Raw genomic sequence first — 142,247 nt, 5'->3', positions numbered from 1 at the left:
GAAGTCGTATCATTGTCCACCTTGGCTTCCTCCATCCCACCTTCTATTCTACCACACAAGCCATTATGGAAAATGCTGAATAAAACCGGGCCAAGAGCTGGTTCCTGCTGAGCTCCACCTGTCTCACCTCCTCAGTTTGACAAGTATCACCCCCTTTCGAGCCTTTGCTGTCAACTTCACAGTTATTACACCCAGAGAAAATGTCTTTTCTTGCTCGTGAGCCAGTCTGGGGTAGTGCCCAGTGACAAGGTGTGTTGCATCTTCATCCTCCACTTGACCCTCAGACAAGTGGTTAATTTGATATGGCCTTTTCTTAACAAAGCAACGCCTGTTTTTCATTTCCTTACCTTCTAACTACCTACAAGACAGTCATCCTATTATAAGCCTCTGACTGCGTCACCAGTTCTTCCTCTACCCTTGGAAAAAAGATGCTGTTTTCACCCTGTTTCCTGGGACATCTTCTCTCCTTCATGTGTTCCCAAGTGCTCCATGGACTCCTTCAGCTTCTTCCTTAAGTTCCCTAAGGTGAATCTTGATTTCAAGGCCGTACGATCAACATAATATTTAGCTGGCTGTCATCTTTCCTTAGTCTGGTGCCCTCTCATGATGTAAAATTTCATCTGGCTAAGCAGCTGATCACATTTTCTTCGTGCGAGGACGAAGCAAAGAAGGAGCTGAATGCTTCAGACTTCTCTGCACTGTTATTTGGTATTTCCTGTTAGCTAATAGGCTTGCATATTTTCTCATCTTTTTCTTATTATACATTTGTTAACATCCATCCTCCTTATTAGTTGAAAATCATTTCACATCTCAGCCTTTTTGGTGTTATCACCGCAAGCTTGCAGCTATTCCTTTATAACTATTCCCTGTGCTTCCACTCTTTCTGTGGCTCCTCTTGAATTTCAAGTCATAAAAGCGTTCCTAACTTAATCAATATGCTTCTGAATACGCTCCCTATTTTTCCTTTGCATGTAGGTTGTCAGGAGTGCTGCATATTCTCTTCTGAGAAATGACCCTATAAATCTCTCGTGCATAAAATATTTAATGAGTTGCAAAACTGAAGCTGCTGAATGGTAACAGCTCCCCAGCCTATGCCATATTTCAGTCTTGCTCAAGCAGGAATTTACAATTTCTAGACAGGTGAGGGTTAAAATTCATCAGTGACATGAAATTTGTAACAGCTGCAGAGCTGTTTGCTCCTCTTTTTTGAGAGGAAGCAATCAGAAACGCTATACTGAATAAGGTCATCTCTAGGGACAAAGCCAGAGTCATCGCCTGCTAAGCATTTAGTTTTAAAGCTGCTGCAAAACCATCTCCATCCAGCTGAATAATGTCTACTGTTCGCTAATTAAAACCCAAGCATAAAAAGGCTAAACTCCACTCACCGATTTGCGTTTGAGCTGATTTAAGAAGTGATGGTTTCGGAAATCCACCATTTTTTAAAACTAACACTCAAATTCGCATCGATTGATTTTTCACTCCAAAGCACAGAGTTTTGCACATCACAAAAGCACAGGCATTACTCACATCTTGTCATTTCATCATTTTCTTTGCAAATGGTCTGTTTCAGCTGCTCAATCCTCATCTTGCAAGACATTATTTTCCATCTCTGAAAACCAAAAAAAGAACATTCAGCAGCTCTAGGGCACAAACGACTTCAAGCACCCTGACTAATGATTAACAACAAAGCCAGCAGCTTTAGCACAAAAGTAGCGGGATGCTTTTAATTGCATCAGACGAACAAATAAATATTTCATTTGCCGTTTTGTGCGCAGAATGCCACCAAAAAATTGAATGCTTAGTATAAATTCAATTAGTTTATTATACTGAGCAAATATCTAGGAAGAAATGAAAAATATTGATGGTGTGGAACACTCTGCTCGCAGAGCCTATTTCAGTTTTGGTTACAATGGGTTTTTGGGGAAAGCAACACAACGCCCTCAAGGTAGATGTTAATTTTAAACTGTATGATCTAGGAATTCAGAGAGTTTAAAAACCCATGGGGCACATGAACAACTCACCAGCTGATCAGTTATCTCCTTCCCTTCCATGGCCTTCAAAACACTAGAAGAAAAAACATGATGGAAAATTTAATGTCTACATCTGCCTCCAACAATAGCGCATTAGAGAGACTTGTATGTTTCTGAGAGTTCTTATAGTTTATTTTCATTTAATAACTACAACTTACTGTTTTTGGAATTCCCTCTGTTTGTTTTTAAGATGCATCAGCCTTTCTTTCTTGTCCGAAAACCTGGAAGAGATTAAATGGGCTTTATTGATATTTCGCACAACATGGCATTGTAAGTTGTTTGAAAACAATAAAGGGATCGGAGCTTGTGGGAGTCTCTAAACCTCAACTATCTGTCTTCATCTTGGGAAGCAATGGCTAAACATATAAAACTCTTGCAGAATTCTAGAGCATCTGTCTCACAGGAATTGCAACAGAACCTCTAAGCTGAGGAAACATCAGCTTGTCAGAACTTGTAAGCAAATAACTTGCTATTTTGAGAAGACTTATAGCTTAGCAATATCAATATTTTGTGTACAAAGAAAAATAGTACTCTAAAAACCTTTAGTGGCTGGAGAAATTAAAGAACTACCTCAGATACCACAGTGAGTCTGAACTGTGTGATTTCACAAGCTGTGATGGTTTGAGCTGGGTCCGCTCTGGCGGTGGGAAACACAGACTTTCACACACCACACACTGTATTTTCTCCCATCGTGTGTCTCACACTTTATTCATTAATGGGTCCAAACAGGATAACGCTCTCTCAAGCCTTTTACATGACAGCCAAAGCTTTCTTGTATTTGCAACAGCAATAAGTTGCATTGTCTTCTCTTTATTTCTGAGGCACTTGCGGCTTCCATGAGTCCATGACTCAAGTGTCTGCTTGAGTTCAGCTTCAACCAATGTCTCAGGTAAGAGGACTGCAAAGAGCTGACCACTGTTTCAACCCTTTGAACACGCAGCAACCACATTCTCCTCCCCTCCACGCTCCACAATGCACTGAGAAATACATCTAAAGTAAGTATGAACAACACATATTGAGAAATTACAATGAAGCATGAAGTGACAAAGCTGACAGAAAGAGCAAACAGCAGAGACAGCCAAGAGATTTAGACTTAAAAAAAATAGCAAATGTGCTTTGTGTTCTGCCAGCATATGGCTTCCCAGCTTTCTCTGCGCTTGCCATGTTGCAGCACTGTCCTGCTCTCCGTCTCAACAGTGCGTCTTGGGTTAAGTCCATGTATGGAGAAACAATGCACTAATTTCCCTCCAAATCACGTAGAATTGACAATTTCATCCTAACAAAAAATCTAATGATTCGCATAAAACCCACTAAGTCCCTTATTCCAGGGATATCTAAGCGTTATTTAGAAAAAATTATAAAGTAAGGCTTGACAGGATGACACCTTGGGCCTCTTTCTATCTGCTCAACTCCGTGGGTTTGATTTCAGGTAAACCTTTAAAACTCATTTTTTTCCCCTTGAATTGCTGCAATCTGAAAGGTTGGGCACTAACCTTGGGTTCAGAAAATGTGTAATCACCCTTCCAGATGACAGTAGCATTAAAACAACAACAAAACAACCGGCTGCTGCCTTTGTAGCTGACCAAAAACTACCTGTTTTCCTTCCAAAACAAACCAAACGCAGGTGCTTGGTGTACAAGCCGGAGGCCACACGTGAGCTGGAGGAATGTGGCGCAACCAGAGCCCGTTCGTTCCTCCTGTGTGTCCTCACCCCACCAGTCATCGTGGAAATTGCAAAGAGCACCTTGTACCAGGCTCCTGTTTACCACGATCACACACACCTACTGTAGCCCTGACCTTTGGCTGCAACCAAAAATAACCTGGTGCAGAAACGCACCGCCAGGCACTGACACAGGGAGCGGGAGCTGCGGCGCTTTGGCAATCCTTGTTTTCAAAGCCGGGTTGATGGGCACGGAGTCCGACTCAACGCAGCTGCCCAAATCACGTCCGTTGCATCGGCGAAAAGTTGAATGATCTGTCAAGAATCTGAGACTTAATTTAAGTTCTTGCTGGGGAGGGAAGGCAGAAATATTTGGGAAAGCCCTGTAAAAATGACCGCTAACCACGCGCTTCGGCAACTGCCTCAAAGTAGCTCCTACAAACTTCTTTAGCAGGTTTCTCCTAAGCAAGCATTTCCATTTCTTTATATAGCCCTAATTTTAATTGCATTGCATAGTATAACTGATTTTTCTCTATGTATCTACAGCCTCCTAATTTGGAAAAGAAACAACATGTTGGATGAACTATTATAGGAACTCCCATAAAATGTAAACTGAGAGAAGCAGAGAACTCAACATCTCAAATTATCCATTAAATGCTTCTCTTTCCTCAAGTCTTATCGTGTTAAGCTGAGATTTTCTATGGCTACCTGGCTTATTTCCACATGTTCATAATTATAGAGAAGCAACAAGAAAGGAGGAATTCTTAATCTATAGGAATACATCAATACTGAAGGAGTTGAGGACAGCAACAGATGCAGTCATTACTGTACTTATTCACTATAATAAAACATAATTGCTGCAAAAAGTCACCATTCCTAATCATAACCCCCAGCTTAGAGAAGCCAGACAGGCTTAGACATCACAATTATATTGTCTTTGGCTTTTGCCATCTGCAGATGTATAAAGCAAAGCAATTTGGGTCGCTTATAAATTCACAGCATGTATTTTACGTGTATGACAGGCTGGAGTGAAGTCCTGAGAGGAAGAAGAGACCCTGAGTTAGAGCCAACGCCAAGATGCTGGCTTAGCTTTCGGATATACAACACATTACTAATGAAAAGAACGTCAGTGATTATTTTACGGGAGGACTTCCGGATTACTCATCCTTAATTGTAGCTGCGCTTCAATAATTAATCTTAACAGCTCCTCAGTCTCTCCCCCTCACAGATGCAGGGTGTGATTTTTGCCAGACGTATGAACGACTTCGATCTTACTGTAGCTATTATAAAAGATTGCACACAAAGTAGTCCAATGAAAAGGAATCTGAAATAAATCTCGCTGTTCGAACGTGAAATTATTTCTCTTCTTATTAGGAAAAATCACAAAGAATTTCTAAAAATAAACCACCATTGGATACAAGGAGTAACACTCGTTCTCTTTACTTTCATAAGAGAGAGAACAATCCTTTTCCCCAACCTGCCACACTTCAAAAAGACAAACAGGAGGCTTCCACATTCTCGATTACTCGCACCGTGCTTATAACAGAGTCGCACAGAAAAGCCCTTGTCACGATCCTGTCGGCCTCCTTGCCGCTCTAAAATTAACCCAGCTATTACTAGAAGGCGTAAACCAAACAAATAAATAACGATGACAGCAAAGGCAGCCTGAAATCCCGCCAGTTCACTGCACCTGTCCCCGCATGACTTCGCTACGTTGTGCGGTCACCGTTGCAAAAGTCGCTCCCTCTCTCTGCTCACATCGCAAGAAATTCATAGACACCCGCTCGCTGCTTACGGAGAAACAAAGAAAACCGACCTCTGAAATCACAGGCTCGCTCTCGCTTTTGTATCCATCATTTTACGTATTACAGAATGCAGACAAAATATTTTAAGTACAGTTTAAAATAAAATAAATAAGTGCTTCCATTATCCTCAAAAGAACAAGAAACCCGAGCTTTACAGGGTTCTGCCCCTGCTGCAACCAAGCACGCTTATGTTATTGTGTTATTCGTATATGTTACGCTGTTCCTTTAATTTATTAACGCAAAGCTGCTGTTTTCAAGGAAAGGTTCTGAATGGGGGCTGTAGATGTGGATGGGAACATGATGTCCAGGCAGAGGGGCACAACAGAAAAAAAAAAGGACAAAAAAGGCAAAAATATGTCCCGCATTCAAAAAACACAGCATAAATATACTGAATGTCTTCTAGCCATAGATAAATGGGACAGTTAAATCTTAGGAGGGTGCAGTGAAAACTAGCAGACTGAAAAGCTGATCTTGTCTTACATGAGAATATACGAGGAAGATATAAAGGGTGGGGGTTTTTTTGTGTGTTTGGGGTTCTTTGTGTTTGTGGGTTTGTGTGTTTGCTTTGTTTTGTGTTTTGTTTTTCCAACAAGCTGTTGCTCCTGGTACTTTGGCTAAAGCTGCTTCTTTATGGTTTCATTTTTCTGGTGGGTAAAGAAATTCCTTAAGCCTTGGTTAGCAGAGAATGACAGTGGTTCCACTGTAACAAAGACAACAGTTGAACTTCTATAATTAAGCTAGATGTTTACCCAAAATCTTAAGGCTACAAAAGGGGCAGGACAAAAAATAGTTGGTTTTTGTTCCGAACTCCAAACCAAATTTTTTCACGGAAGTTGCGGATAACCCTGAGCAGTCTCACACAAACACAAGTTTTCCGTCTATTTTAGAAAGACTAAATACAGTTTGTGGTTCCATGGCACAATCTTTCATGTAAAAAACAAAGAAAACCCATCCAGCGGCAGACTAAGGTCTTAATTTTGCAGGTTGATGCACACTGGCTTGACGTTCTCTGCCCACTCCCACTAATGTTAATGGAATAAAGACACCTCCATCCCCTCGGCTGTTCTCGTGTTCAGCAGAAGGACACAAAGAGCCTTTAGTGCGAGGACCACACGCTGCTCACCGCCTTCCCAAAATAGTTCAAGAAATCACTCCCAACAGCTGCTAACGAAGCTACAAACGAAGAACCACAAAAATGGCATTGGCCAGAAATCAGAGTTATTCCGGAGACGGTGCTGGGTGTAGTGTTTTTAGGATCTGAGATGGACACGTTGTGAACCACAGCTATGGGGGGACGATCTGCATCTGAGTCATATAATGAGAATATTTGCTTATTGGCGTATTGCTCATTCAGCCGCCCTCCCGCAGAGCCAGCGCTTCGCAAAAAGGAGCGTGATTAACTCAAGTGGCGTATTTTTTGTAATTCCAAAATGGGGCTTACAATTAGGACTATTTATATAGATAAGATTTTAAAAGGTGCTGTTTTCTTGCACACCTTCCTGATTTTATTTAACGATTTAAAACACAACGTGTGCTGCCGAAAAACAGACAAAGCGTTTCAAGTATCCCACCGCACAGCTCTTTTTGCACTGAACTGTCTGGAGCTTCTACCAAATACATCGAACACGGGTTGACGGCTGCACCTCAGTGAGGGCGTTATATTATTATTAGTATGGTTATTGTTAGCATTGTTACTATGAGAAAGGTGCTGTGGGTCCTGCTCAGCCTGTATAGGGTGAACCCCCTCAGGCGGTCCCAGGACCGTTCCCCAGAACTCCGGTTACCACCCCCCGGCCCGGGGCAGCGGTTGAATGGCGGGGAAGGGGGTACAAGGGGCAGGGAAGAGGGGACAAGGGGGGACAAGGGGGACAAGGGGGACAAACCGTCCCCCCCCATCCTGAGGGGAGCGGGGGGAGGGGCAGCCGACAGCCGCGGTGCGAGGTGAGGCGGGGCGGCCCCCCGGCGGCGGGGCAGGCCCGGGGGAGGGTGTCCCGCTCCCTCGCCTCCCGCCCCATCCCCTCAGGGCCGCTCGGTACCTCTCGGAGTCGCGGCCGTCGAAGAAGACGAAGTCGCCGCTCTGGACGCACTTGGCGCAGGTGAGGCGGCGGCGGGTGGTGTTACAAAGCGGGCACCGCTCCACCGCCACGTACAGCCCTTCGGCGTCCTCCTCGTTGCCCCGCAGAGCCGCCGGCCCGGGCCCGGCCCCGCCGCCCTGCCCGCCGGGCTGGGGCCGGCAGCCGCTGGGAGACGCCATGATGGGCTCCGCGCGCCGCCGGTCACGTGGGACTTTGTGTTGGCGCCGGGCATTGTGGGAAGCGGTGGGAGGGCGGGAAGGAGGCGGCGGGCGGGGAAGCGGCGTCCTCACAGAACCGGAGACCTCTGGAGATCGGCCAGACCGGCCCACCTGCTCACGCAGGGTCACAGAGCGCATCACACAGGTGGGTCCAGGGGGTTTGAATGTCTCAGAGCAGGAGACTCCACACCCGCTCTGGGCAGCCTGGGCCAGGCTCTGGCGCCTCCCAGCAAACAAGTTTCTGCTCATGTTCAGATGGACCCTCCTGTGTTTCAGTCTGTGCCCATTGCCCCTCACCCTGGCGCTGGGCACCACTGAACAGAGTCTGGTCCATCCTCTGACACCCACCCTGAGATATTGATCCCATTGATCAGATCCCTCTCAGTTTCTCTTCTCCAGCTGAACAGCCCCAGCTCTCTCAGTGTCTCCTCATCACAAAGATGCTCCAGACCCCTCAGCATCTTCGTGTCCCTCCCTCCCATGGAGTCCCTCCAGTAATTCCTTGTTCTTAAACCAGGGAGCCCAGAACTAGACTCAGTCATGGCCTTAAAAATAACCATTTTGGTTTTTCTTCTCCCAGTCTGTCTGCAGCACCTGCTGAAGGAATCTTGGAATCATTTTGATTCAAAAAGACCTTTAAGATCCTGTCCAAACATCAACAATCTCAATACGCAGTTGCTAGTGGTATGATGCCTGATCAACAGAAAATGGTGGCTTTTGTCTAGAAAGCTTTTGATAACATTCCACACAAAATTAAAGTCAAATGCTAGCATGTCCACTTGTATGAAATTTTAGAACCCCTATTACACAGAATATTTAAATGCCTTTTAGCTTTGTACTGCCAAGAACATTTGGAAGTATATTAATGAATATGAACTTCAGCATAGGTAAGACTACATTTATCCACATTCAAGTTGAAATTAATTAGTACAAAAAAAAAGAGACCAATAAGGACTTTGTGCTAACAATACGATACAAATTCAGGGATTAAGCTGGGGGTTTTATTTTTTTGTTCTGTTATTATGAATACAGTGTAGCAAAAAAGAACCTATGGATTCTGTAGAGGAGGGAGGGATGACTGGTAAGGAAATTGTGCTGTTTTCTTGCATTTGCAAAAGATCAAAATATGAATTAAGTAAAAGTAGACAGCATCCACTGTTCTGTATTTGGGTTTGTTTGTTTTTTTCTCCCTATACTGCTTCATCCTAGGAAAGGGATGCTCCACCCCACCAAGTCAGAAACAAAAGGTCAGCAATAAGCCTCAAGCATCAGCTCCTTTAAAACATTTGCAAGCTGACAGGCTTAATTTGGACAAGGTTGTATAAACTAGAGAGGCTCAGCAAAAGCAAAGGTCTTGCACAGAAATTCATATGCCACTTTCCATAAAGGATTATTGATCTCAGACTTATTCAAGACTGTTCCTCCTGGACAACTGCACACGTCTCTTCAGACTATGTGTTGCCTCCTGGCCTTGATTTATCTCTTCACTTATGAAGGTACCTGGTGCACTCCTTAGGGAGAGAAGAGGCACTTTTAGAGCCCAAAGGAAGGATTTCAAAAGGATCCTCCTTTGTGTCTAAGCAAATTGAAAGCATTTGATTTTTCTTTTAAGCTTTTCTGAATTAAGCATTTTTCAATATAACTATCCAAGAGGTAAAAATGCTTCATTTCTACAAAAGGACACCTAAAATCAGGGTACCAGTGCCCTTCTCTGAGCACTCATTATATCAGCCTACTCAGTAGGACACACACAGAATAGAACATACCTGGCTGAGCTGTTAACAGAAAGGTCCACATAGAAGCAGTATCTCTGCAAGAACAGGCAGAAAAGGTACTAAAACCCACAATAAGCAGTGTGGTTGGGTTCTGCTGCCATTCACATGAACATCATGCAGGTCTGTAACCCAGGAGAGGCAGCACTGCAGGGGGTTAGACTAGATGACCTTAAAAAACAGACTAATTTTGGCTGGAAGGGACAATTCCATGACACCCTGACCAGTGATGGGGCCCAAGCTGCAATTGTCCTCACTGCTGTCCCAGAATGGACATCTGCACCATAGCCCAGCGATAGCACTGCCACGTGGATTACATATACCTGCCAATCATATTTTTCAATAACACCAAGAACAATTTGTACAAGGGGCAAATATTGATACATCCTCAAGAGTGACAGGCCGGTTGGTTTCCTCACCCCAGCCTCAAGGTTGGAGCCTGAGTCAAGGGTTAAATGGATATGAGATCAGCTTTTACAATATCTTGAAAGCCAGTCCTGTGTGCAAGGGTAGAGTGGCAAACACCAGGCAATTAGAAGAGAAACAGAGTTTGCATAAAACAGAATAACTTAAAACAATACCCCTTAAGAAAACACAAAACACAACAAAAAAACTCCACAAGAGCAAAACACCCCAAAATGTTCCAGTTAAAAATAATAATCCCAACCTATATTATTTCCCCTTCCTAGTATATCTAAGTGCTACAAAACACTACTGTGACCAGCACTACTAAGGTAGAACCAAGACTGTCTCTCTTAAGTCAAGAGTTACCATAGTGAACATTATCAGTATCTCAGTGAAAAGGCACAGAGCCCATTTCTTATCTCTAAGACTTTATCCATGCTTTTAAAAAGCATTAACTTTACTTGTGAAATTATGTGACAAGTTCTCAAGTAAAATGGAATTTCTTGGAGAAGGCTCATCTCAAACTTCTCCCAGCATCCCAGTAAGCACAGGTTGGTTTTCACTTGCTGAAGATTATTGTAACTCAAGCTTATCAGCAATTACACCTACAGCGCAAATAAAGTCCCACCCGTAGCCACGGAAAGTCTACAGCATTAGAGAACAAACAGAAAAGTAAGCCTGTGTTTAAAATAGATTTGAGTGTGGAAATCCACAGTTTGACTGTGACAAAGAAACTGATAACATAGTTAGGACCAGTTTATCATAAGGAAGCGCATGAAGTTTCTCAAACTTTTTTCCAGAGGAGCAGACAGACGGTTATAAAAGTGCTTGTGAGACATATTCCAGACACAGAGATTGAAATCACATCCTCACAGAATCAGAAATGAAGTTGCAACAGCAAAACTAAGCCCAGCAAGACCGTGACACCCCGTTCTGGATGAAGCCATTGCCCAATATTGTGCATTTCCATCCAGGAGAGAAGTGGCTTTTGCCCTGGGTTGAGCTCAAGTCATCTAACAGCAGCCTCTAGTGGCTCAGGGACATTCCTGACACATCTGTCCCCTCTTCAGCAGGGGACAAGGGGAGGACAGTGGACAAATGCCAGCAGCACCATAACCGTGTTCTGGGAGGAAAACAAAACGAAACCCAAACCAACAAACCAAACAAAACAATAACAAAAAACCCAACTAACACACAAAAACCCCACACAACCAAAACCAACAACACTCAAACACACCACCATAAACAAAAATAGACACACAAAACACTAAACATCTCCCCCCCCCAAAAAAAAAAAAAACCACAACCCAAAATACAACCACCCACAAACAACAACAATAGCAGAAAACAAACCCCACAAACAGCAAAGAAACAAAACCCCACCCAACAAAACCAGAAAGTTGCTTCCACAGAATCACAGAAGGTACCAGAAGAGTTGAGGGATACTCTTCACACTGTTCCCAGCCACATCACCAGTCTGAGTGTGACACCTTTCACAAAGGAAGCCTTGAGGTCACTCAGATTAAAATAAGCACAAGAACCCCATTGTTTTAGCTCCAAAATTACTAAGTCGGGCAGAATTCTGATTAAATAACCTGGATAATCAAGTCCTGAACATCCAAGACTCCTTGTATTTTCCTCAAGTGTATTTTAAAGGCAGTTCCTAAGCAGCGTATTTTTGTCTGGGCCAAACAAACCCCCATCATCTGAGGGGACTTCAGTAACACAAACGGTATAATTTTGTTAAAATCTAATTTGTGTCATGCCAAATTAGGTAACTTGATTAGTTACCCCCTCTACCCACACACATTCTAGGTATGTTCAGAGGCCTTGAATGTCTCCACCATTATATATAAGAGTTTATCTAACTAGTAGGATCAGAGGGATTCAGTTTGTCCTCTACAATGAGTCTTCAGTCTTCAAAACACCAAAATCAGCTCATGCTGGATTTTGTAAGCTATATTGTAGACAAAAATATATTTTGAGTTTCAACATGAAAATACAACACAGCAGGAGCAAGGTTTGGTACACTTAAAATTGGGGTTTTGATAAAGCTGGTTTGAAGTGCAGCTTTTCAGGGGAAAACACAAAAGTATTTTGTAATAGAAACCATGTAAGTGCTACCTTAATACACATTATATTAGAAGTGCGTTCATTTGGCAACTTTTTTCCAGTTGGACAGAAGTTGTCAGAACTCAAGTGGACTACAGATAATTAATCTGAAAGTAAAAAGAGAACAACAAACCCACACAACAGAACAATCAAACCATAACACACACCACACACACAAAAACAACAAAAAAAACACAACCAAAACAACTCCTAACAACTAAAGCATCAGCATTTATAACATTCAGTAGAGCATCATTTACTTAATAATCCACAATGGTACAAACTGGGTCCAGGAACACCCGTCTCTGTTCCACATGTAATGACACAAACTCACGTGTTACTCCAAGTTGCTTTATTGGCCACATTATGATGCTTTCTTGAAACCTTTTAGAATGGGGTAGATGTTCTCAAATGCCTCATAGATTTCAGAACGCTCTTTTGCTCCTAGAAAGACATTTGGGGAAAAAAAAAAACAAACCAAAGCAAACAAATAAAGCAGCCCCCCATCCCCAAACAGGTTAATTCTTAACAGTGTTGATAACTGATTGCAACTCAAACTTAATGATAAGATCACAAACCATGAAGAAATACAAGAGCTCAAAAGCAACTTTAAAAGTGAGTTAATATTTTAAGGCAGAATTTCCCTGCCTCACAGGGAACAATTTCCAGCTTGCTTTGCTTTAGGACTAGACCAGCTTTATTCAATCTGTGGAAGCAAAACAGCAGTTGGCTCCTCTTAACCAGTGCAAAACATTGAATCTGAGGAAAAAGCCACTGAGATAAACCACAGGGTTATCTGCTTGACAGTAAGAGCTCTGCCTGTTGATAAACTGGAAAGACAGAAACAAGCAATGAGAGGCATTTATTCCAACAGTGGAAGTTGATCTGCAGTTTGATATTTCCCCTCTTCCAGTTCTAACCAGTTTTTTAAAAAAAAATATATATATATATATTTTTCAACTGTCAAAGCACATGTGATTTCAAAGCAGCTGAGATCAGGTTTAGTGGGTGATGGGAAGAAGGGCAAGAACTTACCTTAGTCCTGCTGCACTCAAGGGTGTTACAATTAGTGCACCCAAAAATGCAAGTGCAGCCCAGTATGATTTTACTGGGCCTAATGAGGTGTGGGGGGGACATATTTAAGCTTTGTACTGCAGGCCCCATTCTTCAGTAGTTATTGTAATTCCCTGGCTAAAGGCAGGTGCTTCTCTTTCATCTTTTGCATCTCAGAGCTGTGTTGTGAATATACATCTAGCATTCAAGTCCTCTGGGAATAAATACCATTTACCTTTCAATATGTCTGAATACAAGTATTTTAAGGAGCATTACAAAAAGTATTAGGTGCGTACACTCAGGAATTAACATTTTTGATATGGGATTGGAGGTACAGGTATCTGGGCACACTTAGCAAGGCTTTTGTCTCACGAGCATTTTGCCAAACAGTCTAGAACAAGTTCTTAGATCTCCACCCTTTCCTCTAATAACCCTTGCTAAATGTTTTCAGTGAAGTGTTTTAAGAAGTTTGCTTCCTGTCCAAGCAATTTTAAATTGCTTATTGTGATATTCACATTTAAGTGACTGAGGAGTTACTGGCATGTCAGCATCCTGTTGGGATTCTGTACATTGAAAACGCAATGCCATGTGTCAACAAAACAAAAATACTCAAGTTTAACAACATGGAAATCTGTGACACTATATCAAGCAATATGAAAGTCTAGTGCAACTATACTAATATTTTTATCTGCAGAAAACAGATTAGCAGCAGTAAGCATAAAAAAAAGAGTGGCTTTACTGTGGCAAGATATCAGTTTAGCTAATGTTCAATTTAAATCCTTTCTTAGAAGATGTGGTAGCACGTAATTACAGATACCCAGAGGGACACCACTTACCAGTCAGTACAACTTTTCCAGACACAAAGATAAGCAGCACTATTCTTGGTTTGACCATCCTATAAATAAGGCCAGGAAACAGTTCAGGTTCGTAGCTGTTTCAAAGCAAGCAGGTAAGATTAGTAAAGTGCAATTACTGTTTCAGTGTTGTATGCATAAAGTGCTTTTTAATCATACCAACAATAGAGTAATTAAATAGATTTTTAGCTACCTAACCAGAGAAAGACAGGTCAGATTTCAGACATCAAGGGAAACCCGGTAATCCCAGCTGGAGCTGGTGTGAGTTCTTCATGCTTATTTGTAAATATTTCTGAGCCACATCTGAATCTCATTTTCCAAAGCATCAAAACCATTCTTGTAGCCTTCAAACAACCCTTCTTAGTCTGCAAAGAGCCCTTACCAGGAAGCATCTTGTGCAACTAAGTCAAGATGACAGCCAAATGAATCTTTAATATATATTCAGTCCCCAAATTAAATGCAAAATATTAAATGCAGTGCTAATAAAAGATAATAATAGAGTGTACTATCAGCAAGTTTGCTGATGACACTAAGCTGGGAGGAGTGGCTGACACGCCAGAAGGCTGTGCTGCCATCCAGCGAGACCTGGACAAACTGGAGAGCTGGGCGGGGAATAACCTGATGAAATTTAACAAGGGAAAGTGTAGAGTCCTGCATCTGGGCAGGAACAACCCCAGGTTCCAGTATAGGTTGGGAAATTACCTATTAGAGAGCAGTGTAGGGGAAAGGGACCTGGGGGTCCTGGTGGACAACAGGATGACCATGAGCCAGCACTGGGCCCTTGTGGCCAGGAAGGCCAATGGCATCCTGGGGTGTATTAGAAGGGGGATGGTTAGTAGATCAAGAGAGGTCCTCCTTCCCCTCTACTCTGCCCCGGTGAGACCACATCTGGAATATTGTGTCCAGTTCTGGGCCCCTCGGTTTAAGAATGACGGGAACTGCTGGAGAGGGTCCAGCGTAGGGCAACAAAGATGATTAAGGGAGTGGAGCACCTCCCTTATGAGGAAAGGCTGAGGGAGCTGGGTCTCTTTAGTTTGGAGAAGAGGAGACTGAGGGGTGACCTTATTAATGTTTATAAATATATAAAGGGTGAGTGCCACGAGGATGGAGCCAGGCTCTTCTCGGTGGCAAACAATGATAGGACAAGGGGTAATGGGATCAAGCTGGAACACAAAAGGTTCCACTTAAATTTGAGAAAAAACTTCTTCTCAGTAAGGGTGACAGACACTGGCCCAGGCTGCCCAGGGGGGTTGTGGAGTCTCCTTCTCTGCAGACATTCAAAACCCACCTGGACATGTTCCTGTGCGACCTCACCTGGGCGTTCCTGCTCCAGCAGGGGGATTGGACTAGATGATCTTTTGAGGTCCCTTCCAATCCCAAACATACTGTGATACAACTGAATTTAGATTTTCATCAGTGCTAAAATCTTCCTCCTTTCCTCAGTGCTGGCAGTAACTAGTTCTGAACAAGCTCATCATGCAGGCACAGCTTGCCCACCACTCAGCTGCAGGTTTATTGAACTCAATGGCTAATGAGTCATCCAGACAGACAAAACTGAGGTGATATGCCAGGAACAAACCATATTTTCAGTTCTCTATTTTGCAGCTGGAGTCTGGCTTCATGCCCACAGCTTAGAAACCTTTTCCTTGCAGATAGGCAGCTGGTTTGATAGGAGTTAAGAAGCCCACTTAGTATTAAAGGTTCAAAATGAAGCACAGGCATAGACCAGGCTCAAGTAGCTTAGGATCTGCTCCAATTAAACCTGAAGTGTTTAATCAAGGGTGGTTATTTTCCTATTGACACAGTCTGCAGTGAAGAAAAATACCCACTAAGATTTGATATCGCATTTGGAAGTAACAGGAGAGCGGTAAAATTGTGATCACCAGCCCTGCTCAGGTTAATGCAAATCTCCAGTGTGCATTGCTGACATGCAGCAACAGCAAAGACTGCGTGAACAATAAAGAACGGTAAAATATTTGAGCTTCTCTACAAGATAATATCTTCATTAACCTATTGAGCAAATAAACCAGGTGATCCTTGCAGTCTTTCAACCCTTCATCTTCATCAGATCTAACGTGCATCCAATTTGTCCTAGAAGTGACCGAACACTTGCGCAGTATGCTATCGGTTGCAAGAGTTCTATAATTGATATTTATCGTAGAATCATACAAAAGTTTGCTTGGAAGGGACCTTCAAAGCTCATCTAGTCCAGCCCCCAATGGTTTCGGGATAAATGTAGGAATAGTTACATTTATCCAGTCCTAAAATTACATTTGGCTCTCTGAAGGCAACCAGGAGGCCGATGCAACCCCCACTGAAAAGAGTTTGACACCCCTGGTTTATGGTGGCCCTGTGAGGAGAAGACAGTAAATATGACAGTGGAGGGCAGTTTATTCACAATTCACCGTTTAATTGTGTCAGTTGCAGTTTTTAGTACTGGGAGCTTTGCTGTTTGTTGCTGTACATCATCCTTGCAATTAAGAAAAGGGTCATTTTGGCCTGTGCCCCACTCTGAATAGGAGTTATTGCAGAAGATGAACCTTTATTGTCTTTACTCTAACACATGGCATCTGCAGCCACTCTGTGCTTGCTGAACCAGTGAGCACATCTTTTGCTTGATATTCGATATCTAATTATTGTTTTATTTTCTTTTCCCAGACTTGCACAGCCTCAGGATTTGAGTCTTGTTTGTATCTTACAAAGACACCGCTCCAAGTTGCAGGGGGTTGTAACTCTGCCTTCCACCTACCTGCTGAACTGCTGGTGAGTGAGAACCAAACCTTCCAGCCAGATGGGGAACCTCACGTCACAGCTCCCAACCATGTTCTGGATCTTGAAGTCCAGGAACTTGGCAGGAAACCCAAGCTTCTGCACCACACGTGCATATTTTCTGGCTGCAAGCCGCGATTGCTCCTCACTGAAGGAAGAGCAGAAGGGGAAAAGCAGCTTCAATTAGTGCTTTCCTCTGCTGTCAAGCTGGAAGTCAGTTTAGAGCCACCACCATGCTAATCTATCCTCCAGAAGAAGATCTGCTACTGCTCAAAATAGCAAACGTGTCTCGCCAGAACCACTTCACTGAGCGAAAAGGAAAAGGACACTTCGTCATTCGCTTTCCTGTGGTCTGTTTGGACACACTGGAACATGTTGCATCACTCAGGAGTTCCCCTCTTCAGAGGTTTCTTTCTCAGTTCCTTACAACAGCTTCTCAAAGCTGATCTAAGAGATGGACCACAAACACCAGTACAATCATCTGGCTAGTTGGGGATGATGGTAGGGGTTGGAGAAGAAGTTTCCTAAGATGTAAGTTAATGCATTCTCTCATTGACACTTTAGAAACACAAAAACCAAGGCAGCTGCTTGGAGAAGAGGAGACTGAGGGGTGAGCTCATTAATGTTTACAGATACATAAAGGGTGAGTGTCAGGAGGATGGAGCCAGGCTCTTCTCGGTGACAACCAGTGATAGGACAAGGGGTAATGGATACAAACTGTGTTTCACTTAAATTTGAGAAGAAACTTCTTCATGGTCAGGGTGGCAGAGCCTGGCCCAGGCTGCTCAGGGGTGTTGTGGAGTCTCCTTCTCTGCAGACATTCCAACCCGCCTGGACACCTTCCTGTGTAACCTCATCTGTGTGTTCCTGCTCCATGGAGGGATTGCACTGGATGAGCTTTCCAGGTCCCTTCCAACCCCTCACATTCTGGGATTCTGCTGAACTTGGGGGAAAGACCTTCCAAGTACAGAAATAATCTCTACTTTTCCACAATTCCCCTTTTCTCTAGAGGCGGATGTACTGACTAGTGAACACAGGCACTGAAGAGAGACTTGATATACACAAGTTACATCCCAACTTGCTTTAAAGTCAGTGAGAAATGCAAGTAACCTCTTAACAATTCCTGGGCACTTTAGCAGCTTTTCCACTAGTTGCTGCTCAGCTCAATCTGTGTTCAGGTACAGAAGCAGACAGTTCGGTAATTACTAAGCTGCCATCATTAAGCTAGACTTTTTCAATACCAGTGCTGCTTTTTTTTCTTGCAATTATGACAGCCCTTTGCTAGATAATTTAAACAAGGTTTTCTAACTTATTTCATTAGAATATAGGCATAGTTGCAAGATCCAGACTTTTAGAGAGAAGGAAAAAACCAACCAACCTTTTAGCTCCTGTGCAGACCATTTTTCCTGAACTGAAGATGAGGGCTGTTGTTCGTGGTTCCCTGATTCTCATGATGACAGCAGCAAACCTCTACAAATTCAAAGGAAGACGTCGCAGTCCAGCTGAGGGATTTAGCCGGTACCGTATCACTGTTCATTCTTTCAAGCATTGTCACTTTTAAAGCTCAACACAGCATGCACTTACTTTGTCTAAGTGGGTTTTTTCGCCACCCCAAATTATTTTCCACCCCTCCTAGGACAAGGGGGCTTAAGCCTACAGTCACGGGACCCTTGCTTTGTCCCTTGTATTTTGCTGAGCAGTCTGAAATCACTTACAGAAACCCAATCTGTTCCCAGTAAGTTTCTACAGTCTAGGTCACTTGCTAGAATTATCATGTGAAAGTCTGAATCCAGTAATGTTCTTCAATTCAGGCATGAGTTTTAACCCCCTCAGTGAGGGCTGCTCGAGCCCTTTCAGTTGTAGGTAGCTGGCCACAAGTGGGAGAATTCATCTCCTTCCTTAAATAGCTTAGTAACGTCCCATTGCTAGGGTTTTATTCCAAGGAAAATAAATAACATCCTTGTGGTCCCCTATATTTCTTTTAATGTAAAAGGCCCCAGCTGCAGAATTTTGTGGTTTTCCCCTATGGACCAAGACAGTGCGATTAGAAAAGGGACAAAGCTCATGGTGAGTCTATATGTTAGAACCCAGCAGCACTGAGAAAAGGGGGACACAGGTAAAGCTTTGAGTCTTTAAGACTTACCTTTGGGTTATACTCTGCATTTCTGGCATGCAGAGCTATGTTCTTCAGATCTAGTTTACAAGCCAAGTTTACAGTCGACACTATATTCCTGAGGAATAAGAGAGGAATTCTCTTATTGCAAAAGCAAGCCACTGCAGAGCCCACCCCCAATGTTAATAGCTTAACGTGAAGTCACACTCCAATTAATAATTGCCATCAAATGATTTCCTGCCTACCTCTTTCCCACTCTAGTATTAAGCTACTTTTGGCAAAACTTAAGTAATTCAATACCAAAATTACAGTTTCTCACGGGAGGAGATATAACAAGGTATGAAATTATTAGTCCCCAAATACTAAAGTTTGTGTGTCTTCCAAGAACTACATCACTGAGGTCTTTTACAGCTTTGAATCAAACCATTACCAAGTGTTGACAGAGTTACTACAGCACTTCGAGGTAGGAAAAGGTATTTTATTCTCTACAGGTATCAACTACTCCATAAATGCTCTAGCCTAGACAGGACAGGACCTACCAAGGCCAGGATTACTATCACTTCTTTCCATGCCCCTTTCTCTTGCTCAGTTCAGACTGACATCTGTAAAGCCCTGGAGTCTGCTGTCATCCTTAACATCCTCCTTGCTGGATTAAATCCTCCTTTTCAAGTATTTTTGTCTTTTTGTCCTGCAGACTGAGGTAAGCAGCAGCACATACTGTACATAAATAGTTTCTGTCAAACACTTCTCCCATGGGGAGACTTCACCTCCTGTCTCCCGTAAGAGACTTTTCCCCCTTAAGCAGCCAGAGGCATTTCAGATACTCCCCTAGCATATTTATCAAGCTCACTCTCCCCCGTTTTGCTAAGCTGGGTATTGTTCTGTGCCACTTTCTGTTTATATATTGCACTGATGAGCACAATATCTAGTTGCCTTCTGATGTTATCAGTTCATTTGCTCCACCTATTCTCAAAGAGGAATAGCTGCACCTCTACTCTTTTTTGAGTGGACTTATTTAAGACCAAACCATGATTGCTACAATCTCCAAATGAGAAGTCAGAACAGTGCTTAAGTGAAACTATGACTATTTCATATATATATAGCATATACAATACGTAAACTTACTGTAACTGAGGAACTATGCCAGAGCTTTCTGATGCAGATGTCACTGGGGTCATCGGAGTCATTGGTGTCAAAGGACACGAGTCAGATGCTTCAGGAGATGGTTGAGTTGCATCTGGGTTCGACAAGCTGCTTTCATCCATGCCACTGCTGTCCTCCTTTCTTGGTATTGACTCATCAAGTTCTTCTTGCATTTCACTACCATCTTCAGAGAGATTTTGTTCTTTGTTGTCTTGGGTGATATCTGCAAGAAAGCTGAGATCCACAGTGGAGAAGTCTGTAGGAAGCTCTTTGGGCTGATTAAATTGAGAACCGTACAACACATCTTCAGTTGCTTGAATTGGAAGGTCTACATCGTAAGGGCTCATGGGAGTAAACAGCTGAAGACTGGTGGAGAGGTCATCCTTGAATTAAAAAAAAAGTGTCATTAAGGATCTTGTATTAAAACATTAATAGGGAGACTAAATTAAGGTCAATCTTCTATTCACTTAGGAGTTTCAGTCATCTTTCCCCATACATATTATAGCAAAGGATAGTCTTAAGATTTGAGAGTGTGCCATTTGCTTGTCTATCAGCATATAAAAATCCAGATAGCTTTGAGAGCAGAGATATGCATTTCCCCACCACACTTCAAAGGCGGTCTAGAGTACTCCTGTAATACCACAACCTGGGAAATACTATATATTGTACCTCCAGCAGTGACTGGAGGAACAGTGTTGGCACCTTGCCCTTCACAGCTGTTGCTGTGCCTCAGTTCTGCACATAACCAACACCATCGCTCATGACTTTTTCCAAGGAATTTTCTGGCTGGCTTCAACTCCCATTCAGTATATTACTATTTCCTCTACTTGCTACCAGGGGACAGTGTCAGTGTTGTGCTGGGTTTATGCAACAGAGGGCAGCAGCTCACAGAATCGTGAAGAATTTCTTCTTTTCAGCTGCTGGAGGTCACCAGTTTAGTTTGAGACACAGTCAGCAAAGCCAGCATCCTTTCCCAGATCAAGCATGCAACATATCCGCAAGTTCTTGCATACTAATGTCCTTCTTTATCAGGTATTTATTATTAAAAACTATAACATTGAGGAGGCAAGAGTCTAGGAAAGGATTTATTCCCTTATGCATTAGGGCTTAAGCCTCTAGTTAGTGGAAATCTTCTTCCAAGAAGTTGATTTCTGCCAATATCCACCGCAAGTGACAGCCTGGACCAGGTGATCCATACAAGAGGTTTTGTGCTCATTTAAGCATTTTTGGGATTGAGACACAGAAGGACTTGAACAATCCAAGCGCAAAACAGAACAGGGGAAAGCGCACAAGACCGAGACCCTCCAATTGGCAGCAACTTCCCGAGCTTGAGTGGGGTTTCCAGATTGATGCTTTCCAGCCCTGAGCTAGTGCTGCTCTATCTTCTGTGCTAGTTAACTCAATGAACACAACCACGCACACAGAGATCTCTGCTCCCACTTACTCGGCAGTATATTTGTCTGTAGGCACTTGGAAAACCCTCACCAAGAGACAAATCCTCCCAGAGAACCTTTGCTAGCTTGAATACCAACATGATCAGGTCTAGCTTTGAAAGCATCATGAACACCCAGGCTCAAAACTTGCTTCTAAAACTGACTTCTAGGTGCAGAGCCCCATACAAGATCATTTAGGGCAGAAGGCTACTGAATAAAACTAAGTACACCTTAACACTTCAGCTCTCCAGGAAACAGGACCCATGAGCACTAAGCATTGAGAGGTCAGATACAAATGTATTAACAGTTACAAATAACAATAAGCTATGGAATAGCTAAAATATATCTGTTTAAAACAGATATTCTTCCAGTTAGCAATAGGGAAAGGAAGGCACAACCTCTGCAAGGCCTCCAGTGGAGTAAAACTTAGTAGTACAGGAGCTAATTAGGAAGTTTTGTATGAACTGTGATGCAGAGAAGGTGGCACAAAAACAGCCTCATCACTGTGAGCCTGTAGGACTTGTTGCACATCATAGCAGAGGCATCAGAGAATATAAGAAATACAGAAGAGATGTAAAGCAGACAGTTTGCGGCATAGCTTAAAGAAAGAAACTGATGGAGAAATGGTAGCCTGGAAGCATTAAACAGCTGAAAAACAAATCAAGAAAAGCATCAGAGGAGTAAAATGCATAAAGGAGACAGGAAGATTTGCTTTCTGTTTCTTTCTCATCAAGTTTTCACAAAACTAAAGCCTTTATAGGGTTAAGCGCTGGGGAAGATTGCCTTCTTGTTAGCCAGATGCTCAGAGGCTGTGAAAGGGGGCACAAGACCATGTTTATATCAGGCTGGCTGCCAAGGGCTATTGCTATAGACTCTGGGTTAATTAACTCCGCTGAAGGCCCCGTCAACTGCATAGCGCTTTGGACATCTCCCAGCAGCCCCAGGAAGGAGATTTCACACATAGATCCTGTCTGAGATCACTCCAGTTTGGGGCAGCTCAAGGGGAAACAGCCATTTTCACTCTCACTGCAGGAATCCCTGCAACCCAGGTACACAGAAATCAAAAATCAAATCCAGCTGCTTTAAGCAACAGACTCATTTTTTTCTCCTTTCTGCAGTGGTATCCCACACATTGTTGCTATTATCAAGTGTTCCAGCAAGCCTGAAATACAAAAAGCTCAGCAGCATTTGTAAACCCCTGGTTATACCTCACCACATGATATACTTTATAGGGCCATATGCAGAGGGCTGTACTGACTGCCACTGGGAAGTCTCTGGATTTAAACAGCCTGTGCAAAAATGATTTTCTGAGCTGAAAAGCAGTTTACAAGAGGAGGCACATAAAACAAGCTGTGTTCCTGTGTAACCTCATCTGGGTGTTCCTGCTCCGGCAGGGGGATTGCACCGGATGAGCTTTTGAGGTCCCTTCCGATCCCTGACATTCTGTGATTCTGTGTGATTCCCTGGGTGAAGATGATGCCCAGTTGTGGAGCCCAGTCCTCTTCTAGTCCCTCACCCTGTTGCCTCTACAACCACCTCAGCCCAGGATGGTTGTTTCATATAAAAAACCCCAAAGTTTTTGCAAACATTTACCAACCAGCATGAAAAGATCTGAGCCTCCTGCCCCCCTCAGCACCAAGGCACTGTGGTGCACAGCCTGGCCCTCACAAACACCACTCCATAGCAAGACTTTAGGCACAGCAGCAGATGAGAAAAACCTCCTCCAGCAGAGAGCCCCTCCACGGCTTCTCCATCCTCCCAGCAGCGCTGGACCACTATATCCCAGTATCACTCTACTCAAGGCCGGACTGGAGGAGGCGGCTAGGCTGTCCGGGGGCAGAGAGGAGCTCCGCAAGGCGGCAAAATTCACTAGACAGCCCGGCTTAACCAAGCTCAGCTCAGTCAGGACCGTGCTAGACTTAAGGTGCGGGGGGGCTATTCGTTCGCCGCAGCGTTGGTGGTATAGTGGTGAGCATAGCTGCCTTCCAAGCAGTTGACCCGGGTTCGATTCCCGGCCAACGCAGCTTCAAAGAGTTTTATTTTAATCCTACTTTTTAATAATCTCCCCTGGCCTACCTGCCCGCCGCAGCGCTCCAGGTACCGCTCCAGCGGCGACACATCGTCCATGTGCGCAACCGCCCGCCCGGGACCCCAAACACCGCCCCCCGGCCTCACTTTAACCCTGAGGGCCCGCAGCGGTGCAGGTGCAGCTCATCGGAGAGCAGAGCCTCGCACAGCTGGCTTTTATATACAACGATTTTTACCCTTTTGAGCCTTTTCCCTGCCACGCCGGGGTTTGCTCCATCCTCTGGAAGTGGTAAAGAAATCGGGGTGCTCTCATGCGCTTTACATGAGCCTCCAAAAATAGCCTGCTCCCCTCTACAGGGCTGGAGATAAATGGGGAGTCAGAGCTGCGACTTTGGCCTTGCAAAGGTAATGCTCCACCTCTAGCCGTTGCTTTTTAGCAAGCAGGTGTAATGTGCCCTTAATTTCTCCCACCTGCTTCATCAAGTGCAATGAGGAGCATCTGGTCCTTTGAGAGGAGCCTCAGTCCAAAGTGATAAACCTCAAATTGCAACGAAATGGCTTATTCTCAGCTGGGGCAGGGTTGCTAGTGCTCCCTAGGGGGAGGAAACCATCGTTACTTTCGTTTGCTGCTGTCCTTCCCTTGCAGATATTTTTTCCAGTGGTATCTCTGTTTTTGCAGCCCCCTGTGAGCAATGATTTAATTTAAGGCTATTCTGTTTTCAAAAAAGTCATGTCTTTTGAGACCCCACCTGGAGTTCTGCATCCAGCTCTGGGTCCTCAGCACAGGACACACATGGACCTGCTGGAGAGCGGCCAGAGGAGCCACAGGAATGATCCAAGGCTGGAACAGCTCTGCTGGGAGGACAGGCTGAGAGAGTTGGGGTGTTCAGCTGCAGAAGAGAAGCTCCAGGGAGACCTTAGTGTGGCCTTTCTGGACTTAAAAGAGGCTGATAAGAAAGATGGGGACAGACTTTTGAGCAGGGCTTGTTGTGATAGGACAAGGGGTGATGGTTTTAAACTAAAGGAGGGAGATTCAGGCTGGACATGAGGAAGAAATTGTTGTCCCTGAGGGTGGTGAGAGCCTGGCCCAGGTTGGCCAGAGAGGTGGTGGCTGAACCATCCCTGGAGACATCCCAGGCCAGGCTGGACGGGGCTCTGAGCAATCTGAGCTGGTGAAGATGTCCCTGCTCATGGCAGGGGGGGCACTGGGGGAATTTGGAAGGTCCCTTTGACACGAACTATTCTGTGATTCTATGTGTGGAGAGTCCAGGTGCGAGGCAGCGCGTTCCCAGGAGGGATTTTGTGTTATGCTGCTTATTGATGCTGTGGGAGCATTGTGCTGCCATCACAGCTCAACTTGGGCGCTGCTTGACTGGATGCCAGCGGTTGCTGTCTGACTTGTTCCTTCCCTCCTGCCCTGTCGCTGCACGGTGACGGATGGATGGCTTTCTGTGAAAGTGCAGCTGAGGACACATCCTTGTCCCTGTGTGGGCTGGTGGATGTGCTGTCTGCCATGATGAATATGATTAATGTGAGATTTGCTTGCAAACAGCTAGGTGAGCTGAAGAAGCCCTTTGGAAGAAGTTGTTGAAGCCCAAGCACACAGCAGGTCTTTGGGAAGTGCTGCCAGGCGCTTCTTGCTGCCTCAGAGGTGTGAAGGATTAGATTTGTATCCTTTATCCGTGGGGCAGAGCATGGCTGACGAGCATCCTTCCCTCCTCACCACAGCCTGCTGGGCCGGTTTCGTGGTATTTCTGAGACTCACCTTGCTCTGGCGCTTTGGAGGTGCCAATTTCCCCCAGCTCCAGAAAAATCCAGCCTGCAGCAGGAGATTTACATCACACAGCCCATCCTGAGCACCCAGGAGGCGAGTCGAGCAGCAAAGCAAGGAAAGGACTCCCAGAGGGGTTGCACCTTGAATTACGGAGGCCAGTGAAGCTACCTCAGACCAGTTCAAGACGGTTAAAACTGAAATGTCCTGTTCAGGGCTGGCAGGTGATCGGGGTGGTTGCAGACAGCCCCGTGGCCTCGGCTGCCTTTGCCAGCACACTGGGATGGGTGCTGAGGGCTGTGAGCCCTCACAGGCTCCTTCGTTACATGAATTTTGGTTTGTCCTCGCAGTGCCATCCCACTGGGACAGGAGGTTCCACTCCCCCAGTGTGTGAACACTATTGCTGTGCTTGCGGTGGGAAGCTGGAGTGTTGTGGTGTCTCCCTGGTGTGGCCCTGCCTGTAGCATCACAGCCGCACTACCTTGGGTTTCATCATCTGCTTAGTCCCTCGCTGCGCTGCAGAACCTCTTGGAGATGTTCATCCTGCAGCTCCCAGGGACTGACTTGTCTGCTTTTTGTGAACCTGAGACGGAGAGGTCAAACCATGGTGTTTAAGGGAGAAAGGCTACGTCAGAGATGAACACAAAATATTAATCTCTTAATATTGGTGTTGCTTCTTTCCTTGGATAGGGGTATTCTGGAAATGGCATAGGCACCGACGGGTATGGTTTTGGGTAAGTCATAAGGTTTGGTGCCTCTGTTAAACGGGCGCAAGATTGTTTACCCATCTTGAGGCAGAGGAGGAGGGAAGACATTTAGTAAGCGGAGAGATCACCAGAGGAGTCAAGAGCCACATTGTGTGGGCGATCCAAGCTCTCAGGGTTGCTTTGATGTAGGGAAAAGCTTTTCTAGGTGCTGCCCAAGGCAGGGGAGGCATTGCTGTGCCTCGGGAGGGCTCCTCCTCAAGGCCGGGCATTCCCCTTTTTTTTATTTAACCTTTTTAAAACTTTATTTTTAAAATTCATTTGGTAAAGCAGCAGCCGCCCGGAGCCAGGCCAAGGTGAGTCATGAGCAGGGAAGGAGCTGCATCCCCGAGCGCAGGAGCCAGTTACGGGGTGATGAATCATCTTGAGTACGTAGTTACCGTGATGATGAATTGTCATGAGTCTTAATTAGCAAATTGGTTCATTTTACTTCGAAAGTTGATGATTTGTACAACAATAAAGTGCTTTGTGCGTTCTTTGTAAGAGTCATTCAATATCAGTCTTCCTTGGATAACTAATTGGAGAAGATAATTCAAGAGCTTCTACTTGCATTCCTGTTGCTTAAACATTCCTGTAGCAGACATTCCTGCATTACCTGGATGCTATAATGTGGTTATGGGGTGGGACTAATCACAGGAGACTTCCACAAACCTGGAAGGGACAAGGAGCAAGTCCGTAAGGAAGCTCTACCTGTTTTATTCCTTAGTGCTCTCACCAGCTGCTTCTCTCCCAGTGTGCTGTAAATGCCTTGCTGCTTGCTTTGAAGTTGGTGAATCTGGTTTGGCTTTATCTTATCTTTTTCGGGAGCTACTTTGAGAATTAAAAGCTCGTGACTGACAATGTTCTGCTTTCTGCTCTCCTGAGCTTTATGCTAAACTTTTATAGCTGTAATTGTCTCAGAAGAGTGGAGCTTGGCTCAGGTGTAACTTGCATCTCCTGGTGCCCTCGCTGCCTTTGGAGGAGATAGAAGAGAAACTAATAATGGCATTGTGTTCCATGAAATGAGCAATATATTATGCACAAGATTTGTCCAAATGCAGCACTTTCCAGTTATCCCAGGGCTCTATGCTGCTCTGTCAACAGCAGAATCCAAGCCTTCTTGTGAAGGTGATTCCTTCTGCCTGATTTAGCCCTGTTTTGGTCCCTGTGCCTTGATTCCTGTCTTTTCAGGGATGTAAATAGAGAGAGGTGCTGAAGGGGACCCCAAAGCGGGGTCAGAGAGAGGACGGTGGGCTCTGCAGAGTGAAGGATGCATGGAGCTGGTGAAGATCACAAGAGGCAACTCAGAGGTAGATGCATCGAGTGTCACCATCTCTCTCACATACTTATTTGTCCCATAATACTCCATTTGAGACCTGATCAACACTTGTCAGTGTCAGTAGATACTGGATTTACTGGCAGGGAAGGAAAGAAACCACCATGATTATTCACTGAGCAGTAGTGAGTAGTCTCACTTTTAATTGTGAATTATTAATAGTATCACCATTAGGTTATGCTGGCATAAATATGAACAGAATCAAGTCCGTTAGATTTGCTACTTGGCTTTAACTTGCTCCTGCATAAACCAGGAGTAACCCTCTTACAAAAACGAGGTTACAATGATTTGAAATTGGGCCAGAATCCAGTTGAATTTCCCAGGTTTAGTGGGTGATGGGAAGAAGAGCTGTACCTTCCCACTCATCCCCTTGGGCCATGGTCTCATTTCCCAAGTAGCAAGTGACAGGATGAGAGGAAACGGCCTCAAGTTGTGCCAGGGGGGGTTGAGGTTGGATTTTGGGAACAATTTCTTCCCCAAAGGGCTGTGGGGCATTAGAACAGGCTGCCCAGGGCAGTGCTGGAGTCACCATCCCTGGAGGGTTGAACAGACATGGAGACAAGGTTCTTAGATTTAGTACTAGATTTAGTTTATGGTTGGACTCAATGATCTTAAGCGTCTCTTCCAACCAAAGTGATTCTATGAATCTGTGTGTCCTTCCCTCCATTAAATGATGCAGCCCAGCTTCACACAGTGGTAAAGCTGCCTCTTCTTTGTCCCAGTTAACCCAGGGATCTCTTATTCCCCGAAAAGGACATTAAAGGGGGATTTGGTGCTTTTTGCAGACTTAAGTGGTCTCTCAGCATTTGTTCTCTAACGCCTGCACCTTCCACACTCGCTGGCAGAGACCAGCACCAGCTCAGCGCTCAGCATGTCTTAACTTTGGGAACAGGAAAGAAAGTCACTTCTGTCAGATGGAAAAGGAGTAAACTGGCTAGAAAAGGGCCCTTTTTTTGTTGTTGTTTTCTGGCTTTTACAGCACTATTATGTGCACTGAAGGCACTCACTGCCCCCATGACACAGAATTGCTGAGAACCAGACCCAGAGAGGATTGCCAAATCTTCCGCTGAATGCCAGAGGAAGCACTGTAAGTAAAAGCCATCTGTCTCAACGGAAAGGCTGAAGGGCGGCTTTAAAACTATACCATTAACTTCATTTCATTTTCCTGTCTGTGCAAAGCAACAAACTGACTAAACGAAGGCATTTTGTTTGCATAGAAATCCACTCTTCCTGGCCCAGCTGGGCTCTGACACCTTGTACCGCAGTGTTGGAGAGAGCACATCGGTCTAGTTATATTTTTCCTTCTGTGTTGCATTTAAAATAAAGCCAGAAAAGAGGGGAGTGGGGGGGTTAAACATTGGCTGCAACCTTAATTGCAGCCCAGCAATTAATGGCTAGAGGTTTTCTTGGACAGCTCCCCCATGACTGTCACACACAAATCTCTGACACCAGGGTTCAGCAGTATCCTTCTGTGCTTTTTGTTAAGTCATCTTTCTCATTTTTGTGCCAAACGGTCTGTCTAAACTGCATTGCATTTAAACGAGGTGAGTGTGCGATGGATCATCTGACTGCTGCTCTTTTCCTCCAAGTTTTGTGACAAATTGCTCCGAAGGCAAATGCTGTGTCTCATACCTTGAACTTACTGCTGCAATTAAATACGGATCCTTTACGCCTTATCTGGAAAAAAAGCCAAACAATATAGTAACAGCACGCATGCGTGTCTGCACAGAAAAACAGAGGGGTGTACATACAGCTAATGGACCTCAATTTATTTTGCAGGAGTCACAGTGGCGTTGAAGACGTGAGCAATGACATTAGGATGTCCAGGACCTTCAGTGCAAGCTCTCCAGGAATTAAAGCATATACTGCGATACCTTCGCTGCTGTGTCAGCAGAGTTACGTCAGCACTAGGGTTTTATTGGCTTATTGTATAGGGGAGGACAGCTGGGTATTATGCAAATACTATGAGCTAAGGAAGGGTGCTGATCAGTCACTGAAATCCCTGCAAAACCGAGAAAATTGGCGAGATATAACGACGGACACCAGCACGAGTCCGCGGGGTGCACAGCTCGGCGATTAGTCAGCTCTCGTTACCTCTTCCTCCAATTAACAGCAAGCAAATCAGCGCTCCCGAGTCAACGAGGACCTCAGGAGAAATGGGACTTCTTCAAAAATGCTGCCAGATGCCAGCAGAAGCTCCCACCCCCCCCCCCGCCCTGACCTTTTTGTGCATTTAACATGCGCAATTAACTGTTAACGTGGTCACGTTCCTGTCACCTCAGCCCTTTGCCCATGGTCTCCAATGACCGTGGGCAGCGCAGCCGTGACGGAGGCGTCCCTGCCCAGCTCTGCTCCTTGTCAATCCAGCCCGAGATCCCTTTTGGTACAGCCTTATCCCTCCATTTGCATCTGCCTCGTCGTCTTTGCAGTTTTTATTGTTAATTGTTTCCCTTGGGCAGGTTATGGCATTAGACTATAGACATAGTGCTTTCTTATACCATAGCTGTTATGGTCGGTGTATAGAAGCAGAATGCAATTGATTATTCCCATACAATCCAATTGATATGGAATATTTTTACATACTTTTGGCATCTGCAAGCTGTAAAAGCAGCTGCCTTGTCACAGTGCCCTTCCTTATGAAGGTGTCATTCTCGCCTCCCCACTTATCTGCAACTTGGCAGAAATAATTAAACGCTGTGATTGCTTCGGCCTCCCTTCAGTGGGCATTTACCCAGCTCATTAATAGGGGGGCAGCTCCCCTGAGCTCTGTTTCCACTCAGACCGTTTGACAGAGCTCAGGTAAAGTTTCTCAGGTACACTCAGTGATGCTTTCAGGAAAACGAGGAACCCTGATGGGCATCAGTTTGAGAGGGTCCTAAGTTGGCTGTTCTTTAAAACACACATGATGTTGCTCAGATCCATTAGGTTTTGTCTATTAACATCAAAGATACTCACATTTATCCCCAGGTATTTTTACAGTCCCCTTTACTCCCACGTTGGTGTGGGCAAAGCTGCTGTCCAAAATAAATGAAGTGTGCAACAACAGGCAGTTTAAAGGCGTTGAGGAATGCAACAGTTTCAGACCTCTTACATCTCACTCGACTCTCACCTAATTTGTTAATGGGTATGTTTTTCCCTGTAGGACAATAATGTTTTTGTCTGTGACATTTTATAAAGTACCCTCTAAACCTTCTTCTGTCCCTTTGGGTAAAATCAGTTGAATTGTTTTTTTCTCCGGTGCCTTTCTATTTTCTCTAGAGAATCCGAGTTTGTTCTTAACCCTTTCTGTCCTCCAGGCTTTACAAATAGCATGATAGAAACTCTTAGATGTCTTACAATGCCTTTCCGGACTTAAAAGGGGCTGATGAGAAAGATGGGACAGACTTTTGACCAGGGCCTCTTGTGACAGGACAAGGGGTGATGGGTTTAAACTAAAGGAGGGAGATTCAGGCCGGACATGAGGATTAAATTGTTGCCCCTGAGGGTGGTGAGAGCCTGGCCCAGGTTGGCCAGAGAGTTGGTGGCTGAACCATCCCTGGAGACATCCCAGGCCAGGCTGGACGGGGCTCTGAGCAACCTGAGCTGGTGCAGATGTCTCTGCTCATGGCAGGGGTGGCACCAGATAGGCTTGGAAGGTCCCTTCAACCCAAACCATTCTGTGATTCTATGATTGTACAAGTCAAGACACAGCGTGGGCAGATGGTAGGGAGAGTCTCGTCACTATCTAAAAAGATGAGCTACATAGGTGAAGAGAATAATATTTGCTCATTTTAAGGATGAGGAGCTAAACCAGCAACTCACAGAGGGACGTACGATGAGTTTGTGACACTTCTGGGAATTGTCACTGGATCTCCTGGGGTGCCGGCGATCCTCATGACGTCTCCTCAGACCCAAGGATTTGCACCATTTCCAAGTCTCCAGCCGCCCTTGGGATGCAGGCTCATGTCACCACCCGCAGTGGCAAACTCAGGACCGGAGAACGAAGATCCCCTTTGGCGTGACACTCATCACACCAGGCAGGCGGCTGCATCCCTTGTGGAGCCGCAGACATGGGGGCATGTGCTTAAACTCTGCCAGGGGAAATTTAGGCTGGATATTAGAAAGAAATTCTTTACCGAGAGAGTGGTCAGGCATTGGAATGGCTGCCCAGGGAGGTGCTGGACTCGCTGTCCCTGGAGGTTTTTAAACTGAGATTGGACATGGCACTTAGTGCCATGATCTAGTAAACAGACTAGAGTTGGACCAAGGGTTGGACTCGATGATCTCTGAGGTCTTTTTCAACCCAGTCGATTCTGTGATTCTGTGATTTTAATACTCCCTTACTCTGCGGTGGCATGAACAGCCGGGATGGTTCCTGCGCTCTGTGATTTATCCAGACAGGCTAGGAGCGTGTTTGCCACACATCTCCTTAGAAGTTTGTCACAGCCTGACACACGTTGTTCCCGTGATGCCTCGCAGAGCTCAATCAATGTCCTTCCCCGGCTGCGGGAGGAAAACATGCTGAGCCAGCCTTGCCGGCTGTTTCTGCGCTGGGACACCCTGTCCTCATACTGAAAGAGCCCTTGGAGCAGAAGGTCTGTCTGACTTTCCATTTCTTTTCTTTCCCCCAGCTCTCACTGCGTATTATTTCTCTCTGCTGCCCATCCTGCTGCATTTCAGCTGAGTTACAGGCCTGTGCTTAGAAGGGGAATCGCCTTGATGCTGCAAACATGACCTTCTTTCTTCCAAAGGAAAATATCTTCATTTTGTAGGTATTAATGAAGAAAAGCATTAATTTAGAACCTGCTGTAGATGAATGTAGAACAGCATAAATAACAACTAGGTACTGGAATGATGAATGGGAAAAAGGATTTGAACTGTCACTGTGGTACCGCACAGGGAGTGTTTTACAGGAGACGAGCTATTTTCTGCATAATTTCTTTGTTTGCTTTGCTTAACAATACCCGTCCAATCTTAAACAAATATCACCTTCTGCTAGGATGCTGGCAAGGAAGAATATTCGAAATTTGCTTTGCAACAGTTCTCCAATGTGAACTCAAAGCCTGGTTATTATTGTGCTGCTCGGAAAGCTGCTTTTCTGCCCAGCTTCCCTGTGATCCCTTTGGCTATATCTGATACTGAAGGCTGGAAATCTCCAGATTAGAAATTAAATTCCACCTCTGTGGCCTGGACCTGGTGACCCATTGGAGTCGCAGCAAATACCTTTTTGATTTACAGTGAGCTCTTTCCAGCTAAAGGTGTTGCTTTTTGGTCAAGATTGAATTCTTTTGGAAAGAAAAAGATAATTAAAACTGTGCAATATAGCCATAACAATAATTAGTAACTTGAAAATGGGATTATTCCAATTGATGGCCAGCCCTGATCTTGCAAGGATTTAGGTGCTTGGTTTATTTTTGCACGTGTTAGCGCATAGGACAGTCGGAAGGGCTCTGTCTTGAGCTGACGGGGGATTTAGGGTGCTGCTATTTTGGGTATAAACCACAGCGTTTCGGGAGCAGATATATGTGGCTTGGGCGTCTGGTGTTGGCACAGCAGCCTGGGGAGGGAATGAAAGGGGTTTCCCCTTGGGATTCCCCATGGGATTTCCATTTCTCATTGCAAATGTGCAAGTGCGGAGCCCTTAGTCCCAGGCCTGTGATAGAAGGCAGGGATTGAACAGCCTGAAGGGAAACTCTCATAAGTCCTGATTTAAGTCTGATCGCTCTGGAAACGTCAATCAGATGGGCACTGAATTATCTGGGTGTCTTTAATTGTGCTGCTCACAGTTGCTCCTCCTTTAAAGGCGACAGAATTGAACAGCAGAATCTTAAACCCCATTTTGGGCTTTTCGGTTCTCTGTTATAATGGCAAAATCCAGAGATTGAAGGTGAATGTAGTTTATAAACGTGCATTATTTTTTCAGTGAGCTCTGAAACAGCTCCTAAAAATTCACTTTATTAGCTGGATTTTCAGCAGCACAAAATGTGACCGTGTTCATCTCCGCTTAATTAAAAACATACATACATTGTGATAGCTCATGGATTATGTGGAGACTTGTATTAGCCTGGTGGATTTTTATACCGGTCACATACAACGTCATGGTTCGGACCGTTTTTTTTTATTATAAGCTTTTATTATTCTCACAAGAGTTTCCAGCATAATTTCTGCTGACAGATGCTTCTTAGGACAGATGTGGTTTTATTCCCTTACAGTTGGATTGAATCAAACGTCTTTTTCCATGTAGCTCAAGTTTCTGCAGTGGAGTCGTCATAGTTTACTACTCTGAGAAGAAAATTGTAGTCATTTTGGTGACCTTTAACAGAAGCTGAAGTCTTTCTGGCACATTGTGTGTGTTATGTATTAATTTCCACTTCTTACCAATTGCAGGAATTCATGCTTATAAATCGTATATATATTTAAAAAGTGAATAAAAAGAGACAGAAAACCCAGCTTTTGATCATCTGACACCAAGTTGGGAGGGAGTGTCGACCTGCTGGAAGGCAGGAGGGCTCTGCAGAGGGATCTGGATAGACTGGAAAAATGGGCCAATTCCGATGGGATGAAGTTCAATAAGGCCAAGTGCCGGGTCCTGCACTTTCGCCAAAAAAACTCCTGCAGCTCCAGGCTGGGCACAGAGTGGCTGGAGAGCAGCCAGGCAGAAAGGGACCTGGGGGGACTAATGGACAGGAAGCTCAACATGAGCCAACAGTGTGCCCAGGTGGCCAAGAAGGCCAATGGGATCCTGTCCTGTATCCAAACCAGCGTGGTCAGCAGGACAAGGGCAGTGATCCTTCCCCTGTGCTCTGCATTGGGGAGGCCACTCCTGGAGTGTTGTGTTCAGTTCTGGGCCCTCAGCTCAGGAAAGAGATTGAAGTGCTGGAGGGTCCAGAGAAGAGCAACAAGACTGGTGAAGGGACTTGAACATAAGACCTATGGGGAGAGGCTGAGGGAGCTGGGCTTGGTTAGTCTGGAGAAGAGGAGGCTCAGAGGTGAGCTCAGCACTCTCTAGAACTACCTGAAGGGCAGTTCTAGCCAGGTGGGGATTGGGCTCTTCTCCCAGGCAGTCAGCAATAGGACAAGGGGCCATGGGCTTCAACTCTGCCAGGGGAAATTTAGGCTGGAGATTAGAAAGCAATTCTTTACAGAGAGAGTGGTCAGGCATTGGAATGGCTGCCCAGGGAGGTGCTGAACTCACCGTCCCTGGAGGTTTTTAAAGTGAGGTTGGACTAGTTGTGAGGTTGATCTAGCAAACAGACTAGAGTTGGACCAAGGGTTGGACTCGATGATCTCTGAGGTCTTTTCCAACCCAGTCGATTCTGTGATTCTGTGATCTTTTTGTTTTCCTTTCTGGAAAGAGAAGCTGAATCAGTGCGGTGTTGAAACTTGGAGGGGGTTTGTTTCTGGCACTGGTGAGGGTGTCTCACGTTCTTATATAAAATGCTATCATTACAATAATCAGCTGCCATGACTTTCAGCCCCACTATGCGTCAGCTCGCCTTCCTCTGAACCCACAGATCTGAAAGTTTTTTCCCCGTGATCTGAGAAAGCAAAATTCCCGACAAAACTAATGACTTGGGGCTCCTGCGGCATTTTGAAACCTTTTCTTTTTCCCCATGAGCAGCTGCCTAATGCGACTGGGATTTCAGCAGCTGTTTGCATTATTTCCTCCCTGCAGTTGGGGACATTCAGCATCATTAGCCTGGCTGCCTGATCTGCACAGCGGTTGCTCTCCAGTGTGTTTTCCCACCAGGTTTCTCAGTCCACGCAATTTAGATGGTTTATTGCCTTACACCTTGGGGGCAATGGGACGCAACATACGATTTAAAAGCATTTTCAGGTCCTTGTATCACGCCTTCTGCTGTGATGTTGTGGCAAATGTATAAGATACATGAAGGACCAGAAATTTCTGAGCTGGCAGTAAGTGCTGTGTTCTTCAGAGCAGGCAGTGACCAAGCAGTGGGGCAATTGCCTCTGAGTCCTGGAAGACAGATCCAAAATTAAAAGCTTCTTTAGCTGTAGCAGCTGGATTTGCACTCTCTTCTTTTCCAGGATTTCTCTCCCTGTTGGCCGGAGCCCCGGCCCCTGTGGGCAGCACATCCCCCTGTCCATGGGGCCGCAAATCTGTTCCCATTCCTGGGAATCGGCGATTTGGTTCCAATGCTAGCTCGGCAGCTCGGCAGCTCTGCTGTGGACAAAAGCAATCAAAATCTCCTACTGTTGAGCCCCGCCGCAAGCACTGCAGCTACCTAAATGGTTAATATAAGCAAGATTTGGCATTAAATTGGCACCTTGCAAATGTGGGGTGCGGATGCAGCCTTTGGCTGGCTCACATGCTGCTCTCAGCAGCGTTCGTGAGAGAGCGGAGCGACCGGCCGGGCCGTGCTGAGCCAGGGGAGCTCTGGGATGAAGCAGCAAACGCTGTTTCGCCAGCTGATGGCTGGTCCCACGTCCAGAGCGGCTGCCTCCTGCACATCCCCATGGATGCCACCACCGGCGTGGCCTTGATCTGGGCACTCCTGGCTTTGCATGCAAAGGCACAGCTTCTCCATCTTGTGCCGCTGCCTTTGTTGGCTTTGGGTAGTTTGGAAATCACAAATAGTGTGGCCAGCAGGACTAAGGGAGTGATCATCCCCCTGTGCTGGGCGCTGGGGAGGCCAAACCTCCAATCCTGGGATCAGTTTTGGGCCCCTCACTACAGGAAAGCCCTTGAGGTGCTGGAGCGAGTGGAGAAAAGGGAACGGAGCTGGTGCGGGGCTGGAGCACAAGTGTGATGGAGCGGCTGAGGGACCTGGGGGTTCAGCTAGAGAACAGGAGCTGAGAGGAGACCTTCTGATCTCTGAACTGCCTGAAAGGAGCTTGGACGGTGCAGGGGTTTTGGTCTCTTCTTCCAAGTCCCAAGTGATGGGACAAGAAGAAACGGCCTCAAGTTGCACCAGGGGAAGTTGAGGTTGGATCTTGGGAACAATTTCTCCCCCAAAGGGCTGTGGGGCATTGGAACAGGCTGCTCAGGGCAGTGCTGGAGTCACCATCCCTGGAGGGGTTGAACAGACACATAAATGAGGTTCTCAGGGACATGGGTTTGTGCCAGGGGTGGGTTCACAGTTGGACTTGGTGATCTTGAGGGTCTTTTCAAAGCCAAATGATTCTGTGATTCTACGAAATGCAGCAGCCTGCAGCTGAGCGACACACACAGCTGGTCGAAGAAGGTAATGGTGAGCAATTAGTGCAGCTTGATGCAAATCCCTCTTTGATACTGAACACTGCAGAGCAGTCGACTTCTCAAAGATGCTTTGGGACAAATAAACAAATTGTTTGCTATGAGCAACAGGGGGTGGAAGTTAAACCAGACTCTTTATTACCAGAGGTCTTAAGAAATGATGCGAGGGTACATGCAAAGCCCTGGGGTGACACCAGCCACCCCCATTTTTTTCTGGGGTAACTCCCTTGTGCTGACTGCCTCCCTGCTGCAGCGTGACCAGCCACTGAGGATATTGCAGCTGGGCTTGGGATGCTGGTCCTGACCAGTGCCGGCACTGACCCGCAACCGCTCCTGGTGCCAAAAAACCATGAATTTTCTTGCTCACAGGAGTTTGCTTTTCCCCGTCGACATTTGGGGCTCCAGGAAGCTGAATTAAAGACAGTCCACAAGTGATGGAACCCTTGGTGGCTTCTTGCATGGTTTCATCGTTCCTGAATAACTATGTGGCAGAGCATCAATTTTCGTCCCCGTGGGTACCCACCGATCTGTGGTCAGGCGCTGAGCTCGTGCACAAGCTGTTTGCGACATTTAAGGTGAAATAAATCTGTCCCGTGAGCGTTTTGGGAAGGATCCACGTGAGAGGGAAGAAAAAGTCAAGGCTTTAAGAAGTCAGAGCTAAAAAAACATAATATATATAGGGGCAAACCCTGTTTTTGGTCATGGGGATGCATCCTTCGTGTCCTGGGGAAGGTGATGGGGCACGCTGTGCCTGCCAGCTCCGGGAATGGGGGTGCAGAGGGGTGTGGATGGAGCCGGTGGCACTGGGGGGGTTAATTAGGGAGTGTGGGGGGTCTGGGTGGGTGATCCCTATATTTGAGTGGGGGATCCCTGTGCATGGGGGGTCTAGGCAGTGGGATCCCTGCGGGGTGGTGGTCCCCACGCATGGGTGGGGGAGATGCCTGGTGATCCCTGTGTGGGGTCTGGGTGGATGTACTCATGCGGGTGGGAAACACGGGTGGGAGGATCCCTGTGTGTGTGGGGGTTGGGTAGGTGATCTCACCGAATGGGTGGGGGATCCCTGTGTGGGGGAACTCCAGGGGGATGTGATTCCTGTCCGTGGGTGGGGTTTGGGTGGGGAGATCGCTGCGTGGGGGAGGTCTGGGTGTGCGATCCCCAGGAATGGGTGGGGGATGTCTTGGGAGGTGGGATCCCTGTTCTTGGGTGGGGAGATCCCTGCGTGGGGGAGGTCTAGGGGAGTGTGATCCCTGTCCGTGGGTGGGGTTTGGGTGGGGAGATCCCTTGGGGATCCCTGCGTGGGGGAGGTCTAGGGGGGTGTGATCCCTGTCCGTGGGTGGGGTTTGGGTGGGGAGATCCCTTGGGGATCCCTGCGTGGAGGAGGTCTGGGGGAGTGGGATCCCTGTCCGGGGGTAGGGAGATCCCTGGGTGGGGGAGGTCTGGGTGTGTGATCCCCACGAATGGGTGGGGGATGTCTAGGGGGGTGTGATCCCTGTCCGTGCGTGGGGGAGGTCTGGGTGGCTGATCCCCACGTGCAGAAGGGGGATCCCCGCTTGGGGAGCTCCGGGGGGCGATCCCCATGCCCACGGGAGGGGTCTGGCTGGATGTTCCCACACACGCAGGACAACCTGCGTGGGGCAGCTCCGGGTGGGCGATCCCCCCCTTCCGTGGGTATCCGTGTGGGGCACCGCGAGGGGTCCCCACGCCTGGGGGGCTCTGGCATGAGGGAGGCGGCCGGGGGACCCCGCGGGCGGGTCGCGGCGGAGGCAGCGGCGGCGTCGCGCCTTTAACGGGCGGGGGGGCGGCAGACGCGGCGGACGTGCGGTGCCGCCCCCTCCCGCCCTCCTCCCTCCCTCCCTTCCTGCCCGCCAGCGCCGCGCAGGCACCGGCTCTGCCGCCGCTCCCTCCGCTCCGCACGGCCCGGTCCGCCTCGGCCCGTCGCGCTTCACGGTGAGTCCCGCTCGGGGAGCGCCCGGCCCGGTGCGCGGGGCCGGTGGCGGGGCCTGCCCGCGGCCTGCGCGCTGAGAGCCGCCGGGCCTAGGCCTCGGCGTGGCCGGGCCGCGGGCGGTGGCGCCGGCAGGTGGGCGGCGGGGCGGACCCGGGGCTGCGGCCCGGCCGGCGGGTTCCGGCTGCGCGGTCCCTCCCGAGGCCGGCGGGGAAGGGGAAGGGGGGGGTGAGGGCGGTGGCGGCGCCGCGGGCCCCGCTCCGGGGGGAGAAGCGGGTCCCACCCGTGGCCGTGGGGCGGCTGCGGGCAGCGGGGCTCGGAGCCTTCCAGCACGTCTCCCTGTAACCTTCCCGAGCCCAAGTTCACCGGTGAAAAACAGGACCAAAAAAACACTGTGTCGGTGGTTTTCTGTGGGGCTGTGTTGCCTGCACCCCGCCAGAGGCACGGAGCTGCGAAGGGCGGCTGAGTTAAAATAACCCCCAAAATCTGATTTTTTAAAGAATTTCCCGTGGTTTTCAGCCCCCCAGTAACATCAGGTGTGAGCCCAGTGCTGCAGTGGCCTTGCGAAGTCTCATGAAGCTGAACCGCTCTGGCGCGTTTTGTATTCATGTGCTGGCACTGACTGAATGCAGTAAAATACGCTGCTTTTCCTCATGTTCACCAGAGATGTTTTGGTTTTTTAAATAACCTCTGCCCCTTGGTGCAGCACCTGCATGGGTTGCGTGCGGCTGTGTTAACCCCGGAGGTGTTAATATCCCACCCTGGCTCTACTCCTCCTCTACTCACAGCTTACTCCTTCGCTGGAACCCTTCCCTGGTGTGCAGGTTATTGAGAGGGGAGGGAAAGTTAAGGTGGCAAAGCTCTATCTCTTATTTCAGTTGATGAAGTATTTTAATGAAGTGGTTATTAAGAGTAATGCAGCACAGTGCATTAGGCAATGCCAAACGCCGATTTCTAGTGATGTGCATTTACCTGGCTGCTTTAGACTTCAGCTCATAACCTTTTGTTCCCCAAAGATTTTGCTGGATATTTGGAGATCGCTGTTAGACTCGAAGAAGATCTTTTCTTGCTTTGTGGAAGACGAGCGGAGCCGATACTCTGCTGTAATTCTTTTCTGTTTAAAATTCTTTCTTTTAAAGTATTTTCATTGCCGCCTCTGTCCAGCAACACGCATGGTATTTTGTAGACATAACTGACAGGTTCTGTTTAACATCTCTTTACTTATGACAAGGCAGAAATCCCTCACTGCAAAGTCTGACTTGATTGCTGCGAAAGTTAAATGGGGATTCAGTTCCCACATTCCACCTTCTTTGGAGTATTTTTCTTGCCTGTTCTCTCGGTGGATCACTAACATCCCCCTGTTTGGTTTGGGCTGGAAGCATTTCTCTGCCTTGTGGACCTCTTCCCTCTAACCGCGCTGTAATTTGTGTCCGCGAACAGGCCATGCAACTTGCTTTACCACATATTTTTTCTCTTGCCTCATATGCTGATGCTGCTTTCTGCATGCTGTGATTAAAATAACTTTTGTGTGTAACTGCAGCAGGGAAAGGTTGGGGTTTGGATAGGAACACTAATTCTCTGTTAAGAGTTATTACCAAATACCTTTTTTGTTAGTTTTCCTTTTTTCCCCCCATCCCCTTATCGAGCCAGTTTCAAGGAGATGCTTTCTGCTCTCAGGAGGAGAAAAGAACACAAAATTAGCTTTTAATTTGGTCTTTTATCCCCCACTGCCATAAGCCCCCTATTCCAGATAACTTAGCTTGCTAACTGCTTTGTTTTTGACAGCTTTTGAAGAGAAAGGAAAGACTTGCTCACGCTGGGGTAACTCTGTGGTGTTATTCGGGTTGGCCACAGAGCAGCTTTCCTTTGCATCAGCTGCTCTGGCTGTTGGAGATGAGGTGGTTCTGGCTCAAAAGTGTCTAATCATGGCTTGACCCTCAGTGCTGTAAACCCAAAATCCTCCAGAAACTGAAATTGCCTGTGAATTTCAGAAGTGATGACTATAGATGAAATACGTTTTTGGCCAAGACCCTTAAGCATAAGGATACTGGGGAGGGGGGGGGTGGGGGGAGAGGACATGTGTTTTATTTTAAGCATCAAACTTGGTTGCTCCTAATCCCTTCCCCCGCTGCTGCCAAGACACCCACTTCTCACCATTGACTTCTCGAGAGCTTCATCTCCCAAGTTTAGTTCCCTGATCATACCCCAGTTACGTGCCTGAGTAAATAGCGTGAATACCCCTCCCCGTGCTGTCCTGGAGGGGTGGGGAAAAAGAACACAGAGCAGCAGGAGGAGAGGAATTCTTCATTCCCTCTTATCTGCTCCAAAAGTCACGGCGGTGAGCGGCTGATACGAACCAAGAGTAGAAGAGAGCCCCCGATCAGGTTTAGTTTTCCCCATTTATAGCACCCATCCGTGCCGTGGATGTCTTTCATAACATAACTGCTTTTAAGGTGAAACTTGGTGGGTTCATTCTTTGTCCCCGTCTCCATGGGAGAGCGTTGGAGAATCTCCTCCAAGTCTTGCTGAATTTCCATCCTTATGATGTTTGTGGCCAGTTCAAATAATTTGCTTTTGTTCTAGTGTTTCCATTAGGTTTAAATGGTTGTTTTCCCTCCCTGATGTAATTAGAGGGAGCAATCGGATCCCCTCTTGACCGCTTGTTTTGATAGGTTAAACATGTCAGAGTCTTTAAGTCTCCTCCTGTTGTTGTCTTGTCAATATTCCCAGGGTTTCCTTGTCAGTGAAAAACCTTTCGCCTTACCCTTCAAAACCTTTTTTTAATATAAAGGGAATTTTATGCATCTGCATGTGGCTCTTAAGCTTCCTGCTCTGTGTTGGCAAACCAGCAGGATTGGACTGTTTTTTTAAAAATGGATATTTTTGGCGGGGCTGCACTAAGCTCTCCAACTCTTTGACATTCCTTGAGTGATTGTTTGAGGCTAATGAGACAGGGAGTTGCCGGGATAAATCTGTCCCAGACAAATCACTTTTGTTAATGACTGTGCATAAACTACAGAGATGACAGATTGCAGAATTACCAGCTCATGACTCTTGGGAATCTGTTTCTCCTCTCATTGTTATACAAGATGTCCAAGCGAGCAAAATACATAATGCCTTTAAAAAAAAAGAAATAGTATTTATTTATGTTTTTAGAAATGTAAATGCTTCCTGTTCTCATGCCTGAACTTCAGCTGGTTGCTGAAGAGGGGTTACTTCTGAGCTCTGAAAACTTTGTATTTCTTGCCGGAATGGAGCCTTGAGGGTAGTTTCATACAATGTAGACTTATTGGAGCTTTTTTCACGCTGGTTTGGGAACACATTTATCTCTGTTGGTGTGGGCACTGCCTGAGAGACTTGGATTCCTACTTGATGGTGGGGGATATTTCCAGTGGGTTGGGAGTGGGAGCAGCAGCCCTGGCATCACTAAGGACTGGATGTTGAGCTGGACTTGGCTTTTTAATTGAAGAATTGGTCTTTAGCTGGTGGGGGGAGTCGCAGAGCAGATCCAGGTGCTGCTCTGGGCAGGGGGACACTACACAGGCATCCCCAATTCCTCCTGTTCTGCTGCGAGAGGGTTTTTTTCCACCCATGTGAGAACTAAAGTAGCATCTGGGCCAGATTCCCTACATTTGAACTCGGCCTCTCTTGGTTGCCGCTACTGCCCGTGTGCTGCGGTCTAATGAGATTATATGAGAATGAATAAGTGAATCTTAATAAATGAGCTTACGGGAGCACTGTCAGGTCAACCTAAGCCCTAAATATAGGTACTGGGCAGACTGCGGCTTCGTTCAGTGTCTATCCATACAGCAAAATTAAGCAGAGATCTCCTGGGAATGCATCGATTCTGCAGCCTTGCTGTCTTGTTGACCTGGATGCTCCAGCGTCTTGGTATGAGAAATACCAAAATCCACTCAAATGTGGGCATCCTGTATTTGAAGCTTCTTGGGGTGTTGAAAGGGGACGTTACGACTGTGGAAACTAAGTCTGAGGTGCTAAAGAATGCAAATCTTATGATCCTTTTTAATGCTTTCCATTCAACTAAAGGTGATTTTTTTTGAGTAAGTCTCTTAGATACTTCGGAAAACAGGGAAAAAGAGGTTTCTGTTGCACGTATGCATGGGAAAACCTCTGGAAAGCTGCTTCTCTGACTCTAACACAAACAATATTGTCGCTTCTTATGACTATATAATGCAAATAAATTGTTTGGGAGCTTCAAGCCTTGAATTTTGCTGTGCAATGTGTTGGAGATGGGAGGATGGACAGGACCTGTAAGGCTTGTGGGGTAATCAGAAGTAAAATAGTTACTTTTATGGAGCTCTCCTCCTTGTTTTCTGCAATGTTCTTTGGTTTCATTAGTGCTTTGTGGCTGCCCTGCTTATCGAAATTCACAGGTCCTAAATTCCTGTTACAGAAGAGAAGTAGTAGATGAAATTCCTTCCCCTTCCCAAGAAGATTTATTTAGAAGAATAGCATTGTTTCTTTTCAAATGAAACCTCATCTTTGCAGATCGCTGAGGCTGCATTATAGCTCGGAGAAAGTGTCTGTAAATTAGTAATATGAGCAAGCTACTCGTTTTCTTGCACTAATAATCCCTATTATAAATAGCAGGGCCCTCTGCTAGCATTAACAGCTCCCTGCTGCTCTCGCTGTGGGGTGTGCAGGATTTTCAGTGCTAGTGAAGTATAGAAAGCAGCACTTCTTGCAGGATTTTGCTCTTTCCCGTTGTTCCCCCTCCCTCCTGGCTCATCCCGCTGTCTGGATCCAATTGTGCCCGGCAATCCCGCAGATCTTTGCTCTACTTGAGAACAGCCGGTAGGTCGGTAACCACTCCCCCGCTGCAGGAAACATCTTTAAGCCCTTTTACGCTGTAAAGTTGCGGAAATAGAGCAAAACTCCTGGTTTCCTTCAAGTTGTGGCTAAATGACTAACTGAGCATTGGGGAGGGCTTTTCTGTCTCGGAAGAGACGTGTTGATGTTGTTCAGCGAAATATGAGTTCTCATTTTTGGATTGTACGTATTAATTGAATAACTAACCTTCTCAGCCTGCCTAACTGATGTCCAGCTCGTCGAGTATGTGTTGAATGACCCAGGGGAAAATAAAGCTTGAGTTCAGAATTACGTGAGTGTCGAAGGCTTGTAAAGCCTGGTATATTTATGCCTGTGATTCATGGCGCTTCCAAAACGATCCAGCTCTCATCCTGTGGAGGGGAAGTACCTCGGTCCAGTGTTATCATCTTGTGTTTAGCTGTGTCACCTGCCAGAGCAATATAAACCGAGCCTGAGTTATTTTGGCCTCCTTATTCTTTTCCTTCCAAATCTCACCCTGCCAGGGTTTCTTGTAGAAGAAATACTGGCTTAGTTCTGCTTTACACTCTCCCGTATGGGCTGAAAATGGTAAGCAGGGTATTTTATTTCAGGGATGTGACAAATTTTAGTACATCTCATTCCTGTCTGTGATGTGAAAAGGTGTCTTTTGTCTGCCTGCAACCGCACAGGAAGGAAGTTATTGAGTCCAGGAGATAAAAGCGCCGTCTCCTCCCCTGCTCTTCAGCTCAGCTCCCGTCCTGCTTGTAGCAGGGTGGAGCGGAAAATTTTCATGGGAAAATGTGAGTGGATTTGTAATCTATTTGCAAGCGCGTAGCTGTCAAGGAAGATGATGACTAAGCTATTGCACAAGGTGCAGCTCTTCAGGGAGTGTACCAGGATTGGACCGGATCGTGACTGACTGATAAGAGAGCCTATAACACCAGTCAGCTGATAATTTTATTATTACCGGTTTAATCTGACCACTGGCTACAACTACTTTTTTCCTGAGCCTATTTGCTATTTAAGTTGAAAAGTCCATACTCGGTGAGTACAAAGGAAAAAGCGCTATTTATTAGAGGGAATGGATGGTTCCTGAGCCTCTGGTGGGGAGTGCTGGGTGACAGGAGTGTTTTAAAGCCAATGGTCCATAGAAAGCGGCGTTTCTTCCTGCTTCCCAAACCGGTTTGAAAGTTATGGTGGTTAGCGCTGCTGTATCCTCCAGGTCATGTTGCATGGGTACGTCCTACCTTGGCTTTCCTGTAGGCATCACCTTTCTCCTCGCTGTGCACAGACCTAAGTGGGTACGTGGAACCAGTTGCAGCATCTCTTCTGCCCTTTTCCCTTCCAGCTCTAGATGTACTCGGAGAGCAACACCGTGGCTGCAGCAAATTGTACCCAACTGGTCTTTCATGGGGCATCTTCGGATCTGAGAAATTATCTGAGTGCAGCGGTGCCGTGCCAGGAAGGGGCCCTTCCCCTAGGGCTAGATGGGGATTTTTCTACCTCTGTTAACTTGCTGTCTTCTGGGGTGGCCTTGGCACGTCCTTCCCTTGGACCAGGCAGTGTCTGTGGTTCTCAGTGGGGTGCAGGGCTGGGAAGTTGGCAGAAAATGGAGTTTATGGGTGAACTCTGTTGCCCGTGTCACACCTACTGACCTTTGCTTGTGTAAATACTTGGCAGCGTGTCACTTCAGCTACGATGGGCCGATAAAGCACCATGCTGCTTTTTTCTCTCCTTGTGCTGCCTCATTCTGTATTTCCAGCAGTGGTGGTGGAGGTCCATCAGAGCTTTGCTCCTCCAGGTTCAAAATCTGACTGAGGAGGAGCTGTTTGCCCTGATGTTTGCTGAGAAGTGTCCTCACCGAGCCTGTCCTAGCGTAGACAATGAAAACCATTGTCCAGAAGAGAGGCAGAGGTGTCACCCCAGAACCTCTGAAAGCCACCAAGCTGCAGGGAGGATTTATGGAGGTTGTGTTAGGACTTTCCTGGATTCCCTGGGCTTTCCCAGGGCAGCTCGATGTGGGCACCAACAGTCCCCCCTTGTTACCGTCATGTAAGGTCGCTTCCACATCCGCAGCCTGTGCCACCCTACCCCTAGGATTGGGTTGCGTGCTAAATTTAGTAAACCTCTTTACAGCTTAGCGCGCGCATGTGTGTGTACGTAAAACCAGATTCTTTGTTTTAAAGTAGCTTTTAATGCGTTAGAGCCTAGCACAAACGCACAATAAAGCCAAGCTTTCTCTGCATGGGTGGCAGTACCCCAGGTGGAATGGCAGGAGGACCAGGGACGGTGTTTCTCTGCCTGGATATACTTGAGTGTGTGGATTTGCCGAGGTGTGGAGCACCGTGGGAGGGAGGGAAGGTTGCTGAGGCACAGTTACGACTTGCGTAACGCGGTGTGCAGTTTGAGGAGGCACGTGAGAAGTGCTAGTGAAGGGCTTGGGTTGCAGAAGTTTTATAAAGGCTTGTGAAAATTCTTGGTCAGGTATTTCCATTACAAACCTTCCTTTTCAGCCCCCCGCTCTCGATCTCCCAGTTTCTACGTCTTTTCTGTGCTATTTGCGTGCCAAAGAAGAATTTACTGGTTTCAGGTTTGGTGTGTATCTATTTCTAAGTAGGTTTCTTAATCCCTGTTCCAGGCTACTGGTGTACACAGAGTTGGAGGCAAGTGAGTTTAGATGTGTGTGGTTGCAGTGAAGATTTTGCTTAATCCTCACACACTGAAGGAGGAGCAGATTGTGGGACAGTGAAGCAAGGAGAGTGAGAACCCAGAGAAGCATGAGGGAAGTGACCTGAATTACTCTATGTGTCTGTTGTTGAGCATTTTTAGGCCTTTTTAACAACCTGGCATGTTTTTGAGTTCAGCTCAGCATCGTGCTGATCAGTAAAGCTGAGCGCATTGGGGCGGGTGTGTTTGAATGTGTTATGGGGCTGTTTTTGCGGGAGAACTCTGGGATGTTGGGTTATTGACTTGAACTCAAAGTTCTGAAAACAGTGAAATGCATATTGGAAGTCACTTCAGGAAGCTCTTACAAGCTTGGTTGTTATGGTCACACAAATGGGAAAAAGCCAAGAAACCCCTAGAGGTGCACATCAAACACATTTTTTGGGGGGATTCTTGTGTGTTATTGTCCAGCTCCCAACAATATGCTGTATAAGGAGTTATGCAGGGAACTGAGTTATGGAACTGGGACCAGTATGGCTATGGAGTGTTGCGGGGTCTGCTGCTCCTCAGAAACACCATCAAGCCTCAGCATCGCTTACCTGGGGACTCCACAGCCACACAAGGAAGGTGGTCAGAGAAAGCTCCTTCACCGTGCGGCCCAGGTGTAATTCAAGTATGTTAAGCAACTTTATAGAGGAGCTGGAGCCTTTTCCCTGATGCCGGAGGGGAGCTTAGTGTCCTACTCTGCATGTTTAGGCAAGATGCAAATCTCACCTTGGAGTCTGCCCGAAATGCTGCACCAGTTCCTGAGTGCGTGTGACCTTCTGGAGCTGCCTACCCGCATCCTGAAGGCTCCGTGCACCGATGACCTTGTGTGTCATTTCTTTACGTGTGAGCACCTTCAGCAGACTGTTAAACAAAGCACAGGGAGGTTAACAAGGTGAAAAGAAACCTTATGGAGAGAAATGTGTGGTGCTACTGTTGAGGAACGTGTGTCCTTGGTGTGGAAGTTGAAGGATGGTGTCTCGGTGGAGCTGTAGCTGGGGAGGTCCCTGTCGTAGGGCAGGAGGTGTTTGGGGTAGAGAATGAGCTCAGCTCTTAGTGCTGCCCTTGGTAAATGTGCAGTTTCTTGAAGGAGAGTGGAGAGGGACCTTAAGACTATGGGGACAGACTTTTGAGCAGGGCCTGTTGCAATAGGACAAGGGGTGATGGTTTAAAGAAGGGAGATTCAGGCTGGACACGAGGAAGAAATTGTTAGCGCTGAGGGTGGTGAGAGCCTGGCCCAGGTTGGCCAGAGAGGTGGTGGCTGAACCATCTCTGGAGACATCCCAGGCCAGGCTGGAGGGGGCTCTGAGCAACCTGAGCTGGTGAAGATGTCCCTGCTCATGGCAGGGGTGGCACTGGGGGAGCTGGGAAGGTCCCCTCAACCCAAACTGTTCTATGACTTCACCTGTCCCAGTAGGGAAATGACCACAGTTCAGCAATTTCTTCAGCTACATGTTGTGCTTTTAAATGGAATTAAAAGTTGCAACTCGTACACAATTTACACTTCAGAATAGACTGGGGTAAGTTGTACAGTGCCAATGCTGTAAGGATTGCGTCTAAGGCCTCTTTTGTTCCTTATCCACTTAGAAAACTTAGTTTAAAGTTTCAAAGAGTATCAGCAACACCATGTTCTGCAGCTTAAGGGATCTAGTTCAGATATAGAAGTGCTGTCTTTGTGCCTGTGTGAGAACGTACCCTAGGATGAATGTTGAAGGACAGCTTTGCTATGGAGCAATCAAACTAAATCGTATTTTTTTGTGCAAGTCTTGGCCATGGGAGTCTGTTCAGCCTTTGGCTGGTGTGAATTTGTGCTGGAGCAGAAAGTCAAAGTATCAGTGTTGTAGGAAGGCCATCAACAGCAGAGGCTTCTTCAGTCCTGAATGTACCTCTCCACATTCCCTGTGTTTGAAGGGATGAGCAAGGTTTTAATCTGGCAATTGATTTTAAATTTAATGTGTAGTCGTAATAAGATTCAACCCTGTTTTGCGGGTGTGACTAGGGATTAAAACACATCAATTTCTACTAGTGAAAGAGTGGTAAAGGCTCTAGCATCAGTTAAAACATAATCCCTGCAGTCCTGGGGCTCTGGTTCACCTCTGGCTAAGTGGCATAAATGGCGATTAGGATCTGCTGCCATATGGGCAGGTAAAACAAAACCAGCACCCATGCTCTATAGGGAGGCTGCAGATTCAGCATTGAGCACCTTTGGATTGGTGACTGAGAGCATATTTTTCCCAGCTTGCAGTCAAGATGCGTTCACAGCCCATAACTACCCATTTCTAATGCCTGCTCAAGCCTGGCTGTTCAGATTTACGGACGTTTTTGTGTGTTTTTGAACCAGGACTATGGGTGTACAGTACTAAAAGCAAAAATAGGCGCAGTTTACCCAGCTGTGCAGGCTGAATTGGAAGCAATTCCAGCCGGGGAGTCTTGTAATACTCGTACTTCCTAAGTCCCAGTTTAGTAGTTGTGCTGTGCATGTCGATGACAACTCTATTTATGATGCCTATGCCAACTTAGAGGAACTCTGACTTCTATATATTGAGTCTACATTTCTCCTATCGTTTAGCCTAAAGTTGCCCTTTTAAAACTTTGAGGTTGAGAACTAACTGCATATCCCTGAGTTTTAAACTCTTGGCATATTTGAAAATTTACCACTGCTCTGTAAACTGGGATTGTTTAACTGATGGATGCTTTTTTCTACTATACAGTATGTAGTGAGAAGGGAGAAAAAAGTTGCCTGTTGATTTCATCTGCCTTTTCAGCTGAAGAATTATCAAGACTTAGCCTAACAATGGGGTATAGTAATCTTGTTTCAAATGCTGCTTTCTGATGCTGTTGTTCAGCTTGGTCTGTGCCGCATTCACATTAATTTTAATGCAGCAGTCACATTTTCTTTCCCTTTAGAGAAAACTGAAATCACTCAACTGCTTAAACATAATGTGTGCACTAAACAGTGTCTTAAAGCTTCAGGTAGTTAGAGGAAACCACATGGAAGCATCTAGATCTAATAAGATTCACAATCACTTAGGAGTTTTGGTTTCTATCTATGAGTTAACAACTCTCCTTTAACTTGCAGTTTGTTTCCAAGGCAGGTTAATCTCATTTTCCTCTAGGAATTCAATTAGATGAGAGCATCCTTCTGCTGGTGGCTTCTCCTTTTGTCCATTGCTGATTAACAATTGGATCATTGAGTCACCGAGAGGTTAACGAAACACTTTTTTGTCAGTGGTCCAACCTCTTTGTATGGTTGTGTCGAACAGCAGACTGAACAGAAATAATGGGAAAATCTTGTTTGTGGAATGACCAGGGTTGTCATTTTGCAATACCAGAGTAAAGACCTGCTTAAGCTTCAGGCTTCTGGCTGTGCACGAGGCGGCTGATTACAAATCCCTCTGCAAGAACATGAAATGTTAGTTTCTCCGCATCTTTTGCGCTTAACGGTGTTGGAGCTGGGGAGATATGAATGATTACAGTCCGTTCAGCAGTAGCTTCCCATTTAGTATTTAAAATGGTTTTGTTATGATGAGTCTTCTGGGGTTTGGCATTGGGAAAAGACTGAATTGTAGCCCTTAATTATGGAGTGTGGACAATTGCAGCCGGACAGACAGGCAGTGGTCCAGCTCCGCTCTTAGCGAGCGATGCTTTTGTGCTGTGCCATCCCCCTGCACAAATGACCGTAGCAGGCTGTTGCTAGATTGATTGGTCTCGATCTCTTTATAGGGAAGAGGTTTGAAAGCTGTAATTTCAGGTTTATCGCAGCAGTCCTTCAGGCTTCTGCCCTGTTGCCTTGTGCAAATGTTACCATAGCTGCCCCAAAGAGCTTCCTATGGCATTAAAAAGCGGCTATGAAATCCATTTGTACTGGGTCACCAGTGACTTGGCTTGTGTAGATGCTGTGGCAAAATGGAATCATAGAACCGTTTTGGTTGAAAAAGCCATTTAAGTTCATCAAGTCCAACCATTAACCCAGCACTGCCAAGTCCACCTCTAACCCATGTCCCTCAGAACCTCATCTCTGAGTCTGTTCAACCCCTCCAGGGATGGTGACTCCACCACTGCCCTGGGCAGCCTGTTCCAATGCCCAACAGCCCAATAATTGCAAGGAAAGCTTTGGAGGAGCAGTTTTGCCAGTAACACGCCCCCTGTCCATGTGCAAGTGATGGAGAGCATTGAGGAGTCCAGGGGAGTTCAGCTTGGGAAGGTGCAAGATGGGGTTCTGCTCTGGACTGGGACTTCCAGATGCCACAACTTCACTTTATTTTCGCCTCCCGGGAGCTACCGAGCCTCTGTGGTGGCTGCTGTACACATGGCATTGCATTCTCCCATTGGGGATGTTAAAAATACACGCTACAATTTTCCCTTTCCACATACCAAAATGTATTAATATGCTGCCGCTTTGATTAGTCATTTCCTCTTCCTTTGTTCCTTTCACAACAGAGTGAAGGACTGTAGGCACATACCTCAGGAAAATCTTTGTATGGTTAAGAAGTCTGCTAAATAGATTCTTCTGGGTTAAAACCTGTCTTTGTTGGCAGAAGATGACTTCTGTTCTCAATCTGTTAAATAGACATTTAAAAATAAGTCTGGATAAATTACCTTTATGGTATTCATACTAAGAATATCTTTGCCTGATTTATTTTTGCAGGGGAAAGAAGTTCTAATATGACCAAGGTTAATACTCCTACTGCAGAACAAGTGGTAGATTTAAAACTTCCTTGTGTGGCTGGAGAAATTCAAGTGAGTAGGCTCAAATGTCATCTGGCCAATGTGGTTAGAGGCAAAGTTGAGTAGAAATTTGGAGAATCCAGCAGCAAATTAAGACCTACCTTTTCATAGGTATGTGTGGACTTTGGAAATATCTCTCCTAAACAAAATGTCATCCTCATTAGCAGTCCCAGCAGACACTTTCCACTAGAGCAGGTTGCTCAGAGCCCTGTCCAGCCTGGCCTGAGGTGTCTCCAGGGACGGGGCATCCACAGCTTCTCTGGGCAGCCTGTTCCAGGGCCTCACCACCCTCATGGGGAAGAATTTCTTCCTTGTATCTGATCTAAATCTCCCCTCTTTCAGTTTAAAACCATCACCCCTTGTCCTGTCACTACAAGCCCTTGTAAAAAGTCTCTCTCCAGCTTTCCCATAGGTCCCCTTTAGGATTGGAAGGCTGCTATAAGATCTCCTGGAACCTTTTGTTCTCCAGGCTGAATACCCCCAGCTCTCAGCCTGTCCTCACATCAGAGCTGTTCCATCCCTCTGATCATCTTTGTGGCCTCCTCTGGACTCACTCCAGCAGGTCCATGTCCCTCTCATGTTGGTGGCCCTAGAGCTGGACCAGCACTGCAGGGGGTCTCACCAGAGCAGAGCAGAAGGGCAGAATCACCCTGCTGGTGACCTGCTGGTCACTCTTCTTCTGAAGCAGCCCAGGATATGGTTGGCTTTCTGGGCTGTGAGTGCACATTTCTGGGTCATGTTGAGCTTCTCATCAACCAACAGCCCCAAGTCCTTCTCCTTAGGGCTGCTCTCAATCCATTCTCCCAAGTAACCAGGCCTCCTTTTTCCTTATAGAGAGGGACGTAATTTTCCCTAGACTTTTTTGTCACCAATGTACCTATAGAAGCTTTTCTTGTTGCTCTTGATGTCCCTGGCCGTATTCTATCAACATGTTAGCTTTTCTAACCTGACCACTGGCTGCTTGGACAATATCTCTGTATTCCTCTCAGCCTACCTGTCCTTGCTTCTACCTTCTGCAGGCTTCTTTCTTGTGTTTGTGATTGTCCAGGAGCTCCTTGTTCATCTATGCAGGCCTCCTGGAGGTGATGGTCGAATATCAACAAGCTTCCTTGGGCCCCTCTTCCCTCCAGGGCTTTATCCTATGGTACTCTACCAAGCAGATCCCAGAAGAGGCCAAAGGCTGCTCTCCTGAAGTTCAGGGTGGTGAGTTTGCTTTGCACCCTCCTTGCTGCCCTGAGGATCTTGAACGCCACCATTTCATGGTCACTGCAGCCAAGGCTGCCCTTGAGCTTCGCATTCCCCACCAGCCCCTCCTTGTTGATGAGAACAAGGTCTGGCGTAGCGCCTCTCCTCATTGGTTCCTCTGTCACTCGGAGAAGAAATTTATTATCAACGCATTCCAGGAACCTCCTGGATTGCTCACACACTGCTGTGTTGTCCCTCCAACAGATACTGGCACAGTTGAAGTCCCTCATGAAGACCAGGGCTTGTGAACGTGAGGCTGCTCCTCTCTGTCTATGGAGGGCCTCATCCATTTGGTCTTCCTGGTTGCGTGGCCTGTGGCAGACCCCCATTATAATGTCATCTCTCCCTGCCCTCCCTTTAATCCTGACTGATAAGCTCTCGGTTGGTTCCTCATCCATCTCCAGGTGAGGCTCCCTGCTGGATCTCCAAGGATCACTCCAGGTGGTCACTGACGTAGCGGGTGACACCCTCCTCTTCATCTCCCCTGCCTGTCCTTCCTTAAGAGCCTGTGTCCTTCCATTCCAGTGCTGCAGTAGTAGGAGCCATCCCACCATGTCTCTGTGATGCCAGTGAGATCTCAGCTCTGCAGGTGTGCACACATCTCCAGCTCCTCTGGTTTATTCCCCATGCTACGTGTGTTTGCATGGAGGCGTTTAAGTTGAGCTCCCAGTGAAGCAGAGTTACTTGCTGGAGTGGCTGGAACTCCTTTGTGCTGCTTTTCACGTCCTCCCCTGCTGACCTGTGATTCTGCTCCAGGCTCTGGGCATCTATTGCTGGCAGTGGCATCAAACTGGTAGGAATGGGATGGGTTGAGGTTCCCCTCCCCTTAGTTTGAATCCTTCTTCACCAACTTGGCAAGCCTGTGACCGAAGATGAGCTTTCTCTTCTCTGAGAGATTGACCCAATCAGCCACAAGCAGACCAGGTTCCTAAAAGCCAGTCCCATGATCTAAGTGGCCAGGGCCCTGTCTGTGGCACCAGCCCTGTTGCCATTTGTTGATTTTCCAGATTTGACTGGCCCTTTCCTTCCCTTTGACTGGGAGGATTGATGAGAAAACTACCTGTCCTCCAGAGTCCCTCACTGCTGCTCCAGGGCTCTGTAACCCTTCTCGATGTTCCTCAGGCTGCTCCTGGCTGTGTCCCTGGTGCCCACGTGGAACAAGAGCGGTGGATAATAGTACAAGGTTTGGTGGTATCTCAGTGACATCTCTAATGTGAGACTCTGGTAAGCACACACCTGTCTAGAGAGTACATCAGGTTGGCAAATGGTGGCTCTGGACCTCTTGGAACTGTGGTTGGACATCAGGAAAAGGTTCGTCACCTGGAGGTGCTGGACACTGGAACAGACTCCCCAGGGAGGTGTCATGACCCCAAGCCTGACAGTGTTCAAGAAGAGACTGAACAATGCCCTCAGACACATGATATGAATTTTGGGGTTGTCTTGTGCAGGGACAAGAGTTGGACTCAATGATCCTTGTGGGTCCCTTCCAACTCAGGATATTCTGTGATTCTTGGAAGAGAGTCCCCTGCTGCTGTCACCCATCGCCCTTCCTCAGGTGTGCTGATTGTTCTACAGGGAGCAGGTTGAGCCTCCTTACTCTGCTCCATCGTCTCTCCTGATGTGACGGCTCTTTCCTCTTCAGTTTGCAGAGCGCTGAAGCGGTTCTGTAAGGGCACCTCAGGCCTCGAGGGAAGTCTCTTGGGTCTTTTCCTTGACTATTTGCAGCTCTTGTATATATAAACTTCTTCTTTTTTAAATGAGCGTTAGCCTCCCAATACTCAGATGCCATTCATACTTTCACAGCAATCTGCAAAGGCAAAAAATAAAAAAGGCTGAACTGCAGCCTTTTCCTCTTTTGTTTCTGTCTCCCCTTATTTTACATTTAGTTTTAAAACTATAAACAAAATACATAATATAGGAATGTATGTTTAAGTAGTTATATTTACTATATACACTGGGAAGGGGAAGATGCTTCATTCTAGCTGTTTTGTCTTTGCAGATTGCTGTGAAAGTATGGGAGGAATCTGAGTGCTGAGAAGCTGCTGCTTGTACCTGCTTTCCTCTGTCTTTCTGTGCTTGCGGAGACTGAATTGGATGTAAAGACAAGAAAAGGCTGTAGCAGCCCCAAATTTCTCAAGAGATTATCTTAGTTTATTTTTTACATGGAATTTGGGGCCGTGCCTCATTTGTCACCAGAGGGGGGGTCAACTGTGTAATTGCCATGGGTGCTGTAGAGCTTGTTTTAATCAAGTTAAAGTAATACATGCATGGCAAAGGTAGGTGCAGAAACCTCAGAGTAAATATACTTAAACTAGGGTAAATTTCCTCTGTGGCAGAGAAGGATTAAGCCGTGTTGGGGTCTGACAGCCCGATACCCTCACAGCTGAGCCCCTTCACCCGCCGTGTTTTGGCAGAACCAGGTTTGGGAGTGACGCTGCGTGTGGTTCTGCCAGCAGAGATGGAGCTGGGGACAAGGTGGGTGACGAATGGCTTTGTGACCCCAGCCAAAGGACATGCGAATGCTTGTGCTGGTTAAGCCAAAACCCTGTGCCCTAGGAAAGGGCGTCATCGTGGTTAAAAAACCCAAACCCCCAGCAAACCCAGGGGGGTGTGCAGAGCTCTGCGCCGGAGCTCTTGTATTGGATCTGCCCCCGGTTTTTGGGGATGGCAGCTGTGCTCTGAGCCTTTCCGTGGGTCCAAGGTGAAGATTATACTGTGAATATATATTCATACAATAGACCACACCAGATGTCAAAAGGTTGAGGTGCATAGTGACTTTAAAGTTGTATCAGTGATTTTTGTGTGTCATAAACCTGAGCTGCTGTGGACTGTCACATCAACCTGGCTTGTACAAACCTCTGTTAACTTTCCAGACAGCTAATTGGAATAATAAGGCATGGCCTGATTCCTCTGTCCCGTCCAGGTGCTGAGCACAAACACGGTTCAGATTCAGTCGTGCGTGTTTAATGCTTCTGCCTGGCTGACCTGAGAGTCCTGGCTTAAATCTGCACTTGGTTTGTGCTCCTGGATGGGTTCGTATTGCAGGAGACCCTTCGATTCTTGAAAACTACACAACATGTAGAATTGCTGCTCAGACTGGTGACCTAAACTCAGCTTTGGCCATTAATCTGCTGTTTTGTCTCTTAGTATGGAATCCTGCATTAATCTGGCCTTGGCAAAACCCCAAGTTCCAGCATTGCCTGAAAAGCCTGACTTAACGAGTTAATAAATGTTGGGTTTATTGCGATGTATAGTTACATCTTGAGCAAGCCTGCGAAACCCACACGTTGCAGTGCAGCTGGGCGCCGCTGCCGTGAGAATAGCGCAGATCGCTTTTAATCAAGTCGGTATGTTGAGACTATTAAAAATGTAAACTTAATTCTTTTCTAAAACATGGTTTAAAAGCTACAGCTGCTGCATTGGCTGGGTTTGTCGCCTCTATCTGGCAGCTTTGGAGGAGAGAGACTTTGCTGCCCAGCTTGCAGCTCCGAGCGGCTGTACCGACATCTTCCCTTGCCTTAACGTCAGAATTGTTCACGCCGGTGCGTTTGTATGGCTACTTGTGCAGCCCTTTTTGCTGTTGAATTGTGCCTTCGAATGGAAGGCACGCGATGGAAAGGAGCAGATGTAACGGAGGATCTTCAGGCCATTCGGAGCTGCGACCTTGGCCTTGGGATGCGAGCAAAAACCGCAAGTTGAGAAAACAGACATCTATGTTGAACCTTTCATTCAGATTTTGCTGCTCTTTCGTCCTTTCTGAGAGTCCATGAGGAAAATGCAGTGAGTTTTGTGTTGTGTTTTTGCTTCGTGTTTTGAGAAGTATCACTTCCCAGTTCATGCGCAGAAGCGGGTGGTGATTGAGGAGCAAACATTGGATCTGGTCTCTGCTTGCAAGGAGAGCAGGGAAGGGGAGACACTTGCCCCCAAAACCATGAGCTTGCTGCTCGGGTGTTTAAATGCCTCTCAAATAGTTGCCGGTGGTGTGGGCAGAGCGTGTCTGTACACGAGCATGTGAAGGAAGGAGCCGAGGAAGCCTCAGGGACTCCCTGGAAATAGCGATGAGAAGATGCGGACTTAGTGAGTAATGCTGAGAGCCCTCTTGGGGCACAGCCCTCTCCTGTTGGATGAAAGAAGCCTTCAATGCTTTACAGGCACATGAGAAGAAGGTAAAGATAAATTATCTTCTGATTTTACAGATAATAGACATATGTGTTAGAAGTTAGTAATTTTTAAGGAAAAACTTGCAGTTTCTGGAGTCCAGTGTGCCCTAAGTTGGTTTCCTGTGCTACCGATGTGTGCCAGTTTATCCCAAATAGCATAAATACTGCGAGAAACATATTGGTTTCCTAAGATTTTTTCAGTCCTGAACAATATCGGTGTCTTTGTGCTTTGGTGAACCCCACGGGTTGCTGCTCTGTGCAGTTTTCGGGTATTTGGCCAAGCTGCTGGGCAGGAGTGTGATTTTTCCAGCCCATTCCTTGCTCTGTGCGTGATTTTATCCCGCAGGTAAACGGTGAGGTTGCTCGCTCCGCTTTCACTGATGCTAAATCCAGCTCTGGGCTTTATCCTGCGGCTCAGGTGGTTTCAGGGTGGCAGGTCCTGGATCCCTGCCCTGCCTTAGCTTGTGTGGACTTGCCTGGCTGTAATGGAAACCTCCAAAATTCTCCTTGCAAACCCTTGCAGAAGGTACCTGGGTGCTTGGACAAGAGCACAGTCATTGTCAGATAGCGGTGGCAAGGTCTTGTAGCAGTCTTGCATTCCTAGCTTGCTCTGGGCACCAGGTGTTGGCTCTAAAGATGCGTTAAAAAGCCCTAAAAGTAAAGGCTTTTGTTAAGCAAAGCTACTCTTTTATTTCTGGATTTTAATAAGCAGCGTCTGTGTTAACTAACATCAAGCGACTGTGAGCAGACAGAGCCCAACAGATGGTACAAACAGCGGCACGTTTGGAATGGAAAATATTTACCTAGAGGGTATTTGAAGCGCTGAGATTGTGCTCTGCAAATGGCTTAATTGTATCAGCGTAATCAAGTGAAGAAGAGCAAGATTTATTGACAAGTCTCATTCTCCTCTTGTTTTTAGCGGTTTGGAGGGGGTGTCAAGCACTGTTGAGCAGGTCTCCTTCCCAGAGAAGAGAAACTTTAATATGTGAGTGGCTCAATCTCTAATTTCGAGTGTCTATAGCTTTCTTCCATTGCTACATAAATCATGCTGTCAGGGCGAGTGTTCTTAAATAAAGAAATGTGGAGCTTGAACTGCTGTTTATTAAGCTTCCCCCGAGTCTTAGTTCTGAGTGGGCTTCTATAAACAGGGCACGGAAATATAGCTGGAAGAGTAGAGTTCAAACAGAATATGAAAAAAATGGGTCAAAACTGGCAGAGCTATTTAGACTTTTAGCTTCTCTAGGGGGTGGGTGCTTCATCGCACACCTTAGTTGTGCAAACTTAAGTGACTCCTAAGAAGATTGCATGTGATTTTACTGGAAGCTCTGACTTCTTCCTTACATAGGTGGCAGGTGAAATTTATATATAGTATCTTATTTTCTGTTTTCAGGTGTCCTCGGCTCCTTACTGGTATTCACTGGGCAGAGGGGTTTTCTTTGGGAATGGGTTACACTTGTCTGGGGAGGCTGAGGAGGACGTGGGGTCATTGCAAGGGACATGGAGATGTGTTGGTTTTTTGGTGACGTATGAGGCTGCTTTTGTAATACAAAACACAACAAAAACCCAAAAAAACTCCCCCCCCAAACCAACCAAAGTTGTAACTCTGCAATTTTTTCTTATCCTGTTGCAGTACTGATGTTAAAGGAGCTGCCTTCAGGTTTTTCTGGCAGCGTCTTCCTAAAGCTCGAGCCCAGCTGTGCTGCAGTTATTTAATACTCGTGAACAAAGTCACAGGGTTGCTCCCGCTGTGTGGATGAGGAATAGGCACAGAATGGCTGAACATCTTGTTTAATATCCTATTTTACCTCTGGCAGGTCTGGGTTTAGTTGCCTCATCGAGCCTGAGCTTTTGGGCATCATCTATCGAAGAGCTCTAGGGGAAGATACTCAGTGTGTCGCTGTGTGCGGAGTAAGGGAAAAATACTGTGATCTGTTTGAGGGATTTATTGAATACAGATACTCCTCTGAGACTTCTTGCTGGGTTCCTAGTGACTGTTGAATGCGAGGGCTTGCTTTTAGTCTGTTTGCAAGCTTCACAAAATCCCAGGGAAAATACACCAAGTAAAGAAGCTGTTGCCTTAGCTAAATCGTATGTGGTGTCTCCTAAACTGCTTAGTATTAAAAATTTGCCACCTTGGTACCTATATTTCCCTTGCCTTAATGTTAGTTTTTCAAAGAGGCACAGATCCCTGGGGATTATGTGTATTTAGGGACCCAAGCATCTATAGAAGCTGTGCTTTAATGTACTGAGGCGACACTACAAGTGACTCAATAGCCAGATGGAGCTGTAATTTATTTCTGTTTTCTCAAGTAAGCAAATCTCCTGGATCTAAACTGAATGAATACCCTGTGAAATGTTGGTAACTGTGCAGGGTGAAATTTGAGATTTAAATGCAAAAAGCGAAGGGTGTGTTACAAAACCCCCGGCAGCGTTAACTAGCAGAGGCAGTCAGGTGCAAGCAATAGCGCTGGAGTTCAGAAATAGTTATTTTCTGTGGCATGGGCTCTGTTTAGGGGAACAAAAGTGCAATTCTTTTGTTAAACGCAGGATGGGAACAGTAACTGAGTCTGTGTGCAGGCTGGGACAGATGCGGTTTGTTCCCCTTTTTCAGAATGACTAAAGGGATGTTGTGAGTTCTTGAATTTACAAATGTGACGGGAGCGTGTCTGCAAGTGGGGAGCCTGGCACAGGCTCTGAGAAACGTGCCTGATAAATATTGGTTAAATATGAAATACGGATGAAAGGTGAGTATTTAAGCCAATACTTTGAGATTTAAAACTAGCTGCAGTGTCCGTGTGTCCTGTTGGCAATAGCGAGCGGGTGCGTATGTGCAATTCCTGCCGGGTGTGCTTGCCTGGGGGTTGCAGCTCTGAGTGAGTTGAGAGCTGGTGTAGCTGCCCCCAAAGTTGTCCATGGGGAGGGATGTGAGTGATAAATCCCTTCGCCAGCCCTTCTGGATAGGGGAAATAGTACTTTCGTGAGGGTCTCTCACATTTCCATAGCTAACAGGAACAGGAGGAATTGTAAAACTAAATCCTGATGAGCAGTTAAGCTGGTATGTGTAGGTGTTTTTAAGTTAATGTAGCATTCTTTTTTCTGGTTTAATAGGAGCTTCTTTGTTCTGTTGCATTGTGTATGGCATAGGATTTTTTTTTTTCCCCTCTATACATTATTACTGTTCTTTCTTAGCTTGTCAGTGTAGTAAGGAAGTATAAACAGGAATGGAGAAACTTTAGTAATTACAGATTGTCAGGGGAGAACTGGAAACTGTGTTTGAGCCAAAAGACTGTCTGTTTACCCCAAGGATGCCACTTGTATAGTCATCTTGACAAGGGGTGGATGGCGAAGGATGTCATCTTGTCATTCTGCACACAAGCCGGCAGCGATAGTATCATTCAGAAGGGATTTTTAAATACCCTTGCTTATGCAGGGCTGAGATTGAAAATCAGAGTAAAAGCATCAGAGCAGAGCTCGTTTGCCATTCCTGGGTGTGCTTAATCAATTCTAGTTACATACTTTTTTTTTTTGAACCCTGCTTCCATGTGAAAGGCTGGATTTGTGTATATGAAATTTCCCACTGGACTTTGGAGCAGAAATCTGCATGCCTACGGTCACAGTGTTTGTGGTAGAAATGTTCCTTTGGCTCAAGTTCTGCTTCACCCTGATTAGCAAGAGAGAGACGGGTGCAGTGACTGGCTGCGCAGGCTTTGAAGTGCCTGGTTGCAAAGCTGGCCACACCTGGGGTGCATTAGGAACAGTGTGAGCAGCAGGTTGAGGGAGGTTGTTCCTCCTCTTCTTTGCCCTGGTGAGGCCACATCTGGAGTTGTGTGTACAGGTCTGGGCTCCCCAGTTTAAGAAGGACAAGGAATTACTGGAGAGAGTCCATGGGAGGGACACAAATATGCTTGAGGGGTCTGGAGCATCTTTGTGATGAGGAGACACTGAGAGAGCTGGGGCTGTTGACCTGGAGAAGAGAAGCTGAAAGGGATCTGATCAATGCTGATCAATATCTCAGGGTGGGTGTCAGAGGATGGACCAGACTCTGTTCAGTGGTGCCCAGTGACGGGATGTGGGGCAATGGGCATAAACTGAATCACAGGAGGTTCCATCTGAACATGAGCAGAAACTTGTTTGCTGGGAGGTGCCAGAGCCTGGCCCAGGCTGCCCAGAGCGGGTGTGGAGTCTCCTTCTCTGAGACATTCAAACCCCCTGGACCCACCTGTGTGATCTGCTCTGTGACCCTGCGTGAGCAGGGGGGTTGGACTGGGGGATCTCCAGAGGTCCCTTCAGCCCCAACCACTCTGTGATTCACTGGATCTGGTGCAGGGTGTAAATGCTTCTGGTGCAGAAGTGGATTAATGCAGGGAGGGGAGGGCTGGGTGGTGGATGGGGCTTGACAGAGCTGCCAGTGCTGAGATCAGAGCTTGTCTTCTCCAGTACGCATTCCCCACTCGGATCAGCTGTTATAATTATATATTTACGGCTCCTACTGAAAGTATTTAAATGCATCTGGCCTCTCTTGTCTCAAAGCAACGATTTTCTGCTTATACTTAGTCCTGCCTTGACCATCGCACCTCCTGACACTTGATGTCTTGAACCTTTGCGTTTGTTTTGCCGAGCACATGGTTTGACCTGAGCATCTGCTGTTGGGCGCTGGGAAATGTGGTGCAGATTGGGGCTGGGCTGAAGCAATCGGCTGGATTTTTGGCCAGCTGTGTGCCTGTGGATCACCAAGGCAGAGGGGGATGTTCTGTGCTCATTGTGGTTTGGTATTGTAATCGCTGCAGTAATGTGATCAACTTCATTACACTTGTGAAAAAATCTGCTTAATTACATGTTTACTTTGGGGATTAACTTCTCCTGTAAGCATTCAATGTTGACTTTGGCCAAGACATGTTCTCAAGATCTGCTTCCTTCAAGAGGTGACTAATATTAGATCATATAGTGCAGGAAGCTGGTTTTATCAAGAAGCTGTAGTTAATCATTTTGAAAGCTCCAGCTTATTTTAAAGCATCTGTGTTTTTTCTCCCCTTCCTCCCATCTCTCTCAACCCTTCTGAAACTTTCTGTGCTGGACATAATTCAACAGCCAAGAAAATAAACACAAACTGGGAGAAAACTTAATGTTAAGACAGCTGACGATTAATCAGTGTATTGAAATATTAGCCTTTTATTTGGATAGCTTAATAGCCAAATTAGAGTTCCCGCTCCTTGCTTTCTGTGCTGTTCAATGCGCTGTACAAATAAATTATCACAGTAGCTCCTCTCTGTCCAGAAACTATTGCATGTCACAATTCTCTCTTGAGCTTAAGCCAGGCTCTAAACTCAGCTCTCACCAATGTGAGTTTACGATTAGCAGCTTCTGGCACAGCCAGGAGTTGAGATAGAGCTTTAAATGTAATATTATCAGGTATTTAATGAGTAGTCCTTTGCCCAGAAGCAAGGAGAATGTGTCCCCTCCCTTCACTGTGCGGCTTCTACATGGGCTTTATTCCTTGTGCCTTCAGTATACACATATATTTTTCTAACCTATGTTTTAAGGTGTGGGGCTGTTCTCCCTACCGTTTTTGGGGTTATTTCACTTAAATCTGTGTGAAACTCTCATCCTCGAGCTGGTTGAGGAGAAGCAGAAGGGCAGGCTGATGTGTAACAAACCGTGCCTGCAGTCTTGGATGGAGAAAAATATAATTGAAGCATGTGCTTTTTAAACTGAGTTGGTGAATTAGGATCACACTTGCCTTAATTAAAGCGTTGATTGTGTTTTTTAAATGATTGGTGCTTTTTTTTCCCCTTGGAACAAAGAGTCTGGAGGAGATTTGAATTCTTCCTCGGTTTGTAGTGATGAAATGGGAAAATCTGGCTTGTTTTGGTCCCAAAACTAGGTTTATAGCTTCATTCTGTTTTCCTCAAATCACCCTAGCAGTGCTACACACTTGCATACACAATATAAGTAATAGATCTTCCTGTGTTTTTTTTTTTTTTCTGTAAGTCTGTGGAGTTTTCATGAGTTTAAAGCTGGTTTATAGACTTCAAAAAGCAGTTTTGAAAACACCTGATTTACAGAATCACAGAGAATCTCAGAATGTCAGGGGTTGAAGGGCCCTGGAAAGCTCATCCAGTGCAATCCCCCCATGGAGCAGGAACACCCAGATGAGGTTACACAGGAAGGTGTCCAGGCGGGTTGGAATGTCTGCAGAGAAGGAGACTCCACAACCCCCCTGGGCAGCCTGGGCCAGGCTCTGGCACACTCACCATGAAGAAGTTTCTTCTTATATTTAAGTGGAACCTCCTGTGTTGCAGTTTGTACCCATTACCTCTTGTCTGACCATTGGTTGTCACTGAGAAGAGCCTGGCTCCATCCTCCTGACACTCCCCCTTTCCGTATTGATCCCCATGAATGAGTCCCCCCTCAGTGTCCTCTTGTCCAGCTCCAGAGCCCCAGCTCCCTCAGCCTTTCCTCACACGGGAGATGCTCCACTCCCTTCAGCATCTTGGTGGCTGCGCTGGACTCTCTCCAGCAGTTCCCTGTCCTGCTGGAACTGAGGGGCCACAACTGGACACAGTATTCCAAGTATGGTCTCAGTTTGAACCCATAACCCTTTGTCCTACCATTGGTTGTCACCGAGAAGAGCCTGGCTCCATCTTCCTGACACTCACCCTTTATATATCTGTCTTTCTGGTTGATTAAAACTTAGGGTTCCTTCCCCTCATTCCGCTTCTGCAGCTGTTGTCAATCTGGGCACAAAAGGAAGTTGAAATCGAAACTCCCACTTGCCAAGATAAAAATCTTAATTCGTTATGTTTGATTTATGGCAATAAAAAAAGAGAAGCGTTGCTCTGCGTTATTTCACAGCCTCTGGAAATGCTGACTGATGTATTTCTGAAATTAAAAGCTTTAACTTGATGAAATTCGCTTAGGAAGGGAGAATGAGAAAGATGAAGAGAAGTGAGGAGCAGAACTGATCTCTTTGAGATCATTGGTCTTGCAAACCGCAGTTTCTTTCAATCCAGGGTGACAACTTAGAAGCAAATGGTAAATAATTTCTATTGATATCGTTTGGTAATTTTATTAAAAGCTATTTTAAGGCTTCTCTAAAACAATGACAAATCTTCTTTTGTTGTTATAATTGGTGGGGGAAATAATAGTGAGGAAAACCTGTTCAAAAATCTGATTTTTCTTTTTCTTTCCCCCTTATAGGTTTTCTTAAAAAATATCGCTAAGAAGCAGCACAATGGAGTTTTACGAGTCTACCTACTTTATCATCCTTATTCCTTCTGTGGTTATTACAGTCATCTTCCTCTTCTTTTGGCTTTTCATGAAAGAGACTTTATACGATGAAGTCCTCGCCAAACAGAAAAGGGACCTCAAATTTCCACCTACCAAGACCGATAAAAAGAAAACTGAGAAGAAGAAGAACAAGAAGAAAGAAGCTCAGAACGGGAACATCCACGAGTCCGACTCTGAAAGTTCCCCTCGGGACTTTAAGCTCTCGGATGCCCTGGGTACGGATGAAGATCACGTCATTGCCGTCCCTGTTCCTGAAGTGTCTGCTGGTGTTAGGGAACGGAAGAAGAAGGAGAAGAAGCATAAGGCCGTTCAAGATGATCACGTAACTAGGGATTCGGAAGGATCCAAGTCTTCAGGCAAGAAAGTAGATCCAGTCCCTGTTACAAAACAGCCCACTCCACCATCTGAATCAGCACCAGCTAAGAAGAAGCCTGGGCAGAAGAAGCAGAAAAATGGAATGGGTATCTGATGTTGCATATGCTTCTTGCACAGAACGCCAAAAATGTGTTCTGCTTTTTGCAAGGCCACAGAGTGTCTCTCTCCCAACTGTTCTGCCTGATCTCTATGGGGCAAAACTCACTTCTAACCTTTTTCCTTTTGAGGAGCTGTTGCTTTTCTCCCCACTGTTTTTCATCCGGCAGCAATGCTCTGGTTTTCCTCCTCCCCTCCTTGCTTTCTTCTACTAAAGATTGTTGAGGGAAACAGTAGCTCATATCTTTGCTTTGCTCTATGGTTTGACTACTCTCTTCTCAAGCTATCAAAATTTTGATTATCTGAAAGAAATCATTAAATGTTTGCGGTGCGCATTCTGACGTCAAACCGTCCTAAAAGCGGTTGCCCTGATAAGAAAGGGCATCTAGGGGAACTTCGTAGCAGAGTGTGCAAAATAAATCACTGTTGAAGTGTGGGTTTAATGTACGGAGAGGTATTTGGTGGCTGATTAATGAGAAGAAGCACTTAGAGCTGCTTCTCACCTGCTACACCTCTAAAACTGAATGGAACTGATGGTAAAAGATTGGTCCAGGTATTGTAAATGGAACATCCAACCTAGATAGATTGAAAGCTGTAGTCAGAATACCTGCGACTGTCTTGGCTCTATCCTCAGCAGGAGTCGACATGTCTCAGTGTATTTGCTGACTATGATTAGAATGTAAGAAAGAATAAATACACTCGGTTTCAAAAATAAGCGAAAACCAAGTTACTTGCAGATCACCCATTTGAGATGCAGGTGTAACAGGTTTGCTACAGGGAGTGAGGAATAAGAGCGACATTGCTGCTTGATGGGGTGTATTTTCTTTTTCTGAAAAAAAGGGAGAAAAAAGACCCACCCGCTACCAACACAAAAAGCATCAAATCTTGTTGGTGGGTGTTCTCCACAAATCTCTGTGGCGTGGTTCAAATGTGGTCTACAAGCACTGTTCTGAGGGCAGCCAGAACAAACTCTTATCCTTGATTACAGGAGCTGACACCACAACCCCGTATCGTGTGTGTCGGCTCTGACAAGAATATCATAGAGCACAGGCTGTCCAGAAAGATAAAAAACATTCTCGCTAGAAACAACATTTATAAAGAACAATTCCCTAATGTGAAATGCTGCTTTTCTGCTTCTCACAGTCCCAGTAGCTATTGGGGGTGTGTGTGTAAAATACCCGAGTGGGTTCATGGGGGGAATAAAACACTTCCTGCAAATGAGAAACTAATGGGGTAAGGCATGCTGTCTGCTCTGTCGCAGTCAAACCTGGATTGGATTTGTTAAACTGGTATTTGCGTTGCTGTGTTCTGCTTGCAGATAAGGTTCCTGTTTGTCCAAACACGGGGTGCTGTGGCTCTTCACTCTGCTCAACCTTTCTGTTGCTTTGGGGTCACGTCTGATACGGGGAGTGTGTTTGGATAACTTTGTTCTGATTTGAAATACATGGGTTTCTCTTTCCTGCAAGTGGACTTTGGTTGTTACAGATTTAAAAGTGGTGATATGAATATACAGAAAAGCATATTGTCTTAATTGTCTGTTACAGATGATCAAGATACTAAGACTGATTCTGTTGTATCTCCTACCAAAAAGCAAGACCAAGTGCTGCTCCACCAGGAGATAAAGCAAGAAAACGTATCGGGAAAGAAGAAAGTCTCTGCAAAGAAGCAGAAAGTTGATAATGGTGAGAATACAGACACTGACTTATTAGTTCAGATAAACCTGACTATTAAACCTTTTTGACATCCATATTTCAGTCCCTCATCCTTTGGAAAAAGAAACTCATAGAAGAATAACTCTTTTAATTTGAAAAAGCAGGAATTCCGGGTCAGAAAGGTTGTTCAACCTGAGGTACTGTTTAATTTATCTGGTAGCACTGAACATGGGAGGACGCTGTGAACCTTTCTGAACGCTTTTGGATCCAAACATCCACATTTGAATTGAGGAGTAACGTGTTGACTTAGAGCCTGCTCAGCTTATACTCTAAGTTACTGTGAGCAAGGCATGTCTGGAACGGGCACAGTCATCTGCCCCAAGCAAGACTGCAGGTTTTTTAGCCAGTTGCTTTGACCACGTTCCTCTCTTATTGTCCTTTTGTTAGCTCGTCGTTGTTCCAACATAAACCGCTCATCTTTGCTGTCAAGGCTTTTACTGTTCGTCATCCGTCGTTCTCTGCCAAGATGCTGTTTCTTGTCTCTTGGCTCATTCTGCCTCTGTGTTTGTTCCTTTTATTTTTAATCTATTTTTTTTTCAATTTTTACAATGAGTGTCATTGTGCCTGTGGCTTTTGGGCAGAGTGTGACCATGAAGTTCTGTGAGGCCACCTTGTTAGCTTCTCCAAACTCTTTACTGGGACAGCTACGAAGGAGTTTGCTGCTGGTGTTCTGCTCCAGGATTAGACAATGTTGGTCGCTGTTCCCTTTATCTTTTGGTCAAGTCATCAGGGTCTAGATCAGTTGTGGGGTCTGGTCAGACCAGGGTGGGGTTTGTGGTCATATAGGGTCCCTGTGTGTTATAACAACTGGAAAGCTTTCAAATGCTTTTTGAAAGAAACCTACTCCTGAGGAACCAAGGGTGTGATCGCCTTTTGTGGACATGCTTGTGCTTTTCCTGATGTACTTCATGGACCACAAACTTGTCTGTGTGTGGCTAATGCTCAAATAAGCATCATTATCAGTTAAGCTGTCAGCGTTACACAGGAATAGCTCATGCATTATTTCAGTGCAAGCTGTTTTCTTTTCAAGATACCTCTTCAAAATGACAGAGAGAAATTAGCTGCAGTGGGCATCTGGGTTAGCCAAGACAGTACTTTGGGAATTTCAGGTGTTACTGATGCTGTGAAATGTGATATTAAATAGATTTTGAAAGGAGGGGAATAAAATGAGGAGGGGAAGTTGATATGGAGAGGAAGGGAGGAGGTGAGGATGGTAACTGGATTGGGTGGTGGATATTTCTGCTATACAAGATCTCACTTTTGAGTGTACCTGCAGGTGTCTGCTGACTGCTTAAGTGGAAAGACTCTAGCAGGTGACACAGAAGGTCCATCTGGCCTGTTTTGCTCCTTAACAGCAGCTGGAATATAAAAGTCTTTTCTAACTAGCTCTCTGGCTGCATATTTCAGGCAGCGTGAGGTTTAGATGGGGTATTGGGAACAATTTCTTCCCCAAAGGGCTGTCGGGCATTGGAACAGGCTGCTCAGGGCAGTGCTGGAGTCACCATCCCTGGAGGGGTTTGAAGGATGTGGAGATGAGGTTCTTTAGGGACATGGGTTAGACGTGGCCTTGGCAGCGTTAATGGTTGGACTCGATGATTTTGAAGCTCTTTTCCAACCGCAATGATTCTACGAGCAGTGGCTGAGGAGCTGGGCAGGCAGCAGATCCAGCTCTGTCCCTGGCTGTATCTGTCCCCGGTCTGTCGCTCTTCCTCTCCCCACTTTTGTCTTGGCAGTGCAGGCTGACAAGTTGTTTGGGCAGAGACTGATCCTCCCCACGCTCGCACAGCGCTGTGAGAATGGAGACCTGAGGTCGGTCGGTACCTCTGGGTATCTCTCTGAATATTAATGATGCCTAAAGCCCGCTCTGACAGATGAGAGATCTTCATTAAGTGCTGTTGAGTCTGCATGTGAAATAAGCTTGATTGCTGTCCCTACCGCAAGCTCTACTTAAATGGTTTAGTTCATTGGTGATGTAATCTAAGCGAAAATGCTGGCGGGGGAGTACCAGCTTTTAACAGAAGAGAGACAAAAGTCTTTACTATGCTCATAGTTTGATGATGCTGAATTATTTCATGTGCAACCACAAGTAAACCAGTCTCATTGATGCCATGTGCAACTTTCTTGTTAAAGTGAAATCAAAGTCAAAACATAAGGCTGTTCTCTGCTACTTTTTAAAATGGTAAAAGGCAATTCTGGAAATAGAAATTTAATTGAAGCTATCAAATTACTGTGCATTAGAGACCTTTATTTAATGAACTTGCCTGAAGAGCTTTAATGAGTTAAGGATAATAGCAATTGAGGGTATTACTAACTAGCTATTGAGGTTAGAGAAGCTTTAATCCAACTCTCTAATATGTTACATACCTTCTCTGAAAATGTTGATGTTAATTATTACAAAGCTCTAACCCATCCTGTGGATGTCTGATTTCAGTTTTGGTGGATGAGCCTCTCATTCAATCAACTACTTATATTCCTTTGATGGATAATTCTGATGGTGGCACTTTGGAAAAGCGAGAAGCGGTTGAAGTAGCAAAACACAATGTGAATGAGGGGATCCAGAGGAGCAGTGGCAAGAAACAGAAGAATGAAACGGATAAAGGTAAGAAACTGATAATGCTGTCTGTCTCTGCTGTAGCCTGCCTGGAAACCTGAACAGGGGAAGCATGCTGTGAGTGTCAGGAAGGGGAATCCTCCCTTATTTGTTAGGAAGAAGTGATTTGAGGAAAACATTTGTGGCTGCAGGACACAGTTCTTGTCTGTTCTCGTTTCTCCCATCTTTGGCACTGTTGAAAGGGTTTTGCACTATCCAAATCCTTTTAACGCTGACTGTAGGCTTTTGTGTCCTCACAGTGAGCGAATAGGCGGTCACGGACCACACAGATGCACACGAGCTAGTGCTGGTTTTACACGACATCGTTCGGGCATCGGTTCAGTGATGGACTCTGGAGCTTCGATCATGGGCTCTTGAGTCTGCTCGAGACAGAGAGAGCAGCTCTAGGGCTGTTGTTGGAGGTAGCTCGGGCTGATCGGCCCGTGTGTATCTCTGAGTGCAGCACACAGTTACCTGAAGCAAATTGCTGGTGGAGATAGTCTGGCAGTTTCCAGCAAAACTTTGAATTTTCATTTTTAACGCAGTTGGAACTGGTTGAGATACAGGGGAGCTTCCTTCATGCTCTCTCATGGAGGCCTGGGGTGATTCGTGAGCGTTGTGTCTCACCCTGAAACTTTAAACAGGCCACTGGCCTGCTCAAAGCGTGCCAGGCTTAGAATCATAGAATCATTTTGGTTGGAAGAGACCCTTGAGTCCAGCCGTAACCGAAATCTAGCACTAACCCATGTCCCTAAGAACCTCATCTATACATCTATACATCCCCTTCAGGGATGGTGACTCCACCACTGCCCTGGGCAGCCTGTTCCAATTCCCGACAGCCCTTTCTGGGAAGAAACTGTTCCTAATATCCCACTAAACCTCCTCTGGTGCAACTTGAGGCAGTTTCCTCTTGTCATTGCTAATTACTTGGCAAATGAGACCAACACCCTCCGTGCTACAACCTCCTTTCGGGTAGTTGTACACAGCGATGTGAGACCCTCACATTTGCGGGCAGCCAGGGAGGAGAAGCCAAGTGACTGTTTGAGCGATGACTCCCTGCTCAGGTTTGTGCTGGCTTTCCAACATTGTCTGCCTGGTCATTCACTGCACTTCTCCAAATGTCTCTTTTAGCCTTGTTTTCTATAATGCTCACTTGAAAGCTTTGTGGCATCCGTATGGGGTTCCCTGAGGCTCCCATTGTGCTTCTGGCTCAATGGCTGTGTGTTACTGCCCCGCAGCATCGTGGCCTCTCGCATGCGCCCGTCTCTTCTCATTTCCTTAGCGAGCTGTCACCTTCTGTATCAGCTCCTAATTCTCCTGTGTCAGTTGGGATTTGCCCTCCCAATATAGAAATCTTCCCGTATTCTCAGTGTAAGCTGCTCTGGTGCAAGGACAAGGTCTCCGCCAGGCCAGGCTGCTCTAGACTCCCGGCTAAACCAGGCTGTGGTCTCAGGATTTTTGGCATATTCCTGGGACCAGCGTCATGGATGATGTCAGTGCAGCCTCCCTGGGCTTTGTTACTCAGTCATTTGTTGTTATGCTGAGTAACTTCTCTTAGGGGCTTAGTATCACCAGCACTTCTTTTTTGTATTGGTTTTAATTGGCTTGGTTTTAATGGTGTGTTTAGCATCTGTGGTGAGAGACTTCGACCCTTCTTTGTGAGCTTTGGTAACCAAGCATCACATTTAAGCTTTTCCTTTTTTTCCCCCCCTAAAATCCCTTCGCATACTTTTGTGCACTGCTGAATATTTGGCAGAGATATTGGATACCTCGCTCTTGTGCTTCCATTTACTTAAGTTAGGGGGCCACCTAATGACCTACTCATGTGCAGCCTGTTTTTTATGAAGAAATGCTTTTTTTTTTTGTTTATATAAGATCATTGAGTTGTTTGCTTATTTCTGTCTTTTTAAACACTGACTAATTTATCTTTCTACTGCTGGACTTCTGCAGCAGTTCCTTTCCAAACTTAGATTTGAAGGGATATTCTTCTGCTTTCCATATATTGTAATCAGAACTGTGCCAGTTCTTAAATTCGTTACCTTGTCGTTTGCATGTTGCTTGTGGAGCCAGGTTGTCCTTTAAATTGAGAGCTCAGCTTGAATTGCTGTCATAATACACTAGGAAAGACTCTTGATGTTTTCACATTCATGCTATTTATTTTCCCCCTCAAAAATCTGTGTTATGCTTTGTCTTCTTGCTAGCAACACTATAAACGTTACCAACTGTACAAACAAAAGTGGTGGGATTTTTTTTCCCCAAACTGTGAGCTGGCAGATTGTTATCGGATTTAAATCGGGGATATGTTGTTTTTTGCTGAATGTTCACGACCTCTTGCTTCTTGGCATATCAGACTGGAATGAAATATAATGCATAATGATACTCCATCACATGCTGTTTCAAGGCAGAAGAAGTAATTCTGTCTGGAGTCCAAAGTAAATATATCCTCTCTTCTGTGTTGCAGAGAATGCTGAAGTAAAATTTAAAGACTTTGTAATGGCCATGAAGAATATGATCTTCACTGAAGATGAGGCTCGTTGCGTGGTGGAGGTTTTAAAGGAAAAATCCGGTGCAATTCATGATGTCTTGCAAAAGGTGAATGACGGGGGGGGTGATGTGGGAGAGAAGGCTATTAAATAAGTAGAAATTAGGAGAGATCTTGTTGAATTAGCTATATCAATATTCTGTTGCGGTTTCTGTGTTCTGTGTTTGGAAGACACTTTTTTTCCAGCTGGTCTGTGCTTGCTTTGCATGCAGAAAGCGATTGTCAGCATCTGCGTGCTGCCATCTGCCATCCCATGGGCTGATGGCTTTTGACCGCTCGTAAAGAGCAGACATAACCATGGAGAATACGGTGTATAACGCAGGGCTGCAGCTGCTGGATGTGTGTCAGCGTGGGTGATAAACTATAGCAGACATTGGGAAAAAGATGCCGTGGCTGTGCGCACAACCAGCGAATTCGGTGTTTTGCAAGTCTCTACGTCTTGTAAATCTGTACATTTTACTCTGCTGACTTCTTTGGGTATTTTTTGTAGGATTGTAGGACAATTCTGATTTGGAAGGGACATCAGGATCTGTAGTTGAACCTCTTACTCAAAGCAGGGCCAGCTCTGAGGTCAACTCAGCTCTGGCTTGAGACCTTCAGGGGCTGAGACCGCACAGCCCCTCTGGGCAACTCCTTCTTTTATAACTTTGGCGCTAAATCAGGAGAGAATGGTGACCACCGATATCTGCTTCTCCCTCCCATGACTCATTAAAATTGTCATTTAGTGCTTGTCACATCCTGTTTTGTCACATTTGAACTCTTGCAATACTGAATTTTTCCACAGATACGATACCAGGACAGAAATGCAGAACTGGGTATGTGTCAATTCAGTTGACTCAGTGTAGTAGCGTATCACGTAATTAGGGTTGGAAGGGGCATCAGGAGGTTGTGCAGTCCAACCACCTGCTCAGAACAGGGGCAGCGGTGAATTTGGAGCAAGTTGCTCAGGGATTTGTCCTGTTGTGCCTTGAAAACCTAAAGACAGAGACTTCACTGCCTCTCTGGGCCATTATTTCAGTGCTTAACTGAAAACCATGTAGTAGTACACTTGTAATGTTGCCGCTTGTTTTATTCAGAACATCAGCCAGCTTGCTTGCTCGACTTTTTTTAGGAATATTTTGTTTTAAAGGTAAATATCAAGGATGAAAGTGGGTTTCTAGGTTTGTAAAAAAACCAAAAAAGTAAGTTTCTGTAGATGGAAATGTGATTATTCTCCTATCATTAGCTCATGCAAGACATTGACAACGTGACAATGTGTGTATGCGGTACAATACTGTTAAGGGAGAACTTCTAAACAAATTTGGAGCGGGTTTATGGGGCTGACACTTCACTTTGCTGCTTCAGTGATCAGACTCGAGTGAAGTCTGAGAGCAAACTTTAGGTTTCCCCTTTCCCACAGTTATTTCATTTTAGGAGCAGTGTGCGAACGGCAGGACCGTGGGGATGGTTCTTCTAGTCCTGTTCCCTGTAGTATCTCAAACTTTGTGTGTCTGTGTGCCAACAGAAATGTAATCGTGAGGTATTTCAAGAGATTGTTTGTAGTTATAATGCGAGCTGGGTTGTACGTTCTTTGAGTGTGGGTTGGACCAGGTGATCTTGGAGTCCCTTCTAACCTCAATTATTGAGTGATTCAGCATCTCTGTGTCTTTTCCCCTCATTTCTCTTAATGGCCATTCTTTCTTTTCCCCAGTGCCACTTCTTCCAGCACAGAAGCACCTAAAGAGCCCATTTATTCTCTTAATTGGTTTCAGTGCATTTCAAAATGCGTTTCCTCGGCTAATGAAATCGGTGCTGCAGGATCCATTAGCAGCAGAACTGAGTACTGGTGGTGCCACATACACCGCACAGACGGAAGATTTGGGGCCGTTTCTTCCTCTCAGGCTTACTCTGCTGCCTGCTAGTGTGCTGTACAAGTTTTCCTAGCATGTATGATCATTTGTATGTATTTTTCTTCAGGCTAGCAAGGCTGAGTCGGCTGCAGCCGCCCATCAGCTACAAGACAAAGAGAAGATGCTCACTGCGATGAAGGAGGAGGCAGCCGTTGCGAAGGAGCAGTGCAAGCAGCTTACCCAGGTACGTATGGAGAGGTTGAGATGTATAGAGCTGTAGGAGAGGAGCTGGAGCTTGTAGGATGAGCAGCCAGCAAATGCTGGTTTTCTGAGCTTAGTATAAAATGAAAAGTGGAATCTTTTTCTATTGGGAAAGCTTACTGAGACACTGTTTGGTTTTATGATGCCATTAATGTATTTATGCAGAGTTATTTTCCAGTAGTTTTTCCACAGTTCATTTACTGAGACTTAAGCTGAGACTGTTTTTCCTTTCAAAAGTCTAATTTAAAAACACTTCCTTCATGAGTGTAATATGGTTTTGTGGATGCAAATATTAACTTTTTCTGCAGCATAGTTTTAATTTGGTAGTATTCACATGCTTGTGTGCTTCTAGGCACAACAATCATCAGTTTTCTTCAAGAAGGAAGGAACAAAGTGCTCTGATTGCTTTAGACTTAGGGGGATGCTGATGCACCGCTGTCAAAAGTAGTTTATGAAACTTAAGGTTTTAATAAAGGTTTTGGAGGAAAACAGTTATGGTAGAAGAAATGATGAGGTGGATATGGAATGAATTGGAGACTCTTCTAGGGGAGTTTTTTTATGTTTTGGCTGGTTTGGAAGCCTGGAGGCTTTAGGCACAGGGACAGAAGTTGGGCACAAAAAAGGTAGGAGAAAAGTTACCAGACAACATGGGTTTTGGGAGCTTTGGCAGGTGAAATGGGAAGAAGGGAGCAGACACAGGTAGGTCTATATTTGCAGGTGGGATCAAGAGGTTTGGGAGAGTCAGTATGGAACTGTAGGGAAAAAAGACTTGTGTTTGTGGGGAAAAAAGAGACTCTGGCTCAGGATTGCAGGATGAGAGGGGAGAGATCTGCTGGTGAAGAGCAGAGGGAGTGTATGAAGGTGCTGATGTGACTGGGGGAAAAAACATCTGCAGAGTGGTGCTTGTGGAGACAAGGTGGGAGCTGCAGAGAAATAGGGGCCATAGGGGTTTTTTTTCCGTTCTGGATTGGGAAGGGAAGAGAAGGAGGAATAAATGGGTGTTCCTGAAAGCTGGGAGAAAATGGGTAAAAGCAAAATTGCTGCAGTGCTAAAGTATCAGGATAAACAAGAGAAAAAGCTCTTATCTTGTAATTGACATGTTGTGCTGAAAATGCTGCCAAAAGCTATGGAGGGACTTTGAGGTGAAGAGATGTTCCTTCAGGGACATACATCACACACAGAATCCCAGAATGTCAGGGGTTGGAAGGGACCTGGAAAGCTCATCCAGTGCAATCCCCGCATGGAGCAGGAACACCCAGATGAGGTTACACAGGAAGGTGTCCAGGCGGGTTGGAATGTCTGCAGAGAAGGAGACTCCAAAACCCCCCTGGGCAGCCTGGGCCAGTGTTCTGATACCCTCACTGAGAAGAAGTTTCTTCTCAAATTTAAGTGGAACCTCTTGTGTTCCAGTTTGAACCCGTTACCTCTTGTCCTATCACTGGTTGTCACCAAGAAGAGCCTGGCTCCATCCTCCTGACACTCACCCTTTATATATCTGTAAACGTTAATGAGGTCACCCCTTGGTCTCCCCTTCCCCAAGCTGGAGACCCAGCTCCCTCAGCCTTTGGATGATAACTGGAGAGGATTAATGAGAGCAAGAGGTGCCTGATGAAGGTATTTGGCAAAACACAAGCGAGGTGCGAGTTAATCACCCCAGGATCTCTGGCATGGCCTTGGCTGGGTTAGTGAGGGCTGCACATGAGTGGTGGAGCTGACAGAGGGGTAGAAACAAACCAGAACACTTCCTGATGCCCTTATTTTTGTTGCATCTTAGCAGATGCAAATATAAATTGGAGAAGGCTTTGTGACAAGCTGTTTACACCGTATTTGCGGAAGTGGCTTATAACTTTTGGTGTGACAGGTTCCTAAAGGCCCCTCTGAATGTGGGCTTGAACTTGTCACTGCTCTGAAGAGATGGAGGGTATTCAGGCTAATAATTTAGAACCCTTAAATTATATGTCAAAGCTCCCTGGCACTGTAAGGAGCTGTGTAGCTGGAGACACTTGAAGCTTGGATGGTACAAATACCTTATTCTGCGATGGGGGCTTGGTGAAAGCTGCACTTAGTATTTTTGCTTACTACAGCAAGCACATTTATATTGCAGGGGAGCAGCTCTATGTATTTCTCAGGCGTCTGGCTTGAATTACTAGGTAATAAATGATTAATCTAAATAGCAATGTGTATTTTCATTTGAAAGCTGTAATGTGGTGTCATGCTGGTGGCATTCAGGGCTTCCCTGACTGTTGCTGGGTACTAATAACCCATCTTCTCTGGCAAAACGGTTGGCTTTGCAACCTGTTACAAAGCAGATATTTGCTCTGAAATGCCCTGTAGTTTTGCCACAGTTCTTCACCTGCATTCTTCCATTTTGCTAAACTTGGGATGAAAATGCAAGCCCTGCCCTGTGTGGAATCTGTGGTTTTAATTGTTAGGACTCTGTGTAATTTGGCCAAACTCTACAACAATGAGACTCCAGCTCTTCTGAGACAACAGAAAATCAGTGTTTAAATTGGAAAACCTTTTTTTAAAGAAAAAATGTGAAATTATCCCCGTTTCCCTCAACTGTTCCTCATAAGACTTGTGCTCCAGGCCCCTCGTCACCCTCCTCTGCCTCTCTCCAGTACCTCAGTTTTGCATTCAATAAATGGAAAGGTAGGTCAAGGTTTTCTACAGTTATAAATACACTATTGCAAACATCAATGGTGTGTGGAATTCTATAATCCTGAAGTAAAATCAATGTTTGTGCCAAGTGCTTTCTATGGGATTCTAAAGAATGCGGCTGTATAGTATAAGTATTGTGGCAATAGCCCACAGACTGGATCTAAAAACCTGTAAATAAGCCATCAGTTTGTTTTTGACCGTGATTAGGTTCATAAGGTCATGGGATGATTCAATCATAAATCTTCATATAGGTGCTGGAAGTCTGGTCAGGTCAAATGCTGTAATTTCTCCAAGCGAAGATTGAAGCTGACTTTGGATTGACGCACACTTGCTATATCTTTAGTTATTTCTAGAAAAGACCGGTAGTTGACTTCTTTCCCATTCCCTTTCACTTCCCACCCAAGGAGCTGGTTGCAGAGAAGGAGAGGAACGGTTTGCTCACGGCGAAAATGCGGGAGCGCATCAACGCGCTGGAAAAGGAGCACGGCACTTTCCAGAGTAAAATACACGTCAGCTACCAAGAATCTCAGCAGATGAAGATAAAGGTAAAAGCTTCACCAGAACGGTTTGAGTTGGAGTTTGTACACAAGCAGATCAATGCTAAGAAATCGTTGCTTTAGCCAGGGTGCGGTGTTTGTTGTTTGCTCAAATGGAATGAGCTTTGCTGGTTGCTCTGAGCCTGGCTGGGATGGGAAACTCTGGCAGTTTTCTGGCTTGAAGGAAGCACAAGGTGTTTTCACAGGCAATTCTGCTCTAGTGTGTTAAAGACTTGTGCTACACAGCCTGTATCTGATCCTAATTACTTTTCCTTTGTGGTATTCTGCTGAAATGTCATCTAATTAAAGCGTAAAATCTAATTGAAATAGCTTCATAGAGCTACTAATGCTAATGATCATTTACCAGCTGATAAATCTCACTTTTAAAAATTACAGTGCAGAGTGACAACATAATGTAATATGCAAAAAATATCATTGTCTGGGAGAGTGCTTTGCTGAAAATATTTGAAGGGCAGACACTTGCATTAAGACCCTTGTTTTTTTTCTCCCCAAGTTGTGTTGTAGTGGGGTAACCTCAGAAGAGTTTCTTCATCAGTTTAAAAAGTTTGACTTAAAGTTTGCTAAGGAGAATGACCTGTCTTATACCAACTTGAGTGGTGCTTAGATTTGACATTCTAGTATTTTTCCTATATAAGTGTCATGGCATCAAGCCCAGCATGTGAAGTTCCCAGGTTTAATGCTGAGTCTTCTGCCTTGGCACTTTGGAGAGTAGCATCTCTGCAGTTTTGGAGGAGAACTACGTTCTCCAAAGCGGAGATAATTTCCTTTGAACTTCTGACAAGAGGGTCTCAGATCACAGAATCCCAGAATGTGAGGGATTGGAAGGGACCTGAAAGCTCATCCAGTGCAATCCCCGCATGGAGCAGGAACACCCAGATGAGGTTACACAGGAAGGTGTCCATGCGGGTTGGAATGTCTGCAGAGGAGACTCCACAACCTCCCTGGGCAGCCTGGGCCAGGCTCTGCCACCCTCACCAAGAACAAGTTTCTTCTCGTATTTAAGTGGAACCTCTTGTGTTCCAGTTTGTACCCATTGCCCCTTGTCCTACCATTGGTTGTCACCGAGAAGAGCCTGGCTCCATCCTCCTGACACTCCCCCTTTCCATATTGATCCCCAGCAATGAGTCCCCCCTCAGTGTCCTCTTGTCCAGCTCCAGAGCCCCAGCTCCCTCAGCCTTTTCTCACACGGGAGATGCTCCACTCCCTTCAGCATCTTGGTGGCTGCGCTGGACTCTCTGCAGCAGTTCCCTGTCCTGCTGGAACTGAGGGGCCACAGCTGGACACAAGATTCCAGGTGTGGTCTCCCCAGGGCAGAGCAGAGGGGCAGGAGAACCTCTCTGACCTACTGACCACCCCCTTCTAACCCACCCCAGGTACCATTTGCTTCCTGGCCCCAAGGGCCCAGTGCTGGCTCATGGTCATCCTGCTGTCCCCAGGACCCCCAGGTCCCTTTCCCCTACGCTGCTCTCTATGATGACTCTTGGATGCTTGTGTTGCAGGCGAAGCTGGAGAAAGGATGCGCAGAGGAACCTGTGCGCTGGTTCTGCTCCCTCTGCTGATGTGCTGTAGCACTGCAGAGAAGCCAAAACGCCTGTCAAAGCTGATATGGGGCTTGTGGCCCTCCCTCTGTTGGGATTTCAGCATTAAAAACAAAAAGGGGAGGGGAAAAAAACTCCCCAGATGCACCAAGACCAGCTTGTGATGTGTATTGGTGGCTGCCCTGCTGTGGTTGTTACGCAAACATTTGTTTGGATTTTTTTTATATATAAAACTCCTCCTTGGCGAGTCAGTCCTTTGATGAAACTGGGTCTTGGAAATAGGAGCAGATATATGTCCGAAGTGGCACTGGTAGAGGAAGAAAGCATTACAGCTCTATGTGCTGGAGGGTTTTCAGAGCTGGTTATTGGGCTGCAAGAGCAGCTATGCTGCCATCTGCATATGCAGAGTTAGTTTTTCCTTTGAATCTCATCTTTTGATTTTGTTTGCATTATTCCGAAGCAACCTTGGGTTAGCAAGGCTTCTTTCTGCCTCAGTTTGGAACCACGTTAAAAATGCAATCAAAGCATATTATTGCATTAAATGAAATCAGAGCATATTAAGCATCTATTTCATAATCTCAAATTCAGGATATTAGATGAGGACTAACCTTTTGCAGTTTACACTCTCTAATCTGTGTGTTGTTAGTTATTTTATACTTTCTCTGCTTTGTTTAAAGGCTTTGTAAACTTCTAATGTTAATCCACAGTGTGTTTAATTTATTTCCTCTTGGAAGCATGATCTAATGATACCCAGTTATTGACAGGTATCTAAATTATTCAACTGAGCAATCAGCATCCTAAGTACTATTTAAGTACTAAGTAATATCCTTGTGTACTACTTAAAAACAAAAGATTGCCTTTATACACAGGTTGATGTGCTGGTGTAAAAGGAAACAGATGCTGTTATTCAGGCAAGAGGGTCTAAGTTGCATAGTATAATTAAAGATTTGGTATGTGAGGAAGGAGGTAAAGTTGCCCCTCTCCAAAAAAATCAACTTAAGTTTAATTTATTTAAGCCAATGTTATACCTACTGCTTTTTGGGGGTGTGTGGGTGTTTTTTTGTGTGTGTTTTCTTTTGGGATTGCTTCTTAGTTTAAACTTTTTTTGAATTGATCTTTTTCCCCTGTCAGTTCCAGCAACTCCGTGAGCAGATGGAGGCAGAAATAAGCCACCTGAAGCAGGAAAACGGGATCCTGAGAGATGCTGTCAGTACTTCTACCAACCAAATGGAGAGCAAGTATGTCAGAAGCTACTCGGAGCTCTGTGTGTTTTCAGCCTTCCCTGAAGAGCTGTTCTGGCTTCTGCTCCTGTTTCCGTCTCCCTGGCTGTCTCTGAATTTGTGGTTCAACTAGAAACACGGTTATTTTGGGTGGGGGACGTAGCTATTTGTATTTTGCATTGAGCCAAGGGTTTCAAAACATATTATCTCTTATCAATTTGATACCTGAGCTTTTAGAGTGCGGGCGCTGAGACTTTAACAGAAGGAAGCGCAGAAGTGAGCAGCCACGGTTGGTGGTTTTTGGCAGGGTACGTGTCCATTCCCCTGGGGTTTTAGGAGAGGTGCTGATGCTGGGAGGACAACAGCTCCAAAGTTATAAATTAGTCTTCCAATAAGAAAAACAATCAATACCCTGCAGTTAACGGTACCACTGGAGTGGCACTTGGATTTATGTGCCTGTTGAGTAGGCTGATACAACGAGTGCTCAGAGAAGGGCACTGATACCCTGATTTTAGGTGTCCTAATGAAGCATCGTTATCTCTTGGATGGTTATCTTGAATAATCCTTAATTCAGACCAACTTAGAAAGCATTTTATTTTTATCATATTTGCTTAGACACAAAGGAGGAGCCTTTTAGAATTCTTCTCTTAAGCTATACAAATGCATCTTCTCTCCCTAAGGAGAGACTGCACCAGGTACCTTCATAAGCGAATAGATAAGTCAAGGCCAGGAGGCAACATATAATCTGAAGAGATGTGTGCAGTCAGTCCAGGAGGAACAGTCTTTGAGTAGGTCTGAGATCAATAATCCTTTATGGAAAGAGGAATATGAATTTCTATGCAAGACCTTTGCTTTTGCTGAGCCTCTCTAGTTTATACAACCTTGTCCAAATCATGCCTGTCAGCTTGCAAATGTTTTAAAGGAGCTGATGCTTGTGGCTTATTGCTGACCTTTTGTTTCTGACTCGATGGGGTGTAGCTGCTTTGCTGATGGCCAAGAGTACCTGACCCTTATCCTTTTCTTAGAATGAAGCAGTATGGGGGGGGGTGGGGAAAAGAAAACCTAAAACCAACAACAAACAAACCCAAAACACCTGGTACAACTCTCTGGCTGAAAATATAGGACTTAGTGTTAATATTTGAGTAGCTGTTGTTTCAGCCTATGCTTCTTGGGGGACAAAAACAAACAAACAAAAACCCAAGCTGTGTAAATGTGTATTTTTAGGCAGTCGGCTGAACTCAACAAGCTGCGCCAGGATTACGCCAGGTTGGTGAACGAGCTGGGAGAGAAGAGCAGCAAGTTGCAGCAGGAGGAGCTACAGAAGAAGAACGCGGAGCAGGCGGTTGCTCAGCTCAAGGTGATTTGGGTTTTCTCTGCCTGTCCAGTCATGTGTGAGAGTTATTTCAGCCGTGTCCCTGGCCACTAAGTCTCTCTTGACTTCTTCAGATGTGCAAGTATCTATTTTCAGATAGGCTGAGCCAGCCTATGGGCTTATTTAATGTTTTTGTTTGGTACTTGAGGTTTTGAGTGATTGCAAACCAGTCTATGAAGTGACACTTATTCTTCCAGCTAAATATGTTTATAAAAGCTTAACTGGTGATGTTGAACTTCATTTACTATGAACTTACAGTTCCAGCAAGATCTGATATTGGTGTAATTCATCCAGATAGCATTGTCCTTGTTTGATTATTTCTTGTTTTAAATGATGTATATATCTTTACATTTATAAATAGACCTATTTTTTTGAAGAATCCGGCTTCCGGATGCATCTCTTTCCTTTTCTTTGGAAGAAAAGGTCTTCTGTATTAATACTTTCGTTTCTTCCAGAAGAAACATGGTGTTTTCAGGTGAGAACACCAATGCAGATCTCATTACTTTTTTCATATTTGCAATTAAGTCTTAGGTACCAAAAGTTCTCCCAGTCTCTAGCCCTTGCAGGTTGGTATCTGGAGTTGAGACGTGTTCTCATTACTAGATGCAGACTTTTTGTGATGCTTGGTTAGTCTGGCTTCTAGTGTTAATTCTGAACTTGCAGGGCAAAGATGCTACACTTCCATATTACAGAAACCATCCTGTTAAGAGCCCATGACAAAATCTAGTTCACAATTTGCCTTTCAAATTAATAACCTAAACCACTCTAGGAGGCGGATTACAGGGCTCTCTGATGTGCCTTAATGGAAGCAAGAAACCACTTCATTGCCTTATGTTTTGGGGATAGCACTGAAGAGATGCACTGTGAATGTTTCAAAAATAAAGGTTAGATGTCTTTTCACTGACTCTGTCGTACTGTGAAGGTCCAGCAGCAGGAAGCAGAGAGAAGATGGGAAGAAATCCAGGCTTATCTCAGGAAAAGAACAGCAGAACACGAAGCAGCGCAGCAAGGCACGTATTACAACATTCCCAAATAATGCTTAGTGCAGTGATTTGGCTGTTGCTATTTGTTTTCTTTTTTTTTTCCAAAAAAAAGAAGCATTATCAAATAAATGGCTTAAACAAAGCTCAGGTGAAGTCATTATGGCTTCAGCACCCTGGAGAAATATGTTGTGATACCAGTTATTCTGAATGCTGATGAGAGAGCTGAACCTTGCTTGCTGGAATGAGGCTTCTAATCAACCTCCCTGTTTACAGTGAAAATTATTTCCCCAAAAGTGAAATATTTACTTCTGAATTAAAACCCTGACATTTCTGCTACAGATGTGCAGAATAAGCTTGTGGCCAAAGACAATGAAATCCAGAGCTTGCACAGTAAACTTACTGATACAATGGTGTCAAAACAGCAGCTGGAGCAGAGGATGCTGCAGTTAATGGAGGCTGAACAAAAGAGAGCTTCTGCGGAGGACTCCATGCAAATGCAGGTGCAGGTACTATTGCTCAAGTATCTTAAGAATTTGGGTTTTTTCCTCCTACTTGGTGCCAACATAAACACAGTAATATCCCTGAAATGCTGCTTTTGTAAAGGTTTCCCGCTGAAAAAAGGATGAGGAAACTGTGTGCCAGTCTGTCATCTGGCAACTGAAGTTCTGTGTCTGGTTCTGGGCTCCCCTGTTTAAGAAGGACAAGGAATTACTGGAGAGAGTCCATGGGAGGGACACAAAGATGCTGAGGGGTCTGGAGCATCTTTGTGATGAGGAGACACTGAGAAAGCTGGGGAAGAGAAGCTGAGAGGGATCTGATCAATGCTGATCAGTATCTCAGGGTGGGTGTCAGAGGATGGACCAGACTCTGTTCAGTGGTGCCCAACGCCAGGGTGAGGGGCAACGGGCACAGACTGAAACACGGGAGGGTCAATCTGAACATGAGGAGAAGCTTCTTTGCTGGGAGGTGCCAGAGCCTGGCTGATCTCCAGATGTCCCTTAAACCCCAACCACTCTGTGATTCTGTAATTTATGAAGCGAAACCTTGTGTATGATGCTGTGAGGAGATCTGGGGCCACCTCAGACCTGAAAAGTGCTTTGGGTGAGTCAGGAAAATGTGCTGACCGAGGCAATGTCCCAAGCCGTGGATTGATCCTGTGGCTTGGGGAGCACCCTGGAAGATCAGCTGTGTACCTTCATTGGTGTGAGCTCTTCTGGAGTGATCTCCTGGCATGCAGTGGTGACAGGCAGTGTGGACACAGCTCTTGAGGGTGTCAGGGAAACCAAATGGCGTAGCGTGGGGCAGGGAATATTTGTCTCTTGATACAGAACAAGTTCTTGTGCTTCTACTCAAACTGGTTGATCTTAGTGGGGAGACAAATAGCATCTTTGAAAAGTGTCTGACATGTAAATGCTAAACTGTTCTTACTAACGTAATCATGGCTAAGAGCTAATCCTAGCACAAGTCGACTAGCCGCACATCTCAGCTTGCTTTTCTTTCTGTCCTCTCTTACAAGGAGCTGATAGAGCAGAATGATGCTTTGAATGCTCAGCTTCAGAAGTTTCATTCACAAATGGCAGCCCAGGTACAGCATCTTCTCAGACTTTCTTTTGTAGCATTGATTTGTGAACTTCCATTAAAAATCAGTTGTGGGGTGGTTGTTTTTTGGTAGCTGGATATGAGATGTAATGCTGAAAGCAAAGATTTGGTAGCATCCTCTTTTCTAATGTTTCTCAAACTGGTTTGAAGTTTTAACTTCTGTCTGTTTGGGGGGAAAAACCACTTACTTTCTTCTGTAGTGGCTTTCATTTGTAACCAAAGGGTAGCATACATTTTGAATGTTTGTTTTCTGTAGCTTTGCATGTGTCCAATTCTGTCTTGTGGTTCTCTGGTCTTTTTGCAGTCCTGTGAACTGACTGATCCTGTTTTTCTCTTGGGTTGAGAAGCAACATCTTACGGTAGCTCTCATATAAAGCTGTTTGCTCATTGCAGTGGTGATTGCTGTGCAGAATGAAAACTCATAAAAACACTGAAACAAAACCACTGAAAACCCGTTGAACCTGCACAATGCCTTTCTCCATTCTTTCAGAAATTTTAGTTTGACTAGTTTGTTTGAGAAATTATTTCTATTGTAAACATGATGTAAAACCTCAGTCACCAAAGTTGTTTCTGTGTAGAACTGGGTCACAGAAATCAGCTCAGACAGGCTGTCCTTTCTGTGGGTACAAATGGAGGCTGTTGGGTCCTGCTTTTTATCATGGATGTGCTTGATGTAGTTCAACATCAGGTTGAAAATGTATCGCCTGGCTTTGTTTGAACAGTTTGGTGCTTTAACCCTTTAGATGGGAAGAGTCGTGAAGAAAGCGACGCTCTGGATTTACAGCATCTTCATGACCTGCTCCTCTTACCCCAGTTCTTTAAAAGGGCTTTGAAAAGAAATCCCCAGGGAAATGTCCCTTATTTTGCTCTGGGTTACACAAGGAGGCTGATGGAAGGAGGCGTCTGCTTTCCTTGCTGGCCATGAAAACCCAGGGTCATTTTTCCACCATGGCCAGTGGGTGTGAAAATAGCACTTTGGGGAAGTGAGAATGGACTTGGAGACCCCTTGGGACATTGGGGCTTGATGAAACTGTTTAAGGACACCCTCTGGGACTGGAACTATTCCTTTTTTGTCCTCTCTGATGCTGTTCCCTATGCTCTGATCTGGATAAGGCACTATAGCAGTTGCTGTTGGGTCCAATGGGCCCAAGCTCTGCAAGATCCTGGATTTTGAGGGAGGGTAAGGCTGGGTAAGGAGAGAGACCCATGTATGTGAAGCACAAATGAGTAGGGATGTTCTGCCACAGCTGCTACCAAACTAGATGTGAAATAGTCTGCAGGTATCCCTAGATGCCTTGATAACCAATGTGGCGGGTCTCTCCTGCCCCATTGTGGGTGACCACGTAGGAACAGGCTTTTTCCAGGGTGCAAAAATGCCTCTTACTGGTTTTATGCTGCTGTTTCTGTTACTAACACGAGTCCTGATGCACTGTGCAAGGGTTTGGTGGTTGTTTTTTTGTTTTAAATTGAGTGGTTGGTCAGAGAATGTCCTGTAAAGCACTTAATCCTTGGGAGACAAGTGCTGGTGATCCTTGTGGCTTGTATGAATCTGGTAAAGAGCAAATCAGATGGTTTATTTTTCCCTTAGTACAAAGCAGAAGGGATACGGGTATGTGCTGGTATTCCTCCAATGTTCCTTAGCCAGGAAATAGTTGGAATTGTCCTGTGCCAGTTTAAAATAACTATACAAATCTTACAAATGCTATTCCTGGCTCACTGTAGATGAGCATTCTTTGATTTGCTTTACTTTCAGCTGTTTCTTTTTGTTCTTTTTCCTTCTGCAGACCTCGGCTTCGGTCCTGGCAGAAGAACTACACAAAGTGTGAGCATTTGTTTCCTCTGATGTTTGGGAGCTGTTACCGGCTTTTAACTCGTGCCACCTTTCCTCCATGCACGTGTTTCGCATACGGGAGGGATCGGTGAAGGAAACATTGCTGTCCTTGCTTTTAACTTTTCACTGAGATTGACTTACGAGCTGGGAAACGGCTTCCTGTGCATTTCCCTTCCTTGTCTGGACTTAGGTTTGGAGTCTGTACGTGTCTCTATATGCGACACGGAAAGAGCGTCTTTCTTGTTACAGGTGCCTATGTGCAGGAATCCACGCAGGAATGTGCATGACCATGAATAACTGTTAATATTTGGGCTTATATGACTGTGCCAGGAGATTTCTCCCTTTGGGAGTTGGGGTGATTGTTGCGTTTCAGAGCTAGGGAATGTCTCAAATCTTTGGGCAAGCAAACAGCATTTAAAATGGATGGGAAAGCTTTGGGACTCAGTGTGCTGTCAGCAGGATTTAGAGCAGGAGCTGGACTGGAGGGCCAGTGTGTGTTTTGTGTTTAGCCTGATGCTTCATGTGCCGCTTGCATCCAAGACCTTCTAGTACGACTGAAATGTCATCATTTCTCATTTGCGCAGGATTGCGGAAAAGGACAAACAGATAAAGCAGATGGAGGACTCATTAAGCAATGAACATGCCAACTTAACCAGCAAGGAAGAAGAGCTCAAGGTATAATAGAAACCTGTGTAAATGCAGCTGGTACAGGTAGAGGCTCCCTGGCTGCATATACAAAATGAAGCTACTGCTTTTGGGTATAGAAGCAGCTCTTTCAGCTACAAGTCTGCTGATCTTTTTGCCCTTCTAGGCCAGGGCAATGCTTTGCTGAGAAACTGTTGATAGGAAACCTTGGTGTTTTTCCTTGCTGTTACCTTTAGAGTCCTTCAAAAAGTAACCTGAAATACTTTGCACTGGAGAGTGAACTTAATGGAAATACTATCTCTGTGCAAGGTGCAAATGTATTTATTTTTCTCCTTCCTTCAGGTCTTGCAGAATATGAACCTGTCCCTGAAATCAGAAGTACAGAAGTTACAGGCTCTGACAAATGAACAGGTGACACAATTGTTTCATGAAATATTTAATTTTATTCCCTTCCCACTATCCTGTCATAAATGCAAATGCAGATCCATTGGCTTTAAGTGAGCTTAAGCACATTAAAGATGTGAGATGCTGTCCCTTGGTTACTGCTGTGCGGCCTCTTCATTACAGAGGTGGAAATAAAGTGTCTAATTAGAGATAATTCTAGTTGTCAAATGAATCTCTGAGATCTTCCATTTGTGTAACTGCATGCTTGCCTGGTATATATTGCTTTTTGTAAAGTGTGTGAAGACAAGCTTACCCCTTCTACTCTTGTTGGTGAGTCATGTGCTGAGACGCCAAATGACTTGTAGCTTTCTAATATTGTGGTTGATTGAATCATGTGATGTCTCCTAAGTCTGTGTTAATCCTCTTTATATCTAGGCTGCTGCTGCACATGAGCTGGAAAGGATACAGAAAAGGTAAATAGCTCCGGGATTTGATAAACAATGTTTGTCAGTCTTTTTTTGTTGTTTTGAAACGATGCTTTTTGTAAGACTTGAATGGGAAAATGTATTTAACTGTTCTGCTCTGTCTCAGCATTCACATCAAAGATGACAAAATAAGAACTCTTGAAGATCAGCTTCGAGAAGAACTTGCTCAGATTTCAAACACAAAAGACGAATTCAAGGTAAGATACAAAATAGCTATTCTTGTGCTTGTTTACATGAAGTTTTCGAGACTTGGGAGGTTTTGGAGTGGTTCACACAACTGAATGTTCATTTGTAAAATAGAACCTACTTCTGGGTGGTAAGATCAATCACAGTATTGTGTTTGCAAGGGAAGAGCAATGTGGGATGTCACAGCAGTGGCAACAGACTGTGCAGCAGAGTAAGAGGTGGGGGTAACACAAGTTAAGCACCGTGTCTGCACTTGTGAAGAGCGAGGTCTTTGAGATCTGGAAGAAGAGAGAGTTCAGTAAAAGCTATTGTGATTCTTGCCTGCATTTCACCTTCTAATACCACTTCCAAGGCCTTGGAGTGAGCCTTTTCTTGGGTTATCTTGCTGTCAGGTCTTGTTTTCTTTTTTGGTTTTTTTTGGGTTTTTTTCTGTCAAAGTAGATGTAAAAATGTTTATTTTTTTCCTGCCAGCTTCCCAATTGTTTCTCATAAGGCTGCAGTTAAATTGCCAGAGCCTTCTGTGCTGAGGTCTGGGATCTGCACAGCACAGCTGCCCCTTGTTTCTAGACGGTGTATGCAGAGAGCAGTTTAACTCCTCCTTACCCTCTACCACTTCAGGCTTTTTATTGTGTACTTTAGCTGTTGGGAATAGACCTGCTTCCTGAGAAGGGAATTTACTCCATCTTTTTAACTCCTTTAAAGTCCATATTGGGTGCTGCTATTCTTCTGTTGTTCCTGGTGAAAATCTGTCTGAATCTCAGAATGTCAGAGGCAGCGTGGTTTGGAGGGGCACTTGTGGGTCTCTTGGAGCCCTTTGAAGGTGTCAGCAAGCATGTAGTAAACTTGATTCACATATTAAAGCAGCATTGCAAAGAAAGACCTGGGAGTTCTGGTTGACAACAGGTTGACCATGAGCCAGCAATGTGCCCTTGTGGCCAAGAAGGCCGAGGGTACCTGGTACCTGTTTAAGGACAAGGAATTACTGGAGAGAGTCCATGGGAGGGACACAAAGATGCTGAGGGGTCTGGAGCATCTTTGTGATGAGGAGACACTGAGAGAGCTGGGGCTGTTGAGCTGGGGAAGAGCAGCTGAGAGGGATCTGATCAATGCTGATCAATATCTCAGGGTGGGTGTCAGAGGATGGACCAGACTCTATTCAGTGGTGCCCAACGCCAGGGTGAGGGGCAACGGGCACAGACTGAACCACAGGAGGGTCCATCTGAACATGAGCAGAAACTTGTTTGCTGGGAGGTGCCAGAGCCTGGCCCAGGCTGCCCAGAGCGGGTGTGGAGTCTCCTTCTCTGAGACATTCAAACCCCCTGGACCCACCTGTGTGATCTGCTCTGTGACCCTGCGTGAGCAGGGGGGTTGGACTGGGGGATCTACAGAGGTCCCTTCAACCCAACCACTCTGTGATTCTGTAATTTATGAAGCGAGACCTTGTGTATGATGCTGTGAGGAGATCTGGGGCCACCTCAGACCTGGGAAGCGCTTTGGGCAAGTCAGGAAAGCGTGCTGACCGAGGCAATGTCCCAAGCTGTGGATTGATCCTGTGGCCTGGGGAGCACCCTGGAAGATCAGCCGTGTACCTTCGTTGGTGTGAGCTCTTCTGGAGTGATCTCCTGGCATGCAGTGGTGACAGGCAGTGTGGACACAGCTCTTGAGGGTGTCAGGGAAACCAAATGACATAGAGTGGGGCAGGGAGTATTTCTCTTGATACAGAACAGGTTCTTGTGCTTTTACTCAAACCGGTTGATCTTATTGGGAAGACAAATAGCATCTTTGAAAAGTGTCTGACATGTAAATGCTAAACTGTTCTTGTAAATGCTAAACTGTTGACATGACCCTGTGTGATCTGCTCTGGTGACCCTGCATTAGCAGGTGGGTTGGACTGGATGATCTCCAGAGGTCCCTTCAACCCCAACCACTCTGTGAGATTCTGTGAAGCGGCACTTTCAAAGAGAATTTGATGAGAGTCCCTTGCAAGGCTCTGTAGTTCCTCTAAGCTGTCAGACAATGAGAGAAGTTTGCTCAGTTGATAGAACAGGAAACAAAGTCCAACGTAAGTTGATTTTTGTAATAAAGCTGTTGACTGATTGTTCAGTGATGTGGGTGCATAAACAATCTGGGGAGTGCATTGAGGTTGAGGTTTGAGTAAGTCTGACTCCCAAGCTAGTGACATTCTCAGGGCTTTCAGCATGGGGGAATGTTTTAAAATGGCAGGTGAAGTGGTGGAAATGAATCTGAGGAGGGAATAAATCTGAACTTCCTTAGAGTGGTGGTTTCTGCAGTAACTGTTAGCTGGGAAAACAACTGAAATCAACTGTGCTGAGTAATGCAGAAATCAGCAAGGGCAATTCTAGCAGTTCTTGGGAAGTGAACAGGGAACCGAACACATATTGTCATCATCATGATACTATGGAAATCCACAGAATACTCTCAGCATGAATCTCGTGTCCCCTTCTAGTCTTTCCTTCCTCTTGTCTTTGATCCCAAACATAAGCCAGACCAGCTCTGTACCAAATATTTCCACCTGAGGAAGCGCTCCTTTTTTTCCCATGCACACAAAAGAAAGAAGCCAGTTTCAATCCAGAGCAATTATTTTAATATTCACCACTGCTCTGCCTTCCTGCTTGTGTTGTCTTTGTAAGGCTTTGGGTCTGAAGCACAGATCACATGTCCTGCTTCTTACTTTTGTAAAACACCTACCAGGTCTTCAAAGACACTTTGTAAACCAAAAAGCAGTAATCGAGGAGGATTTTAAAATATGTATGAGGAATCCAGACAGCATAAAGAGGGAAATATCCAGAGAGCATAAATGCAGCTGAAGAGAACTGGAGAGGTGATCCTGCACCATGTGCTTTCTAAGAAGCGGTGACCAAATCTTGACATGATGTTGATGCTGCTTTAGGAAGAAAATGCAGTTTCTCTTGCCTCTCACACTTGTTACTGTCTGATCCTCTGCCAGTGAATAAGGGTGGTAACAGCTGAATTTTTCATGGGAACATACAGACAAAAGTATTAATACAGAAAAGCAAGAAAGAAGGGGAAAGACTCTTTGTAGTCTTGTAGCTTCCAAAGAGCTCACTGGAACGACTTCTGTGCTATTTAGTTATACCATCCTTATACCATATATACCATATATGTAAGGATGGCCAAAATGAAAATGCTGTAGTTGGAGTTTGCAGTTCTGAACTGATCTAATGTTTAAATTTCCTTCCAGGTTCTCAAGGAGCAGAACACGGCTCTGCAAGCAGAAGTTCAGAAGCTGCAGTCTCTCCTGTCTGAGCAGGTATAGCTGGTGGTTGCTGAGGTTGTTTCAAATATCTTCTATTCTTCCTAACTTGAGTGTTTTTTTTCTTAAGCTGCTCTCAGATTGAGCTGGTTGGTGTCAAAACCTGTTGCTTTTTAGGTGTTTTCCGTGGAGGGTTCAAGTAAGGCAGTTGTATCTGTCCTTTAGACCTAGTCAGGAGTGTCCAGACAAAATGTGGGTTTTCTTCCCTTGAGGAACGCTGGCTTAACACAAGCAAGAACTTAAAACAGGGAGAGATTGCAGAAGTATCAGCAATTTTCTGGAATAAATCCCATGAACAACCAACCTTTCTAGGGGAGGGGGCTCTTACTGGGCTGTGGGGAGAACAAAGTGAGATCTTGTTTTCTTCCATCCTGGAATGAATGTAGTAACCAAAGAACAGACTTAAGGAATGGGAAGGCTATTTGCATCGTGATGTCTTTTGTCCCTCCTCTATTTTTGCCCGTGGCACAGCCGCTGCAGCCTGTCTGATGCTGCAGGTTCAAAGCTGCTGAGTTGCTCAGCCCCATCTCCTCTGCGAGTGTTGCTTTGGAGAGGGAGCTCTTTTGAACACCCCTGGCTTCGTACCATTGTGGAATGAGAAAACTTCCTGAAATGCTGGAAAAAAGACTTGCAGGACAGGAAACTTATTTCCTTTGCTGTACTGGTGTCTGCTCATCAACATCTCCCTGTCTGGAGCGGCTTCCTTTCTTCTGATGGAGAACCAGATCTGCAGCCTTATTCCCCTGGGTCTGGCTGGTTTAGTGTCCTATCTGAAAAGTGATTTTGCTTGGTAGCTGGCGTATGTGGCCTCTCACAATGTGGTGGTGTTGAGAAATCATAAATGCTCCAAGTGAGCCTCGAGTGGAGCTTGTGGTTTCAATAAATGCTCAAAAGAGTCCCATTTTTCAGATAGTGAGCTGGCTGGTATATGGATTATATGCCACATGGTGCTTGGTGTGTTTGACAGTCCATAGGATCACTGGGATCCTGTGTCCTACAGCATCTGGTCACCAGAACTCCTGTAGTCCACCAGTATAAAATCATAGAGGCATTTGGGCTGGATCTGTACCTCCCCTAAAAGAGTGATGTCTTTCCAGCATCAACATTAGACACACATGCCATGAGGACATTCTGCCCCTATTTTATTTTCCTTTCTGGTTAAGTTGATGCTCTTCAGTTATTTGCTTAAAAAATCCTAAACCATTATTGATCCAACTAACGATCACCCTATTGTGTTTTTTATAGGCGAACAAAGACGTGTTAGAGCAGATGGAAAGAAGGTAAGAAACTTTCTTCTTTTGAATCAGAAGCTAAAATATCCAGGTTTTTTTGTAAGCATGGTTATTGTTGATAACTAAACTCCCTTCAAAGGTTAACTCTTTTTCCTAATACTCTTGATTTCTCAGTGTGAGAGAGAGAGATGATAAAATCAAGACAGTTGAAGAGCTGCTTGAGGCAGGACTCATACAGGTGGCTAATAAAGAGGAGGAGCTGAAGGTAAAATATCTCATTATTCTTTATGGCAAAGTAGCAATTAAGTATCCTTGTGCGAAGTGTATGTTGGAGTGCTCATAGTGCAGTTTGAGATCGTTCCCTTTGAATAGGAAAAGCATCTCGTGAAGACAAGGTTAAAACCTTTTTGGTAAGATAGACTAAGCATGAGCATTGATGGTATACAGTAAGTGCTTCTCTCTACTTAGTCTGGTTTCAACAAATGCTCCAAAAATGTACTAGGATTTTTACCGCGTGTCTTTTGGAATAAAGTGAGTACATCTCCAGAGCTGGATGTTTGGCTTAATCTGCAACAAATCAGTCTTTAGGAAAGGGTGTTTTGTAAAAACTTGGCTGTATGGGGCTCTTGCATCTCTTTGCTTACTTAGTAATCAGAAGGACTGAATGGATCATAAGCTAGTGACATTTCTGGGGTGATGCTAAAGGTCCTTCCTATTGTGCTTGTAAAGAAGCTAATAATGAGTGATCTGGAAAGGCAATACAAATATCCCTATCTGTTTTCAGCTGGGGTTTGCTGGAAGCTCTGTCCTGGGTGTAGCCAAGACCATGCTCACTTTCTTAATGTCCCTAAATTCCAGGTGCATCGCTGAGACCCCTGTGCTGGGGTGGGGTTGTGCACTGTGAAACTGCCCCATTACTAAACAGCCAAAGATGTGAGCACATTGCCTTGATGTTTCCCTGGATTCCAGCTTCCTGTATATAGATTGAAGTCCACTCCAAATTGTCTCTAATGAATAATTAGTCCATTGAATACTTTGGCTCCAACTGCTGCAGGGAGGGGGTCTCTTTCAGACTTTCGAATTCTTTCACTTGTTCTAAACAAAATGACTTTTTCATCAAGCTTAACACTTTTTCCCCAACAAATGAGTCTTTCATTATCTGTGTGTTTGCTTTCAAAGGCACTGCGAACAGAGAATTCATCCTTGAGAAAAGAACTTCAAAGCCTGCAAATTCAGCAATCGGAGCAGGTAGTACTTTTCATCTAAAACTTTTATTACACCTAAGCTAAATCTAAAAGAATCTTGCTGTAGTTGCAAAAGTCAGGGGAAAAAGGTGAAGATGTCTTTTGAAGCCTGTTGGCAAAGCATCTTGTTTTCTTCCAACATCGGTTTCGAAGCTGATAATTCTGTTGAATAAATCCTTTGCAGAAGTGTCAGAAATGTGGCAGACGTAAAGGTTCCAATCAGTTCTGGGTTGATTGGAGTTTGCCACGTACCAAAATGGCTGTGGGTTGCTTTTTTCCAGCAAGCACGGCTGGTAGGCAGCTCATTCTGCATCAGCTTCATTCTGATTCAGTCCCACTTGGGCAGGTGTGACTTAGTCTCCTTGTTTATTTCTCCGTTCAGTGACACTGTCACAGCATTATTGTTTTTGATAATGCGCTCAGTGCCTTTCCTTGACATCCAGCTCTGCTTGGACAGCACAGGACACCACTTAGTTTCTAGGAAATCATTTATGGGAGACGAGCAGCACAATATCTGTGCAGACATGGGCGGTAGTGCCAATAGGTAAAGGTTTAGCTGATCAGACGCTGGTCCTGAACCTCAGCCTCTCCTGGTAAAGATGGTGTGGGCTTGCTTTTGCTTTCCTGGAACTTGCAGCACACCTGGTATTATCAGGTTGCCAGGAACTTGAGACCAACAGCAGCTTTCTCAGGAGCAGCCAGATGGATAAAAACTTCAGGCTCCCGCATAGTTTCCCCAGTGCCAAAGAGCTCAAGCTCCCTGCTCCTTACCTCTCAACACTTGCATATTGTTTTTCTCTTCTGTTTTCCTAAGTTGAAGCTCTGTTTTGAACAGGTTTCCTTCCAATCACTGGTAGAAGAACTTCAGAAAGTGTAAGTTACTGCACAGTGTAATTTCTGATCATTACTTCTGTCTGTCTGTATTCCATGATTACAAGTATTTTGCTGGAATGATTTGCTTTTAACTGGGTGAGAGGTGAATGTGTGTGTCAGGAAGCTTTATCGCTTTGGAAGCACATCAAGTCAGATCAATACCTTTTAGAAAATCCTGTTGCTTCTCTGGTAAGCAATTAATTTCATAAGCCTAACTTTGACTAGACAAGGAATTGCACTGAATTGTCAGAAAATTGTTTTTATTCATAAACACTCTAAAAGGAATGAGCTTATTTACTCTATGTATGTATTGGAGGTTGATAAATGCTTTGCTGGAATGTCCAGCGAAGGATGAAGTTAAGTGTGTGTCATTCCAGGGATTATTGATACCTTAATTTGTGTTTTTAGACAGTAATAGTATCTGTTTAGCATATGAACTACTGGTATATAGAGCCAGCTTGTTCTGCACTATTGCCGCTCTTATTCCTCCTACTTCTCCTGCTTGTGCTGTCTGGATTTGGGGTTGTAGTGAGAGGTGGCACCTGCAATAGTGAGAGGTCCCACTATGGATGCCAGAGCCTGGCGATGCGAGAGCAGAATCAAAACGTGGGTATTTGCCCCAGTTGCGCATTTGTTCAGCCAGCTAATGTTGTTCTTTTGATCTTTTTAAGGATCCATGAGAAGGATGGAAAAATCAAATCAGTGGAAGAACTCCTACAAGCTGAAATCCTTAAAGTAGCAAGCAAGGAGAAGACCGTGCAGGTATTTATCTCTGCGATATCTACCTTTCTTTTTCTGTGTCTGTGCCTCTGACTACCATTTATTTGTTACTGCATGGCATTCTACAGTGATGAATATGTAGCATCCATTTTTGTGGCGTTTTTGTGTTTCCATTGTCCAATCCTGTCTGTTTTGTCATTGAAAAGGCTTTGACACAGGAAATAGAGGCTCTGAAAGAAGAAGTAGGAAATTCCCAGCATGAGATGGAAAAACAGGTAAAATAACCGTAGTGCCAGAAGTGTGACCCAGCCTTGGCTGCACTGCTCCCTCATTTCTGTTCTAGTTCTTCTTTCACTGGTGAATGTCATTGTGGAAGGGAAGTTTTTAATGGTAGAGCTACACTGTTCTTGGATATAAAGCTGTAAATATGTAGTATAAATACTGCTGTCCTTCAGAAATCACAGTCCTCTAGATGCCCAAGCTTTTTGGACTTTTAGCATGAAATTGGACAAGAATTGCTATGACTTCAAGCATTGTAGCATTAGCTCTGACTGGGCATATTGCATACTCTCCTTGTAGTAAACACAAAACCCTTGGGACATCCTGTGTTGACACCTTTGAAGTCTCAAGTGCTAAAGGTGCTTCTCCTTTTGTTGACCTCTGTGTGTTGCTTTAACAATATTCCTGGCCAAAATACTATCTGGTTGCCAGGTAAACCTAAGACTGTTTACTTTCCAGTGTCCAAAGAAAGCGTGTCTTGGCAGAGTAAGTTTTACTCTAGCCACCAGGAATGCAGAAATGGAGGAGTATTGGCTTTTTTGGCATGCCTGCTGTTTTGTGTCCGAAACAGCGGGACCCCACGTTTCCTTAGGGAGCCCATTCTGCAGGCAGCTGGATCCATCGCGCTGTCAGGAAGTTTGCTTGCTTGGTTGTGTGGGTTGTATTTCTTGGGCTGCACTTTGTTCGGTTTTTCTAGCTACATTCCAACATGTCACCTCCTTTTCTCCTTGCCTTAGTGTTAAAGTTTTGTCCTTTTTAGGCAAAGCATTACAGAACATGTTTCCATCTTGGGCTTTTCCTCCCAAGCAAACTCCCAGCAACTGGAGGAATTGGGTGTTTTTTCCTTCCCTGGAGGTGACACAGAGCCCAGAACAAAATGCAGTTTAGAGTTGCCATCTCTGGAAAGCTGCAGATACCTGCTCCAAAGGTGGTGTAAATGCAGCTTTTGGTGTCCTGCAAGCGGAGCAGAGGTTTTTGGCAACGTGGAAGCTCCTTCGGTGTTGGGGTAGAGGACTAACTAAGCTGTTTGGACAGCCAGTATCTACACAGCCTGTCAGGCTTCTATACAAACTTCAAAGGGAATATTCTCACTCAGTTTGTTTCTTCAATCCACATTCAGCCATAGAATGAGAATTTAAGGGAGCACCGAGGTTGCAGTGAGCACTAAAAAGCCCTCGCTTGCACAAATATCTAAATGACCTGGGTTGGCAGCTCTGGTGTGAGCTGCAGTTGGTGGTGAGATGGTTCTCATCAGTGTCTACTTCTTTGGTGCTGAGCTGGGCCTGCGTGTGTTCCCATTTGCACTGTTTTCCGCTCTAGAAGTTGCGTTTTAGATATGGAGAAAGTAAATAGTGGAGACATTTGGCTTCTCGCTTATATTCTCACAAAAAAGGTGTGTTTATGCTGATGTATCTGTAACAAATAGCACCTATTTTAGTAACGTCTAATGTTTTATTTGCCGTATTTCACCTTAGAGCAGTTTATAGAATTTATGTGTCTGTTCTATGTGCACTGAACTGAAGTGCTGATGATTTTCTTTAGGTGTCGATCGCATCACAAGTCAAAGAACTTCAGACTCTGTAAGTACAGTTGTTAACATGTGTTATCTGCCCTGTGCACTGCTGGTCTCCCTGCCCCAGTCTGTTTTCGGTTAGAATATTCTTGCCTGGTGTCTGCACTTTGCACAAAGTGAGCCAGGCCTTTAATGCTGGTCTTAGTAGATGTGTCTCCTTATGAAATACCCAGTTGTGTCTGAGGCGGCCAACAAGGCGAAGCGCTGCGTGGCTTTATGAGCCCCAGTTAACCTGCAAAGGGTGAAATTCAAGTCAGGAGGGAAGGACTTAAGCAAGGGACTATGGCAAACTTACCTTGGTAATATCTGTGTTGTAGCTGGGTGGATAAGTGAGAATTGAGTTGTCATGATCATCAGTCCCTTGTGTTCCCAGCTGGGGAGGAGGGAGGAATTATTTTTAGATGAGGAAAGCACACGTGTATGAAATCCCTGCAATATATGTCAGTTCAGAATCTGTCTGATTTCGCTTAATGAGCAGTACCATTTATCAAGGGCATCTCCTGCTAATCCAGACTGAAGCGGAAGTGTTCGTGCATTGATTTTTAGCAGGTGAATTGTTTGTGCCTTTGATCACATAGACTGCTTTTGTTTGTTGGGTGCTGCAAAGCACAGGATGACTTTTTTTTTTCCAGATGGATAAAAGACAAAGGGTTTATGCTGTGTGTTTAATGGTACAGGTTGAAGGGGAAGGAAAACCAGGTGAAAACAATGGAGGCCTTATTGGAAGAGAAGGAGAAAGAGATTGTGAAGAAAGGAGAATGGCTGCAGGTAACCTTCCTGAGTATTCTAAAAGGAAATAAATTCTGTTGCATTATTTCTGGCTGTGGAAAAGTTACGTTTACACTTCTAAACTTGCTTTTTTTCTCCCCATAGGGTCAGAAAGATACAATTGCACAATTAACCAGTAAAGTTCAGGAGTTGGAACAACAGAACCTACAGCAGCTCCAACAGGTATGTCCTGCAGAATGGATGTGCTTTGGGAGTGCTGCTCGGTTGAGCTGGAAGATGTTGTTTTTGTCCTGTACCTTTTGTAAAGGGTTTGCATTGACTTCAACCTACAGAGATGTTTAAAATCCTACTTGACTAAACTGGTAGTCTGGTAGAGAGCCTGTTAGTTCAGCTGTGCTCATCCAAAAGAGTTTTACAAAATAACAAGTTCTGCGAGCTTTTCTTTAACCTGGATGATACTGTCCTTGATGAGGAGCTTTAGCGATCTGAAAACTTGGAAGCTCATAGACAGAGTCATGGAGAAACTTGCACTGTAACTGAATGCAGCAGCTCCTCTTGAAGCGCTCAGGCTTCGCTGTGATTCCTTCCTGCCTTTACCTGCTGTGGAAGCTGTAGCTGGTCAAAATATTTTGGCTTTTGATTTCCTGCATTGGACTTTAAAATGCAGGACTGGACATCCTTGAAGCCTTAATGGAAGAATTTTTCCAATACGGTGGTACTCTAGTTGAGTTTGGCTTTTTGTCAATGATAAATCAGGGAAACTGAGTTGCGTTTGTATTTGGGGTGAATGTCTAGATAGGTGTTCATCCCAGGGGAAGGTGGCATGGAGAGAAATTGGCCAGTGTGAAGTTTGGACTGCTTGGCATAAGCTGCGCTTCCAAAATCCATTTTATGTTTAGATATTCTTGGAGCAACGTGTGGTGCAAAGTTTCTGCTATTTCTTTGGCTAATGTCTCGCAACCTGGGTGGTGCCCCCGCTCCTGCAGCGAGTTGCTGTTAAGTGGAAAGCTTTACCGTGCCATCAAAAATGAGATTGGCAATCGCTTTGTTTTTCAGGTACCTGCCGCATCCCAAGTCCAGGACCTGGAGAGCCTGTGAGTACGCTTAGTAGCAGTTTCTCAAGCACCTGCTGTTAATAGGTGTTCACTTTAGCTGCATGAATTGGTTTCAAGACTTTTATGGGCTTTCATAAAAGAAGCCGTTGGTGCCGATGGACGCGTGTCCGCAGCCGCGTGTAATCGCAGCGCTCGCATGCTTTGCGACACTGGGTGATCGCCCAGGGCTCTGCTAACTAGTGGAACTGCTGCTACTTCATGCGTCTGGTGGTAATTTCTCCTTCTGTTTAGCATGTTTAGAAGAATGTGGATTTAAGTGGCTGCGGCTGAGTCAAAAAAGCAATGAACAGTTTGCCATTTTCAGGCTGAGATGCAACAGCCAATTTTCCTGTTTTATGGAGAAATGCTGCCAGGCTCTGTTTTGACTCTACTTTTGTCTGGCTGCTTGAAGTCAGAGGAAGGTTGTACGAGACTGTGCCAAAAAGGGCTTTGTCTTCAATGCGGCTCTTGTCACGTGCTGCCCTCCCAGCAGAGCTGCTGTAGAGCCAGTTCGTGGTATCTCAGGCAGCTTCACCTTTCATAGCATCACAGAATGATTTGGGTCGGAAGGGACCTTCAAAGGTCACCCTTGGGACACTGTCCCTGGCACTGTCACAGCTTGCAGCGTTTGCTCAGGTGATCAGTGGCTCCTCTCCTGCTTCTTGCTCCGAGTGCTGTTGAGATGAGCTACAACTAAATGCGTCTGCTATTTGACATATGGAATAACTAGTGAAATAACTAACTTCAGGCCAGTTATTAGCAGGTGAGTGTTTGCAATACGTCATTGCAGCTGGCTTTATTTTTGCTAGTTTTCTTCGTTTAGAGCCATAGTGCAGTAGTTTCCTCCCCATGTGACTGATGATTGTATATAGCATGCTAAGCTTAGTTGTTTTCTGCTGCTGGAAACACTGTCCCAGCTAGAGTGTGTGTCCCTTTTTCACATAAATTCTTACTTTAACCCTTTTTTCTTATTTTCTAAACTCTCTCTGTAGGTTGAAAGGGCAAGAAGAGCAAATGAAGAAGTTGAAAGCTGTGGTGGAAGAAAAAGAGAGAGAAATTGCAAGCCAAGTTAAACAATTACAGGTAAACTTTTGATAGGAACATCCTATTGTAAGGAGTGTATGTATTGTGTGTACATGTATATGTATGTATTTCTTTTCTTTCAACAGGATGTGCAAAAGGAAAATGAATCTTTTAAAGTTCAAATTCAAGAGCTAAAGCAGGAGAGCTGCAAACAGGTACAGCTTCCAGTTGCAATGTTACTGAGTGAAGGCAAAGCGGGTGGTGGTAGCTTGTATGGATGGTGTGGAAAACCAGTAGTTGTGTTGACTGTGCCAGCCCAGGGACAGCTGCAGGGCTGAATTACACTCAGACAGCTTTTCTGTTGTCTGTTCCTGCTTCCCTTTATTTGCAGCTCTTTCCTATACCTACTGTGGTCTTGTCTGGCTTTTCACCCCTGTTTTTACACAGTGTCACAGCCAGAGGAGGCTGGACAGGACTCCTCAAAGGCCAAGAGTGCAGCTCCTTAATGTTGCAGCAACACCTGGTTAACAAGGCAAATCGCAGCCTCTGCATCGCTCTCTGTTGCTGATCTTTCTGATCTATTTTATTTGTAGGCATCTCTGGCTACCCAAAGCGAGGAGCTTCTGCAAGTGTGAGTACTGCCAGAAGTTAAATGCGATAGATAAGCGCTTCGTTTCACTTATTGCTCAGGAAATCTAAGAGGAACTAAATTCCAAATATACAATATCAGCGTGTGAGAGATGGCCAGTAAAAAGTAATCTTTAATGAAACTTGAACACAGATACTCTGCTCATGCTAATAACTCAGCTGCGGTCTTCTGCAGACAGAGCTTGCAGTATGTTGTGCCCACAATGGAAGCAAACCGTGATTGATTTAATTTTGAATGCATGCCAGCTCAGCTGTGCGTCTGAAGAGTTAAATGTTTGTGTTTCAAGCATAAGTGACAGGCGTTCTTCTTGGAACTTCAGCTTAGTAGAGGGTTGTTTGTATTATAAAATCATCTGGTGGAAATCTTTTCCTAGGGAGAAATCTCAGGGGTAAAAGTGTGTTATAATGTAGAGCTGAAGTGCACTGAAGAACTATTAGAAGCTAATGCCACACCAGCTTATACTATGCTACACAAATTGCTGCTGTCATGCATTTTTGACTGGCTGAATTATTTTTCTTTTAAGTTAAATGACTTATAAATTGTGGACTAGGTGCTTGTAGAGAAAGAATGCATTTATCCAGCAGGCTGTGCCTGTTTTGTGCTGGTGTACCAGCGTGGGCTGGCTGATTTATCCTCGTCTAATGTGTTGCCTTTCCGTGGCCTTGATAAATGTGTGCAGATGACTGTTGTAGGCAAACAACAGCTTTACAATGGGCTTTGCTCTGGCAGCCTGTGGTTCACAGAGCAGTGGGAAGCAAGCGGTGCTGCCAAGTCACTGAGAGCAGCTTTTCAAAGCGAGCGTTGCTGGAAAGGAAATTAGTGTATGTGAAAGGGTGTTAGTGCTTCCCTTGGAATTTCTTTGACGTCCTCTGACTTGTTTATGGTTCTTTTTGCTAATGCAGGGTTGCAGGGAAAGAGAAGGAAATCGCCAGTCTCCAAAACGAGCTTGCCTCGCAGAGAAATGCTTTTGAGCAACAGAGGAAAAAGAACAACGTAAGGAAATTCTCCCCCTGCACCCAATATCCCCAAATTCCCCCAAAACAACCAAACCTGTGTTCACAACACTCCTTGCTGACTTGGGCGTTCTGCTAAGGAAATGTTTCTGACCGTTGTCTGCTGCATTGTGTCCCCTGGACACTCTTCTCCTCTTCTCATGGGAGTGACTGAGCTTTGCTGCTCCAGGTTTCCTGAGCTTTTTGACAAGTCGCTGATTTGATGAGAGGGAGGAGACTTGCTGGGTGACACAACTCGTAGCAACGTTTTCAGACTTGGGTTCAGAAATGTGGCCTTTGCCCAAGGGAGAAGAAGGGATTTGGGAGGGAGGATGGAGGGGGCTGTGCTCTGAGTTGTGGTCCTTTTGTGGGGACACGGGAGGAGGCTTTACCTTCAGGAATCTTAGGTCTGGCTCTTCCTAGTCCTGACAGTGACTAATCCTGATCTGGTGAAGGACAGCGAGCCTTCCTTTGCAGCAGATGCAGCATGGGTTGTTTGTAGGTGGAAATAAAGGTTGTATCTTCCATCACAGTGCTGTGAAGTTCCCTCCTTGGAACGCATTACCTGTGCAGGGCAAGACAGTGGCATCTTTTAAGCTATATGGAATAAAGTTGTTAAAATACAGGCTTTTTAGCTTGCCTATCTCTCCTTGATAGCCTGTAAAACCCAATGAATACCATACAATAAACTTTATTGCCTGAAAGTGGGGTAATATAAGGAAGATGCACAAGGAAAGTACTGAGAATGTGAACTCTTGAGCAAGTAGTGTTGCTGAAGAGCTGAAATAAAGTAGAGGGAAAGTGTGTGGTTATTATCAGAAGACAGATGAGCTGGAAAGGTAGAACATGTGTGCCTGTTTCATGGGGAACTGCAAGATCTAAATACCCTTGGTGGTGCTGGGGGCAGATTGTGCCTGTAGGCCCCAGCTTTCCACATAGTGACTTTATCCGATCTTGTTTTTATACACCCTGTGAAACAACCCTTAGGACAGCAGGCAAATGGAAGCTGTAGAGTAAAACTAGCATAGGTCCACGCTAGGATTTGGACGCCGCTTTGTGTGGTGAATTAAAAAAACCCACCAAAATACAGTCTTTTAAAAACACCCCTTTGCTAAAGATTACTCTGACGGTTGAAAATAAAATTGATCTAAATCCTAAGCACCGCAATCTCCTCCTTGCAAGGCCCAACATCCTTCCTAGATAAGAGCTGCGAGGCTCTTTTTATAGAGCTCCCGGCCTCCTAATGGAGCGTGTGTGTTGGCGTCTTGTGGAGTACACGTTTGATGACCTCGCCAAGAAAGATGCAGGAGCGTGGGATGGGGATGTTTCTGTGCGATTTGGGGTGTGCTCACCACTGGTGAAACCCCAGAACCCTCCCGCTGGGTTGTTTGGGGGTACAGCAGAGAGAGCTGCGTGGATAAACGCTACAAATTGATGCCTTGAGCTTTGTGGCTTCTAAAATCAGCCCTGGCGTAGCAGGTTTGGGCTGAGGCTCAAGGATTTATGCAGCTAAACCTGGTTGCGAGATCAGGGGCGTAAATGTGCGCACACCTCCCTGTGTCCTCGGGGCCGTGCTGGGTTCTGCAACGCGACCTGCCTAACACTCTGTTGTGTAATCTGTGGTTCGGTGTCTGTGTTCCTCACTACTTCTGAAAACTTCCCTCTTTTCTTCTCGCAAGTGCAGTCAAAGTGTGGGCGACACGCTCTGCAGTAACACTTGGATCAGTTTTGGATATGGGGGCAGGTTGGGCAAAAATTGGCGTTCTTTTGATTTCCCCTTTTCATTCAGACTCTTGGAACATCACACTTGTTTTTTGCTAGTGTACGTCACCCGGCAAAAATCACTTTGCGTTAACCAGCATTTAAATGCGAATGGTGGAATGTAATGCAAAATATCTCTCTGAAGTAAAAGCGGAAACAGTTTGAATATTGGCTGAACTGAAATCATTCTTTCTAAAAATGATTAGGACCTTCGGAAGAAAAACTGGAAAGCCATGGAAGCATTGGCATCAACAGAAAAAATGCTGCAGGACAAAGTGAACAAGACTGCCAAGGTTGTAATGTTAACTGCTGGAAGCAATGCGTTAAGCTAGAAGCAGATCTGCAGCTGGTTTTTTAAATGAAATGGAGGCATTTAACTTTTACTGCAATTTAAATATAGTCTGTTCTGAGTGATCATTCGTATATTCACCTCTGCTTCTTGTTGTTGTCTTTAGGTTTCTTTTTTTTATCTTTAGTTTGTGGGCATGCTCTTATTTTTTTGAGTATCTGTTTGCGTAATTGTTAGAGCTGTTGTGAATCGTGTTTTCTTTGTGGAGAGCTCTAGAATAAAAGCCGTGCTGGTGAGCAACCTGCTTTCATCTACTGGGCTTTCACCATGCTCTGATAAATTTGTTGGATCCGTGAAGGACTCAGGCTAGATTATGATTTAAAAACCTGGGAGCTTCTCAGTAAAGTGGTCACCGCAGTGTGAATTTCCTCCTTGAAAACATAAGAAGCTCCCCAGTCGAAGCCAATGTTCAAAATGATACGGGGCACCAATTGCTCCGGAAGGCGTTTGCATTTGCTACGAGCCTGATTTGGCAGTAATTGTCATGATGCAGATTTCCAAAAGAGAAAAAGCATCGAAATAAAACCCCCAAGTTGGGTGGGCAGAAGCAGAGGAGCTCAAGCTTGGGATTGTGCGTCTGTGTTGTGGCCACGTCTCCGCTCTTTGCTCGGCCCCGCGTTCGGAGCGGCCGCGTACCCGCTTTAGCTGTGTGCCAACGCTTTCCCTTGCGGTCGGAAAACTTGGTCCAACAGCCGTTTGCCACTTCTCGGTGGTTCCTAATATGCTGAGAATTAACGTGCTTGACGCAGCTTCACAGCCCAATGTCTCCTGTCCGTTTGTCTCTGCATCTCGACCTCCTAATGCCACCGATCTCTTGCAGCAGAGGAACTCAGAGCAGCGACGCGCAGTAACACTGATGTCAAAGAGGAAAATAAACAATAATTAAATATTAGCAAAGGAATTTTTGCTGAAAACTGCGTTCTGTGCTGGGTTTCAGGCTTTCTGCATTTAACCTTATACAGGAGCTTGAGTGTCATACGCCTGAATTAAACCGATCTGCCACAAGCACAGTGAGCAAATGTCCTGCGGCTGCTATGCTTCTAATGTTAAATAAATGGAACGGTGGATCCGTGGGGCCCTTTGTATTTATATTTGCAGAACAATGGCAAAGAAAACCTGGAGATTATCACACAGCTCTAATAATTATTTCCCACTGCATCCAAGCTTGGGGAAGAAGGGTGTACAGGTGTCCCTCTTAAGTATTTAATATTGAGAAGATACAGTCTTGCTTTCTTGGCCTGGTTCAAATGTGCATTAACACAAAGTTGCCTGTTGACTTTAATTCTCTGGTTTTGATGTCGTGATGTTGATTTATGGTGATTTTTTTTTCCCCCCTAAAATTATGTGAAATAAGCATGGATTTTTAATTTGGTTAAACATTGACCCACCTTGTTTCTGATATCCCTGCATTTGAGGGGCAGCGCTGGTGTGATCTGTGGATGCAGTTACTCAGCTCAGTGTAGTTCGTGTTGTGTTGTGAACAAGTGAACGATGGTGTAATTTCTGTACAAACAGGCTAGATTGGAGGAGAACTTAATGAAAATAAAAGCTTAAAAGCATGAACAAAGGTGAAGGCCAAATTCTGAAGAAACTCACTGTCAACTTTTGAAGCCATTTACTGGCGATTGTAGAGCCTTTCTCACTTAAAAAAAGACTTTCTGGGCTAAGTAAATTACTCTGGCTGTTGCCAGGTCTGTGGAGCGTGTTGCCCAATTTCACGTGAGCCTTTTCTCTCGGTTTAGGAGAAGCAGCAGCATTTGGAAGCTGCCGAGGTGGAGACGCGCCAACTACTCCAGAAGCTGTTCCCTAAAGTCTCTTTTCCTTCCAACGTGGTAAGAGAAGGGGCTTTTCTACCCTCCTGTTGGGAGCTCAGGTCCTGCTGTGCTGCCTTTGCCCACAGTCCCTTCTGCCACAAGGTTATTACAGTGGGACTTGTGTCTTCTGCTGGTGGAACCTGCGCTTGGCACCAGCAAAGATGCAAAGCTGCAGGTGGTTACTTCAAAAAAAGTGTTAATTAAAAATTATCATGCATTATGTGCTTCTATGCCAGTTAATGCGATTCAGGAGGGTTTGTTTTGTTCCCAGAGTTCCAAGTGATTTCAAGTTTTATTCTTGGTGGCTTTGGGTTGTTTGGAAGTGTACCGCACTGGATTTGTGTGGTTTGGATTGTGGGAATGATGTGAAGAGGGGCTGGAAAAATGTCATCCGCATTTGACCTGTAACATCTACAGGTTTTGAAAATTCACGCTTAAAAGTATTCTCAAATGTGCTAAAGTTTGTCTAACTAGAAACAGTCTTTAAAACTAAGCCTGCAGTTGGGAGGAAAACATCCTGAAAATTCACGTATTGAAGGTATTCTCGGCTTTAACCAAATGCTTTTCCCAACAGAGTCACAGCGAATGGTTATGTGGGTTTGAAAAGATGGCTAAAGAATACTTGAGAGAGGCTTCGGGATCCGAAGATGTCAAGGTGGGCAGCTTTCTTGTGCCTGGCATAGGGTGTTTTCCAGGTTAAATCTTGCAAATTATGCTCTGGGTTGTGAAGTTCAAATCAGTGAACAAGAAAATAGTTTTATGGATACTTGCGTCTTGTAAATCAGAAGTGTATTTGCATCATGGAAAGGGATCTATGTAATTCTGTGAAATTCAAAATCCCAAGGCCCTTTTTGACGTGATTAGTTTGGTTTTAGGTAACTCGGAGCTGCTGCACTAACTCATGTAAAGCTCACGTTTGAGTATTGAGAGCTGTAGTTAAATGCGGCACTTGCTGTTATGTCTTTGCATAAGCTGGAAAGCAAGACCTGCAAATGTGAACGATACCAACTTGATTGTTGAAATAAGATAAAGAATAGATCTCTAGACCACACTTTCACCAAGAAACATTGGACCAAATGATCCTTGTGGTCCCTTCCAACCTGGTATTCTATGAACTCAAATCCATCAGTTGAGATGTGACTCTTCTCGCTTTTCTCCTCTGCCAGGCTATGGAGCAGAAGCTGAAGGAGGCCGAGGAGATGCACGTCCTGCTGCAGCTGGAGTGTGAGAAATACAAATCGGTCCTGGCCGAGACGGTAAGCGGGGATGCTGCGTCGCCTGCGCCGTGTAACGTTGCTGGCCGCCTTTATTCTTCTGCCAGCTTTCCAACCTTGCCAACCTTGCTCTCTTCTTAGGAAGGGATTTTGCAAAGGCTACAGAGGAGTGTGGAAGAGGAAGAAAGCAAATGGAAGATAAAAGTTGAAGAATCGCAGAAGGAACTTAAACAGGTATTTGTGATTTGCTTTAGTTTTTGGGGCAGCTTGGCAGTTTCTGCTTGAAGTCGCAAAGGGTGTTTGCAGAGGCTGGTGTGGAACATCCCCGGCCGCCTGGTTTGATGTGTGTGGCCAGTGGGTGAAAAAGGTGAGGTCTGCAACCAGTACAGTAGCAACGGCCCCTCCTTGTAAAAATAGGATTTTTTTGTGCTTTGATACTCAGTTTCATGCTAAGAGTGATTTATTTTATTTTAATTTTTGAAGAAGATATTTCCATTGAAAAAAACCCTAAAAAGTGGAGGGATTGTCAGTATCTTTAAATTTGTGTGGCTGTTCTGTTGCTGTGTTTAGAGCAGCAAGAACAAATGACCAGCATGGGTAGAAGGTATTTGACTGTTACAGCCAGTCTGTGTCACAATCCTTTGCAGGTGATGCAGGAGGCAGCCGAATAACACGTAGTAATATTAATGCTGGTGGGATAGGAAGCCAAAGATTCAGGAATGTACATGTATCCCATTAATGTGCTTAGGAATATACATTTTTTGATCCTGGCAACTCAGATTGTATTTCTCTCAAGCACCTGTTTATTTCAAAGTCTGTTTGTGAGCAGATGTAGACTCTTTGTGCTAAAATTTAAGTATCATATAAAACCAGTTTTTTAGCAGCTGTTAAAATAGTGCTTAATCCATTACGGCTAACTAATTACACTTGAAATCAGCTGCAAAGCTTTCCTTTTCAGGAAGGCTCTGTTGCTAGCAAAAATGGGAAGAAAAAAGCCTTTTATGTTTCTTTCCTAATCTACAATTAAAGTAGGTCAAACTGTGTTGTTTTTTTTTTCCCCCCAAATAAATTATTTCTAAAGTATTTCTGCTTAGTAAATTTGAGTGCCAGAGTATGAGCCTGGAGCAAACAGATTTATAAACGTCTTGTTTGAGGGGCTTATAAAAGACTGTCAGATCGTGAACTATAGATGTGCTACCATCTGCCACGCTTACTCAGCCTCTAATAAGGCTGAATCTGCTGGGTTTGGCTGCGTATAGATGGATCTTTCCCTCTTCAGGAAAGATATTTCCCCTACTGTGGCTAAGGGACAGCTGGCTTAGTCCTTATATTCCAAATCTTGCAGACTCTAAATATGTCAGCGAGAAAGTTGTTCTCATGGAGACTAAGTATATTGAATTATTTGAGCGAGCATCTTGCTTGAGTCAGTCACTGTGATTTCATCCTTAATATTTCTAAATCGTAGAAGCAAGACTGTGTGTAGATGGAGAGTTTGTCATAGACCAACCCAACTAAACAACTCTATTTATCTTTCTTGGACACTGCAGATGCGTTCTTCGGTCGTTTCTTTGGAGCACGAGGTGGAGAAGTTAAAGGAAGAAATCAAAGAAGTTGAAACTGTACGTGCAGTTGTTTTTCTCTTGAAAGCTTTCTGTTGCTTAAAACATGATTTAGGCTTATGCTCTAAGTCTAAAGTTCCTAAGACTTCTCTACAAGTAGCGCAGCTTGTGCTGCACTTGAAAAATCCTTTGGCCAGTGGTTTTTTGAAGCTGGGTACTGGATATTGTCCTGTTTTTTATTCTGTACTCACCTACTGGGGCTCTTTCCTTTGAGACTGAGCAGTTTACTCCTTGTTGATGATCTTGGGCTTGATTCTTTTCTTCTTGTTATCTTTTTGAAATGTTGCAGTTTAAATCTGTGCTGGGCGATCGGTGGATTTGAAATGCTCTCTAAATGTCAGGGAGTATTTGATAGAAGCTATTAGCTAATAATAAGAAAATGATACTACACGAAGACGTTGAAAACATCTGTTTTAACTCTGTTTTTCTGTTTCTAGCTTAAAAAAGAGAGAGAACATTTGGAAAGTGAACTAGAAAAGGCAGAAATAGAACGATCTACTTATGTTTCAGAAGTCAGAGAGGTAAACATAACTGACCAGATTATTTTTTGATTTATTTTTATTTTGTTTGGTGTTTTTTGCTTGGTTACAAGTTGGCTGGCAAACTAATCTAATGCTTAGCCCCTGTGGCTGAGAAGTTGATGTGCTTGTGACCTGAGGGTAGAGCGACACACTAATAACTGAGCAGAAGAAAAGTGGGCATCCTAAGGAGACAAATCTTAAAACTCTAAACTTCATTTCAGCTCAAAGATCTGTTGACTGAATTGCAGAAAAAACTTGATGATTCATATTCTGAAGCAGTAAGACAGAATGAAGAGTTAAATTTGGTAAGAAGCTTGTTCTCCGCTGGGCCCCAACTAGGCTCCCAGCATACTTATTGAAGCGGAGACTTATTTCAAATCCTGTCTGTTCTGCTAACCTCTTCAGCTTGATATTTTTGTCCGTTGCAATCATTTATGTAGTCTGACTTCTACAATTTGTCTCTTTCTCTGCTCCTAACAATAGCATGTCTGGTTCTGAAGACTTTTTCCAAAGTCTGTAAGACTTTCATCCCTGAAACTTCTTGAGAATCAATGTTTTACAGTGCAGACATACCCAACAGCAAATACCATGTGTCAGAATCACAGAACGTCAGGGGTTGGAAGGGACCTGGAAAGCTCATCCAGTGCAATCCCCCCATGGAGCAGGAACACCCAGATGAGGTTACACAGGAAGGTGTCCAGGCGGGTTGGAATGTCTGCACAGAAGGAGACTCCACAACCTCCCTGGGCAGCCTGGGCCAGGCTCTGCCACCCTCACTGAGGAGTTTCTTCTCAAATTTAAGTGAACACAGGAGGTTCCCAGTTTGAATCCCTTACCCCTTGTCCTGTCACTGGTTGTCACCGAGAAGAGCCTGGCTCCATCCTCCTGACACTCACCCTTTCCATATTGATCCCCATGTATGAGTCCCCTCTCAGTGTCCTCTTGTCCAGCTCCAGAGCCCCAGCTCCCTCAGCCTTTCCTCACACGGGAGATGCTCCACTCCCTTCAGCATCTTGGTGGCTGCGCTGGACTCTCTCCAGCAGTTCCCTGTCCTGCTGGAACTGAGGGGCCACAACTGGACACAAGATTGCAGGTGTGGTCTCCCCAGGGCAGAGCAGAGGGGCAGGAGAACCTCTCTGACCTACTGACCACCCCCTTCTAACCCACCCCAGGTACCATTGGCTTCCTGGCCACAAGGGCCCAGTGCTGGCTCATGGTCATCCTGCTGTCCCCAGGACCCCCAGGTCCCTTTCCCCTACGCTGCTCTCTAATAGGTCATTCCCCAACTTATACTGGAACCTGGTTTTCCAGTTTTCCTTTCGCTTCTCATTTGTTTCAGTGTGTTTTTTTTACGGCTGCAGGAGCAGTTAGATCCTTCCTCTGCTTGCGTTTGAATGATGCTCTCCTGCTTTTTGGGCCCTAATTGAGGAAGATTTGTCTCTGTCACCACGTCTTTGGGTTTTAGAGTAGTTGATGGGATGGTCTGTCACTGCAGACTGAGCTGCTGATCTCATCAGGGTACTGCTGCTAATGTAACTGGGTTAAAACAGTTGATTTAAACAAAAATCACCACAATAATAATCTGCTTAAGTGTAATAGAATACTTGGCAAGTCTAGTACAGCATCGATTAGCATCCCGCCTCAGCAACCAAAGCCTCGCGTTTTGAAAGCGAGGGAAGTGGGAATTGAATGCGGATCTTGGAGTTAATCAGTGAACACCAACCTCTTGAATATAAGAGGCAACAATCTATTATGTCTGTAACAACAAAAGCTTAAAAAGCTGAGCTCCCTGCGAGGGCCACTTGACTCTGCAGTCAGATGATGCTGTGCTGGTGGGAGCATGAGGGGGTGGTAAACAACTACCTGCATGTAAATGGCTCAGGAATGCTGTCCAGTATTTATCTGTGTTTTTTGCGGTAGGCAGGAGGCTGGGGAATAGAAATGATGGGATATCAAAATGTATTTTCCCCTAATTTATAAGGCGAGCAAGGAGAGAAGCTGAAACTGCAGAAGAGCTCGAGCGCTTCCTTAAAATGTAGAAAAAACAGCATCCACCCGTCTAGGTGCTCCAAAGGGGGAAACCTTCCAAAGAGGAGACACATATAATGCAGAGATTTGGAATTGGGGAGAATTCAGGGCTCTGAGTAGCCTATTGTTCGCTGCTTTAATCCCCTACTGGCTCCCAAGAAGATTGACAGCAGGAATAGTGAACATTAGCACAGTGCACTTCAGAGGCACAAATTCAACAAAATTGGCACTCGAGCTTCTTGTTAGCACTCTGATTTGAGGCTCAAGCCTCAAGTGCTGTGGCTGGTTCTGTATGTTGTGTTGAAGAGCAATTGAAATCTTCTTTGAAAAAAATGGTGCTATCCTTTGGAAGGCTGTAGTTTAAGGGCAGCCAGTACCAAGTATTCATCCCTCTTCACTGAAATAGTTTCGCTTTTTGGATTGAATCTTAAACACAATCGACAACTTAATATACCCCTGTCAGTGATTCATGCCTTGATGTGACATTAACAGATTGGTTAAGTCAACAAAGTTGTAGTAAGTGGTGCTTTATTAAGATGACAAGTAGAGCTTTTTGGTTTATTCAGCAGTAAAGTGACTGTTTAGCCTGAATTGGGAAGATGACAATCTACATTTTTTGCATATTTACTGTGAATTATGTTGAAGTCTTGGCTGACTTATGTGATAAGAGCACTGGAGAGGCTTATATACTGTCAGTATTGCTAATATTCCTACTGGCAATATAGTGTAAAAGTTGAAACCAGCTGTAATGAAGCTGATGCCAACTGTCCTTTCTTCTGTAGTTTCCATTCTTTACGTTTATCTTTACAGATGGAGTCTCTCTTCCTTCACTGTCCTTGTAAACCTCATTGTACATGTTGACTAATCCAGTGTGTGCAATAATTGTTAGTAATCTTACTCCCTTTGCAATCAGTGTGCACTGGGTTAATCCGTGGGACAGACAGATGAAATCTCTGTGCGTGTGTGAGGGAAACTGGTTTTCTTTGTTACTGTTTTGCAGCTGAAAACACAGCTAAACGAAACACTAACGAAACTCAAAGTGGATCAGAACGAGAGACAGAAGGTGGCTGGTGACTTGCCCAAGGTGAGCAGAGACCTTTGAGAGTCGCAGATTTAAATGTTATCGAAATCCTCAAGATCTGTGGTCTTGCAGAGCTGGAAAATGTGATTTGAGCAGACTGGTGCCTGGTGGGGTATCCTGCTCCACTCGCTGGTTCCCCAGATGATGAGGACTGTGTGTGTAAGAGCTCGTGCAAGACACCTGCGTGTCTGTTGAAATGATAAAAATGCAGCAAACAGCTCTGCTTAATTATCCTTCTTGAAAGCCTCTTGTCCGTGATAATTTTATGCCAGTGGAAACGAGTGGCAATTGGGGGCTGACAGATAATTATTTAAAGAAACCCAGCCTAACAAAAAGCCCCCACCACAGCCTGGAGCTTTTAAATCCAGTCTCGAATGGCACAGTGGATTACAAGTTGCTTTACAAGCTGTCTGCACGTTTTTGTGTGGTTACAAATCGGCTATAACCCAGGAGACTGCAAATCTTTCAAGTCAGCTCCATGCAAAGTCGATGAGCCGAGCAGGAGGGTTTCCTCTGCTCTTCCCCACCAGCCGCTCCTGCAAGATGGATTGGGCTGGGAAATGTTTAAGCATGAGAGGTCTCAGTGCTGTCTGTCACCCCAAAAATGAGCTTCTCATGGGAGAGTTGATAAATGGAGACAAGAATAGGCTGCAGAGCGGCTGAGCTGGGGCTCCGGACTGTGTAACAGCGTGTTCCATCTGCATCATTAAAGAAATTGGGCTGAATTCTTGCAGTACTGGAGTGGGGAGAGCTGTTGATGGGGCGACCAGGGACAGATGATCACAAAAACACTTCTAGGAGGTTAGAAGCTAAAGGAGACCTGCTGAAATAAGCTGTTCAAAGTTATTTTGCTCAGGACAATTATATTGGATGTTGACATACGTAGCGAGCTGTGCTGATGTCCCTGGTTCGTGGTATATTCTATATAAATGCAGATCGGTGATTAGGCTTTTGGAGACCTGCCTGGGCTGCTATTCTTGCATGAAAAATTTGCTGCACAATTTTTACCTAATAACTTGACACAAGACTATTAAAGCTTCCCCGCAGAATTGCTTTCAAATGCAGGCAGTCTGACATGCACCATGCTGATTGTAAGGAGACATGTCAATCTTGGCAAATGTGTTGGTCCCCTGAGCAAATCTGGCATAAAACAGATTTCCTCCTGAACAGTGATTTTCTGTGTCTCTAGTGCTCTCGGAAAGATGGGGGTTTGCAGCTCAACCTTTGCTAATTGTTGTTTCTCCCTTGCAGGCACAAGAGTCTTTGGCATCTCTCGAGAGAGAAATTGGAAAAGTTGTTGGGGATGCCAATGTTATAGAAAACAGCGACGTTTGTACAGAGTCGGTGAGTGTTTCTTTTGAGCCCATGCTATGCCAAATATCTTGAGAACTCTGAACTTTGGGAAGTGAGGTCCAGCACAGGAACAGAATGTGTGCTGCTGATGGTAAATTAAGGCTTGATAAAAATTTCTGTCCTAAAACTTGTCAGGGTGATGTCCTGGAGCTGTATCCCAGGGATGCTGATATCTCTTTAAGCCTCAGGAGTTCCGCTGTCATCTGCATCTTGACCTCTTTCTTATAGCTCAAATTTGCAAGGATGAAAGGGAAGAGATTCTGGACATGAGATCTGGGCTTCCAAAGGGTTGTTGGTTTGGGTTGAAGTGAGAAGAATCTGGGGAAGTTCCCCAGACTTGTCACTTCAAGAAGAGGAGCTGGAAATAAATCTGCAGGATACTAAATGAGCTTAAAATATTAACTGTTGGTTTGGCACTTGCTGACAACTCTAATGTCAAAGACAGAAGACAGTCTGCTGTGCCTGTAACACTAAGGCAGGGGATGGCTTTTGAAAGAATGTTGGCCACTCTGGTCCTCTGGGCAAAAACCTGTCCTTGGCTACTGGTAGGTGCCCAAATTCATCTTCAGCTGTTCCTGGAGATTTGTGCTGACCTAGAAGTGGTCCAGCAGTAAAATAATCTTATTAGCTTGAGCTTCAATAAGCAACGGACTTGAGCCTCGTGCTGGGGGTGGGCAGCTCTCCAGGTTGATGGTGGTTTAATATCCCCCAGGAAGGATGTTGCAGTTGCAGGGTCTGGAATGGAGTGGACTCTGTCTGGGGTGGCCTGTTATGCTTGCAGGGAACTCGCCTGAGTGGTTGATGAACTGCTGGTGTAGCTGGTCTGCCAAGTACTGGCGCTAAAAAGACATCACATGTGCAAGTGATTGAGTTGTGGCATTGTAACCGGGCTTCTCCCCCTCCGGAAATGAGAGCTTTCACACCAGCTTCAAAGTAACTTCAGAACAGCTTTCCAGAAGGTGGTTGGGCAGGAGAAGCCTGAAGCAGATGCCTTCCCAACGCGTTTTACACAGCTAAGCAGTATTGGTGGAACTCGTTACCCATTTTCTTCTGATAGATGGGGTGGAAGGAAACGCTGTTGTTTGAGGGGCAAAGGAGCACTAGCTGATAGGACAAATCACAACCCTCGACTTCAGTAGGGCCAACTTTGGCCTTTTCAAGCAATTATAGGGGAAATCCTATGGGACAGGCTACTTGAAGGTAAAGGGGTCCAAGATGGTTGGTTAGCATTCAAGAACTGCTTCTTCCAAGCTTGAGATCAGAGCATCCCGACACATAGGAAGTCAAGGAAGGGAGCGAGGAGACCTGCGTGGTTAAACAGGGAGCTGCTGGGTAAGCTCAAGTGGAAGAGAAGAGTTTATAGATCATGGAAGGAGGGGCTGGCCAATTGGGAGAATATAAGGCTGTTGTCAGAGGGTATAGGGAGGCAACTAGGAAAGCTAAGGCTGTCTTAGAATTAAACCTGGTGAGAGGGGTCAAAGGCAGCAGAAAGAGCTTTTTCAAATATGTGGCAGATAAAACTAACACCAGAGGCAGTGTAGGCCCACTGATGAACGAGGTGAGTGCCCTGGTGACAGAAGATACAGAGAAGGCAGAGTTACTGAATGCCTTCTCTGTCTACTCTGCTGGAGGCTGTCCTGAGGAGCCCCGTACTGCTAAGGCCACAGAGGAGGGCAGGACAATGGAGGAGTTTGCCTGGGTTGATGAGGACTGGGTTAGGGAGCAATTAAATAGTCTGGACGTCCATAAATCCATGGGTCAGGATGGGATGCACCCATGGGTGCTGAGGGAGCTGGCTGAGGTCATTGCTGGACCGCTCTCCATCATCTTTGCCAAGTCTTGGGAAGCGGGAGAGGTGCCCGAGGATTGGAGGAAAGCAAATGTCACTCCAGTCTTCAAAAAGGGCAGGAAGGAGGACCCAGGTAACTATAGATGGGTCAGCTTCACCTCCATCCCTGGAAAGGTGATGGAACAAATTATCCTTGATGTGCCTTGAGATGGCACCAAGGATAAGAGGGTCATTAGGAGCAGTCAACATGGCTTCCCCAAGGGGAAGTTGTGCTTGACCAACCTCATAGCCTTTTATGAGGATATAACAAGGTGGATAGATGATGGTAGAGCAGTGGATGTGGTCTATCTTGATTTCAGTAAAGCATTTGACACAGTCTCCCACAGCATCCTCACAGCTGAACTGGGGGAGTGCGGTCTGGACGATCGGGTAGTGAGGTGGACTGAACACTGGCTGAAAGGAAGAAGCCAGAGAGTCATGGTCAATGAGGCAGAGTCGAGTTGAAGCCTGTATCTAGTGCAGTGTCTCAGGAGGCAGTGCTGGGGCCGGTGTTATTCAATATATTCATCAATGACTTAGAAGAGGGAATAGAATGACTGTCAGCAAGTTTGCTGATGACACCAAGGTGGGAGGAGTGACTGACACTGGAAGCTGTGCTGCCATTCAGAGACCTGGACAGGATGGAGAGCTGGGCAGGGAAAAATTTAATGAAACGTAACAAGGGAAAATGTAGAGTCTTGAATCTGGGTAGGAACAACCCCAGGTTCCAGTATAAGTTGGGGAATGACCTGTTGGAGAGCAGTGTAGGGGAAAGGGACCTGGGGGTCCTGGGGGACAGCAGGATGACCATGAGCCAGCACTGGGCCCTTGTGGCCAGGAAGGGCAATGGTACCTGGGGTGGATTAGAAGGGGGTGGTCAGTAGGTCAGAGAGGTTCTCCTGCCCCTCTGCTCTGCCCTGGGGAGACCACACCTGGAATCTTGTGTCCAGTTGTGGCCCCTCAGTTCCAGCAGGACAGGGAACTGCTGGAGAGAGTCCAGCGCAGCCACCAAGATGCTGAAGGGAGTGGAGCATCTCCCGTGTGAGGAAAGGCTGAGGGAGCTGGGGCTCTGGAGCTGGACAAGAGGACACTGAGGGGGGACTCATACATGGGGATCAATATGGAAAGGGTGAGTGTCAGGAGGATGGAGCCAGGCTCTTCTCGGTGACAACCAATGATAGGACAAGGGGTAATGGGTACAAACTGCAACACAGGAGGTTCCACTTAAATATGAGAAGAAACTTCTTCGTGGTGAGGGTGTCAGAGCCTGGCCCAGGCTGCCCAGGGGGGTTGTGGAGTCTCCTTCTGTGCAGACATTCCAACCCGCCTGGACACCTTCCTGTGTAACCTCATCTGGGTGTTCCTGCTCCATGGGGGGATTGCACTGGATGAGCTTTCCAGGGCCCTTCCAACCCCTGACTTTCTGTGACTCTGTGTGGGATAATTTATATGGACTCCTTTTAGCTGCTGACAGTAAGTATCTTGATCAGCTGCGAGAGGAAGCTCGGAGTCCTCTGAGGAGTGCTGCAGGAAAGCTTTTGCCTTCATAGTCGTTAGCAGGAACAAAATGGCTTTTGCAGAGCGATTGCCGGTGGATGCTGATCGACCCTTGTGCTGTGGGCTCATCAGAGGGACAGTGGCTCTGCTGAGCCCTCTGCTCTGTTGCCAGCAGGTGTGACAGTGACAGTCGGGTGCTCTGTGTCCCTGTCTGCAGCAGGATGGAGCTAAAAGAAAGCCCTTTTTCAAACCAGTGCCACACTCCTTGCCCCCGTGATGTCTTTACAGCTTATCCAAGTGATATGTCAGAACAGCATTGCCCTCAGTGATGGTATTTTGTGTTTTGTGACACTGGTGAGCCCTCCTGAGCCGGGTGTCATTCGATGTGACCTGAGGTGGCCCCAATAAGCTAGTTTGATTTAATTGCTTTAGCCTTAATTTGCATAACACCCCTGGCTCGTGCATTGCTCCCTGTGATTGTGTGGGCACGTTGTGGAACCATAACCAGGTTTCCTCTAGAATATCCATGGCTTTATTCGGAAGAGGAGTGTGGAAAAACAGTCCTAATAAACCTGTAATTAAGCCTTCATTAGTAAAAATATGTTAATTGTCTCAACAGTTCTCCTGACAGGCAGCCATTGGCAGAGACTGGAATTAGAACACTATCATCTTCCCCAAGCCCTTTTTGCTGCTTTCCTTTTCTGAGAAGAAGAAGAAAAAGGCTGTCTCCCCAGAAGCCTAAAAACCCGGCTTAAAATAGCTCTCAGATTAAAAAAGAAAGTCTTCCAGCCACTTCCACCTAGCAACAGTGTCTCTCTTTTTAAGAAGGACTCAAAAACACATGCTCAAAAATGAGCATATTTGTTCCTTCTGGGTACTGAAACTAACCCACAAAATTGAGAAATGATGCTTGTGTAAAACCCTCAAACGCATTCTATGTGTTTTCTTTATACTGCTTTCCTATTTTAAAAAATAGACCATTTGATTTTTCTAATCAGCTCCCTTGTCACTTATGGGACTAGACGATGACTAAAGGGTACCTTTTAGTATGCTTTAAAGAAGTCATTTATATTCAGCAGCTCGCTCAGCCAATAAACTTATTTTGAGGCTTATATGAAATCTAATGTGCTTTCCCCCTCAAATCTCAGTGTAAAACACTCCGTCACTGAACATGCTGTACATGTAAAGCATGGTGGAGGGGAATGTGTCAGTTCGGTGCCTGTCTTAGCTACCAGCTCTGTGATTGCAGGGCTCCCGCTACCATCCTCTTCCTCTCTTCATCCTCGTATCCCAAAACAAGACTTTGTCTTGAGTCAGAGTGTGGGGCTGAGGCACAGCTTAAGGCGACCTTGAACTTCTGGGTTAGCAGAAGCTGCTGCATAGAACCATAGAATCATTTTGTTGGAACAAACCTTTAAGATTATAGAATCCAACCGTTAACCTGGCATTGTCAAATCCACCTCTTCCCCATGTCCCTGAGAACTTCATTTCTGTCTTTTAAATCCCTCCAGGGATGATGACTCCAGCACTGCCCTGGGCAGCCTGTTCCAATGCCCCACAGCCCTTTGGGGAAGAAACTGTTCCCCAGATCCAACCTCAACCTCCCCTGGCGCAACTTGAGGCCGTTTCCTCTGCTCCTGGTGCTTGTTCCTGGGGAGCAGAGCCCGACCCCCCCCTGGCTCCAAGCTCCTTTCAGGCAGTTCAGAGATCAGAAGGTCTCCCCTCAGCTCCTGTTCTCCAGCTGAACCCCCCAAGTCCCTCAGCCACTCCCATCACACTTGTGCTCCAGCCCCTCACCAGCTCCGTTCCCTTCTCTCCACTCGCTCCAGCACCTCAAGGACTTTCTTTGTGTGAGGGACCCAAAACTGCCCCCCAGGATTTGTGGTTTGGCCTCCCCAGGTCCCAGCACAGGGACGGTCAATGCCCTGGGCCTGTTGGCCACACCAGTGCTGGTACCAGCCAGGGTGCTGGTACCAGCCAGGGTGCTGGTACCAGCCAGGGTGCTGGTACCAGCCAGGGTGCTGGTACCAGCCAGGGTGCTGGTGGCCTTTTTGGCCACCTGTGCACACACTGACTCGTGTTCAGCCACTGTCAACCAACTCCCCCAGGTCCTTTTCCACTGGGCAGCTTTCCAGCTGCTCTTCCCTGAGTTTGTAGCATTGCAAGCCTGTGTGGCTGTGTTGAGCCCAGATCCATTGGGAGCTGGTCAGGATTGGCCCTGGGAGGGTTGGGGTTGTGTCTATAATTCATGAGTAAATGCTGCTTGAGATCAGTGAAGCCACAAAACAGAGGGAGAAGCAGCAAATCAGGGAGAGAAGAAGAATTCCCAGGGCTGAGGGTGAACCAAAAGGCTCCTTCATTGCCCCTGCTTGTGCACAGGAACTCGTACCCAGCGCTGTTGGTCAGCGCTGCGATTCATTCATTTGCTGGGATGCTAATTGCTGTGCCTTTCCCCTTCCATCAATCCATGTGAGATTGCGAAGCCAATTCTCAATCTTGGCAGACCTGATTTTCTACTTTAATAAAATAGGTTAAGGCTATGCTAATACAGATTCCAAATGATTTTTTTTTACGGTAGAAAAATGTTTACAGGTTGCACTCAAGAGCTTTGCAATATATATATTACTTTGTTCTCTTGCCTGAGCCCAGAGTAGTTTCTATAATGGTGCAGGTGGTTGAGTTTGATTTACTGTTCTCTCCACGTTACAGCAAGTCTAGCGGCATTTTCAGCCAGACGGGAGCTGGAAAAGTGGCCCTCTCTGAACTCACTCTAATTCCCCTGAAACCCTAGGGAGACATTTGCAACAGCATTACACATCGGTCTCATTCTGCTAGTAAAACTGCGTTTGGTTGGAGCAGAGTTGGCGGACGCTGAGCACTTGCAAACACTTCTGTGCTCATGGTGAGAATTGGGTACTTCTGTACCGCTGATGCCAGGGCGGATTTGCTTACTTTTAGCTGTTAAATTGCGAGGGGAAAGCTCTCCCAACAGGTTACCCGCACGTCTGCCTTACGAGGTGAATGGGGAGCAGTAATGTGTGTTTGGGATGTGGAGTTCTCTGTGTGTCTCTGGAGGAGCTAATCAATAAAGATAATAAAGCAGGGATTATAGTGCTGTTAGCTCAGTGAGACTGACTGAGAAGGAGGGCAGGCAGGAGGGGAAGAGTCTGAGTTGTGACACTTCCCTATTAATAAACTCTTGAGCTCCTTAAAAAAGAAAAAAGGCACTTGTTTTAAAAATGCAAGCTCAGCGTTTTCATTTTGGAGCAAGAAACCAGTTTTCTAGCTCTTGGTAGCTTTCTTTCTTCTGTTTCTGTTTTCTTTTCCCGTTTCCCTGTGTTGACTGGTTCTTAGGGGGCTTTGTGACATCCTCATCCCAATCTGGGTGCCGCTGGCAAGTGGGAATTTCCCAAGGGCTCGGAGCAGAGGGTGAACCAGGGACACGAACACAGCAGCGTGTGTCCTGAGCATCAGCGAGAGCCCCAGTGCTGCGGTGTGGGTGAGGAACCACAGAATCACAGGATGTCAGGGGTTGGAAGGGACCTGGAAAGCTCATCCAGTGCAATCCCCCCATGGAGCAGGAACACCCAGATGAGGTTACACAGGAAGGTGTCCAGGCGGGTTGGAATGTCTGCACAGAAGGAGACTCCACAGCCCCCTGGGCAGCCTGGGCCAGGCTCTGCCACCCTCACCAGGAACAAGTTTCTTCTCATATTTAAGGGGAACCTCCTGTGTCCCAGTTTGTAGCCATTGCCCCTTTGACTTATCACTGGTTGTCACCGAGAAGAGCCTGGCTCCATCCTCCTGACACTCCCCCTTTCCATATTTATAACCATGAATGTGGTCAGGAAAGATGTGTATCCAGCTGTTTTGGTTGGCTTCACAGCTGGAGCTGCCTTGTGCGTGGGTATTACCTACCACTGAGGACACCATCCCACAGATCCTCATGCAGACCAAGTCCTTGGTGGTCCAGCAGCCTTGTTGTTCCAGCTGCACGGTCAGAAGACATCCCTCCCTGTGCTTAGCGGAATAGAAAACCTGCTCTTGCGTGTGAGGGGTTTCAACGAGGCTTGGTGACGAGGGGTGATAATTTCTGAGGCTGGATGAGCTGTACTTCCAAGTGCAATTCCTGGAAGCAGTGAGTGAGGGGAGTCCTGAGGGTGAGAGCTGAGAGTGGGGGGCCAGCGATGCTCTTGTCAGTGTTTGGCATGTGCAGGTTATTCCCTGGAATGGGAAACAGCTTCTTGACTTTGAACCGTGTTCTCTTTAAATGTGGCCGTAACCCTCTGACTTACAAGAATTGTTCCCATCTGCACAAGGACTCGCAGCCTTATATGGAGGATCTAATTCTAGGCTTTTGTGGTAATTAGATTGCAAATGAGCTTTTAATGATTTTTTTTTTTTTTTCTTCTTCCAGGAATTGACTGATAAAAGACTAAATGTGGCGGTGAATCTTAACCAGGATGTAGGTCATCTCAAGAAGCTGCTTGTGTCAGTAAGCCAAATGCTGTCAAAGGGAAGAGAACACTACCAGCTAGTAGGTGGGTGCAACTGGTGGCCGTCCAGTTGAACTGGGTGGCTGTCAGGAAGGACACTGGTCTGTGATGGTGGGACTGTGTTCAGATATAACCAGTGAGGTGTCAATCTGAGTGTTTCTCTGTGTAATTCATTAAAAGCTTCTAATAGGAACTGGATTTGTCCCTCTTGGGATCCACACTTCAGTTAGCTGGGTCTAATCTCACATCCCTGTGTCCCTTTCTGGGCACGTAACTCTGTCCTTCCCTTCCACGTTTTGCCACTTCACGCAGCAGGTTTCCCAAAGCTTTGTTCTCCCCCTGTTCTGCCCCCTTGTTTCTTTCCTTTTCGTTACATGGGTAAAATGTCTGCACTTCCATGCTCTGATTGCTTTGGGATGGAGGATTTCGAGTAACCCACTGAGCTGGCAGCAGCGCCTTGCTGCGGTCACGGGGATATGAGTATCTGAAGCGTCAGTCTGGCGTGAACTCTTTATCCAATTACAGACACGCGAACAAAGCTTTTATTTTATTATATAGCCTTTGTGGTTGACTGCATCATGCTGGTAAACTTCTTAAACAGCCCAACGTTAGCTAATGGTTGGATAAGCCTGAGACTAAACTTCCTTGGGAAGCTGATGCAGCTTGTAAGGTGGGTTGGGAGGAGTGGAGCCTCAGAGTGTCAGAACTCCTGCTCCTCTACTGAGGATGGGGACTTGTTTTTTTGTTTCCCCCAAATTTAGGTATTTCTCCCACTTCTATAATACAGCAAAGCTGGTCTTAAGGGTGGTGACAGTGGGGTGAGCCTAATCTCTTAGGACAGGCTTAGTGGACGTGGGAGGAAGGTGTTGGCTGTGCCTTGGCCTCTGCTCTGGGCGCCTGTTCCTGCTCAGCCTCCACCACCCGGCTCGTTCCTCTGAGCTTCGTTATGGGCCGATGTTAACGAAGCTGCCGATGTTAACGAAGCTGCTGGCATGGGGCGGATTTGCTTGACCGCTGCCCTTCAGCAACTACTCGCCTGACATGATGTTTTGTGTTTCTTTTGCAGAATGAAGTCACGGGGGAATCGTTAATTTGAGGATAGCAGAAGGCATTGTATTATATTTTGCCAAATTAAAGCCTTATTTATGTTTTCACCCTTTCTACTTCGTCAGAAACACTGAACAGAGTTTTGTCTTTTCTAATCCTTGTTAGACTACTGATTTAAAGAAAAAACTCTGTAGACACCTCCAGAGTTTAGTTTTATAATAAAAACAAACCTGTTTGGATAATTAGACCTTTACATTCCTGGAGAGACAGTAAACACATAATCTTTTCTCTTATTTTGCTTAATAAAACTTGTTCAGAAAACTCCACCATGTTAAAGTCACCAGTGGGATATAACATTTTAATACTGATGTTGTACACTCTTTTACTTAATTACATTTTTGGGATTAGCTGCCTCTGACTTCAACCTCAAGTAAACACTCCTTTTTTTTTTGTTTTTCTTTTTTTTTGGTTGCTAATGTAATCAGTTTTTGTAATGGTGTCAGCAAATAAAGGGATGCTATTATTCAAGATGTTCCTGCTCTCTTCTTTTAACTGGATGTGGATGGCTCAGGTGATATTTCCACCTCTCCCCTCCCTAAAATGAGCATCAGGCTGCACTTGGTGTATTTGTTTTTGGATAGAGAAAAGCATGAGAAGAGGCAAACTGGTGTGTTTGCAAAGCTCAGAGCAAGTCTTTTTAAAGAAAAGGCACTAAAAAATAGAAGAAGGTCACCATGTGAATTCTGGTTCCATGTCATCAGTGAGCAGAATTGTGAGGAATGGTTAGAAACACAGGATTGTGTGGCCAAACCAGCTTTTGGGGGTGTGCAGAGCGTCTGTTCGCCTCTGGGATGGGAGTCTGTGGGGGGAGGAATTTTGGGGGGGTTTGGATGCTCTAGGAACAAATCTGGGGAGGGTGTTTGGGACGGGGATTGTTGTGATGAGGTTTTCTCCTCTGCTTTGGGTTTTTAAGTGTGTCTTGGAGGAACCCTGTGAGAGGGTGAGATGTTGCTGAGCTCTCAACAACACTTGAGGACGTGATTATCCCAGGGAAGGCAACAAAACAGTTGGGGGGCAAAGTGGATTGATCGTAGAGGTAAAATGGTTTGAACTACTCATTTGGAGCTTTTCGCTCTTCTGCCTTCGTGGGATTTTTTGTTAATATTTTGGTCCTTTGTCACCCGCCCTCCTTGACCAGGTAAAGAGAAGAAGTTTCTTCTTCACATGGGCTCAGTGGTTTCCTGGATGATGCAAGTGCTGCTGAGAGCTGGGAAAGAGCTCAGAAGAGGGAGAGAAAGCTGAAGAACGTGTCTGTCTTCACAGGAGCCACCCTTGGCTTTCTGCTGTAACCGCTGAACCGTCGTGTTCCTTGGAGACAGTATTTCATTGAGTAAAACCTTTTAGTCTACCTGATTTATTGAAGTAGAAAGTGTTTCTAGTGCCCCCTGCAACGGGATCAAAGGAAAACCTGAGCCCTGGAGGGTCTCAGTGCTTGCCCAGGTTATGGGTGGATTCTGGTCCTTTGGTAGATTTCTAAGTGCCTGTTTTTTTGGGTAAGCAGCAGCTTAATGGATCTGTGCAGGTTTGACTGTTTAGCAACCATTAGTGAACACAAGCTCCAGCGATGGTAGTTGGTGCTGGGGGTGTTGTGGTGTGTTGGGGGTTGTTCTGCTGGCGGTTGTGCCCATCAGCAGAGTCCCCACGGCCACCCCAGCTGGGAGGGCTCCTCTTTGGAGCTCTGACACACGTGGTTGTGGGGGCAGGTGCTGCTTGTGGTGGTCGTGTGGGAGAGCAGACCTGAGTTTCTGCTGTTGGATCTGCTTTCTAGTGTGTAGCAAGTGCAACCTTCATTATGGCCCATCCCTGGAGGCATCCCAGGCCAGGCTGGATGGGGCTCTGAGCAACCTGAGCTGGTGAAGATGTCCCTGCTCATGGTGAGCACTGGATGAGCTTTGAAGATCCCTTCAACCCAAACTATGGTTCCTCTGGATCAGATAACTCTCCTTTGGCTCCTTCATGCATATGAGTCTTGGATGTGGTTTTGGCTCCTCTCCCCTGATGGAGCGATGGACACCAGGGAATCTTCACAAGGAGCTGTTTGCCATCCTCCTTTGGCTCACCAGGTAACAATTCTCCCAGTATCTGTGGGTAACTGGTCTAGGGGTGCTCAGAGCTTGCCTTGCCATATGTTGCTGGTTGGAGAGCATGTGAAGATGGGCACCAGTAATTCCCTCCATCTTGGGCCTCCTGCCCTGTGTTCAGGTGGGGCGGTTTCTTTAAGAGCCTGGAGAAGCTGGTGGAGACACACAGGTACCAAGCGGAGCAGGTTTGATCCACCCGTACCTATCCCAGTGTGGTACCACGAGGGCAGAGCAGCCTGGGGAGCTGTGGTGGTTCATCCTGCCTCCCTCCAGCTGCTCAGCTGGCGCTTGGCACAGGCGCTGTCCCAATGAAAACTGGGGTCTGCAGGTAAATTCATGTCCCTTTTTCCTAAAAAGGTGGTTTTTCAAGTGATGATGATGCTTCATCTGAGCAAAGAGCTTTCCTGGAAGGCACAGCAGTGGCTGGAGAGCCTCTGGGTGCAGCTGTTGGAGAAGGGAACGTGGTGTGAGCGTGGAGTCCTGGTCGTGGCTTTAGGCTCTTCACTTAGTTGGCCTATGCTGCAGAGCAGGGGGTGAAGCTGCTGCTGCAGGGCTTGGTCTAAAAGAGGGAAGATTTGCAGCATCATTCCCCTTTCTCTCTTGGCAGAAATCCTCCCAGGAGAGGATGCGAGACCTTTCATTTTGAAATTTTAAGTGCAGGTTTTTGTTTTGCTTTAGGAGATGTACAGAGGTGTTAAAGGCAGCTGTGAAAAGATACCCGTGAAAAGCCCAGCTGAGCAAACCTTAATCCCCTCTCTGGAGGGTGAAGAGAGGTCAGGATGGCTAATAGAAGCAGTGGGAAGGGGGATGGATGCTGTTCCATCTCAGTGCCCTCTCCAGCCCCTGATAAAACGCATCTCCTTGCAGTCGCCTCCCTGATTTGGAAGGCTTTAATTTTGACGATGCGGTCGCTGAGAAATTCCTCCTGCTCTGAGCATCTGCTGAGATAAACTGTAGAGACAAAATGTGTGTGTATGTGGGAAGCCGATTCATCGGTGCGAAGGTAGAGCTGGTACCCGGCGTGTTTCCCAGCCCACCACGAACCCCGGGTTCTGCGCACAGCTCCAGCGCTTGGTTTGCAGCCGGGTCCGGAGCTGCAGCCGCTCGGTCCCTGCCCGCGCTAGAGGGAGACAATGGCTAATGGATACGGAGACGCTTTTCTTGGAAAAAGCCCAACGTTCAGATGCCAGCAATGGATTTTTTTTTAATTGCAAGGCTGGGGTGATTTGCGCCAGAATCTCTGCACCATAAGCTCGATGTGATGCTGAGCGGTTCCACTGTCGAGTGTTGCTGAGCCCAATTCACGTGCAACCCCGGCTTTGCTTTCTGTTTATCAGCCCCTTCCAAATGGGGAGTGCAGGGGAAGGCTCAGCGCCGCCTGTTTGCTCTCGCTGAAGTTGTGCTGCCTGTTCTTCATCCCTGCGCATGAACCTCCCACCCTTTCCCAGCTGTATCCAGCAGACGTGAGCAGTCGGTTGTTCATCCCGTAGCTGCTGTTGGGTTTTCTCAGGCAATGACTCACTCAGCTATTTATTATTGTGATTAAAAAAAGAAATCACGTGCAACTTTATTTCAACCGCGAATAATTAAAATGATTTGGCCATAAAACTCCTTTGCAATGACACAGCTGTGTTTTCTCCCCAGGGCTGCTGGTGGCCTGTGCTACCATGGTCCCCATGTCCCTCTTGCACCGTGTGTGACCTCGATGCTTTGCTGCAGCATCTGAGAATTTCCTTGAGTCATTTGTTGGTCACTGAGGCTCTTCCCAGGCTGGTTTTGGCAGAGCTCTACCGTTTGCATGGACAGTGAGGTTATCACAGAATCACAGAACAGTTTGGGTTGAAGGGACCTTCAAAGCTCCCCCAGTGTCCCCCCTGCCATGAGCAGGGACATCTTCACCAGCTCAGGTTGCTCAGAGCCCCGTCCAGCCTGGCCTGGGATGTCTCCAGGGATGGTTCATCCACCACCTCTCTGGCCAACCTGGGCCAGGCTCTCACCACCCTCAGGGACAACAATTTCTTCCTCATGTCCAGCCTGAATTTCCCTCCTTTAGTTTAAAACCACCACCCCTTATCCTATCACAACAGGCCCTGCTAAAAAGTCTGTCCCCCATTTCTTATCAGCCTCTTTTAAGCACAGAAAGGCCACAATGAGGTCTCCCCGGAGCTTCTCTTCTCCAGCTGAACACCCCAACTCTCTCAGCCTGTCCTCCCAGCAGAGCTGTTCCAGCCTCGGACCATTCCTGTGGCTCCTCTGGCCCCTCTCCAGCACACACACTGGAGAGCCCTTCTGCAGATCCTGGTGGAAGCTGTGAGCGGGGAGAGCTGCTGCTGGCCAGGTGGGACTTTCTAAGGGAGCATCCAGAAGGTGAGAAACACCACTTCTACCTGCTTTGTTGGCTTCAGTATTTTGGCTAAACTTAGCCAGGATGCAGTTGGGAGGCAATCCGGCTCCCAGGTAGGTGTGGACATCACTCAGGAGCTTCTCTTCCTTGCCCTGGACCCTTTGATATACTCAAAACTATTTGGTTAAACGTAATCTTCCAGCAAACCTTTCTCTGCATGTGCCCTGGCTGTAGAGGAAAGGTCTGGGGGGCGGTGGAGGGAGCCTCTGGTCCATGATCTGGGATGAGATATCTCCAAAAGCTTTAAAATGAAATGGAGAAAGCTTGAGTGCTGGAGAAGGAGCACTTTTCTTGGATCTCCTTTTGGAGACCTTGCTCTGACGAATCTCCATGGATCCCATGTCAGGCCTGGCTGGGATCCCCCTCTGCAGCGTCCTGGGGTGGCTGCAGGGAGCGATGGGTGAGGGATGCTACTTGGGACGGTTTGGCCAAGTGTCTTCAATGAGGGGCGGTTTGAGTGGGTTTTTAAACATTTTTTTACTTTTTTTAAACTTTTTTCATCACGGGGGACATCTTTTCTCCCAGACTTGCTTACAATAAGCCTGGACTAGCTTCCTGATGGTACAAATTACGCTGGTTTTGCTGAGAGCCCTGTCTGTTGCAGAGACAGGACAAGGCCTCAGCCGGTTTGAACTTCATCTGGATGTTCTGCTCCACGAGGTGCCACCAGAGCAAACGTGTCAGGAAAAGCCATGAGGAGATTCCTTTGTCTACATGAGGGACCAGGAGTGCGGGACAACCCATGGAGGTGCTAGGACGTGCTCAGGTGATTGCTGGGGAGGCCACCCATGGTGTGTCCCCTTCCAAAACCCACCTCTCCTTGTTCCCAGCGACCAGCCCTTCCTCACACCCGAACGCACGGCGTCAAACCAGTGACAAAACCCTCACGAGGGCAGATGGGAATTGCTTTGCCCTGAAACTCTGTCTTCCCAAAAACGTGTTTTCTTCTTTTTTTTTTTCAACAGGAAAAAAAAGGCAGAATCACAGAATCCCAGAATGTGAGGGGTTGGAAGGGACCTGGAAAGCTCATCCAGTGCAATCCCTCCATGGAGCAGGAACACCCAGATGAGGTTACACAGGAAGGTGTCCAGGCGGGTTGGAATGTCTGCAGAGGAGACTCCACAACCCCCCTGGGCAGCCTGGGCCAGGCTCTGCCACCCTCACCATGAACAAGTTTCTTCTCGTATTTAAGTGGAACCTCTTGTGTTCCAGTTTGTACCCATTGCCCCTTGTCCTACCATTGGTTGTCACCGAGAAGAGCCTGGCTCCATCCTCCTGACACTCCCCCTTTCCATATTGATCCCCAGGAATGAGTCCCCCCTCAGTCTCCTCTTGTCCAGCTCCAGAGCCCCAGCTCCCTCAGCCTTTTCTCACACGGGAGATGCTCCACTCCCTTCAGCATCTTGGTGGCTGCACTGGACTCTCTCCAGCAGTTCCCTGTCCTGCTGGAACTGAGAGGCCACAGCTGGACACAAGATTCCAGGTGTGGTCTCCCCAGGGCAGAGCAGAGGGGCAGGAGAACCTCTCTGACCTACTGACCACTCCCTTCTAATCCATCCCAGGACCAAAGACCTCACCATTCTCTTGTTTTACTCTTAGTGAGAGTCTTTTAAAGAAAAGTCATTTGAAAACCATTGTAAATTAAAAATCACTCTTCCAAAAAAAGCTAAATCTCCCCTAACTCTTCAAAAAAAGGCAATTATTTTCTTGTTAGCAGACGAAGAATGTTTTTCCCCTGTATGATGGTTTTTCTAGGAAAGAAAACCAAATGCCTCCCTTCTGAAATACCTGCTATGATGATTTATAACAGCTCAGGAACAGTTTTGCTGAAGAACCGAAGCTCTACAGCAATGAGCATTTTGGTTTCCAAGCCCATCTCCAGCCCACGCTGAGATGAGGGATGTCCTGGTGCCACCAGCCTTTGCCGAGCGGCTCCTGCTTGTGTCAGGGCTGGCAGTGGCTTTGGGACACTTCACTTCAGGAAGAGCTGGTGGTTCTGGCGTGGATCAGGTGGGATATGACCCAGATCTGTACAAAAGACTTTCCTTTTCGTTTTTCCCTCCTCCTCTCTCCTCCTCTCCCCTCTCTCCTTCTCCTCTCCCCTCTCTCCTTCTCCTCTCCCCTCTCTCCTTCTCCTCTCCCCTCTCTCCTTCTCCTCTCCCCTCTCTCCTTCTCCTCTCCCCTCTCTCCTCCTCCTCCTCCTCCTCCTCTCCCCTCTCTCCTCCTCCTCCTCTCCCCTCTCTCCTCCTCCTCCTCTCCCCTCCTCCTCCTCTCCCCTCTCTCCTCCTCCTCCTCTCCCCTCTCTCCTCCTATTTTTTCCTACTTTCTTTTTTTTATGTTATTTTACTTTATTTCATGTAGCATCTGTCTGGGAAGGTGCTGAGGTCCTTACTCGAGGGGAGCCTGTTCTGATGTCCCCTGTGCTGGCGCCAGGTGCCGGTGGTGCTTTCAGCTGGTGCATCCCCAGCGCGACCCGCACGTGTCTCCTCTGCCTGTTCTCGGCTTCCTGCGGGAACGCTTCTATTCTTGGAGCAGTTGCACCTAAAAATACATCTTTGAGTTCCTGGGGAAGCTGACTCTGCATCGTTGAGGAGCTAATTAAACTGGAGGGAAACAGACTTTTGAGCAGCGCCTGTTCCATGTTGCTGAACATTATTATTACTTTTTTCCCTTTTTGCAGTGATCCATGTTGTTCTTGCTGCGCAGGGAGGAGGACCAGACGTTTACCTTTCCTCTGCAGGAAGGCAGGTTCACATATTTGCTTTTGTGCAGCTTTGACCCTCAAAGCCCCCAAACTGCAGCCCCAGCCCCGCTGCAACCACCACACGACCCTGTGAGCAGCGTTGGCTGCAGACCCCGCGATGCTCAGCTGGACAAGGGATGGGGGCTGAGCAAACAGCTGAGGCTGTAATAAATTGCATCCTGTTAACTTCTAGAGACCTGGAGTTATATTCAGCTCAAGTGTGCTGAAAGGTCCCGGTGGGCTTTTGCTCTCCAGTCTGGCCACCAACAATTTTTTATATTGACAAAATCACCATCAAATACAGCCAAGGGTTCTGTTTATAGAATGATAGAATCATTTTGGTTGGAAGAGACCGTCAAAATCATCAAGTCCAACCATTAACCCAACCCTGGCACTAACCCATGTCCCTGAGAACCTCATCTCTCTTCAACCCCTCCAGGGATGGTGACTCCAGCACTACCCTGGGCAGCCTGTTCCAATGCCCCACAGCCCTTTGGGGAAGAAATTGTTCCCAGTATCCAATCTGAACCTCCCCTGGTGCAACTTGAGGCCATTTCCTCTCATCCTGTAACTTCTCACTTGGGAGAAGAGACCGATCCCCTCCATGTTCCAACCTCCTTTCAGGCCATTGTGGAGAGTGAGGAGGTCTCCCCTGAGCCTCCTTTTTGTTGTGGGACCAAAAGCCATGAGGCGGATGGAGACCTGGTGAGTTTCCTGGGCTTTTACCCTTGTGATATTCTTGTTCAAGTAAAATGCCCATCAGCTCCTCAACCAGGCTTAAAGCACACAGGACAAATAGTCCGAGACCATTTCAAAGCTTATTTTCAGAGCCAACTGTGTTAATGCTGCCTGGGGCCATCCTTGAAGATCTCATTTCTTGCTTAAGCAAATAAGCTTGTCCTAATCCAACCCTATTGAAAACAACCTGAGCTGCACAAGGCATTGGGATATAATTCTTTAAAATATTTCAGGAGCGGAGGGAGTGGGTTTGTATCAGCAATGCCAGTCCTGGCAGGTCATTATTAATTCAATTGGCTCAGGAAGCACAACAGCCGAAATTATGGGTGTTGCTTCCCGTACAGCATCCTTGACATGTTTTGCTGGATCTTCAGCAAGTTTGAATGGGGCAAGCAGCCCTCAAACAGTTGTTAGATGTGGCAAAACAAAGAATTTGCCTGGTTCTATGTCCTTTGTCCCTGGTTTTATAAAGGTGTGTACAGCTGGACTGTGACTCCAGAACAATAAGTTATCTCCTATAGGGTGTTTGTCCTAAATCCCCAGCTCTTGGGCTCCTGTGATAGTCTTGGATTAAGGAGACTCTGCAACCTGCTAGTGGCATCTGTCCCTGTTCCCAGCCCAACAAGGCATTTTGTTACCATGAGCTTCACGTTTCCCCAGCTAAAATAAGGAGAAGCTGATACCTCTTCTCTCTCCAAGAGCTTTTGAAACCTGATGAGGAAAAACAGCAAGAGCGACTGGTTGTTGGTGCAGGGGGTGAACCCAGCTCCTCTCTTTAATAAGTGTTTTTAGGGGAAAAGCCTAAAGATGTGACTTTTGGGAAAGGCAAACTTCTATATGTGTGTGTATATCTATGCATAACATACATATTTTATTTGTTGTGTATATTTTATATACATGCATGCACACACCCCGCCTCTTATCTCTCTCTGTTTTGCTGGAGAGGGCACTTGGGTTCAGTGCTGATTTTGGGAGGCTGTGGGTTTAGTGCGTCGCTTTGCCACCGTGTCCCCAAGTGATGTGCAGCAAAGTCTTCTCGGTCTGGCTCTCTGCCCACTTGATGGGAAGTGTCTCATTAAGAGCTTTGTAGCACACAGGTGTGTTTTAAACACATATATACATGTTGCTGCTAGTTTGGGGGCTGGAGGGGCTGTACAGGCAGAAAGACAAGCCATCCTGAGTTTTCCTTGCTCTTAGATTCCTGTTGTTGCCGGTCAGGGTGACTTCATCATAAATCTTGTGGTGTTTGATAGTGTTTGGCAAGTTTCTGTTTGCAGGATTGTGTAATGAGTGTCTCAGCTCCTTTTGGAAGCTTGAAGCAATTTAATCCCTTAGAGGTGGGTAAAGGGGCAAATCCTATGGGACTGAGATTGGGAGAGGGTCCCAGCGTGGCTGTGTTGAACACGTCTTGTGCCAGCTGGGGCTCTGATCTGCTATATATGTACATATGCATCATATATATACAGATGCATCATCTATGAGACCCCACTGCAGTGCTGGTCCAGCTCTGGGTCCTCAGCACAGGACACACATGGACCTGCTGGAGAGGGGCCAGAGGAGCCACAGGAATGATCCGAGGCTGGAACAGCTCTGCTGGGAGGACAGGCTGAGAGAGTTGGGGTGTTCAGCTGGAGAAGAGAGCTCTGGGGAGACCTTATTGTGGCCTTTCTGTGCTTAAAAGGGGTCGATAAGAAATGGGGGACAGACTTTTTAGCAGGGCTTGTTGCAATAGGACAAGGGGTGATGGTTTTAAGCTAAAGGAGGGAGATTCAGGCTGGACATGAGGAAGGAATTGTTGTCCCTGAGGGTGGTGAGAGCCTGGCCCAGGTTGGCCAGAGAGGTGGTGGCTGAACCATCCCTGGAGACATCCCAGGCCAGGCTGGACGGGGCTCTGAGCAACCTGAGCTGGTGCAGATGTCCCTGCTCATGGCAGGGGGGGCAATGGGGGAGCTTTGAAGGTACCTTTCCACCCAAACTGTTTTATAATATATATTGGCAGGCTCCAAGCCTGACAGTGTTCAAGAAGAGACTGGACAACATCCTCAGACACATTGTGGGGTGTCCCGTGCAGGGACAGGATTTGGACTCGTTGACTTTTGTGGGTTCCTTCCAACTCAGGACATTCTGTGACTCTATTTTATATATATATACATATATATATATATATTTATATGTATACAATCCATAAGCTAGGATCACTAGTTCCTAATTTACAATGAACATTGCCAAAGGGCAGCTAAATCCGAGTATGATTTTTTCCTTACCTTTTGCTCAAGATCCGTGTTACAGCTCATCTTTTACTTCATAAAGCCATATTTCAGGACGAGCCTTTGCTGTTGCCTTGGCTTCCCGTGGCCAGCAATACGCCGCTATACCAGGGGCCAGCATTAACACAAGGGCTACTCTTAATTACGGGAGCTGCTGTTTGTCTCTACAGCTCTGTTTGCTGCTGACAAAAGCCAGCTCGGGAGGGGGGTCTCTTGTTAATAAGCTGCGTGTGTGCCACAGCAGTGATATATTGATGTATTTTTCATAAATATTCTCTTTTAAAGGGCCGCATATGTATTCTGTGCTAATCCGCTCATTACAAAATTGCAGGGCAGCTCGTGAGGTCCGTAAGCGTGTGCCTTGCGAAGTTGGTTTTCGTATTCATCACTGGTGTGTTAGATCTTGTACTTCCTGAAGGGGAGAGATGATGAGAGTAATAAAGACTAGCTGTGCTAATTATTGTCATCCTTGAAGTTTAGAGGATGGAGGTGCACCGCCTCAATTAAGAAAAACGGGGAGTGATAACCCAGTAATAGAAAACCCTTTTCATTAATCAGTCCCTCTGGAAATGGGAGGCTCCTCCTCTGCTTCTCCGTGTCCCCCATCGCCAAATGCCTTTGTTAGGATGGAATAATGGTGAGAAAAAGGGGGGTTAAGCACTGGAGACCAGCAGTGGGAGTGGGGTGATGGTGGGGAGCCCCCAGCAAAGGGTTGTGCTTGGCAGGAACCCTTCCCGCGATGGGCATCACGCCGGGCTGGGATGGATGCAGTGATGAGGACATAGGGCCGCATCATTTGGTGTCTAAGCTGGAGCAGAGCGAGAGCCACGTGTCAACGTAGCAAACCTGAAGTTATCAGGATGGAAAGGCACGTTATTCCGTTCTGGTGTTTGCCTTGTTCTCCCACTCGGCTCACATGGACCTTAATTTTGTTAAGAACCTGCTTAAAATATTCTGTTACCGTTTGCTCACCAGCTGCATAATAAACGCACTGTGTACATTGTGAGCAGAGCCATGGGCATCTCACAAAACTGAGAAGAGGGCACAGATTAAAGCAGCGAAGCTTACCTAGGCCAGCAACCACACAGGCTTTGAGCTGCTGCATCCTGGTTTTATTTAGTGTGTTCCAGTAATGTTTTTCCCCCCTACTTTCGTCAGTTTTCTTCCATAAAAATCCCCCTGCTTTTATGTGAAACCCCCGAGTCTTTTCTTGTTGCTGCTGACTGGGAAGTATGAAGTATCCCGTAGGTAGGAAGACTTTTAAAATGGGTTGATACTTGACAGAATAAAAAGTTTCGAACTCCTTACACAGGTTTTTTCTTTCCATGGTGGCTTGCAATGGATCCCCTGTGCTGGTCGATAAAAATACAACACTGCAATCGTGCAGTTTCCTGCCTCAGTTTCCCAGAGTTGCGGCTTAGATGCTTAACAAAGAGCATCTTTAATTAATGTTGTGCATCTGAAGTGTTTAGACATTGTGCAGAGCAATGGTAGGGCTGATGGCGTGTGTCCCACTAACTTCATGAGGGTTTGGATGATTCACATCTCTTCCTTACCTGGTTTGAAGTTGGTTGGTTACTGGATGCAGGAGCAAGCGGCAGAGGCAGCCTTGGCTTTGGAGGAACGTGGCAGGTTCTGCTCTCAGAATCACAGGGTGTTTTGGGTTGAAGGGACCTCTGTAGATCCCCCAGTCCAACCCCCCTGCTCACGCAGGGTCACAGAGCAGATCACACAGGTGAGTCCAGGGGGTTTGAATGTCTCGGAGAAGGAGACTCCACACCGCTCTGGGCAGCCTGGGCCAGGCTCTGGCACCTCCCAGCAAACAAGTTTCTCCTCATGTTCAGATGGAGCCTCCTGTGTTTCAGTCTGTGCCTGTTGCCCCTCACCGTGGCGTTGGGCACCACTGAAAAGGAGCTCCAAGGTGAGCCAAGCATCAGCCTGGCTGGTCTGCAGCAACCTGGAAGGGAATTTGGGAGAAGCGTGAGCTGCCTCTTGCTGCCTTCCCAAGGTGGGAACAAGCAGTAGAGCCCCTGGGAGCTGCATGACCCTCCCTCTTGCCTTTTTGAGTGTTTCCGTGATGAGGATGGAGATTTTCCTCATCAACAGCTGATCTGCAGCAGACGGAGATGCATCAGGGTATGGAGATTGCATGGGGGCTGCTACAACCTCCACAGAGCTGGTTTTGGGGGACTGAGGGATGCTGCTGCTCATGAGTAGGGCTGTCCCCTTGTCCTCTTGGTTTGGGGTGCTGCTGGGGGGCAAACCTGGTAAATCAAGTTCAGGGGTGGCTGCTGATGTGGTCCGAGTGCTCCCGTGGGCGATGCTGATGGGTGCGGGTGATGCTCGGAGAGCTTTTGCCCCATCACTGCTGAATCTGGGGAGCAGCGCGCATCCTTCGTGGCTGCAGGGATGGAGATTTGGCTGCAGCTCTGTGGGGGTTTTTTTGGTGTTTTTTCTTGTTTTTGTGTTTTTTTCTCCCCTGGAAGGCAAAGCAGGAGCCTGAAGGGGAAGGATTGTCTCCTGTTCTTTTCTGAGGACGCTTCGCGCTGGCGGAGGAGGTGGCGATGGCAATGAGTCATCCGTCTGGCAGGTCGCTTCTCCCCCTTCAGCACTGCTCCCACGCAAGAAGGTGGTGGTTTTCCTCCTTCCTCATCAGGGGAAACAATAAAACTGTCGTGGCCCATTGTCTCCCACAGCGTGAAGCCTTGGTTGCTTTCAGAGATGCCTTCGCTGCGAGCAGGTCGGGACCTTTCGGTGGGGGCACCATGTTCCTCTAGTGCTATCGCACACATCCCAGCCCCAGGGATTTGTGGTTTTGTGCTTTGCCTAAAGGGAAAATAAAAATGATTTTCAGGCAGGGTGGGAAACAAAGCTTTCCAAGGCCCTTGTCTCATCAACAGCCACCAGCACAGGGCAGAGCCCAGGGGCTGAGCAGGGCACTCGGCAGCACGGGATGTCCTGAGTCACATATGGTTTCCATATATTTAGTCACCATCCACTGAGCTTATCCAGTCCATTCTGGAGCCCACCTAACTTTGGTGTCCCGAGGCAAGGAGATCCACTGATTAAACATATGACTTGTAAGGATCCATCATTAAACGCTATAGAACCATCAGTCCTGTGTTTGCAGCCCCAAATACGAACAAAGCTCCTAAAGCCTGCGAGATTTGTTCCAGAAATTCCTAGCGTGTTTTAGCAGCTCCTGGGAATGGATTTCATATTTAGTACAAACGTTTCCCCGGCCCCCATGAGCAGAAGGCGAGCGAACAGCTCATGTGGCAGCTGCTGATGCCACAGCTGATTTTAGCCCCAAATTCAGCAGCTCTGAGCAAATGAGTAAAACCTGCCTAAGGGCTTCAGCTTCTCAATCACCCCCACGCAGGGGGGTTGATTTGGGTGTGTGGGAGCTGGGTTCAGACATAGGTCTGAGTCTTAGGAGTTTGATGTGGATTGTCATTAGCAGACATGGAGGAAAAAAAGGTTTACTGTCTTCTTGGGACTCATGCTGCTTCAATCAGTGGTCCCAGCAATTATAGGTGTTGGGTGAAGCAGCAAAACCTGGTGGCCTTTCATAAGCTATCGGAGACCTCTCCAAAGGGCTACATGTAGGGGGAGAGATGTGATGGGATGGGTGATGCTGCAGCTTTGGACCAAGCTGAGCCAGTTCCTTCATGATCCTTCATGTCTTCAGGATAAGTGGTTGTCATGCAAAGGAGAGAAGTCTTTCTGAGGCTGGTGACAGGTTCAAGTGGTGCAGCAGTCTGGTTTGGACTGAGAGAAGGGAAATAAGGTGGGTGTCTGTCCTCCCATGGGTGGGAGCAATGAGGAGGAACACTGCCTTTCCATGGGTTTTCCTTGGCCCCATCCTGGAATTTGATAGCACTTGGTGGTTGGTACCTGGCTGTGGCCTGTGGCAGAGATGTCACTTGTGTGACAGCAAAGGGGCATGTGGAAGGATACAGAGGGGGACTTGATAGGTACATGAGTCACACAGAGCTCCAGCAAGCTCAGGTACACCCTTACTCAGGATGCTGTAAGAGATGCTCTTGGTTGTTGTTCTAATTTGATTTTTCCCAGGGTCTTTGGTGCAATCCTAGTTCCATGTGAAAACAATATTTCTACCCTCTGCAATGGCTTTTCTCATTCAGTTTAGGTCTAAACTTCCCCAAGACATGAGTTGGTGCCTCCCATGACTTTTGTTTCAGCCTCTTCCTTCCATGGATGCTCCTGGAGCTTCCTGGGGCTCCACACGTGGTGGGTGGTAGTGGGAGCCGATGAGTCTCCTGCTGTTTGTGGAACCAGGGGATGGGGTGAGGTGGGACTAAGGGGAATCAGCAGAGGGTGGACGTAGGGGTCTTGGTCCTGCTGCCATGAGATTTGCACAGAGGGTTGAGACAAATGATGCGCCTGCGGAGAGGCTGGAGCAATGTCTGGAGTGGATGTCTGCTTTGATGCATCAAGGTGGGTGATGCTGGGGACATCTAGTCCACCTCTTTCTCCTCTTCCTCCTTCTCCCCTTGCTCCATGGATCTTCTTTTTACAATCTTCAGGCCTCTGCTCCCACTCATAACACTGGTGAGAGCAGAGGTTCTACCAGCAGGACCTATGGCTACTTCAGTGCACGAAACAGGCTGTGCTGGTGCAAACACCCTCATGGGATTTTGCTCCAAATCACGGGTCCTTGGTGACAACTGGGTTTCCCAGCCGGTGCTGGGCTCCTGCCCTCTCCAGGTCTGCTGGATCCAATGTCGGCCGGTGCCTGGCAGCGTCCAGGCTGCTTTTTGGCTCCAGTGCAAGGAGGAGGTGACCTTGCCCGTGACATTTTGAGATTAAAAAGAAACTCCACGCCCACACACACGTGGCTGAGCCCTATCAATGCCATGAAAGCACAGGCCGCAGTGACCCGCTTCCCGCGTCCGTCTGTCCATCCGTGCTCTCAGTGCTCTTCTCTAGCCCTGGTACCCGCTGGCCCTTCGGCTCTGTCGTGCTAGGGGAGGTCAGTGGTGATATTAATCTCCAGATTTTCTTTTTTTGGCTATTTATAAAGTGTAGCTTGAACTAAAAAGCCTATTGTAGCAAATAGTAGGCTTCTTGTGTGGCATCCTTGAATAGGAGGGGTGTTATCCTGTCCCCATGACAACAAGCATTTGAATTAAGAACCGTCTACTCAGAACAATTTGCCATCACATGGTTCAGAGGAAACACTTTGAAACCCTTGTAGTCTTTTCAATAGGCTTGATTGTTAGCGTCTCCCAAACTTAATCATTAACAGGGCTCTGCAACAGATAATTACTGCGCTTTGCATTTTTCTGCCCTACATGTGACCGACGTGGTCCCAGGGACACAGGTCGCAGTTAGCGCTTTCTCCTCTTTGAGGAGATAGATGAGAGAAGCTGGTGATGGACTTAAAGATTTGGGCAGCCACCCCAGGTGCTAAGGGGTGGATGGTTTGCAGGAGGAGAGGCTGAGCTCTTCTTGGAGGCCACGTCTGCCAACTGCCCATGTAACACGTGGAGCTTGCTTTCCTTCTCTGGAAAATAGTCACCACTTCTTGACCATGTAGCCATGATAAATGAGGGGTTTAAAATATATCCTAATACCTTGCCTAAATGTAGGGCTTGGCAGAGGACAGTTAGGTGCTGACTGCGCTATGTGATGCCTGGAAGAGCCGTTGCCAGCTGCTCCAACATCAATAAGAGCAATTTCATTGACATATAAATACCTTGCTTGATTTTTTTTTGATAGTGAGTTTTTATAGCCCAGGCACAGGGACAGTCATTTTGCATTCCATGGAAAGACCACCTATAGGATAATCCCAGCAGGACCTGAACATTTGATGAGACAAGAGAAAATGGCCTCAGGTTGTGCCAGAGGAGGTTCAGATTGGATATTAGGATAAATTTTTTCCTGGAAAGGGCTGTTGGGCATTGGAATAGGGCAGTGGTGGAGTCACCATCCCTGGAGGGGTTTAAAAGATGCAGAGATGAGATCTTTAGGGACACGGGTTAGTGCCAGGGTTGGGTTAAGGGTTGGACTTGATGATCTTGAGGGTCTCTTCCAACCAAGATGATTCTATGGTTCTATGCCCGAGTACGGTGCTCTTGCCCCAGACACCGGTGTGTGCTGGGAGCACTGGTGCTGGGCTGGTTCAGCTGATGGGCTCCCGGCAGCAGCCAGCTGCACTGGGGCTGCCCCCTCGTCCCGCATTAATCCCATTTGCATTGTGCAGGAGCAGGTGGCCACAACCTCATTTGCAATTTCTGCGCCTGCCACATGTCCTTTCAGAAACAGCGCGTTTTAATGGGGTGTTAAAATAGATGGGGCCCAGCCGGTGGGACCACGGCCGTGAAAAGAAAAAGGCTTGAAAGAGCTTTGTGCACCTTCAAAATCTGCTTGAGTGGATAAGGCTTTCCTGCTCCTCCTTGGTCAAGGCAAGTGATGCTTGGTAGCAGCCTGCACTCAGCGGGTCAATAATGCAATTGGCACCCTCGTACACTGCCATACATCAAATGACACGATTACATCTCCGCCAGTCGCAGGGCATAATGGAAATTATGTCACAGTGATAGAAGTGTTTGGAGGATTCATTTCTTCTGCCTTTGGAAATAAATACCTTGCATTTGTGGGGAGTCAGGGATAGCATTACCCCATGCCAATGTTTTTTTTCTTTTTGGCTAATATTATTGCTTCATTAAGGGACATTTGCTTTTTTATTTAGCCTTTAGAAGGGGAACCCTGGTGATATTTTGGCTGGATGGGGAGGCAGCGCTGGGATGGGTGGGCACCCTGCCCTGTCCCACTGCAGGTCCCTGCCTGTAGCTGCCACAAGATTTTCCAGGGAAATCTTCTCTCAGTCTTTCCTCTGGGGAGAAATAGAAATATTTCCTTGCCTTTGAAAAACCCTAGAGAAGAGATGGGAAATAAATCCAGGACAGGGAAATAAATCCAGAGCGGTGTGGAGAGCGAGGCTGGGGCTTGCTCCGGAGCTGAATTCAACCCAGGAGATGATGGAAATCAAAGGAATTATTCCCCCAGGAGTGGCCTGTTGGTCTTCAATCTCTTAAAGCCCTGCTCCTGCCATGGACTGAGCAGTCTTGCTTTATGCCAAGCCCCTGTGAAGGCTCAGCCTGCTGGCCTGGGAGGATGGAGGTCCGAATGGCAGCCTAAGCCCATGTGTCCACCTCTGGAAATTAAAAACATCTTGGTACATGAAAACTGGGGGGGACACGGGGAAAAGGGAGGCTGTGAAGTGCTTGAAAAGCAATAAAACATTAATGGCAAAGTGCTGGCATGGAAGCAAAGATATTATTCCTTCAACAGGGGTCTGACTGCAGTTGTTTTGCGTGTTTGAGTCAAGAACAATGGGGTTTTTACAAGAACACTTCAAAAGGGAAGCAGGGGCACTGCCGAACGCCCAGACAACACAGACAGCGGCTTTTCAGATACAGCCGCCTAATTTTACAGCTCTTTTGTTCTCCGCTCCTAAAAAGATCTGCTGTTGCTTTAATTTTTGAATCAAAAGCATAGAAGGAAATCAGGAAAAAAAAAAAAAGAAAAGAAAAATAAATCAAGAAAAGCCAAAACAACGTCCCCGCAACAGGCATTTTTGATGGGAACAAACCCCCTGAGGGTTCCGCCGTGAGTTGTGGGTTGGTGGGACCGCAGTCAGTTCTCCGTCCCTGAGGATGCTGGACCTGAGCTGGCTTATTTATTGAGAGCAGGTTTCTGTGAGGTTGGGATGGTGCACATTTGGCGTTTGCAGGGCTCAGCGTTGCCTTTCTCATCGTGTTGGACCTTGCGTTGGCTTGTGGTTTTTGGTTTTTCATGTGCAGAGGGACACTGAGTTGCCTTAACTTTAAGCTGTGATGGAGCCTCAAATGGAGCATCAGGTCCGGCCACTGCCACTGGAGGGGAACAACACTGGAGAAAGCCCTTGCACTCTGTGCATGGTAAGTTCTTGCATGTCGCATAAGCACTGAGGTTTTAGGGTTTTTTTCTTCTAAAATAGAGGGTTTTTTAATCCCTTTAGGATACAAAATCCTCATGGGATTTGCAGAGGGATGGAGATCTGAATGTACAGTGTACTGGGGCTGGAAATGGGAGCCTGGGGAGGATCAATGGGCGATGATGATGCTCCCTGCCTTAGGGATGCTCAAAGCGCACCTCTGCAAAGGGATCTGGAGGGGCTGCCCTTGGGCTGAGAGGATGCGACACGGTGGTGTCCCAGCCCCTTGCTGCCAGGCCCAGTTTCCTGTTGGTTTTGCCATTGAATCTTGCCTATAATAAAACCCCCAAAAGCTGGAAAAGCCAGATTGCTGCATGGTAGTGGGTTTCTTAGCAGGCAGGGGCAGCCCGTGGACAAAAAACATATTCCTCTCCAGCGTGGTGTTGCCCATAGATGATGCTATTACTGCTTATTTGCAGAAACCAGAGCAAAAAGACCTTTGCTCCCACCACCTCCCTGTTTTGCCAATGCACTAATGGTGACCCTAGGAAGGCTTTAATCCTACAGACTGATGCCGAATTTACATTGCTCATTTTTTTGGCCCATGACTGATGTAGCCAGGGTGCTGGAGGGAGGTGGTCACAGCCCCAGGGGAGCAGCACTGTCACCACTGTCCGTGGCACCGGTTTTTAGAGGGAGGAGAATGCAGTGGGCATTGGATGCAATTGCATTTGTTTAGAAGGGTGGAGGCTGTGGTTGTTATCCTGAAGGAGCTGGATGGTGAGCGGCATCTCAGGCGAGATGCTGCTGTGCATGGGAGCTGCCACCAGCGTGACGCTGTTGTGTGATTTGGAAATCTTCCCAAAGCCTGGAGGCAGGAGGGACTGAATTTCATCCTGTAGCATCAGGGCTGGTCGAAGGGACCCAAAACTATGTGGCAAAAGAAGATGTGAGGATTAAGAAGCTGGTGGCTTGTTTTGGCCAGGCAGGTTGGGTTCTCGGGTTCTCCATACACATCACCTGGCTGAGAAACAGGGTCCTAAGAGGACCCTAATGGTACCCAGAGAGGGTTCCTGGGTGTAGCCAGTGTCCCAGTCCCCTGGAGATGCATCCCCATGTCTCCCATCCCTCCTTGCAGGAAGGAGAGCACCCAGATGAACCAACTCCTTCTCTTCCTCTGTGTGTGATTGGCAAAGCAGAGTTTGCTCCATCATCTGTGTTTCAGGAGTGCTGGGGTTTTGGGGACAGCAGTGCAGCTGCAGCTTTGGACCCAGCAGCCGGGGGACGAGGCTTTTGGCACAGGGTCAGCCGGTACCTGAGCCTGTAGCTGGTGATCAGTGGCTCTGAGATCGTGGAGTTTTCAGTCAGCACAGCAGCATCTTGCTTCTCCCTCGGCCCCATCACTGGTGCACCTCCCTTTGCCTATTCCCAGAAGATGAGCCACAGCATCTTGTTTCTTAATGACCCTCATTATGCCACCCCAAGGTTGCATTTGCTGGCCATGGCTCCAGGATCTGCTCCCTGCTCCTCTCCTGGGGTAGGGACCAGCCTTGCAGCTCTGTGGGGGTTTAAAAGAGCCACAGAGTCAGATTGGACATGAGGAAGAAATTGTTGGCCCATGAGGGTGGTGAGAGCCTGGCCCAGGTTGGCCAGAGAGGTGGTGGCTGAACCATCCCTGGAGACATCCCAGGCCAGGCTGGACGGGGCTCTGAGCAACCTGAGCTGGTGAAGATGTCCCTGCTCATGGCAGGGGGGGCACTGGGGGAGCTGGGAAGGCCAGGCTGCTGCTGTGCAATTAAAAGCTTTTGCCAGTGGGAGGCTTAACTAACTCTGGCTTCCTAGGGTTATACCCACACGTGTATGTACTGCAGCCTGGGCTTTCTGTTAGATTAGCTGGAGTTTTGCCCTAGCTGCAAGAAATTCCTCATGGGACTTGCTTGGGTTGTGGCAGGATTTCACTTGGCTGGTGGCTCAGTGCTGGTGAGAGAGATATAAACCGCGTGACTGAAGCGTTTCCATGGGGGGAAGGTGAATGGAATGGGGATGGAGTATTTTAGAATCCTGAAAACCACGAACCATCAATAATGGGAATCCCAACACCCCTGAACAGCCTGGACCAGTGCTGTAGTGAAGGAAGGTCTCAGTTCGAACCATGGCCATCTTACTCATCTTCTGCCCAGCCCCTATTAAATCACCTTCACCCTTAGTCCTGCCTGTCTTCAGATATTCAGTGCCCCAGCCCTGCAGTTTTCAGGGTGTTTGAGGGTGTCTAGTGGAAGGGAGCAGATTTTGGGTGGGCTGTATTAATGCCAAAAAGCTGCTACTGGAAATACAGGGCTCTTACTTGCTTTCACGGCACCCAATAATTTTAACAGGCTCAGTTAACAACAGGCCACCTTTTTGCCTTCAACTGCTGTTTTATGGCAGCAGTGGGGGTTTTTTTGGCCTGAAATAGATACCCCTGGGAAGAGCCACAACCCACTGACCTCAGGGGGACGCAGCTAACATGCATGAAGCACCCTGACACTGGAGGCTGCCGGAAGGAGTTAACTGGGGTCAGCAACCTGTTTTTTCCCCACAGCTAATAAGGAAAAGGAAGCTGATATTTGTGGCCCTGCAACAGCCTCATTAAATAGGAAAATAACAAATGGAAAAATAACATGTTTCCAAAGGTACCGCTCCTTCCTGAAGCTACAAAATAGTCGCTTGGGTTGCCTCTTCTACAGCCATGCAAGAGCAAGCGTTGCTCATCTGTTTTGTAGGAACGTGGCTTTCCGCTGGTGAATGGGCTCACTGGGAACATCCCAGACCTGCTTGGAGACTGAGACTATCTGCTCTAATATTTGTTGGTGGGACAGATCTAATTGGGGAGCAAATGGTCTGCACTGGCTGCTGCCCTTTGTGCTGTGCCTCATGGTTTCCTTTGCCCTGTCCCTCCCTGTTCTTCAAATCTCAGCCTTGAGCAAAATGCACTTAGATCTCCTTTTTTTTTGTTGGCTTTTTGTCGTGCCAGATGCAAAGTTTAATGAGATTTATGGTCACTCTTTCCTCCATCTCCAAGTCCTGGGCAGCGACTCCGGCTTTTCCTTCCTAGGGGGCTTTGTCAGTGAGGTTGAACTCTGCCATGACTTTCAAGAAGGCAGGTGCACATGAGTGATGGTGTGAGCTTGAGTCACTCGGGGTTTACCACACAGTAGCCAAAACCTGACATTCAGCTGGGGCCCTTGTGGCTGGAATAACTCCCTTTGCTCTTGCAGGTGTCTCTGGACTTGTGGCCACCAAGAACCAAAGGAGGAACCACGCTGGGTACCTGCATGTAAATATCTATGTTTGGCTCATCCCACCAGTGAAAGACGAACCCTGGATGGATTCACTGACCCATTTTGCACCCCCATCTCAGAACAAGGTGAGCTGTGTCCTGCCAGCACCCGTTTCC

At 46.2% G+C, this 142,247-nt stretch overlaps 3 protein-coding genes across 5 annotated transcripts in view; 1 reads left to right on the top strand and 2 right to left on the bottom strand.

Moving 5' to 3' along the window:
• ATG14 (autophagy related 14) overlaps nt 1-7,779 on the bottom strand; it is a gene marked incomplete at its 5' end in the record, with an annotated part of 31,134 nt that extends 23,355 nt beyond the window's left edge. For 2 of the 3 annotated variants that reach the window (XR_013922174.1, XM_080345126.1), the window contains 4 exons: nt 1,528-1,609; nt 2,022-2,064; nt 2,189-2,251; nt 7,532-7,749. Coding sequence is in view for 1 of the 3 variants with exons in the window: in XM_080345126.1 (XP_080201252.1) it covers nt 1,528-1,609; nt 2,022-2,064; nt 2,189-2,251; nt 7,532-7,749 (406 nt within the window). Of the gene's footprint in view, nt 1-1,527; nt 1,610-2,021; nt 2,065-2,188; nt 2,252-7,531 lie in introns of all 3 variants that reach the window. The other variant, XR_013922173.1, reaches the window with a different exon arrangement.
• A 4,362-nt stretch (nt 7,780-12,141) lies between these two features.
• Nucleotides 12,142-23,569, bottom strand: TBPL2 (TATA-box binding protein like 2; the record flags this gene model as incomplete). Its single annotated transcript, XM_080345713.1, has 7 exons — nt 12,142-12,521; nt 13,967-14,061; nt 16,734-16,901; nt 18,132-18,223; nt 18,897-18,984; nt 19,992-20,398; nt 23,519-23,569. The coding sequence occupies 7 exons, from the start codon at nt 23,567-23,569 to the stop codon at nt 12,442-12,444; spliced, it is 981 nt and encodes a 326-aa protein (XP_080201839.1). The 3' UTR covers nt 12,142-12,441.
• A 39,771-nt stretch (nt 23,570-63,340) lies between these two features.
• Nucleotides 63,341-119,701, top strand: KTN1 (kinectin 1; the record flags this gene model as incomplete). The annotated part of the gene is made up of 42 exons (XM_080345407.1): nt 63,341-63,857; nt 65,412-65,549; nt 68,011-68,178; nt 70,631-70,761; nt 72,668-72,784; nt 75,867-76,007; nt 78,689-78,795; nt 80,002-80,134; nt 81,072-81,159; nt 81,472-81,638; nt 82,649-82,717; nt 84,516-84,553; nt 85,147-85,237; nt 85,550-85,618; nt 86,027-86,064; nt 86,183-86,273; nt 89,486-89,554; nt 90,803-90,837; nt 90,964-91,054; nt 91,969-92,037; nt 92,869-92,906; nt 93,578-93,668; nt 93,833-93,901; nt 95,448-95,485; nt 96,156-96,246; nt 96,352-96,429; nt 97,264-97,301; nt 98,294-98,384; nt 98,471-98,539; nt 98,918-98,955; nt 99,876-99,966; nt 101,933-102,019; nt 103,818-103,907; nt 104,464-104,544; nt 105,056-105,145; nt 105,245-105,337; nt 106,651-106,722; nt 107,160-107,243; nt 107,465-107,548; nt 110,272-110,355; nt 111,604-111,696; nt 119,448-119,701. The coding sequence occupies 42 exons, from the start codon at nt 63,341-63,343 to the stop codon at nt 119,598-119,600; spliced, it is 4,110 nt and encodes a 1,369-aa protein (XP_080201533.1). The 3' UTR covers nt 119,601-119,701.
• Between the last annotated feature and the right edge of the window lie 22,546 nt (nt 119,702-142,247).

Source organism: Nesoenas mayeri (genome assembly GCF_963082525.1).
Source record: "Nesoenas mayeri genome assembly, chromosome: 5".
Classification (NCBI taxonomy): Eukaryota; Metazoa; Chordata; class Aves; order Columbiformes; family Columbidae; genus Nesoenas; species Nesoenas mayeri.
Note: the sequence above shows the minus strand (reverse complement) of the source record. Positions and strands in the feature narration are given on the sequence as shown.